The 144179-nt window shown below is 38.0% G+C and overlaps 2 protein-coding genes and 1 long non-coding RNA gene across 8 annotated transcripts in view; 1 reads left to right on the top strand and 2 right to left on the bottom strand.

Moving 5' to 3' along the window:
• Positions 1 to 35698: 35698 nt before the first annotated feature.
• Positions 35699 to 130899, bottom strand: STXBP6 (syntaxin binding protein 6). Of its 4 annotated transcripts, XM_048307783.1 has the most exons (8): positions 130760 to 130899; positions 129615 to 129754; positions 128125 to 128223; positions 95121 to 95306; positions 52350 to 52480; positions 50415 to 50580; positions 39976 to 40133; positions 35699 to 38800 (listed from the first exon to the last, which is right to left on the bottom strand). In XM_048307783.1, exons 4-8 carry the CDS (start codon positions 95272 to 95274, stop codon positions 38777 to 38779), a joined length of 633 nt encoding a protein of 210 aa, XP_048163740.1. In that variant the 5' UTR covers positions 95275 to 95306; positions 128125 to 128223; positions 129615 to 129754; positions 130760 to 130899; the 3' UTR covers positions 35699 to 38776. The 4 variants fall into 4 exon arrangements, with proteins under 4 accessions (XP_048163740.1, XP_048163739.1, XP_048163738.1 ...); XM_048307782.1 differs by lacking the exon at positions 128125 to 128223; XM_048307781.1 differs by lacking the exons at positions 128125 to 128223; positions 129615 to 129754.
• Positions 130900 to 137226: 6327 nt separating this feature from the next.
• LOC125328134 overlaps positions 137227 to 144179 on the bottom strand; it is a 12847-nt gene continuing 5894 nt past the window's right edge. The window contains exon 3 of the long non-coding RNA XR_007204552.1: positions 137227 to 137587. This is a non-coding gene — a long non-coding RNA (uncharacterized LOC125328134). The remainder of the gene's footprint in view (positions 137588 to 144179) is intronic.
• LOC125328133 (endogenous retrovirus group 3 member 1 Env polyprotein-like) overlaps positions 138710 to 144179 on the top strand; it is a 9435-nt gene continuing 3965 nt past the window's right edge. Inside the window, exons 1-2 of one of the 3 annotated variants that reach the window (XM_048308386.1) lie at positions 138710 to 139167; positions 142321 to 142368. The gene's annotated coding sequence lies outside the window, so the exon portion shown is untranslated. Of the gene's footprint in view, positions 139168 to 141942; positions 142369 to 144179 lie in introns of those variants that run through there. The other 2 variants (XM_048308387.1, XM_048308385.1) reach the window with 2 other exon arrangements.

The raw sequence follows: 144179 nt of genomic DNA, 5'->3' as shown, positions 1-144179 counted from the left end.
TATGGAATATCCCTTGGGTCATTTGGAGTCAGCTGTCCTGGCTGCGTCCCCTCCCAGCTTCATGTACTCCCCCAGCCCACTTGCTGGTGAGGAGGTGTGAGAAACAATCTTGGTGCTGTGCAAACACTGCTCAACAATGGCCAAAGCATTCCTGAGTTACCAATGCTGTTTCCATCACACACCAGAAACACGATTCCATAATATGAAGAAAAATAACTCTATCTTAGCCCAAACCTGTACAGTCATACAGAAATTATATAATAATATAATGATTTTGTCACAGGCAGACTCAAGGTTTCACAGCAGTGTTTCAAAATTAATGAGGTTAAAATTGCAAACACCTGCTTGGACTTTCTGACCCAGCATAACATGACTGCCTGAGAGAAGGGAGCTGAAAGGAAGAGCAGTTCTTCTCTGGCTCCATGCTGGGATCTTTCCAGACCTCCTTTGCCTACCAGCAGGAGGATGAAGGAAAACAAAGCCAGGGAGTGGGATAAATTTTCTCATTATTGAGGCTGAGAAGATTGTATAATCTCAACAGACCAGGTGGTGCCGGGGGGAGCTGCTGTGCTATCGCTGTGATTTTCGTGTCTCTCTTTTGCTGCCTTAGGCAACTGCCTACGTGATCTGGGCCTACAGCTGCCCCCTGCCTTGGCAGACATGCTCCATAAAATTAATATGCCAGGCTTAGAAAATTCAGTGGGGAGATGTCTCATTGTTAATTATGTTTTTGAGTTACCATGCAAGTATGAAAAACTGAATTATTTTGAATGATTATCAAACTGAAAGTTTGTTTGTTTATAGAATGTACCGGTGACATAGAGGATACTGGAAAAAGACAAGTGCTCATAGTTGCTGATTCTCTGTTAAGGAGCATTGAGGTTCCCACTGCCAGCCTGGAAGAGAGTTGTGAGAGGTGTGCTGACTTCCCAGAGCTGAGGTGTTGCTGAGAGAGTGCCACTGCTTATCAAGATCACAGACTACTCTCAGTGGCTCCTCTTTCATGTGGGCATGAATGACATTGCAAGCTGGAACCTGGGCAAAGTCAAGGAAAACTACAAAGCCCTGGGAGTGCAAGCATGAAGTACTGGTGCCCAAGTTATCTTTTCTTTCATTTTATTGGTTAGAGAAAAGGGTGCAGCCAGAAAGAGACGCATAATGCAAATCAACTACTGGCTTTGTGGCTGGTGTCTTCATGAGGGTTTTGAGTTTTATGAAAACGGGAGATTCTTCCTTGACTATAGCCTGTTAGAGAGGGATGGGATCCACTTGTCTAGAAGCGACAAGGGAATCTTTGGCAGCAGACTGGCCAAAATGGAGAGATGGGCTTTAAGCTGAAGGACCTGGGGGACAGGGTCCAAAGTGGCAGTGCTCATGCCATTGCAACAAACTGGGGATAAACTAGGCCAACTAGAGCAGTGAGAGATATTCCTTAGCTACCTCCCAAGATGAGAACCAGAAGACTAACTACCTGGAGTGTATGCATACATGCACATACAGCCTGGGGACAAAACCAGGAGGAACCGGAGCTCCACCCGCAGTCAGAAAGTTATAATCTCATAGGAATAACTGAAACAGGCAGCAATGACTCACACGACTGAAGGATCACGATGGATGGCTATACTGTTTCATAGAGATAGGCAGAAAAGCAGAGGAGGACTCATGCTCCGTGTTATGGAGAGCCTTGAATGTACATTTGTTGGTAGAACAATACAGCAGTTCACACATCATCTATCACGTTTCTGGAATGCATAGAGGACTGTTTCTTCTTACAAACATCAGCTGTGTAAAGCGGGAATGAAACTCTGCTTGGTTTGTTACTCACAAACCAAGGAAAGTTTTGCAATATCTCAGTTACTGATAGTCTTGGCTGGAGTGATCACAATACTGTGGAGTTTGGGATCCCAATGAGTACACTGAAGGTTTTTACTATGACAGAGGTTTTAGATTTTAGAAGAGGAAATGCCAACTCAGAGCTAAGATGAGAGGGGTTTGATGAGAAGCTTCCATGGAGGATAAAGGAGCTAAAAAGTGATGGGAATTTTTCAAGAACCCTCTCCTGGAATCACAAAACCTGTTTATCCCCTTTAAAAATAAGGGAAACAGGTGGAGAAAGCGACCTCCTTGGCTTAACTGTGAGCTTCTGAATCTGCTCTAAACCAACAGAGAAGCAATTCAGAGATGGACAAGCAGATGAATACCTTTTGAGAATCACAAAGGTATTTTGGAGTTTTCTGAATAGTTAGAAATAGTCTTGTTCTTAACTCTCTCCTCACTGAAGTAATTCTGAGATATTTCATCTACATGCTGAAGAAATAAGATCTGAAAGAAATACAAATAAATATTGGGTGTGGGTCCAGATAGCATGTGAAGGGGACTTCTCAAGTGCTTTAATAAATGTAAAACTGCATAGGGTTAATTCTGACTGGAAAACAACACATTCTTCTTGTTATAATTTCATTATCTTAAAACCACTGATAACAGATCTGCAGTGGAACATGCTGCTATGGATTAGTTCAGCAGTTGTTCGTGTTTCATTATGAGGATTGAAGCTTTCAACAAATGTCATGGCAATTAGCTTTTTATGCAGTGCCATGAAGAAACAGCTGTGGGAAAAATCAACAGCTTTTCTAAAAGTCAGCACCTTCTGCTTGTCTTTATGAAACCACTGGTCACTCTGGAATATTAAGTGACATCATTGCTACAAGAATTATGTCTCTGTGTGATGTTTGGCTTGGGCATCTGACCATTACAGAAATGAAACTGCCAACAGTTGTGATAGCAATCCTCACCACTGCACAAGGGTATGGTTCAATCATCCATTTCTGTTTGGCAAATAAGTCTCCTTCAGGGCGAGTAATCTTTTTATAGCAATATTTTCTCTTTGAATTTTCTCCAGAGATACTCGCTCTAAGATATTGTTTGTGCAGCAGCATGTACTGACTGGCGATTCCTTCTTGCTTTCCACCGTGAATCTCTCCAGTCCCTCTCTGACAAAGCTGCAAAGACAGCCTCTTCATGCATGAAACCCGTGCATCCATTATAAAAGTTCCCACTGGCAAACACTGAAATGTGATACTGTCTCAACAATATGGTCACGTGAAGCAGGAAAATAGAGCTGTGCCTCAATCAAAAGCTCTGCTCTATGTGTTTATAAGATTTATATTGGCCAACATTAGCAACAGCAGAAAACCCAAAACTGGGTTTTATTCCATGTTTTCTTCTTTTGGACTCAGTAAACAATTTTTCCTGAGAGATCCTGCCAGCAACAAACAGCCCCAAAACACATGACAGAGATACACATGCAAAGAACCTCAGCCCATTCTGAAGTGCATGCACCACTGATGTTACCTATTCTTATCACAGTAATGTAATGATGCCAGTAAAATGAAGATGATTTAGATATCAACTGACACTAAGCAGTGCTTGGGAGGGCAAAAAATCAAAGAAAATACAGTTTCTGACCAGTATGCTTGGAACATTTAATAGACAGCATATTCTTCAAGTGGACCACAAGACCGTGCAATGCTTTTCATCAAACTATAGAGCCCACCAACCATGAGCCTCTTCTTGGAGGAGTCACTTTCCTTATTGTAAAATATCCATTTCAAATTGAGGCACAGAAAAATTTGATACCTGTTTTACAACAAACCTCAAAAACTACATCTGTGCTCTTACGTAAGCCATGTATGAAAATAAAACCTTAACCTATTAATTTACACAGCTGGAATGAGAAGCATATGCTACACGATATGCAAATATGTGACTGACTTTTAATGGAAAGAACAGACACTGGTTTTTTAAGGAGTCCATGCTAATTCCTGTGTTCCACTAAAAGCAATGACAGAACTGAGATATTCACTATTTCAAAACAAAGGGCTAATTTAAGCATTTAAAGCATTTCATAAGCTTAGTTTTCCTGATTCTTGAAGGAAATATATTTTTTAGATGTCCCAGAGTCATCCCCTATCTGTCCTTGGCCCTGCCTGGTTCAGGCAGTCAGGAACTGTGGGGCACATTTGCAGCAGCCGAGGTGAGCTGTGAAGCAAAACATCTCCCCAGGGTGGCCAGTCCTTCAAAAAACTTACTGTCATCATCATTTTTTGTCATAAAAAGACAAACTGCACAAATTGCACTTAAAAGCTTTCAGGGACATTTAGGTTATATTCATATTGCAAAGTTCTGTCTGTACACATCACTTTAGCTTACAAATAAGCAATGTTCTGTTTCTTTAAAATATGTTTACATAATGTTTGCTCACACTGCATGGAAATAAATGCAAAGGTCTCTCTCATGTGTCACACATTTCATAGTATATACTGAGGTATTAGTAAACATAAATACCGTATAAGTGGGTTGTAGACCTCTAATGCCTGTAAGGAACCCAGAGTGCCAAGAATATTTCTCTGTCTGTTTTTAAGGGTTCTTACCCCCCTGAACAACGCTGTTTTAGCTTCAAACCTTGGAAAAAATTACCAAGAGTCAGACAACAACTAGAAAATACAGTGGTGTGAATTAGGTGATAGACTACTATGTAAGATTGTCACAGGGTAAAAAATTTAGAGGTTTTAGGCTTCTCTTTGTAGTACATAGATAAGAGTAAAAAATATCAAAATGGAGGATTGTTGTTGTTCTCTAAACCTTCTTCTGCTTCTTCTACTACTCCATATTCTGCAGTAAAAGTAGTTTGGAATGATTGGATAGAAAGTTCTGCAGTTCCTAGTCGTGTTACTGAATAATTGGTAGGAAAGTGAAAATAATGTACGTTTTTAGTAACTATTGGTTAAAGTATCTTTAAAAGCTGTGTAAATCTTGATAATTAGCTCTCACTCTTACTTTTCTTCTTTCTATGCTGTACCTGGGTCTCGCTAGTGGCTCTGTTCCTCTGATAAGACTTAATAAACAACTATCTAGAATCAGTGAAACACAAGGAAAAGTCTCACTTTATCTTTGAAACTCCTTGCAAGGACTTTCAGCAAATTCTCTCCCATCCGGAGGGACTTGATTTATTATACAGTTTAGTGTCAAATGCCCAGGGTTTCTTTATGCATATTATCACTCTGAGCTCAACTGCTGCTTCTTTTTGTACATCTGGACCCAGGTAACAGGTCATTAAGTTAGTTTCCTGATATGTAAATAACCACTGTAATTTGGCAGCTAGAGAAGATTTTAATAAACACCACTTTTTGGAAACCTAGCATAACTGAAATGTGTACCTACCACAATATTACTATTAGCCAAGTAGCTTAGAAAGCAGGCAGGAAATAGCTCTGTAATTGAAAATGCTATGTGTTCTGCTGGAAGAAAATACGATTTTACCTATTACTTCAGTGTTATTGGGCAGATTTCACTCCACAGGCCAGATAATATCTTTGCAGAACAAGTGCAGTAGTAGATAAGTGACAGTAGAAGATGATGCCAAGTTGTATTGAGACAAGTTTCGGGTCTGAGCCAAACTCTGTTGTGTGCAATGGCTCTGATTCTTAGGAATAGTCAGTACAACTACACACGCAGCGTTAAACACTGGCGCAGTTTTTTTCAGAGCTGGGCAAAAAGTGATGCGTAAAGTAAGGACATTATTTGCATAAAAAAATTACTAAAAATAGCTACAATAGGGGCAGCTTTGCTGTCATTATGTTATCATAGCATAACTGAGCTGCTGTTTTGATTCAAAGTAAATAGGCGAGTTTTAAGTTGCTTCTCTTTTTGTTTTAAGTTAGGATACCAGAGGCTCTTTTATTATCTGTTTTTCTCAAGAATTCATCCCCATTGTTTTCCAGTTGTATTGGTCATATTTCAACTTACACGTCAGAATTTAACACTAAACTAGAGATTTATTTTCTTACTCCTGGGCTTACAATCTTTATTTAATTTCTCATTGGCTCTCCCCTAATCACAGCTTGAAATGGAGTAAAATTGAATAGAACTTCTTGTGACAAATCTGCTAAGCATACAGAAGAACAATACACTGGAGATGTTGGAGTTTATTTCTGATACCAAAAATTATGTCTAAAGTGGCTTCTGAAAATAACACTAACTGAGATTTAAAAGTATTGTTCAGAATTATATTAGTGGACATAGCTTACCACCAAACCATCTTGATGAATGTTATTGATGATGCTAATGATATTACATTGAAAAGAACTAGGAGCTGGGGGATGTTGCATGAATTGTCAGAGTTCATTTTGCTAAGATGCTTGCAAAGTTTCCCTTGTAAAGTTTTAGACATCTAAAAAAAGAACTTTAAATTGGAAAGCAATTGTCTCTAGGATTCTTTTAGACAGTAGTAAGCAACACTTCTGTTCTGAATTATCTTTAAGAAGACTCAGAGCCTTTTTGCTATTCTGCACAGGCAGAGTCCAGTCCCTTTGCAGCTAAAACCAGGGAGATGGACTTCAAGAGTTCCAGTGTTTAGGTTCCAGACACCGTCTCACACTTCCTGAGCTAGACAACCCACCCGCTGGTTTCACAAAACTTCTGGTTCCTGTTCAGGGTCACTAATCTCACAGGCACCCTGACTAAATCCCCAGTTTTACACCTTTTATTATAGATTTTTTGGCAATTGGCAGATACATGAAATGTATGCAGGCCTTTTCAGCTAAAAAAGCTTGCAAAATATATACTATGCAGTATCTAATGTGTAGGATAGTTTTTCCCTGCATATTTTGAACAATTATTCTTTACATGAAAAATATTTTCTTTCCTCTCCAAATCATCTTCTTCTTCCTCCTCCTCCTACTACTATTACTACTACTATTATTATTATTTAAGAAATCCAAACTGTTGTGTTTCTGAAAGCTCCTAGCACTTTCATAGAGGTGTGGTACATGACTGATGGCAGAAGAGATGTACTACCATTTCCTCCTTTCTCATAAAGGTATATGGGCCAAACATTGCTACAAGTAAGGGAAATATATATTTTTAAATTACCAGATAGTTTTCTAATTTTAATCCAAAGACAGTAAAACATTTTTCAAAAGCACTAAAGCCTCAATATCTTTCCCAGATGTTATTGTTACAGTGGGGCTCTATCAGCTAAAAGATGTTGATATCTAATGTGGCTGCTTAAGTGCTTACTGCCAAACTTGACAGACTAAATTAAGATGCAGTAATTTTCATGTGCTCTTATTTCTGCCACAGGGTTTGCCCCAGTGCAACAAATCCTTGCCAAACATAACTGACTGCAGCTACAACTCTCATCTAACCTCTTATGAAGTGAAAATGCAGCTCATTTAATCTGCGGTACTTGGCATTCCTGAGAATCACCTGTTCAGTATGTGAAAGGGACATTCCTTCACCCAGAGCTTAATGGACAACGACTGTATTGGAAAGTTACAGCAGGTTGGTTTTTTGTTTTTTTTTTTTTTTCTTCTCTCTTGTCTGAGGAGGCTTGATTCAACATCAGCCTTCAAGCAGAAAAGTGACTTTCCTGCCAGGAAAAATCTAAAAGAACACAATCTCTCTTGATTGAAGACTTTCCATTCTGTACAAAATAAATATCACTGACACAAGAACAGAATCCCAGGTGTGAGATTGTGACCACGCTGCTGAAGGTCTAAGGTTACAAAACCCATAGATAAACAAAAATGATTTTAACTGAAAAAATTTTTATGCTGTCATAGAATATAAATTAGGGTTTTTAACATTTTTAACAGAGAAAAACTGAAGATGGGAAAGCAATTAAAAAAATATCCAGGCTTGATTCCAGACAACTCACTGGCTTCTCAGGTCACAGAGAACTCGGGGTAGTTCTTGCTGGTCCTGAGGGAGTTCCTCCTTCCCCAACTCTGCCCAGCCTGCTCCCCAATTCCCCTCATGGCAGCAGGATCTCCTCCTGGTCTTCACTTCACCAGGCTGGACAAGCCCAGTCCAGGTTGCCTCTCCATCGTGACCTAAGAAATTGCATTCATTCTGGATAAAAAATAAAAAATGTCAAAGGAGATCAAGAGAGAGTCTGAGAACTTTTGTTTATTAAATGGGTGTTTTGCTCTTAGATTATAAGAAAGCTACTGATGCACAAGAGGGCAGTATGTCACAGGGAAATCTAGCACTGGCGTTACAGGGTACACTGCTCTGTTTCTGGCATAAAAATTATTTGGGGCTGATATATCAGCTCGGTTATTTTAAATCCAGTCATTGAGCCAATTTAATGAGCCAAGGGAACTAAGAAAATTAACCATGTTTTCCTACAGTTTTTCCAGGCTTTACATCTTTATTGACTATATAGGCTTTTTATATACCATTTCATACTAATGCATATAGGGAACTCTGCCAGGAGCGACAACATTACAGTGCTGCTGCAAGCTGCAGCCAAAGTGTGATAATGGCAACGATTGCCTTGGTAGCAAGTGCTGGCTCTGATGCTTCAAGGTCACCTTTCAGTTCCAGCAGAAGAACTTCCAAAAACTGGTGTTTCACCACCCTAAGGAATCTGGAATTGAGTTTTTCCCCCTGTGTAATTTCAGGAGATCTAAAGTTGATTAGTGATGAATATTCAGATAGAGTATTTTAACTTACCTAGACATGAAATAAATTTTCATTGTGCCTGGGATTCAATATGACAAATTAATTTAGGTCTTACTGCATTTGTAAGCCTCTTAAGACGCCGAACTATGTAATTATCACCATCTAGTCTATGCAGTGTTCTGTTTTACATTTTGAGAACACCTCTGTAGTGTAGTAGTGACATTATTAATATCTATGGTATATATGATTAATATTTATGGCACATAAAAGCTGGGACTGTCCACAAAAGTGTTTATGCTGCCAGTCTGGAGAGCAATATTTGAGCGCTGTCATAATCCATTATCTTAAAGACCATCGTAAACTTTTTAGCCATAGAGTACATCAGCATTCCTCATCATGTCTGAAAGTCTCTTCTACTGAGGCCAATGACTGGGATATTAGAAGTCAACATACAGGTGCACTAAAATCACAGTGAAAGAAAGCCTATGAAGTAGCTTCTCAAAATGTCTGGCTCACACCAGAACTCTTATTCAAAAAGGATAAGTGTGCAAAAGGAACAAATCACCAGTGCTCTACATTAGAAAACCTTGAAAGGAACCAATATTAAGGAAGTGTAGAACATTGACATGCTGGGGGGGAAAAGACAAAAAATTAAATTATGCACTGTCACTGATTTGCTTTTAAAGTATCTTTCCCAGGATTCACTGAATGTGGAATCCTGACAAAACATAATCATGCTCTTACTGTTGTGCAAGCCATTCATTATTTTGTACCCTTCAGTTCAAATATTCCCTTAGCAAAAGAATATTGTGCCCAGACTTTTGGCAGAGAGAAGGGCAATGAGGAGGGGGAAGGAAAAGCAAAGTTTCAATTTCTTCTGCTGTGTCTTAGGTGTTTGGGTCTCTAATCTCTTTTTCAAAAACAGAGTGTAGGCAGTTCAGCCACAAGACATCTTCAGCAACTTTTGTACACTAGTGGAACATTAATTTGAAAATATGTTTGCAAACATATTTGGAGATATGTTCTTCAGCAAGAAAATCATTGAAATTGCAATCTTCCTTTCCATACAATCCTTTCCAGAGGATAAATTCTTCACACTGATAAATATGGCAGATGCACTCACTCAAGTGAATATTGTTCATTTGATATCATAGTATCCTGCAAAATAGAAAGAATAAACCATCCAGCAAATAGATATGCTTAAAATGAGAATCATCTTGCATTCTTAGGTATCATGAAGCTGAAAAACTATTCTCTTAAATTTCCTACTCTATTCCCTGAGGCTGGGAAATTTCTAAACTGGGCTGAAAAACCATTTAAGTTACCTGAAAGGAATCAGTCTCTGAATGCTTACAAATATAAATCAGCCAACAGTTGAAACATAAGCTAAGGTATTTTAAATGAAACTTTATATTTTCATTTCTATGTGCTTCTAATTAATTGCATGCTGTTCATTTGAAAACATTTTCAAACTTGATACAGTGAATTTTTTTTAATGGATATTCCTTTGCTCAATAGGTAATTAGAACCCTTACTCTAATCACATTATCTACTATACAGTACAAAACTGTCGTGTTCACATCACACTTCCAGTATACAAACCTCTTGGTAGTCTCCAAGTACTGTGAGTAATTTGAATTTTTCAGTGCTTCATTTCTTTGTCTTCAAAGAAACCACTTTGAATTCAGTCTTAGGTTTATTTCTGATGTCTGAGACTGTAAATGTTTCTGACAAATCTGAAAACATGAACACTGCTAAGTTTTCAAGATCTGTCCTCAAGCTGAGAGAAAACCCAATCAAGACCCACATCTAAGCTTTTCTTCCATTTCAGTAATTTGTGTTAAACCTGGATGCAAATTTAGCGCCCTTTATCTTAGCTTCACCTACCCCAATTTCTAATAGAGACAAAACCATAATATCCTATCCTTTGCTTACTGTGCAAAAATATTCCATACAAAATGTAACCTTTCAGGTATTTGTAGTAAAACCTTGACACAGCTGTAAATATAACTAAATGTCAGTCAGGTAGATGGCATGGAAATAAAAGCTTGAACATATATTTCTAAAGTATTGATTCTTATTCTTGCCAGTGGAATTTTCTTCTTTTTGTACACATACATTATAAATACCTATTATTACATAACTAAAACATCTCACTTTTAATCTTTTAAAAATACATTGAAATATCTATAATTTTGATTGGGTAAGTATTATTTGAAACTGGTTTAAATTCAACTTTTTTAATTGCAGGACTAAAAATCTTTTGACATTAAATATTTCAGAAATACTTTCATACTCCTACTGTCCATCTCCTAGGTTCCACTTACAGTCCTCCTCCTCACAGCTATCTGTATTGATAGCCCCAAGGCATGAGGCCAGTGGAACTCTGAAAATGTTGAAGAGTGTGTGAGTGGTGGGCCCTCAGAGAGGATGACCCTGGGAGTGGTTCAGGTGGTTGAAGCACAGTGCTAATAACACCAAGGTTCTGGGTTCAATGGCTGTATTGGGCCATTCACTAAAGAGCTGGACTTGATGATCCCTTCCAAATCAGAATATTCTGTGATCTGAGTCTTGGTGCCCAGGCATGTGCTGGGCTCATCCCAGCAGCCCAGCTGGGAGGTCAGCATAGCCCTGCAGACCTGTTCTATCTCATGAGGGTTCCTGATGCAGTTGCACTGAAACTCCCCATGGGGTGTCTGTGCTTTTTGGATAAGGAGATGGCTGCTGAGTCAGTTGTAGCTCAGCCAGTGCATTTGTACTGGCTGAAACAGATTGTCTCTCTGGGTAGCCAAAGCAGCTCTTCAGTCTTGGATCTGACTTCGCAGTCGTGATTCTTTGTTGCCTCACCTGGTTCCTAGAAGAAAACTGTCCACAGACTCAGCCTTCATTTCTTTGGGGTTTGTCAGTCATGTCTCAATGACTGCTCTCATCTGAGATTTCTGGTAAATCACCCTTTGATTTTATTTGGGCTTAGTGCAAAGACTTCATAGAGCATCTAATAATCATATATATATATATATATATATATATATATATATGTATTATTATATATTACATATTATGTATAATATATACTACAATGTACATATATATTTCATGGATATACACACAAAAATCTTATTTCCTGTTGCAAAATATCATCTTTTTACATGTAAATTGATTTTTTCCTGCTTAAGATTATTACTTTGAGACAATTTTCTTTAGTTTATGACTTTACTCAATTTATCCCATGTTCCAAACATTTTCAACTTAATCGGTTCTGCACATACATCCTCATTAGATTCTTTTTCTAAAGTAGACAATATTCTATTTACTGCAAGAAGCTATTCAGGAAAACAGCAAAAATATTCCAATTTTGTTTTTATAACCTGTCTTCTACAAAAAGCAAAATGACCCTGGTTAATACTGGTACATCCAAAATTGGTATTTCACTTCCTCTGCACGGATTGCCTTGCCCTGTGAAAAATGGGAAAACAACAGCTAAAGAGATGCAGAATATTCCCTATTTCTTTCCCCCAACTGAGAAGTTCCTGGCAAACATGACTAGAGTTAGGGATGGGGCAGTGCTGATAGGAAAGTTCTGGAAAGTTCACTTACAGTCAGCCTTCATCCAATTGCAAGGAAATACAATATTGCTGGCTGTTTGCATTGTAAGGCTGCCAGTGTCTGTATGTGCAGAACTGGCAAACAGAGGACGCCTCACTCACAGGCAGTTTGCAAACACAGGCTTTAACAAAAAACCTTCCTCAGTCTGTGCAACCACCTCAGCAATCATGTCCTGGATGACCAGCAGTCCATGAAAACGGCAAGACGCACGGATTTCTCCGTAAGGTTGCCACACAGCAATGGAAGTCTCTCTGCTCTGGACATCTTTCTATAAGAGACTCCGTGGGGGGTTTTTTTGCAACTTCTTCTCATACAATCTCATTGATGCAAAATCTGCACTTTTAGAAGAGCGACCTTCACTTTGCAACTGGTGGAGCTGGTAGGGATGGCTCTTTTGACGTTATTTTTTGGGGTTTTTTTAATTATTTCTATTTTTAAGGTGCTTAGTGTTATTTTCTCATGTTTCCCCATCAATGATATTTTGAAATCCTGCCCCATTGTTCATTTTCTTTTTATTTGGTATTTCGTGGCTGTATTTATTTAATGCTGGGTTACAGAGAACTGAGCAACTCCAATAGTTTCTCCCACAATCTCTTGTATTTATTCAGTTCACAGCTCTGTAGGTGAAACTGAAAAACAAGTTTCTATGAGACTAAAGACAGCCAATTGTGACAATGAAAAATAAAAATCAGATGTTTTATTGAAGCTCATCTTGTTATAACCAATATATAAAAGATTAGTGCAGTTTATAAGCATTATTACTCATTTCCACAAATATGTATTACTGTGTTTTACAAAGACAATTGAGTTACCAAGAAAGATTTTGCAGTGTGTCAATTTCCAAAGAATTCCATCCAGCTCATAGAATATATTCTGTTATCCACATTGCCCTGCACAGGGGAGAGGAATAATTGCTTTTCTGACTTTGTTTCTTAACCATGTGAATAGCATAGGATGCATTTAGGTTAAAAAGCATTTTGATGATGTCCATGAAATGTCCATGTAAAACTGAGTCCTACAGTTAAAAAGGTCCAGTAAATTACCTGGTGATTATTGCTGTCTGCACACCCTTCTCCTGAGACCAGGAAAACTTTTCAGTGTGGAAACCAGGTGGGATTTATCAGGTGAGATTCCCAGACACTGGAATGGGCCTGAACAAAAAGACACACATTTATTTGTCATCATATATTCATAATCAGGTACAATTCCTGTGCTAATGTATGAGCATAGACAAATACTTTGTCACTGGAACACGTATGACAGAGCACAATAATTTGTTCTTAAAAAAACCAAAAAAAACCAAAAAAAAATCAGGTGAATGAAAGATGATGAAATGGATGGAAATTGCATATATCCCATGATTTCATCTGGAAATGCATTGAATGAAGAAAAAATTGTGGCTAAGGAAGAAGACCATAATTCATATATGTTTGGTTTGCCTTTTTATTATATACATATTTTATTTTTATTGTTAGTTTTATATTTTAAAAGATGCAGTCATGTGCTTTCAGAAAAAAATTAAATCTTCTGAATGTTCTATTGTAGAAAACAAAAGGGAAAACTGGGCAGAGGATGGCTCATGAATTTCAAAAATAGCTCATGAATTTGCAAATGTGCCTGCTCAGTGCAGATAGCAGGAACACCTCCTCAGACATCATGCTCTATAATGCACTTCGACATGGTTACTTGAGAGGTAGTAAATGAACTGCAGTCCTTGTCCCCTATGTTTAATCAAAAGGGAACAGTCACAACCGTGCCAGGCTTAATTCACAAAAAAAAAAGCATGGAGGAAACTAATGCAGGGGTATCAAGTCTCTAAAAGGATGCCATGAACCTTTCTAGGACAGCAGCATAGCAAATCATCCAAAGGCTGGAAAGCAATTTAAGAAAATAGAAAGCATCTATCGTTTGCACCAGCTGGGCTGCGGTGTGGTGACACAAGAAAATTTTCAATCTGAACAGCTATTAGCAGGATGTCAAAACAGACTTTATTTCAGAATCTTCAGGGCTTATGACTGTATTTTATAATAAAAAGTACAGCTAGAAGTTGACTCATTCTCCATACAGAGATTAATAGCCTTATTCAGCCAGCCTTTTGCTTTACTTGTTCTATTTGGATTAAGTATTAAAATACAGAGCTTCTGAACTATAGCTCCAAAACAGAATAGAAAAATCTCAGATGTGTCTCCACCAGCTTCAGTGGGAGGCAATATCTGCCTTTCCTTTTAAAATACTGGAATGTTAAGGTCACCACCTTTTTTTTTTTTTTTCTTTCTTTCTTTTTTTTTTCCCCCTGAGCTCTAGTTTCTTTTAAAAACCATATTTCTTTCTTTTTAAAATAGGTTGACCAGACTGCAAACCAAGAAATTCAATGTTTTCAGAATAGCAAAACCAAAACATATGAAAGTAAATTTAAAAAGAATTAGATTTTTTTCTGAATATTCTTTCATGTAACTGGCCACTGTGAGAACATCTAAAAGCAAAATTAATTCTAAAACCAAAATGCAAATGATAAATAACATTTTTAATACTTATTGTCACAGACCTTATTGTCACAGACTGAGTCTTAGCTGGTCTCCTAACAGATAACACAATAACAGTATAGAATAATATAGATGTTAGTCTGTATACAAGAATGCTTTGTTAGGTGCTGCATACTGATCCATGTGAATGTCATGAGAGTTGTACATGTATGCAAGTGTTTTTCAGAGTTCAGCTGTGTTGTCCAGGTCCAACACCACCAACTTCCTTTACAGCATCTAATAAAAGTCTATTTTTTTGGAAAAAGAATTGTCACCAATTATTGAAATAATGTTACTGGTTTCAAAATATTTGATACATCTCTTGAAGTTCCAGTTGCTGGAGACCTGTGATTATGAAAGGCTTTTGTCCTTCCTTGAGAAACATGCCTTTCATAACATCCATGGTTGAAGAAAAGCTTGTATACGTGACTTGATTGTATAGTGGCAGCTCAACACTAGTCTGAAAAAAAAAATCACAGAATGGTTTGAGTTGGAAGGGCCCTTAAAGATCATCTGGTTCCAACCCCTGTGTCTTGAGTAGCAACACCTTGCATTAGACAGGTTACTCAGAGTGCCATCCAGCCAGCCTGGTCTTGAGCATTTCCAGGGATGGGGAATCAACAATCTCTCTGGGCAATGTTTGCCAGCACTTCACTACCCTTAGAAAAAATAATTTCTTCCTGATCCCTAAAACCTACCCTGCTTCAGCTTAAGGCCAACTCCCCTTGTCCTGTCACTAGATGCCCTTGTGAAAAGTCCCTCTCCAGCCTTCTTGTAGCCCCCTTTAGGTACTGGAAGGCTGCTATAAGGTCTCCCTAGATCCTTCTCTTCTGCAGGTTGTACAGCCCCAGCTCTCTCAGCTTGTCATCATAGGAAGAGGTGATCCAGCCTTGTGATCAACTTGGTGGCCCCTCTCTGGACTTGTTCCAAGAGGTCAATGTATTTCTTCTGTTAGAGGCTCCAGAGCTGGATGCAGCACTCCAGGTGGGATATCACAAGAGTGGAGTCGAGGGGCAGAATCCCCTCCCTCACTCTGCAGGCCGCGCTGCTTTGGATGCAGCTCAGGATGCAGTTGGCTCTGTGGGCTGGGAGCATACGTTGCCAAATCTTGAGATTTTCATCCAAAACCACCCCCAAAGGAAAAAGAATCAACTAAATTATTTTTTCGCTACTGAACTTTGCCAGAAACCACATATTACTGCAAGAAGCATTTCCTTGCAGATCTGTGGTATTTTATGCTTTTAATAATGCACATTTTCTATTTGGCATTTAGTTGCATGTAAGGAAGCAACAAAGCAGCAATTTTTGATTTTGTTTTTAGCGTGATGTTTAGGCTGTCAGTCCCTGCTTTGTATGTGATCGATCATCCAAACACTTCTGAACAGTGAATGATGAGTTTGGCTACAATATCTCTGTGGTGTTTAACCCTGAATATAGTCCAAGTCCTTCACATATAGTATTGATTTTCAGAGTACTTACTAGGGTACATTATTTCTCACTTTATTGGTAGACTAAAAAACCCCTACATTTTTACTTTTAGGTTCATGAATTGGAAAACTTATGGGAGCCCAGTTTTTGAGCAGCATAACATTTTCTACCACCCACTGTGGCTGAAGCACATCTGTACCAGTGTATACTTTGAAAAGTGCACCTTGAGGCATTAGAAAGAAACGCATTGGAAGAAATAGGGACACAATTGCACTCACATCAGATGAAATAATAGGGACAGAAAGCCAGTCCCCAAAGAAATCATTACCTGCCTGAGCCCTGCAGTCATCTTCTCTCATTCTTCAGCCACTATATCTAAAAGGGCAAAAAGATGGATGAAAATTCCACAGAGTTATGTCTGCAGTGCTATTGTGCCTGGAACTAAGCCAGAGATCTGTGGAGAAAAGTTGGTGACATGACTGCAAATAGTGAATCATAAACCTAAGAAAGTTAGTTACAAGTTGCTAGTACAAAAACAGACTGGTTTTTTTAACTATATCTTAAAGGGATGTATCTCTTTCATTTCTGTCAGAATTTGCTTCTTGGTCTATACTATATAAATTGCAATTTTATATAAGGAACTATAGACTTCTCTTCTGCTTCTGCAAAGTCAGCTAGGAGGACAAAGTTGTTAATTAAGATATCTTAAGCCAAATTCTCCCCTCATGTACATTAGTGCAAACACATCACTCACCAAAGATAACACAGAAGTGGTTTTAATAATGAAGAAAGTTAATTAAAATGTGTGGGCTTAGTCCTATAAATCCAAAGGTGATTTATGCCTTCAGATTTGAATTACCACCTTCACCCAAAAAAGCAGGATCTGCTTTATGAATGCAGCAGGTTACCACTGACAAGTAAAGATCCAGAATCCCTGAACTCAATATTATGTGATAAAATCACTCACCATCAGCCACAGAACTGTATCAGATAGAAATGCAACCCCTTAAGCATATTTCTGAAAATAGCTTTAAAGTGTTATCCTGTTAAATTCAAACACCACTGGTAGAAAGCACAATTTTTTTACTCGTGCTTCTTTGATACATTCTAACAGAAAGAGGAAAAGTAGATTTCAGCAGAAGTACTGACTGTTCCAATCACTTGCACAACAGTAGGAGTCATTTTAATGGACGTGATTTAAAGCAGACCTTTACCAAGCACAACCTTCTATTTAAAACTGAAAAATACAATGAAGTAATTCTTATGTTAAAATATAGCTAAGAAAAATGCATAAAAGAAGAGAACAGAGTTCTAATGTTTAAACTTAAGAATAATTCTTTAATGCACTATCTTATCAGGCAATTAATCTTGTTTCACTCAGAAAGTGAAAAGAAACCAATCACAGCCACTAATTTGCTCATTTCTGAACACTTGTTTTTGTAAAATAAACCTAGTAGCAATTGAATTTGATCTTTTAGCATTCACTAACTCCCCTTACTCTCATTCACAGGAGTTAAAGATATGGTGCATTGGATTACAGGTCAAAACCGTGTTTCATTGCAGGGTTAACCTGTTTTAAACAGATATATAGCTAGAGGTATATATTTCATCATCAACTAGTTCTAAAACTTGATATTAAACAATGTAGGAAATAAATGCACAAGATGTAGATTGATGGCTGTAGGACTTAGTTAAAATAATCAACAAACAATTACTCATTAAAAATTATATTTGTGATTTAAGCCATCTGAGGCATATTAAAAAAACCAAAGAAATAATGCTAGTATTGTTTGGAATTTTGTCTATTTTCTTTAATTTTGAATTAACAAAATTTAAATTTTTGTCTATTTACTTTAAAAAGGGACTAAGGCTCATCATACACTATCAGATGTTCAGAAAGAACTTAGTTTCTTTGGCTAAAGAGCAGATACATAAGAAGCAACAGCAGTGGAAGTTTTTCCTACCTGTCATGTACCTTAGCTCCTGAAGCCCTGTCGATGTTATCAGGATCTTCACCTTATCTGTTAGCTGAGATAATATCCCATATTTACAGGATAAAACATGGCTGGGAGTGGGATGTCCTGAGATGTTCCTTACCATCACTGGCTTCTGAAAAAATTAACATCAGAAAACCTTATAGATCATAATCTCTAGCTCACTCCTTTCGACCCACTAGGCAACATCAGACACAGACATGCACAAATTGCATGTGGAACATCTAATTCAAACATGAGTTCTAAAACCATGTCATGTATTCAACTGCATATAGGGTAAGGTAGAGTTATTTAAGATAAATGTATAAGCTTCACTCATATCTTTCTCAATCCGAAATACTAATTTATTAAAATGTTCTACATGTAGCGAACAAAAAAGCAGTTTAGCAATTCCTTTCTGAGAATTTTTACATTTTTTTACATTCAGAAATAGCTTTACGGAAGTTTTTACATTCATGGTCACTATTATGCGTGAACAAGATAAGGAAAGTAGAGAAAAAGAACATACTAATGCTGCTAGGCATGGAGTCACACCCAAGTTTTGTACTGTTAACAACTTAGCTGTTCAGTTACACTCACAAAGATCTTAACAAGTCAGTTTTGATTAAAGGCAACTGTGACTTCAGACCCTGCTTACAATGTTCAGTGACACAGTCCAAGACTATTCAGAAGTGTGACAAACCAATCAATTTTACTTTTTTTCCCTCATCCTTGGTCTTCATGCTTTTCATTCCTCCTAATTTCCAAGAAGCCTTAGAGAGAGAGATGTATTTCAGAGTAACTTCAATAGATTTTTCTACTGTGCCATGTACTGAGCTGACACTTTATAGCAGTCCTCAAGGAAAGGTCACTTACAATCTAATTTAATTCATGATGTAATGAGTACATTTGGGGAGCCAGTACAAGGATAATGATGATCTGAAATCCTGTTTGATTGAGTCTATTTAAGTGAACAGTTAATAGAAAAGAGATCAGAAGTCATGGAACCATTAATGATATAGGTGAAAAGGATTTTGAGGTTATCTGCCCCGAGAGAAAATAAATCATAGCTCCATCATTTCTGGTTTTCAGAACTCTTAGTAATGCCCATTCAACTGTATTTGCACCATTAAGAAATATTTTCTACCGTCTAACTTAATTCTGCTTTCCTGCAATTGCAATACCATTGCTTCTAAAGCTATTGTAAAACACTTTATTCCTTTGTTCTTCATATTATCTTTTTATATATTTGAAAGTCATCATGTATTCTCTGATTTTCTTTGCTACACTAAATGACTTGAATGCATTCAGACTTTCCTCATTGCTTACATTTTACAGATCATTTTTTTTTGCCCTGCAGTTCGAGGCTGCACTTTGCTCATGCCAGACCTCTCTTTGTGGAAGAGAGAACAAGTGCACAAGCAATATTGAAAATTTTTACTTTTACATAACATAAGTAGCAAAAGGTTTTGTGACTTTGCAAACAATAAGTTGTTTGGGGTATTTTTGCCTGGAAAACTAAAGAATTGAAAGAAAACCCAAACCATAAGAAATTTACAGTTTGTTTTGTAGTGAAAGAGAAATGATGAAGAGGTGAGTGCTGAGGATTGAAGGAGGCCAAAATTGTATTAAGCAAAAGAGATGGAAATAAGGATAATGGCAGCATACTCTAGCACTTATAGTTTGAATGTTGCATACACTTGGGTGAAAGGAACTGTTCCAGAAAAACGAAATTATTGCCAGAAAAAGGAAACTGCTCGGGTAAGATATCAGAAAAAATAACAAGCAAAACAGGTAAAAAAATTGCCAACTGAACTACTTTGAGAGAAAATTGCATCTATTTGAACAAATTTGTTACTTTGTGCAGAAAAAAACCAAAATTGTTAAAATATAAGTAATACCCCAGATGGTTTTTATTTCATATTTCTTGTCATGGTGAGGCTTTAGCTATGGCGCTTGCCAGCCATATAGTCTTCTGCTGGTCAAACACGTAGCAGCTTTTTAAAACACAAATCTCACCTTTGCTTTGTTAAAAAACGTTTATGGCAAGCTCCTTAAAAAATGTTTGATGAAGACAACATGGCTGTTTGCATGAGTGTTAGAAAGGCATTATTTTGGAGAATTTATGTGCTTACCAGATCTTGAGCAAAATTCCCTATTCAGCGTCCCAGGTCCTTCCATATGATTGCAATAAAACTGCAAAAGCTGGACAGCTTCACCAGCTTTTTGTTTTTTGGGCTAACCAGACAACCTGAGTGCACATGAAGGCTTCTTTGGATAAAGACAACAGTTATTGCAGCAATATTCCTGCCTCCTCTTGTACATTTACCAAACTGCTGTGCTTACAATTGGCTGATGGAGGAATAATCTTTCCCAGCTGTACAGCACCAGCCAGTAATTGGCATCTAATAATAGACCAAACCACAGAGGTTTCTTGCTGCTCAGCCTTGCTTTATCAGGCAACAGCAGAAAGGTAGCCACTTGATAAATCATAGAATAGTTTAGGCTGGAAAAGACCTGTAAGATCATCAAATCCAACCCAGCACCATCATGTTCATCACTAAACCATGTCCCCAAGTGCCACATCCACATACCTTTCAAACACTTCCTGGAAATGTGATTCCACTGCTTCTCTGGGCAGCCTTTTCCAATTTCTGATCGCTCTTGTCAGTGAAATATTTTTTCTAATATCCTGTTTGAACCGTCCCAAGTGTAATTTGAGTCCATTTCCTCTTGTCCTGTCACTTGTTACCTGGAAGAAGAGACCAACCCCCACCAGGCTACACCCTCCTAGGCAGTTGTAGAGAGCGATAAGGTCCCCCCAAGCCTCCTTTTCTCCAGGTTAAACAACCCCAGCTCTCTCAGCCACTCCTCATCAGACTTGTACTCCCAACCCTTCAGCAGCTCGGTTTTCTGCCCTTTGTTGTTCCCTTTTCTGGACACGCTCCAGCACCAAAATGTCCTTCTTGTAAATATGTGTTCAAAGTGCTGCAAAAGGAGTAAGAATTTTTAAAAAAATTATGCAGGCCATAAGGGTATGGTTGTCTAGACTTTAACATAGTGTTGGGGTTTTTTCAGTCACAGTATGATGGTGATGATGATGTCAGGGAATAAAATCTCTGCAACTTCTTTAAGCAGCATTTTTCAGTTTGCAACTTGGTTACTTTACTCAGATGTGGTTTCTACAGCATGTAAGAACTTAGGTTCATTTCTAAAAAAGTCAATTAAACAATGCAAAGGTTTATATGCAAAGATTTTCAATTCCAGTATAACACACATTTCTTGGTATTCAGAAGGCTGAAATTCAAAGATCTCGAAACATCAGGCATGTATCAGCTAATGCAGCATATACTTCAAGACATCAAAGAAGTAAGGAGAAAACTTCTAATTTCCCACGTCATTACCTTACGTTGTTCCAGTCATCTCTTCCCACCTGTAATAACATCCTCCAAGCCCATCATTTGAGTCTACTTGGTGTAGATACCTATCTGAGGATTTCTACATCGCACTTATAGAGACCAGTGCCAAAGCTACCCAGTATTTACTAATCGTATGCAGTAAAAGGACTGTTAGGGTCAAGTGCAGTTTTTTCCTGCACCACCAAGAGTTCTCTAATGACTTCTTCTAGCTTTGAAATAAAGCCATACATTATCAAAGAGGAGAAGAACCAGAGTAAAGAAAACTTTCTTATATGCCGTAGATCTTTCTTTCTCCTGTGACTAGTGTAGTGATCTAGTGCAGAAAATTTATCTGGATTTATCTATGTCTCTATATGGACAACACAGAACTGGAAAACACCCAGATAAACTCTTCCTTCCCTTAAAGCAAGCAGGGAAGCTATAGCTGAGGATGAGAGCTAAGCCAGTTTTGGCCCAGAAACAGAATGTTTTGCTGAATAACAGACACTGCTCTCTTGGAAAAGACAGGGGAAAAATTACAGTGAGTGTTACTCTTGTCATCATAACACCATTTATCTTGTAACACTGAAGGCAACAACAAGTAGTACTGATATGAAAACAACAGCATCTTATATTGCCACTTAAATGGATTCATGTGAACAGCATGCTAAGGTTTATGTATAACAAGAGGAGCCAGCATAACCTAGAATACACTAAACCAATATCCAGGGGTTTTTTTCCAATGTCCTATCTTTTGCTCTCAATGAGGACTCAACAATCAGAGAATCAGAGTCTGAACTTTTTTTTTCTATTGTTTGCTATGCTAGCACTTGCAGGAAGTTAAACACCATTACCATGCTTCTCTCTTTGTCAAAATGATAAAACAATCTCTGAACTTCCAAAGTCAAATTAGAAATTCTGATCACACCAGTCTTAACATTTTGAAGTCTTGAGATGTCCAGGGTACAATCACACCATATTATAAGCAGGAAAATAGCTCAAAGACTCTGGTAAATTCTTTTTTTCATCCTTCTCCATGAATCCTGAATTACTGCAATAGTAGCAAGTCTAGCAAAACATACAATAAATGGATAGAAATTGTACTAAATTTGTTCTGGTCTGGTTTTGACAGGAGCAGAGTTTTTTGCCTTTTTTTCCCCCTTTCTTCCTTCTCCTATCTTATATCTCTACTCTTTATGGAATGCCATATTCATGGGTTATATCCCAACTTACAGAGTCAGAAGAGAACATATCACCATGTCCAGGAAAGTCCTCCTTTTGGTTCTTCCATAGAGCGTCAGCTGTCCAACCACTATCAGTCTGCACTACCTTATGACGTCCATAGCACAACACTGATACCGTGATGCATTTGAAGGACAGCACAGACAGTCCTCTTCAAGGCTTTCCTGCGAAGTCCAACATACAGACTGAAGACACTTCCAAAATATTTTAAGGAGGCAGGTAACTAAACCACACTAACTAAATTACAATCACCCCCTATTGCTCTTTATCAATGACAACATTTTAATGGCACCTAAGGGTTGGAAGAAAATTGGCAAATTAAACCACTCTATGTACCTGTCCATTTTCTTTTGTGAAATATTCAGATGTCATTGAATACTCAAGAAATGCTACACTTGCCTAGTGTGCTTTTTAGTTGCATTTTTCATGTTCTGCCCGTTATATGTAAAATTTAATCTCTCTTTTTTGTTCCAATTTTTTAACCTTTTTCACTCCCACATACAATCTTATCATCAATAGTTTTCAGCACAAGGTTAAGATTTGTTATTTTGCACACTCTTCCAAGAGTCAATACCAACTCTATTCTCCCTTTTACCAATTTATTTAAGTCAACTGCCTTGTTTATCAGACAATTTGTAATACTGTCAAATCAAGTTCATTGTAACTTTCCTGGTCCTTTGCACTTGTCCTGGGACAGAGCTTATTTTCCTCTTAGCAGCTGGTACAATGCTGTGTTTTGGATTTAGTATGAGAATAATGTTGATAACGCACTGATGTTTTAGTTGTTGTTAAGGAATGCTTACCCTGCCCAAGTCAAGGAATTTTCAGTTTCCCATGCTCAGCCAGTGAGGAGCTGCACAAGAAGGTGTGAGGGAACACAGCCAGGACAGCTGACCCAAACTGGCCAACGGGATATTCCATACCATAAAACGCTATGCCCAGCATATAAACTGGGCAAGTTACCTGAAAGGGGGCTGATTGCAGCTTGGCAAAAGGTTTGGCATCAGCCAGTGGTGAGGAACTGTACTGAGCATCACTTGCCTTAGGTTTTGCCTCCTCCTCTCCCTCCCTATTGTTGTTGTTGCTATCATCATCCTATTATTATTATTATTAATATAATAATAATTCTTCTTAAACTGTTCTTATCTCAACCCAAGAGTTTTATTTTTTTTTGCCTCTTGATTCTCCTCCCCATCCCACCAACTGTGGCAGGAAAGGGGAAATGAGCAAGTAGCTGCGTGTATTTAGCTGCCAGCTGGGTTTAAACCATAATTGCATTGTATTTCTATATAATTTCTAGGAACAGAATTACTAAAAGAGAATGGAAAATTCAAAGTTTCACAATTAAGGTTAGTTTTTTGGGGGTTTTTTTTTGGGAGGGAAGTGAGGTTGTTTGGGTTGGGGTTTTTTTGTTTGTTTTTGTTGTTCAGGGTTTTTTTGGTTTTTCTTTTTGTCCAGGCATAACTAACACCCTTTTGTGTACCTTTGTTTAGTGTGTATCTATAGAAACATTCATAAATGCCATATATATATATATTTCTAAAGCTAGAGAAAATACCACTGCAAAGACTTGGGTAATTAAAGAACACAGTTCACACAGCAGCTTGGATTGGCTTCTTGGTTGAAGGTCAGAGCTATCATCTCCTTAAACTTCATTCTGCACATCCTGATCAATCTGTCCTAACTCCTGTATGTGCCCTTCAGCGCTGAACAGAAGCTGAATTTAACAGAGAGCAGGTAATCAATAGCAGTTATGTACTATAACAAGGTGAGAAGACACATTATTTGTGAAGGATGTTTAGGGAATAAGAGTGAATTATCTCCAACATAGCCTGACCAGCTATCTCAGTTTAAAGAGCAATTAATAAAACATCGTCTTTCAGAAACACATCCGAAAGAGGAAATTAAATTCTGATGGAGAAATTCCCCTATTTTTTTTTTTACTTTATTTTTTTATTGGTAATGCATTAACTGTATACTAACATTTCCTATATTGTATGTAAAGAGTAAGACAATTTATCCAAAAGCATTTAAGGATTTTAGAGCTTTTTTCAATTAAAATTAATATCACTATAAAAGGCAAAAAAAATTATTTAATAGATGAGTACATTAATTACATAGCCAACTGTTAAAGACTTAATATCACATAGACAAATGCCTACTGTTTCAGAAATAATTTTCTTAGACAATCTTCAAATTTTTGAGAGTTTCCTCATCAGGTGACCGTATCACTGATCTTACGGAGATACAAATGAAAACCTGGGATACAGGATACACAACTCTGCAGGAAAATAGAGGATTTTTATGTGAAAAATGAGTCACATTGTAGTCATATTACAAATTAGACAAATTACAGATATAATGTATTGGAGTATGGTTTTGATGTTGCATGTGCATATGTAATAGAAATTCTACACACTCATTCTGTGCATTTGTGAATTGTTTTCCTTTCCATACAAAGACATGAAGAAGCACTAGCTGGGTGCAAATGAGACTTGTACAAGTTTGCAGTCAATTCCAAACTCCAGGGACAGTCCTTGAGAGATAAATGTTTACATAAAAAACTGAAGTAATTTTCATTGAAAAAAGTGAATAGACAACCAGGGAGATAAGGATAAAAACCTATTCTAAAACAAAAAAAACTCTAAACCTCCAAAGAGAGGCTCTCCCTCATGCCAGTGTTGTTGTAGCATTGTTTTGTTTGCAGATCAATAAAGATGTAATTTATTGGACACTGAAATTGCTGTGCCTGCAGAGACTAATGATCATGACACGTTGATCCAGTACATGTATTGCCATGTCCAACTCTATTGAGACCCAAAGCTATGTTGACCAAGACATTTAATTTTTAATTTCTCTGATTTTACTTTGACATTTGAATTCTAACTTTACCAACAATTACTGTTAAGAAAGTAGATTTCTTCATGTCTCCTCCTCAGATGCTCCAGAAAGCCCGCCAAGCCCAGCAAGCCCCTTTTTATCTCTTACACCAATTACACTTTGGTAACCCCTCACTTTTCAAATCTTAATCCTAGACCAGAAAGACATACATTTTTTTATTATTATTGTTCTTTCTTGTGTTCCTTGCCTATGCTTCACAAGCCATTCTATGGGTATCTCAGAAGTAATCTATTTCTTGGGTCCTACTTCCTGTAATTCACACTCTGAGACATAAACAATATTAACTTTTCAACCTCTTCAAAGAAGTTCTAAATAACACAATTTATCCCATTGGGCAGGGGAACCTCAATTTCTCTGCCAACACTGAAGAAAAATGTGCTGTGCCACTTACCCCATTTGCTCTTTTCCTTGGGCATCTGAAAAGGGCTTCAAAATACTTGGCTCAGTGCCATCCTGTGTGTCCAGGTTCTGTTCTTTCAAAGGGGAAACAAAGGGAAAGAAAAAGAGGAGAAGGAATGCTTGTTACCTAACTCAAGGATTATATCCAAACTAATGTTCCACTCCAAAATCTGTAATCTCAAATCCAGAGGTGTCCAAGGGCATCCTTGATCACAAGTCAATTTTAACTATCAGGCTAAGAACACCTACAGCAATAATAAATTTTACTATGGAATCTCTACTGTATTTGAAGTTTACAATATTTAAGAGGCCAAATTAATAAATTGAAAGTTATTTTCTATATCACTGAATGAACTTGCAACATTACATAAAAGACCATCACAAAGTTCCATGTTAGCAAAATAGTCCTTCAAGGCAGACCTAGTGTTAAATGCACCACTTATTTATGTCTTAATTACTAAGACATGCTCAGAAGATTGACAAAATATGCTTATACACAGAGAAGAGCAGTAGCAAAACCAACCAAGTAAGCACACACTGCAGTAAGTGAAAACATTTCTGAGAATTTCTCTCAAGATGAGTGTGACTGCTGAACACGAGTGCCTACAGGCACAAGCAGCAAGGAGATTAAGATGCTATTTTTCAAAGGGAGTTTGAAAAAAATCTGAAAATGTGTAAGGTTTGTTGCAAAGAAACTTGCATTAATTCTGACACACATACGCCTCATGGTATATATTGTTACATAATGAAAAATACTGGGATGATAATACCATAAAAAGGAGAGGATTTTAACTTAATGCAAGTCAAAATGTAGTAAAGAACAGATACAACTTCTTGCAAAGTTTTTCCCTTTCCTTGACACTTCATCAGGAAACCATTTTCTTCAGCAACTCCTCTCACATGAAAGAATTGTATTCTATCATGCAGTTGGCTCAAATAACTCTCAACCTCTAATAAATTGTAAACTTCTAGAACATCTCTCCCACACCCTCAGAAGTTTGAGTATTGCTGCCCATCCTTTCAATACCAGCAATAAAAAATTATTTTTTTTTTCTACAGAACAGTTCATGTTCATTAAAAGTCACTATGGCAGTATGCACTACGTTTTCAGGTCAATGTCATTCCTCAAAACATTTCTGAGAGGGTCTTGAAAAACCCACAGAAATACTGGGATTACAAATAGAGTTAACTGCAGCAAAAGTGGCTAAATGCTTATTTGCATTAAATTTCTGGCACTAATGCCTTGAATATACATAACTCAGGAAATTTATCTGCACTTACAGAGAACAGATACACTGTATTAAGGGGAAATTCAGAAAATGGAGAAAAAGAATGATAATGCAAGCTACTTTAATTGCAACAACTAAAATGACAAGCGTTAAATTAGGACTACGTGACTCCTGCCATTCTGTGTCGAGCAAGCTCAGCTTACTAGTCACACTATAAAACACAATCATGTTGATTCTCTTAGACCTGTATTTGTGAAATAAACCATGCTTGCTTAAAGCATGCTTAAAGCACAAAGGCTTGATGTATGGAGTATGTACATTAAAGTATTTTAAGCAAGTTTGCATTAATGGTTAAGCCTGAACCCAGTTAATTGTCAAATTGCAACTGATGAACTCATTACATCCTGGTATCTGAATTGCTTCTGATAATGCGCCTATAAAATTTTTCTAGTGATTAGCTAGAGCTGATAGGATAAAAACTATTGGACTTGCATATTCTTACTAGAAGATATTCTTTTTCATTTGAATATAATAACATTTCTATAATGAGTAGTTATTCCTGGGTATGTCTGGCAAATAAGTATTTTCATATACCAATGTGATTTTGTTAACTTGATCCATTGAATGTGTTGTTAATACTGGACTCTATGCATGTTCTAGTCTTCATAAAAAGACATTGTGTATTTGTACGTTTTCTTTGTTTTAGATATATCATATGAAATCTTTGAAAATTTTCCTGGGCAGCATGCTGTTTTCTGTACACCCCATTCAGAAGTGCCTTAATTTATTTTGCTGCAACTCATAAAAATCTGAGAGCTGAAGCTGGGGCACAGAAATTGCCTAGAGAGTCTATGTTTATACAAACAATCCTTACCTATCATTGCCTCCTAGAGAGGCCCTGCCCTGTGCTCTCTAGGGATTCCAGCCAACCCTTCTCTTCAATTAAAAAAAATAAAAGACCTTATTACTACCATTCCTAAAGCATTTCCATCATTGTTTTACATTGATTTAGCAAGAAAAATCCTGAAGCTATTTTATTTGGAGAGATTTCTAGATTCCCCTGACACAAGTAGCTGTATTTGCAGTCTAACTTGGGGAATCACTGACTGGCAAAATTCTATTCTGTTGATTTATAATCCTTGGAATGTCAAGGATATGACAGATTTTAATACAACTTCCAGTAAGAGAGGAATTAATATTTACCAATATAAAGAATTTTATTAGAATTTGATAACATTATATCAGTTTGACAAGTCATTGCAGTTCATAGCACGAGCTGTCAGCCACTAAATCCACTATGATGTATTTCAGAGAGAAACCGTGCTGTGTAATAACAAAACTGGGAAACAGACTTTGTGTTATTTTAGTAGTAATATTTTAAAAAAAATCTCAGAACTGAAAAATTCCAGATGTGAAGACAGCAGATACTAGAAGATTTCATTTAACCCCACTACAGGACCAGGAATCTTTGTAGAGTTGGTGAAATATTAATCTGTCAACACTGCAAAGATCTTTCATGTGGAAAGCATGACCAAGTAACAACTTCTTGTATTTTCTGACCAGTTAGAAGGAAAATTAGGACATCTGTTTGCTTTTCATTTGGGTTAAACTAAGCTCTATTACATTAGCATTTGATTAGGAATGGAAAAGTTGCTTACAGCTTACAGCATTACACTTGAAAATGGTTGAGTTAAAGCCATTATGAGCATATCTAAAAATGAAGTTACTTATGATGGTAATTAGAGACAGCTAAACTGGTGTTAAAAAACAAAGTCTCTCTATTTCTCTGTTCACAACTTCTCTTAAATTCTATAAGATCATGCATTCTACATGAATGCCTTGATTATTCCTTTCATGACAGACACAAATCACACACTTTTCACATCCTGAAATGCTGAGTTCTGTTGTCCATTTAGGTTCAAGGTGGCCCAGTCTATCCGCATTTCTTTAGCATGACTGGTGTTTCCGTGCGTCCAGTGTTCACCACATGACTCTCCTATGGTCACATCCATGGGTAGTGGTAAGTCTTGTTTTTATGAGTACTCTCATCCTATTTATACCATGTTGTTCTTTTTTAATATACCCTTCAACTGAGAATCACAATGCTCCATTATTAATTTCCAAATGAAGGGACAGAAAATACTGTGAAGAGTATTTTAATTTCATTCTGCTGAGGTGAGAAAACTGCTCAAGTTTTTGCAGTATGAATTCCTATGGAAAATACCATTGTAGAATATGAGTATTTCTGATGCTTTATTAGGATTTATCTTCTTTTCCTTGAATTACTTTTTCCATGCTTTTAGGAGAGAGGGGGTTTGTGTGTTTCAAAAGGGGAGCTTTTTTTTTTTTTTTTAATGGAAGCTGTCACTGACTAAGCACTGTGTGTCTATGACACAGAGATCCTTTTGTCCTTAGACTAAATCAGAGAATGTCAGAGAACTGTTTGAGCACAAGGCAACAGATAAGTTTTCCTCACAGTTGCTGAAGCCTATGACAAAAGGCATACATACACAGCATTCCCCGAAATCCCTTAAACTGGGTTCTTTCATTGATACAAAGGCATTCAGCCTGAAAGCTGACTGTTTGCTCTTGCAGCGCAAAATCCAAATAGAGCAGCAATAAGATTTTATTGCTGCTTTTCCCAGCTTTCCTTTGGTGCCTCTCTTTCTCCAGATATGTTTTGCAACAACAGATTGATCTTTGCAGACAGCATATACTGCATGTCATGAAAGATACTATATTGCTAGAGCACAAAGGAAAAAGTGTCTGTGAGCATGCGGGTTTTGGCTGGGGGAGAGCTGATTTCCTTGACAATTGTTAGTATAGGGCTGTGTTTTGGATTTGTGCTTGTAGGTTACTGGGGTTCTGGGGTTCTGGTCAGGACGGTCGGACGTAGACGGATGGAGACGAGAGATCTCTATAGGCAGGTCTCGGGACACAGTCGGTTTATTGTAAAGGGTGTGGGTATTGGGGCACTGCTCAGAGCTGGTAGACTCAGCTCTGAGCAGGCCCAAGAGAGCAAGAGAGTAAACAGGTGAGAGAGAGAGTGTAAGAGCAAGAGTAAGAGCAAGGGTAGAAGTGGAAGAGAGAGGATGAATAGAAGTGGAAGTGAGGAATGGAATGGAAGAGAATGTCTGAAGTCCTGGTTACAATACAATAAATCATCTTCTGTACTGAATATTCTAATTGTCACTAACCAATCTAATACAAGATACAAATCCTATAGCATTTACATACAGCCTATAAGAGTTCTTATATTACCATAGAGTGTTACATCTTAACTTCTAAAAACTACTCTTTGGACCCCTTCTGCTGAGCTAGTAGGGTCTGCTCTGACCCTTGGACCTGTTTGCAAGCAGAGGGTATTTTTCCATCAAGAGGGGATTACTTCAGTGGCCATACCATTGTTTTCTAGTTGTTCAGTAACTAAGACTTGGTATTTCAAAAGTGGCTTTCATTTCGATGTTGCCTGTAGTTTTCATATTCCCAAAATCTTTTGTCAGGCAATCATATTTCCAAGGCTTTCCTGTTTCATCTTCCCCAACAGTGCTGAACTCAGGGTTGATAATATAGAGATGATTTTGTTATGGCTGAGCAGAGCTTACACAGAGCCAAGGCCTTTTCTGCTTCTCGTACTGCCAGGCTGGTGAGGAGGCTGAGGGTGCATGGGAGGTTGGGAGGAGACACAGCAGAGCCAGGTGACCCCAGCTGACCAAGCGTGTCACACTCAGCATATAAAGCCAGGAGAAGGAGCAGGAGGCAGGGACATTCGGACTGAGAGTGTATTAATTCCTTGCTTGCAGTCGTGGCTTTTGCTTCATCTATTTAACTGTCTCCATCTCAACCCACTGTTTTCTAACTTTTATCCTTCAGATTCTCTCCCAGTCTCGCTGGAGGAGGATTGAGTGGCTGCATGGTGCTTGGTTGTGAAGAGGGGTTAAACCAAGACCGAGAGAAGTGTACTTTTGTATCTGATTCTTTTAACAAATCAAGAAACTAGAAGTATTTTCATTATAATCCTGAAATTTTCCATTAGGAATGAAGAAATTGGGGTTTATATTCTCCAATCTCAATGGTATCCTGGTTCATTAATTTACTGTAAATTACTTCCTTCCACGGCTTATTTTATACCTATAAGAAAGAAATTTGGTATTTCTCTTTGAATTTTTGTAGAGTGAAACCCCCTATATGTTAGATGAATAACTTGTATTATTTATTACAGTTCATCACAGACTTTGGAGAAAAGCCTTTAGCAAAAATAAGGAAGAAACACCTCAGCTGGTGATCCAGCACTATGAATTTCTGACTGAAATCTTATCCTAAATCTTTTCAGACATGCTGAAACACCTTCACTACAAATTTGCCCTTGTGATGTGAAGTATCCTCATTTCATGTGCAGCACATGCTACATCTTCATCTACAAACAGCAACAATTTACAGTTAATAAATAATGCAAGGGGATCAAATCCCAAAGAGCAAACACTAAAGATCGTACTTCATGTTGGCCTTAAAAATCCTGGTAGTTCAGCTACCCCTTACAATGAGATACTTTCAAGCGAGCAATATGACAAAAACATGACACTGAATATTGAAGACTATATAAAAGTGGGAACTAGGAAGGACAGTTGGGGTATTAAAGGATGCCATAAATAACCTTGCACGTGTACTGTGCCAGACAGAGACAAGAGGAACAGATTCTATGAAGCCTACCCAGTCAATGAATATAAACACATAACCTCTTCCTTCCCACTTCTTTTTCCTCTTTCAGTGCCATTGCAGAGATTGTCATATAGAACAGATATTCTTTCTTAAAAAGGAAAAAAAAAAAAAAGGATTTTAATCTCACACCTTCTAAGCTGAGGTGATTAGCAAATAGCTAACCATTAATGATGCTTTTGACAAGAATGGATGCCAAAAGTTATGAAACCTTGCCTGGCAGATAAATGGTACCTTTCTCAGCCATCTGTCTTACAAATGATCCTATATATACAGCTATTATTTCAGTCAGACACTGGCAGCTCTGCAATTGTTCATGGCCTCAGTGAAGAATAATACCTGTCATGCAGTTTCATTGCTCTGACTTTTAACAGAACTGTTTTCAGCTTGTCTCAAATGCTGCACAACTGCACATGGGGAAGCACCAGAAAAGAACAGGCAAGATAAAGACCAAGGGCACTGTCATTATTCTCTATGTAGGTTTAAAACCCCTCAGAACTGTCCTGAAGAAATTTTGCTGGAATGTGCCCCTAAAATTGCAAATGGTTCTCTACCCATTTGTGAGAAAACACTGCTGGTTTTGGCTGGGATCATTTTCTTTGTAGTAGCAAGTAAGGGTCTGTGTTTTGAATCTGTGCTGGAAACAGTGCTGATAATTGAGGCATGTTTTAGTTATTGCTGGGCAGGCCTTGCACACTGTCAAGGCCTTTTCTGCTTCTTGTACCACCCTCAAAGGGGTTGAGGTTAAACAAAAACTGGGAGGGGACACAAGCAGGACACCTGATCCCAGCTGACCAGAGGGATAATCCTACACTGTACAGAACTGTGCTCAGCATATAAAGCTGGGGGAAGAAGGAAGTGGAGAAGACACACCCTGAGAGTAATGGCAGTGTCTTCCCAAGTAATGGGTGTGTGTCCCCTCTTCCCTGGGACTCTCTCAGAAGTTACCTCATCACCTCCTCTGACTTGCTTACCTGGTGATGCAGAAGTCTCCAATCTGTCCCTCATCTTGCACACCTCTGCTCAGGTTTAGGCACTGTTGATTGGCAGCATGAACAGTGCTTACACTTCCTTATTCCTAAAAAGCAATAGCGAGATGCCTTTGACTAGTTTCTTACAAACCTCAAATGAATGCAGCAATCTATTGTTAAATCTAACAGCTTGCTCTTTTATGTTTCCTTATTCTGTGTTTCCTCACAGAAACAAATAAATGTTTCCAAATGCTATTTTTCATAAAACCAGAAAAGTTTTGAAAGGATTCTCATTAAAATCTTAATACTTCTGACAAGTAAAGGCATTTTCTGCAGAAGTCCTAGTTCCAGGAGCATGCCAAAGCAAAGAAAGCTTTCCTGTGTCTATTGTCTATTCTTTCTGAAATAGGAAAAACTCCAACTGGTTTGGCTGCAAACCAGCATGATTACTGTCAGTTGCACATGTTGAAGATTTTCTTTTCAGTATAGTATGAAACACTATCAGTGTTTTCTCATTTATTTTTACATTTGCTGTTTTGTCCAGAAAATAACACTTAACACAGATAAAAACTGTTTCCCCCTCTTTAGCAGCAACAGAATTTCAACACAATAAAGGCTTCAAGTCCTCTGCATAAGTTATCACCCTTTTAGCTACCAGAAACCTCTGAAACTGCTTAAAATATCAATTAGTATTTTATTAGATATCTATTCTCTACACTTCTAAAGCCACCTGACTTGCCTCGTTAACAAGGTTACTTTTATACCCTGGATACTTGGCCAGAACACTGAAGATCTAACGTAACACTATGTCTCCACGAAACAGATCTTTACACTGTTTATTTTTCTTCAGTCACTGTAAAAGTAAATAGTGAAGTACTTTTTGAGCCTGTAATCCCATGTCAACCCCTGTCAAAGCTAGCCACCATCACTAAAAAATGTTGCCACAATTCAGACTGCATGAGGCGACAGCAGACAAAAAGACAGTAACAGCTCAAATAGAAAAAGTATTAATGAAACAGACATCAAATACCATGCAGTGCTTCCAGATGATGCATAAAACAGGCTGTAACGATGTGCTTATGAAGTGGAAGTTGGTGCTTGGGAGTTATTAGGGAAGTTACTGTTTATGTAAATTCATGTCATTACCCCAGTGGTAGCTGATCACTTCCATGGGGGACTAATTTTGAAATAAGTGAAAGCCATTTTTAATCTGAGACATTGCAATCCTGTGAGTACTGGATAGCACTCCTGCTCACTACCTGTGATGCCATGAAGATTTTTTGCCTTTTCTTTTATACCCATTACACCTTTTCTACAACTTCTGTATTCTTAGTGCTTTTTGCCTACATTCTTGGACTTGTTTGTTCAGCTAGGTGACTAAACATTTTAGAAGCTTCGTAGTTAGGGATCAGTGTGCCCCAGGCCCCAAGGTCCTCTCCAGAACACATTCTGTAAACTAAGATAGAACCATCCAGGGGCAGGCTCCTTGGGGAGGGGGTCTCACTCGAGCCTCTCATTGGGGAATCTTTGATAGATATGCTAATTAGCAAAACCTATAATGTTAGACCAGATCTTTTCGGGGTGTGCATTTTTGCGGGGTGCATTTTGATGCATATGACCTGGATGTGTGCACCTAAGGATCCTAAATAAATACCAAGGTAAAATCCCTTTTCCCCTTCTAACCGCGTATGACTCTTGTTAAGACCAGGAAAAGGCATCACCTGAAGTAGTGTGTATCTGTATCTTCATAGATGCCACAACTTGCAGCTGCAGTTTGATTTTCTCAGTCAAATATTATCCCTTCAGGAACATACTAACGTATCTTTTACTTCAAAAACCTAACATACGGAATCAGCAAACATTCATGCTTGAGCTTCTTCCATGACTGAGAGATGACAAACAAAACCCTATCATCTTTTCCTTAATTTATACACAGCAACAAATTGATGTTTTATGAAAATCATAGTATCAATTTAAAAAATGACATGGTGAAATTGATCTAAAAGAATGTTCAAAAATTAACTAAACATTCTGTCTTTCTACCTTATAGGACAAACGTACAACAACAATAGAAAAGAACTGACAAATAGTTATATTCAATCTACAACAAAACGCTGTCCAGATCAAAGTAGCTTCTGATCCACCAGAGATCTATTTCTCTTAAGAGGTTCATCAAGGTTGGGCATTGGGGACGTATGGTATTCAACATCTATGGATAACATGCATTCTAGCAAACTTACCTAGTAACTACAGTAATCAAACAGTTGGCAGTATTTGCCAACAAGACATTTTTGAGATTACAATCGTAGGGATCATATTTAAGCCTAAAAAGAGAGATGGCAGCAAAGTCAATTCGTATTGGATATGGTTCTTGTGCAAGTAGACCTCCTTTGAATCTAAGGGATTGCTTCTCTGTGTGTAGAAGAACTCTACCTTTATAGTGTTATTCTTACAGGGTAATTAAAATTGCTTGTGCTTTGATAAAAAAAAAAAAATCAATAAAATTAGATATCCAAAAGAAAACATTAACAACTTGAGAATAAGCATTTCGTAGCAACTGTAAGTGAATTATCAGAATTCTTTTTAACCTACACAGCCTTTAGGTACGGTGCTAACTTTAAGATACGATAATTATACTCTGTAATCTGCTTGGACAGGCAATGCTTTAACCTAGTTTCCACTATTTTTAATTACTAGAAAAAAAATTTATCACTATAGCAGAAAATAATTTTTATTCAATTTTGCTAGAATTCTATATAATTTTGCTTAGAGTGAAATATAAAAACCTAACTCAAAAATAATTGATGTTTTGAATAGAGAACTCAAATAATCCAAAGACAGTTTCCATCACAGTTAAAGTATTTAATGACAAAAATCAGGGTTTCCAGTAGTTAGTCAAGAGAGCAGGTCCCACCTTTTTTTTTTTTTCTCCCCAGAATGGCACAAAATAATTTCTACATCTTTGAGAACTTCCAAGGAATTGGTTACAATAGATATTAGCAAGTATTACACTTCCGGCAAATCATAGCAAAACCTACCTACCTTTAAGATCAATTTTAAGAGCACACATTTTTGTTAATATTTCACATAATGCACAACTTTTGCTAGACACAAAAGTAGCCTTTTAAGACAAGAGTTTGCAGTACAGCAGTCAAGTCTAACAATACATTATTTTTATTCTGTTCAGAACTTTAAAAAGATAAAGAAACTATTAATATTGTTACAATTTACAAATACATTCTTTCATATGGAACATTAACCTGAATCATAGTATATGTTATGTACATGACTATCTAATAATACTAGGTTTGTATACACACTACAAGCTAAGTTCCAGAAGGAAACTGCAATGCTCTAAGATTTACCTTTGGATAAACATTTATACACCTTGATTTTTTATCTAAAAACTACCAAACCTTGTAGTTTAATGAACAGCAAGAACAAAGTAAACAGACAAACCACTTTTCCTTCATTCAGAAGACTAGGTTAATTAAAGTTCCCATAGTAAACGGCTTTTGATGGCTGAATTAAGTCCAGAGTTATGATAAAAAACAATACACTTAACTGGAAGATATAAAACAACCCAAAATGCTGAAAAACTCAAGTGAGACTAAAGCAATGTTTTAGTACAGTTCAACTCACAAGAGGTCTGGAACTTAGCAGTGCAATTGTGATCTTGTCCTATCCAGCTGATATTTATGAAAACACTTGAAAATCTATGCCTTTTAATCTGAATTTAGACAACTAATTCTTTTCAGGTTTATCTGACCTGGGTTTTAGATATTTCTTCCAATTATTTGCAAGCTTAGAGGCCTGGCTAGATGGCAGCAGTTCAGAATCTACTTCTTTCTCTTGAGAGAAAGACTTGTGAGGTTAGCAGCAGAAAATATGACAAGAAGATAGCTATTTGGTCAAAAATGTACTCCCTGACTGATTTATAATCCATCTTTTTTAAAAAAAAAAAAAATATATATATATATATAGCCTAACATTTTGTATCTAGCAGAAGTTTAATTTCTAGTCAGGCACTGTTTTCCCGGTTAATTGCAGAAATACCCATAGTCACACTACAATAACATTCAGACAATTCCAGGGCAAGCATTACTTACACATAGCTCAACGGAGTGTTCAGAACTTGTGTTGTTAATGAACCTGTTCTGATTTATAACAGAAGTGGCCAAATTCCATTTCAGTAGGTGCTTGATTTGGTAACTGTTGGAGCTGGTGCTAAATAGATCTAAATGATCACATGGTACTACACAAATGACCCATTCTCTCAACTCCCAATGTGAAATTAAATAAAAAGCTTCATACAAAACTATTTAAATTACAGGAAAAAAAAACCCAAAACAAAACAGATGTAAAGTTTGAATGCAATCAGCTAATGAGACACTGTCCTTAGTTCAAATGAGAATACTTTCCTAAAGGCAAGCATCTTTTTACAAAATGGCTATTTCCATGAGGTTTTCCATTATTTCAGCTTGCAGTAAGTGAAATATTCTCAATTACTACAGTAGCTTTTATCGCTCTTACAACCACTGCTCTGAGAATTTTAGACTGTTGTGTCATTAATAATGCAAAAATCATATTCTACAATGAATACAGTACATTCACATAATGCCAGCTTTTCTCTGGTAAGATGAGGGCAAAAATGAAGAGCAGGCATTTTCAGAAGATGAAGGCTGTACCTTCTGCAAGGATTGCTTTTCAAGCTTCCTGGTTTGAAAAAAAGAAAAAAGCAACATCTTTTTCTCCTTTTTTTATTCCTTTTCATTCTCAAAGCATGTTAGACCATCTTAAAAATGTTAAGAAAACAGCTGTGAAGGAAAAAGGTAACCTACTCATTTTGTAAGAGAAATACAGTGTGTATATTGCATATAGTGAGTATAGATGAAGTAGTCACCCTTCCAGTGATAACATATTGAAAGCTGAGACTCAAACTAGAAGTTGATTCTAGTGTACCAAGGCATGCTTATTGAAAGCCTCTATATTAAAAATTAGACATAACTTGCTAACACAAAAGTCATTAAAATCAGAAAAATTTCTGAAGTGTTTCAAAAATCTCTTACTGTAGAATTTATGAAAAACAGATGTCTTGAAAATAGTGCACTCTCATCTTCCCAGACCTTAGCATTCTCATTTTCATGGGCCTTTAGCCACACAAAAAAATCACAGGTAAAAATAAACGTTATTTTATAAGTTGTAGATTGTGTTTGAGGCACAGCTACGTGTGTATAGATGTAAAAATTACTTTTTTCCTCAATTTTGAAACCTCAAGCATACATTCTTTGTGTTTCAGTATACTATTCAAATAATCAGTCTGAAAGTGAAAATAGGAACGTGTAAAATGCTGATATGAATGAAATTCAGATATGCACTTCTGAATGCTGGTGCACATGCAACCCTTCCTACATTAGTTAGAAGAAACAATTTTTTCTGTTTCCTAGGACAAAGCAGTTTGTCCTCCACTATAGCTACAACCTCAAATGCTTAATTCTAACATCCATTCACATTCTGCTGATGCTACATTAAATGACGAAAATTGTACCCCTTCTTTGGATTTTATTTCCACACACATGTCCACAATCAGTTCAACAATTTTTTTTTGTACAACCATGGAGGAATATTACTATTTTAATCCTGATCAGCTTGTCATTTGGTCCTTTTTCAGCGTTTGCTTTCACTCCTGTAACAACTGAAATACAGGTAGAAAGTACTGCAGGACTGTGCAGCAATATCAAAAAAGAGGAACAAAAGTAAGTCAGAAAGGTAGAAACGCAACACTTTTTCCTGCACAGAAACTGAAAGAACGCATCTCCACTGAACAGGAAGGAAAAAGCACACAGAAGACTGGATCTCCTGTAAAAGTTGCTGATTGTAGTCTTTTCAGCTTCTCTTGAGAAGATTGCAACTTTGGGCAGTATCTCAGCATTTGTGCTTCATGGCAAGCTGAAAAAGAGAGAAAAAAATTAATTAAAGAGATGTCACCTATAACAACAGCTGTATCAACCTGATGTGGCTAGTCCAGATAAGAAGAGTTTAAGATTAATTCTCTGAAAGATGCCTGAAATCCATTAACTTCTTTGCATACAGATACACAGCCATTCCCTTTCCTGGGACATACAGACAAAGCCTCCCTTTGCCATGCCGAGGAGGCAGGATTTATCTGCTTTCACAGCTCTGTTTCCCAATGTTCCATTATTTTGCTATCTGTGAGGAACACTAGAGCAAGACACCAGAAACAAAAACATGCTTAAAAGAATAGTAATTTTGACCCAATGATTTTGATTGTTAACTACAATCAGAAATTCTAGACAAGTAATTTAAAACACCTATTCAGGAGCTCTGCCACTAAATAATGATGAAAAATAAAGGACTGATTGCATTTCAACCTCTGTGATTACTGATTATTTCCAATTCAAATAATTCAAAAATGGACTTAACTGGGAATGAGAGGGAGAAGAAAGAGATGAAGTGAGTTAAAACCTGTATAAAATGTGTAGACAAACTGACATTGCAAACCACGCAGAGAGCTTAGGGTTAGGTTCCATATAATCAAAAATTGCTTTCTGAAGATAATAGCATGCTAACAAAGATGAGATGAGTGAACCCTCTGGGAAATTACCTTGAAAACAGAACTGGTAGGGGCAGTTAAAATTCACTCATTTGCTACTGGTGAAATGATAACCAATAAATGACTCAAAAACTAAACTGACATAAACCTTTGATACTCAAGGACTTGGTTACAAATATGCTTTTTTAAAAAATTAATATTTGTATGGATATAATAGAAATGCATTTCAGCATGAAAGAACTTAAACCAACACCTTTCTTTCCTCAAACAGCAATTTTTTTTTTTAAATCTATCTTTGGTAGGCAACTCTGAGAAGTTTTTACTATACAGAATTTATCATTTGAAGATCCTGTGCAGTCACCAACAAATGGAAGGGATTTTTTAGAGGCAAAGAAGGTGAAGAAGGTGTCACAAGCAGGATTTGATACATACCCTGAGCTAAGTTCAAGACTTTATACAGCTAAGTATAGACACATGCTTTCATTCAACAAACTCTGACAGCCAAATATGTGACCATAACCTACTGAGTCTTACCCTGCTGAAATCTTACCTTATGTGCAGTTTCTGCAAACTGCTGAGCACTGTTTTTCAGCTCCTCTGTCTTCTCTTCTGCACGACCTAGCCTTTCACCACGCTCATTCAAGGCCTGACTTGCCTTCTGTACTGCGCTTGTCACGCTGTCTGCTGCTGAATGGAGTATGCTGTTTCCTGCAACACCAAAAGAAGCCATTAGAGCACTCAAGTATATATATGTTTTGTATTAAATATAATTAATTTAATTTATAATGCTCTAGAGCTGATGTGCTATCTGGACTGGCTTCACTTCACTACAGCCTCGCTTCAGGTGGTTGTAGAGAAAGATGAGATCGTCCTGAGCTTCCTCGAGACTAAACAAACCCAGCTCCCTCAGCTGTTCCTCGTAAGACAAGTTCTCTAGACCTCTCATGAGCCTTGTTGTCCTTCACTGGACACTCTCCAGTACTTCAGTAGCCTTTTTAAAGTGAGGGGCCCAAAACTGAACACAGTACTCAAGGTGTGGCCTCACCAATGCTGAGTCCAGAGCGATGGTCACTTCCCTAGTCCTGCTGGCCACACTACTTCTGATACAGGCCAAGATGCCACTGGCCTTCTTGGCCACCTGGGCCCACTGCTGGCTCACAACTAAGCCCACTGTTGACCAGCACCCCCAAGCCCCTTTCTGCTGGACAGCCACTCTTGCCCCAGCTAGTAGCGCTGCCTGGGATTGCTGCGACCCAAGTGCAGCACCTGGCACTTTGCCTTACTGAACCTCGTGCTGTTGTCCTGATGGAGTCTGTCCAGATCCCTCTGCAGAGCCTTCCTTCCCTCGAGACATCAACACCCCCACCCATCTCAGTATCATCTGCAAATCTACTGAGGGTGGCCTCAGTCCCTACATCTAGAGAATCAATAAAGATGTTTAACAGTATCAACCCCAAAACTGAGCCCTGGGGAACACTGCTAGCGATGGGTCACCAACTGGATTTTAGTTCCATTCACCACAACTCTCTGGGCCTGGACATCCAGCCAGATTTTTATCCATCAAAGAGTCCATCCAAGCTGCAAGCAGGCAGCTGATCTAGGAGGATGGTGTGGAAGATGGTGTCAAGCACTTTACTGAAGTCTAGACAACATCCACAGCCTTCCCCTCATATACTGAGCAAGTAATTTTGTCATAGAAGGACATCAGGGGAGTCAAGCAGTACCTTCCTTTCGTAAATCCATGTTGGTTGGACTTGATCCCTGGGTTATCCTGGCTGTCCTTTTTTCCACAGCATTAAAACCAAATACATAATACTTTAAAATGAATTATTCTGGTAAAGGTATGAAACAAATTCAACACAGCTGAAGTAAGCACTACAGCAAATCTGCTGTTAAAGTCTGCTGTTCTTAGAGACATACAAAAACAAGTGAAAACAGACACAAAGACACTGCTTTCATCATTAATCTGAGAAGTGTACTTCAGAAATATTCTCAGGGTAAAAAATCAAACCCAAACAACTTGAAGGGCTATTTGCTACTAGTTTTTTGTAGTTTAGCCCCTGCCAGCAACCAAGCATCACACAGCTGCTTGCTCACTCTTCCACCAGTAGGACTTGGGAGAGAATTGGAAAGGTAAAAATTAGAAAATTGATGGGATAAGATACAGATAGTTTAGCAGGGAAAGCAAAAGCTATGCACTAAAGTAAAGTAAAACAAGGAATTAATTCACTGCTTCCCATGGGCAGGCAGGGGTTCAGCCATCCCCAGGAGAGCAGGCACCCATCACACAGTAACAGCTCAGCATGAAGATGCATGTTATTACTCCAAACTTCCTCCCCTTCCTCCTTCTTCCTCCTACTTTATGTATTGAGCATGATGCCATTCGGCCTGGAATACCCCTGTGGTCAGTTGTCCAAGCTGTGTCTCCTCCTCCCAGCCTCCCATGCACCCCCAGCTCCCTCGCCAGCGTGGTCATACGAAAAGTAGAAAAGGCTTGGTTCTGTGCAAGCCCAGCTCAGCAATAACGAAAACATCTCCATATTATCAACCCTGTGTTCAGCACAAGTCTAAAACATTGCCCCATACCAGCCACTGTGAAAAAAATTAACACAGCTGAAACTAGCACACAGTTTCATTAGAAAAAAGAACAAATGATCCTTTCAGACCCAGTTTTTAAATAATCCTTTCCTTAGAAAGGCCAAACAAACAATGAATAGTGAAACTAAAGGTTACTCTGAGTAGCCTGTGGAGCACAATACAAGCTGCATATGCAGGAATTCCTGAGATAAAGAAAACTGCCTTAAAATTTTATTAAACTAAAACACAACTAGTGTTAAACTATGGAGGTGAGGAGAGACTTAAGAACCTACACACAGTGACTCACAGATGATGAGTCAAGATGAGAAATAACAATAAAAGAGCACCCTGGCCTCCTATATATCAATATTGTTACATTTTTCACATCAGGAGTTAATAAAAAAAGGATGCATAGGATGTGGGACTGTTACAGGTTTGGGGATTTTTTCTATTGTTGCATTTAGAAAAGGAATATAGCAGCTGGCATTACTGTTGAAGAGATTAATACCTAACAATACCGTGAGCTGGAATTTTGCAGAGACAGAAATTATCTCTTCAAGTGGTCTCCCTTCAGACGCTGAGGTGTTTGATTGTAAAGCCAAACAACTTTATATACTGCACACATTCTTACTTTAAAATTTTTCAGTCAATTGCTATTTTGTTCATAATTTTTTTAAGGAGATTATTATTTTGGCTTCTGTTCAGGCAGCTTTTCCAATAAACACACGTACTGAGCAACACTACACTGGAAATAGTTTTCCTTTTTTGGTGGTGTGATCTAATGGCTTTAGCCTCTTGTACAGTGTTTGTTTTCTAGGATTGAGTTTTAAAAGCTCCCGAAACTGAATTAAATCTGTTGTTTACAAGATCACAAAGCCTCTGCTGAATTCAAGGGAAGCAGGCTACATGGACAACCTTATAAAACTAAGCACCTTCTGGAGTCTTAAAATGTGCTGGGGAGCAGAATTTAACATTGCTGACCTTCTGCCACGTCAACCAACATGCCCTGAAGATGAACCACAGGATTTTTCTAAATAAAGATATTTCTTGCAGATGACGTGTCAATACTATTGATTGAGCTTCTGCTTAAGTAGTGTTAATTATTATTGAGAAACATAATGCATTAACCTGCTACAATGGAGGCGTGGAACACAGTGTATCTGTCAACAGATTCCTATTTCTTCATCAGGTAAGTGACTTTTGAAAGTTCTGTGTTTGCTATTTAAGCAGCATATTAAAAATCATCAACTTCTGTTGCCACATAAACTAAAAATAAAGTTATGGCTCACAAGTAAGAATGAAGACTGAGTAAGAACTGGTCAAGGTCAGGATGAAATCAGTCAAGAGCAATGGTTGGAAAACATCAAATGGAAAATGCAGCAGCTGACCTGAGAGTGACTGGCTGTGCCAGCCCTGTCCTCAGGGTAATCCAGGAGCTATACATTTTAGCACCATCCAAAACACCTAAGACTGGTATGACTATGTTTATGCCTGAACAGTTTTCTCTATTAATTATGCACATTACTCTCAGCTGTTTCAATCAACTACTGTCAATAAAAATCAACTTAAATGTCGCTCTTATAGACAGAATTTTACAAAAACCCCATCTCTTCTTCCACCATCCAGACTGTACTGAATCACTGAGAACAACGCTTTAGAATGAAGAAAGCGACCACAGGAAGCCCAAGAGGAAATTACAAGTTTTGCTAATCTGAAAGTTTCTCCCAGTCTGTCAAGGTTCGGGTGACTCCCACATATTAACTATACTGACCAATCAAAATCATGTATTTTGCTGGAAGAAAGAATTATGCCACAAAAAAAATAAGAGCTGTTCATTACTGCAACACAGCACTGAAGACATGAATGCAAATCTCTTCCACTGCTAAAATTGTCATGAAGCTGCTCACAATAAGGAACAACTTAGTCTGGAATGATTCCCAAGAAACACCACAATAATTATGAAAGATTAAGTGAAATCTAGGCATTTAACTCAGGAAGCTAAGGTATTTCAAAATCAATGTATTTAGACTGATGAAGTTTCAACCCATGGTGGCACTTCCCACATCGATAAGTTGCCTCTCCCTGCTGAGCACATTTGTTTTGTTAAAATCATCATTACCAGAGAGTTACATTTCCTAGACTAACACTATAGCTGATTATAAAGGTCCACAGGACAAACACATTCCTCCCCTCCTTCTTCATCCCTGTCACCTCCCAGCCAACTGTTAAACATTCTTTCAGGTATACTGGTGCTGTGCTGACAACCTTGGTTAAGAGCTCTTTTGAATAAAAGAGTAAAGAGCTACTAAAAAGACCCAAACAGAAAAAAAAATTTCTGACCTCTCTTAAACAGCCATGTGAAAAGCCTTATTAAACAGCTCGAGATAATAAGTAGAAGAATACAGAAGCAGTACTTCTGTGATTGTAATCCTATAAGATAATACACTCTTACAGCTTAATGGATTCCTGTATCACATGAGTGGAATGTTCTCTAGATAATTTCAATATTTAAATTATCATCCAGAAAGGATGTCTAAGCAATCTGAAAGACAGAACATTCATAAAAAGTAGAATCTTCACTGGATTTACAGTTCTGAAAACTTGGATCTGAACTTAAATCTGAACATCAACTTCTCAATTTATCAACCTTCATCTTACTTACCAGCAACTTTCTATAGGAAAGCACAGCAAGTACCAGCTACCAGCAGCAAGCATTTGAAACACGTTGCAAACTTTTTATCAATATCATCATTAGTTTATGAGTCGAGGCAGTTGTATTTCATCTTAACTGTAGAGCTGGAGGATGTGATCTCTAGTGTTCATTCCCTGTAAAGCAACTGGGAGCCAGGCTAGCTTTCCTTGGCGTAGGTAGGATTTTCATAGATAAGGGCTTTTTTATTTTCTTGATCTGGTCTTAGTGCTAATAAATGTTCCAATTAAAAAAAAAAAAAAGGGGGTGTTATTTTTAGTTTTCCTAGCCAACCACATTCACACACTTTGGATTCTTCTAGGGTTCAGCATCACCACAGAGTTTGATGTCTCCACCTTCCTACATCAATACAGTATTAAAGTTTGAAGTTTAGTCAAAGTACTGAAATTAGAAATTAACTTTCCCTTTTACAGATTTCGTTTGTCCGTCACCCAGGACTGCTTTTTTTCCTTCTTTAAAAGAAACAGAAAAGCAATTCTGTTTTACATCTCCAGTAGTTCTGAAGAATATACAGAACAAGCATTAAGAGCTGAATGGACAGGTCACAAATGTTGTTCAGATAAACTTATATTCTCCCATTAATGTTCTTATATGCTGGCATTGATGCCAGGACAGGATGTTACTGTATAATGTGTATTGGTTATAAATTAAGGAAATACCTAACTAGGATCAATTTCATATTAACACAACCTTTACCTGCTTTCCAAACTGAACAATGTATTTAAACTTGAAAACTTTAAATTCTAATATGCGTATAAACTTAATGCTAAGTTAAGTATTAATATTTTAAATAATAATTCGTATTTATAATTAATGACAGCCAAACCAACCAGAAACTTTCAGTATCAGTAACTATAACAAAGCACAGAACTCCAATCTGGCTGGGTAAACATTAAAACCTAACAACTTGATACAGGAAAAAAAAAACCCAAATCCCATTTCTATGGCAAAGAGCAATATTCTGCATCTTGAAGATAACACCTCATTTAGACCTTCAATCTTCAGAAAGTAAGGCAAATATATTGGTTGATGCTTTCTACATTACCTTGCCTCAGAGTTATACAGAGCAAAAAAAGGAAACAACCTTTATAATGATAAATGTCCCGTCTCAATTTATGTATCCTTACAGATTTTGCAAGAACATAATGTACTTTTTTTTTTTTTTTTTTCCACAAGATTCCCCTTTTAGAAAGTTAATTTAGAGCTCTGATTATATGCCAAATTTCTACGGAAAAAGATCTCAACTATTCTTATCCATTCTAATCTCAACACATGGCTTTTATGCTTAAGATCACTAAAATACATCCAGTTAAATAAAATTGCAAAGCAGAATTAATCTTGACATGAATATGCAGGGCATAAAAGAAAGTACCTGAAAGGGTCTTTGGCAGCAGAAAATTAGTTTCTAATATTTTAACCTCTAGAATGACCATAACAGAGTATTTGGTATACGTTGGCAAGAAATACCTAAATAAACTAAATAAACTAAAAATTTGTTGTTTCTGTATGGGAAGATGGCTAAATCCGATTGGTCATTTCAAACCAGCAAAACACCACCAAAATAACATCTATTGCAGATTAAAGAAATAAAAAATTAAGTTTTTGTGGATTTTTTAAGGGTTTTTTTTGGGTCAAATTCATTTTCATCAGAATTAATTTACAAGCGAACGTCTGCAAGAATAGTATGTTCAAATACACACTTCTTTCAATGTCTATCAGGTAAAAATTGAAACAAACAACTGCCAGGTGTTTGACAGGAGGGAGGGCAACGATTGTCTTTTTTCCCATGCTAACTCACAGAATCATAAAATGGCCTGGGTTGAAAGGGACGTTAAAGATGATCTGGTTTCAAACCCCACCATGGACAGGGATGCTACCCACTAGATCAGGATGCTCAGGGCACTTCCTAACACAAGTTTTATTTCATCTCCTTTAGTCAGTAATTAATCTTGCTCAGTATGGTAAACACCACTATGTGCTTAGCAGGTCTCCAGTGTGCTAAGCCAAGATGAGTAATATTGTATGGAAAAATTACTCATTACCATTCTCGCACTGGCATTTTATTCTTGAAGGAAAAAAGAATGACTCATTAATAACTGCTGCGAGGTGTCCTACAGAAAAGGTTACAAGGGTAAAGAAGTCATCATTTTGGGTTTCCAAGAATATTTTGATTAATTCAGCAGAACAACTGTTAAATACCAATGCATATAGATAGGACAAAGCTTAAAACCAAATGCATTTCTAATATGCATCTAAAGGTGGCAGCAAATGTTTGTTCTTTATTGTAAGCCCAGAATTAATCTTTGAAGAGCTTCATATGCTGTATCTCAAGGTTCTATCCAGAAATGAGAGTCAACTGCATCCTCAATCTCAGTTTAATGTTATATCAAGAATCAAGCTGTTCTAATGAATACAACCTCTAAGGGACAAAATTTCTGCACACCAGCCATCTCCAACTTTGCTTTTCATATTACTGATGTAAAAGCAAAACATGGCCACCAAATAACAACGTAACACAAAGATACTCCAAATCAAGACACATCCCAATATCAGAACCTGTATGTTATAAAGGTACATAAGGGGAAAATATTTCCTACCTCAGTCAATAAAAGCCCTCTAGCCCTTTCTTCTCCACCATAACATCCAGAATGCACGTAAACTATGGAGAGGGCTCACCTAAATTCTAAACAAAAGACAATCTTGAAATACTTAATATAAGACACTAGTAGGAGGAATCTTGTTACAGCGTGCCTAAACTTGAATTTGTTCTTTTGTTCTCAGAATTAGCACCCACACCTTCAGTCAGTTCTCATTATTGCTCTAAGTACTGATGCCATTAATCAAGTCAGAGAAAACAGTCTAGCCTATTCAACTCTGCAGACTATACTAACATGACACTCAAATGAAAATAAGGCAAAAAATGATTCTGCAGAAGAAGAGTCAGTGGCAGGGCTCTGGTCTAAAGGGGCAAGTGTGTGTGTGTGTCTGCGTGTGTGTGTGAGAGAGAAAGGAGGTACAAGGAGGAAGGCCATGAAGAGGGTCTGGAGTTCCACAAGAACACCTTTATTTACTTAAAGCTAAGCTCCTAAGCACTTCCTGCAGAAACAGGAGCAGCATGACTTTCACTCTCTTCACTCTTATCCTTTAGGAAGGAATAAGGTTCAATAACGTAAGTAGGCTTGTAAACAAGCCCTTCAAGTTCCTTCATCTTCAGTTCCACTTGGGAAAAAGTGTTCTTTGGTGGCAATTTATTTTTGAAAATATGTATTAGCTACAAGATATACATTACACATATATTGTAATTATCTGTATAATGACTTTAAAAAGCATGTGTGTGTATGCATATACATATTCTAATAATTTCTTTTTTAAAAATTTTTGTAGAGTATTAGAAGTTAAACTGGCTAACCATCCAAAAGAAAAAGTATTACTTTTCACAGAAAGTTCACAAGAATATCACTCAAAATGTTATCCCCTTGGTTGAGGGGATGAAATGACAAGCCTCATCTGAAATCTGACCACACCAAGATTTAAGTATTATTTGAATATACTGCTTTGACTAGTGAGCAAAATACACCAACAAAACAGTAACAACAAAAAAATCCAAGTTGTAAATGCTCAACTGGATACAATAAATTTCAAGCTATATTTTCAGGTGTATGTCCTTTGGTTTGCTTAGCTACATTTGGACCTTAGTTTCTCTAGTCAGGATGAATTTGAGATTAACAACACATTTCACTCTGTCTTCCAGAAAATACCTCTTGGTACTTCAGGTTTTGGACATAATGGGTTTTGATACACACAGCTGGCTCAGTGAGGCTGACACACAGCAAGTCACTGAAATTCAAGCTATTACTTGGTTTACAGTTCTTACAGTTTCTGTCAAATTCAAACCTACCAAGAGGGAGTGTATCACCCAGTGTGAGGAAGAAGTTGATAGTTGAAGAACAGCAGAAGCACTGTATCCATGAGGAGGTTTATTAGTCCCTATATGGTGTCTATATGTGGCACCGTGTGTGTACACACACAGACCAGATTTGTGCCCAGTCAGAATGACATGCAAGGAATATGGAAATGGTCACCATCTGCTATCAGAGATTACTGAATACTCCCACTTTATCCAGGAAGTTGTCAAAGGGAGAATGTGGGTATGCTTCATGGGACATGGTAGGGTCTAGTGTGTGTTGAAAAAGTACAAGTTAAGCATATGTTTATGAACCTCAGCGTCAATTTTTTTTCCACTGTGATGACACTTGTTTAGGATAAAGTTAGTAACTGGGTCAGTTGAATCAGGAACTCAATTTTGGACAGGTCAAGCATAGGAGAATAATTCAAGTTCAAAGGCGGTATGTGTGGCAGTTTATTAATAACAACTTATTTGCAGGAAGGATGGAAACGAGAAACATTAGCAGGCTGATAACCAACATGAGACTTTGCATATGAAATAGAAAAATTGTAGAGTATATCTTCACCCATTAGTGCAGCTCCCTCCCCACCACCACACCAAAAAGAAAACAAAGGAAATCCTATTAATGTGGAAAAGGAGAAATGAGAGAAGACACTTACAAGAAATTTTGCACATTTTTTCTTAGTTTGAGAAGACACTAAAAGAAAACTAGTAATTGACAAAGTTATCTGTGTCTGTTAGTTTCAGTAGCTAAAATGAAAGCACCAAACTGGAGATGGCTTCTCCCTTCACGTTTATTTTTGGTGTTTTAGAGGAAAGGAACAAAATAACAGTGAGAAAAAAAGAACACATAAAGGTCTCTGCACAAAATAATATGTCTGATAATAACATACAGGAATATACTCTAGATGTACGAGAGATGAATTTCCACAAGAAAAAAAGAGTAAGGCTCCCTATACTTATAAGCTATTCCTACTGGGAAAAAAAGAAAACCCAACTAAATGGAATCTCAAGTCAGCTTGCACTTCTCTTTTATTGTTTGTGAGCTCATTGAGAAAAACAAATTTTTATTCCCACTGAACACGAGAGATGTAAAAGTTTTAAGTGTTCTGGTTTAGAGCACACAAAGAAAGAGCCTATTTTGAGAAACTTCAAACTAAAGGAGTAACTAGGAATAACTAAACAATTTTATTTCCCTAAAGAATACTTTGTGAAATATGTGAAAATCCTCCCAAAATAGGTTTTGTTACTCAGGAAGTAGATGGTCAACACTGATTATTTCACATACTGACCACACTTTTTTTACCTAACCATATATTTTTAAATCTAATCCTGGAAATTCACCTTAAGATACATGACTTATGAAAGTGTCATGGTTTAAGTTCAGCTGAAAATTAGGCACCATGCAGCCACTTGCTTCCACTTGTGAGGAAACAGGGATGCAGAAGAGGCTTTTAGCTGATGTTTCAGGCCACCCAGAAACACTTTAGGATGAACAAAAGCAGAGGGGCAAATCAAAATCAGGGTTGCTTAAAAAGAGGGAGGAGAACAACTTCTCACAAGGTGGAAAGGGCATGTAGCCTTTGGAACTGAAAACCAGCAATGAAAAGGTAACAGAAGAGTGTGAAGTGGTGCTTGATGGAGAAATGCTGAAGCATAGTTTACAGCTAAGTTAGCAAGTTCAGACCCATGATTTCAAGATGCCATTAGGCTGCAAGCTTATCTGAACACAGAATAAATCACATGCAAATCATTTCATGCCCAACTACAAAGTATTAAGCTTTGATTTGCTTACCTCCCATAATTTTAGCTTGGCAGTTGATAAATTCTGGCTTCTTGTCTGTAAGGTATCGCTGACAAGTGTGATGTAGAACCTGAAAGAATGTGCATTTTTCTGAAGCTGTGTTTGCTACCCATTGGTCAAACGCGTTTTCAAATAGTAAATCAAATTCTGGGGAATCCTAGAAGAAAAAAAACCACACTTCTATTATTCCAGTTTTAGAAATTATTTGGAGAGATATTTTTTAAAATGCACTGTGCTGCAAAATACAGAAAGGTCATGCAACTCATAACCATCCTGGAATTACTGCATATTTTTGGATGAAAAAGTCCAAACAGGCAGGAAGTTTTTTTCTTACTGTTATTTTTAATGAGGAATAGTCAGCTATGACAAAAACATCTGAAAACAAAATTTAGATCAAAACATTAAAGGTCTAATTCTCAAACCCTTGCTATCTACAGATATATAGTTACTTGTGTATTCTATATTATGCAAGCATTTACACCTCTCAACACAAAATCTATGGTCACACTATATTATAGAAGATGTGGCTCTGCTATCCACGCTCAACCAAATAAATAAGCTAAGCAAATAACAAGTCCTAGTTATTGTAATTAATGCATTTTCATAAAGTGTTGCAAAGGACTCAGGAGAGCGTGAACAAATGACCACTCCCACAATGAACTGAAGTGCAGGTATACCAGCATCAGCTGCCAAAATAAAAGGATTTTATGCAAGAAGTAGTGCTATATATTTAGTAATATTTGCTAAACATTGTTTTGCAATCTAATCTAGTAAATGTTCTTTTCCAACTGATGACACTTGGAATTCACAGAGAGATGAGTTTGAAAGAAACATTTCTAAGCTTAAGAGCTTGGTAAGACTTTCAATCTGTTACGTACATAGCTGCATGGCAGATGCTATAAAAGGGCCTAAAACTCATATCCCTTATCTGTTTGTCATTTCCCTTGTTTTTATAGTTCCTTCCAGAGAAAATATAATTCCACTCCTTGAACTTCATAGGGCAGTGGTCAAGGGCTTCTTTTTTGTACCATGACTTTAGGTAGTAACTGGCCTTGATGCTAGGTACTTAGGTACTAACCAAGACTTGAGTAGTAACACAATTTGATGCACCATAGTTAAGATGCTTAGGTGGCTGATCAGAGCACAACTTTGAAGAAACCAAGGGAGTTAGTCACAAAAATATTTTGCTATAAAAAGAACACTAAATCACTTTGTAAGCACATAATATGAGCCACATTTTTAACTTCTAATTATGTTGTTTTACTACCGGAGAATTGTATTCATAAGCCTATTACATATTAGTACAACTTTGTCTTGAAATAGCTCAAGGTGGGCTGTATAGTCCAAATTAAAGGAATAATTCCACAACTATTTAATATAGGGTTGATTTGTTTTATTTTATTTTTGGTAGTTTTTAGTTTAAATCACTGTTCTCTTGCCATTTGCAGCTAAAGGACACTACCACACTTTGTAGCATAAGGTAAGAAATGCCGAAATATCTGAGGAGAGGACTGTCCTAGAAAAAATGCAGGATTCCCAAGATTTCAAAAACTCGAACCTCAGTAACCCCTTCTATTCTTACTTCTACCTATTGCTCTATCTCACACCACAGCTGCATGCCAAAGTAGACCACAAGAGGCCTACAGCTGAAGCAAACAAGGCTCTTACTTTGCTCTTCACAAAGAAAAGAGAAAGAAAAGTATGGAAAGACAAGAAGAAAAAACCCCATATGACTGAGTTTTAGCCTGCTCCCCTGTTTCCCATCAAAATTTACTTCGCATATTCCACTGAGTTATTTATTTTTTGAGAATCTGCACTTAAACTTGTATCTTATATTTCCAGATGGCTTTTGAATAAAGAATGCCTGGTTCACCAATCAGTTAAGTAAGAGCTCAGTTTTCACTTTCTAGAACTGTTCAAACTCACCCGATTAGGGTCTATACCATTGACCTGGCGAAGCTGCTCGAGCATCCACTGCGTTCTCCTGACAAATGACGTAGAGCCTTCAAACTGCTTCACCTTCGTTATAGATGCTTGAGCTGGTTTCTTGTTCGTCACTGAACATATAAAAAAATATAACTGAAATGGGCTTTGTGATTCAGAAACATGCTGTTTACTTCACTTATCAGTTGCTGTTTTGCTGGTGTATTTTCTACAATGTCCCACGAAGCAAATACATGTCACTAATTCTGACAGTAGAATGCATTCTCTTCCCAGTATAACATACTGAAAAGCATATTCCTTATTGTCAGAATGGTGGTATGATGCCAAACAAGCTGTCTACTATTTAAAATTGGATATATTTTAGCCATCATCAACTTAAGTTACCAACATCCTGTAAAAAAAAAACCCCAAAGTAACAACAAAGGTCTTTCCATTTCATTCTTACAACCACAGAATCACAGAATGGTCTGCATTGGAAGGGACCTTAAAGAACATGCAGTTCCAATCTCCCTGCCATGGTCAGGGACACCTGTCACTAGACCAGGCTGCTCAGAGCTCCATCCAGTCTGTCCTAAACACCTCCAGTGACAGGGCATCCACCACCTCTCTGGGCAACTTGTTCCAGTGCCTACCACCCTCCCAATAAAGACTTTTTTTTACAAATATCTAACTTAAACTCAGTCTCTTTCAGTGTGAAGCCATTTCCCCTTGTCCTGTCACTACATACTCTTGTAAAAAGTCCCTCTCCAGATTTCTTGTAGGCTCTCAGATATTGGAAGGCTGCAATTAGGTCATCCCAAAGTGTTCTCTTCTTCAGGCTGAACAAACCCAATTCTCTCAGACTTTCCTCATAGGAGAGGTGCACCATCAATTACCTTACTGTTCTCTTTCCCCCATGCTAATTTGCTTAAGTTCCTCATATTCAGCACTGAGTATTAGTAATTTCTTTCTCATCCTCTCAATTTAGGAAACAGAGAAGGAAAACAACCCCAACAACACAAACATGTAAGTATATGTACCTTATTAAAAAATCCTGTTACTTTCGACTGAATTTCATGTTACTGACTGAAAAAAACAAAACATTTTTTCCGGTCTCTTCATAACATGGCACATGTAGATCATGCTTGTATAACACTACCAACATTTGTGACATTTGATTCCCAGTCAAGAGACACAGGTATATGCACTTACTACACTGTAAATCCATCAAGTCAGACAGACAGACTGTGAAAAACAGAGGTATAAGAATTAAGGAACTAAAGTTTGCTTAACACGTCCCTTTCCAAATATTAGGTACCACAAATAACAACCATTAATAAGAATGATATTACTTATTACAAACAAAATGTATGTTTAAAAACACAAATAAAGAAGACTGCTCTTATTTTGGAAAATAATAAAAAAGGCAATATAAATGCTCAAATTAGTGTATCATTAAGTCAGAGTCAGGTTTTCAAAGAGTACTTAATCAGGCTAACTTTTCAACAGCAGGAAAATTGACTTGCTGCATTAGATGTTTTCCCTAAAAAAAATTTCTTCTAATCAGTATAACTCCATGAAAGTTCTACAAGCAGCTTTAGGAACTTTCTGTAGTCAAACATGCATTTTGTTTACATGTTACTTATCTGTTGCTGTATGTTAATTCACTCCCAAACACATTTCCACTTTCTGTGAAGAAATAATTTGTATAATCATTGTATTGCATAATCTACTAAAGCTGGTGTGTCATCTATTTTTTTTCTACTTAAACGCTTTCCAAAAATAATGTCATCCATATGGTCTGCCAAATAAGAGTATTATTGGAAAAGTCGCTTTTCTCTGCTTTTAGATGCTGGCAGTTAAAGAAAGCTTCTAAAATAATCAAGACTTAAACAGCAAGACTGCTTATTTTTGTGCATCCCATTCGCCCAAACAACCAGGAAAAGTAAGAGACTTCCCACTCTGAAAATGTGCATGCTGCATGCACTTCTATAACAAGGTCTATAACAAGGGACACAGTTAAACAGTAAGTAAATACTGATGTAATACCTTATCATTCCATGAAGTTAAAAAGTTAATATTGATTCTTAGGATCAAAATTTTAAAATGCACAGATCAGCATCTTGATGTTAAATGTACTTAGGAACAGATTAGCAAAGGCAGATTAACATGAAAAGCTCTTTTCAACATCTCAGATTTAAACATTTTCAGTTCTGTGTGTGTTTGTGAAAGTCCAAACACCTTTATCAGAACTGAACTTGATGAACAGAAAATTCATTTCCAAGGAAATTTTAGTAGGTTAAAAAAAAAAACAAAAACAAACCAACCAAACCAAACAAAAAACCCCCTAGCATTCCACAAGGCAGATAATTGATTTTAAGAAGTTACCTTGAAATAGGAAAGCACAGCTGGACTCAGTATATTGATCAGACTATTGACAAGAATGTAGTAAACAGATTGCCAGAAATCTCCTCACTGACAGTGGAAGCACTGAGAGCCAAACTGATGCATGGTGCAGTACATGACTTAGAATCTTACATCAAATAGTACACAGCACAGAAGACCAATGCTGTATCAGAAAGGTAGCAGCAAAATTAGACCAGAATGACTACTGAAATGCAAAGACTGATATTACTAAGAAGGGAGATTAGTATTAAAGATTCATTGCTTGCTCAATGGCTTATGCATCCAAACGTAACAAGCCTAAAAAAGCAAGGGTGTCAGGAAACTTATCCATACCTGCAGCGTATATGCAGGTTCTGTTTCTACTGCAAGTCTACACAGCACTGACTGGGAAACAAACTCAAAAGCTGTACAGACATATGTGCCTATCTTCTCTAAATTTACTTTGCATGTATTCATGTCTTTTTTGTCAACTCCAATGATCACTTTGAAATACTTTACAGCATTCTACTAGACCAACTTTCATATATATTCTACAAAGCAGTACTAATTGAAGGCTATTTAACAGTGGCACAACTTTTATGGCCTGCAGATTATTCTCTTTCCACGCAAAATGGGCAATGATCTACTGCTAAATCAGCCATGTATTAAAAAAAAAAACTGTGCATACTATATGTAGGTCACATATATAATTAACACTAGCAGCACTACAAAACAAAGGGTTTGACACTAGGAAGCACCAGACAGAATGATTGCGTGATCAAACACTTGTTTTCCCCCTCAGAATCTCATGGATAACCAGTTACGAAATTTATAGCCTTAAACTTTAATACAGCAAACTTCTCATTGTTCTGAAGGCATCTACATGGCATGCATTCCAGTGCTCTTGAAAACAGGGGTCATTGCATCTTTCAAGGTGAGAATACCAAATTTTACAGATGATAGTTAACACTAAATATCTAATCTCAGCATCTCCAGAAATTGGTTCATTTGACATATCCAAAATCTGCTTCTCCAAACTTCTCTACACAGCACTTTTAACAATCTGTGAACAGCAGCTTTATCTTCAGTTGAAGCCATTAGTGCTCTGTACTGCAGTGAAAGCGTCACATTACATTTCCAAACTTCATCACCTCCCAAAAATGCCTGTTAGTGATGAACTACAAAAGCACCTTGATTAGATGATTGTTTCTGTATCATCCACCACACAGTAACTCTGGGAGAGGCCAAGAGGGCTACTCTTCTATGGAGGAACTTAAAAGGATCTTGGGTATGTCAGTCACCTTAGGCAGAAATTCAGCCTTAAGCTAAATGATGCAATCCTCTTGGGAAAATGGCAGTTCCTCCTTTACATCTCACACTCATGATTATTGTGCAAATAGATCTAGTTGCATTTCACCTTTTGTGTCTTAGTATTTTAGGAAACAGCTTGCATTTCTATAGCATTCAAAAACCCAGCTACCCTTGAACCCACCAAACATGCTTTAAAACCATCACTTAGTCCATGACAGCTTGACAGTAATATGGCAGTCACTGTAACTCTGAGAAACCCTTTGGCAGTCAGGAAAACCATCCTCACTAGCTGCTCATTATGCTGCTTGAAAAACTAGAGCACTTCACCAGCCACTGAGTGGGGGTTACCTTGCCAACATGTAAAAAGTATTTTCTAAAAAATGAAAAAATGTGGAAGCAACCTAGACACATTCCCTCTCTGACAAATCATTTAGGTATTTTTGCTAAGATCTTACACAATCATTATCTACCTTAATAGAAGGCAATTATTTAAGTTATGCTTCAACTTTAAGTGGTTTTTTTGTTTGCTTTGCCTTTTTTTTAAATTGTAACACTATGCCTTCCAAACAAGAAGCTGTAGCAGCGTGGACAAAATACATTTATTTGGAACCCATCAATAAATGGTTGGTTCATATGGCATTTCTGTGTGTCACAGATGGAAATAAGATTTCTTCTTTTTAAGCAACATACAGTTATCAGTGAAGTAAGAAAATGTGTGAGAAATCAGCTACAGCAATTTATGATGGAAGACATTGAGAGGCTTGGTTTTGTCACTTTTTTGGACTTGTCCGTTTCTTTCTATGTGGTTTTAGTTTGTTTTTAACACTAGATTAACATACAACCAAAAGTTGATGAGTCAGAAACAGCACTAGTTCTTCTGGCATTGAAGACATTTTAACCATTTTGCATAATAAATAAAAATAGGTTGCAGTATTAAGTTTCACAGATGTATTTAACATCGGAGAAGCATGCATTTAAGTGAAATACTCACTTCAAAATCAGATCAAAGAATACAAGGCAGAAATAGATCAGAACTAGCTTTAGAGAATATGTGACGGAGTCAGAAAAGTCATTGTTCTCATCATTTGGAACACATGGAAACAGAAGTATTTGAATTCCGAACCTCATTTAGAATCCAGCCCCACATGCATGTCCAGCAGCTTAAGCAGCAAATCAATACAGCTCCTCGTACACAGAAAGCTGTATTTAAAGTTATAAACTGTCATGGAGTTACAGTTCATCTCATCTGCTGCCTAGAATGTATTTTCTTTATTTTTTTTTCTCCTCTAAAGTAACTTTACTTGAATGAAAAACCTAAGCTGAAAACCAATCCCTTAAATACCTACCACACAATACTTTGCCTTGAGAAACAGTCTGAAAGCTCTAAACCAATCCACTATGAACTTTTATTTATTTTTAAGTTTGGATCTATAAATTTAATAACTCAAACTCTAGGTAAATAGGCATCTCATGACAAATGGCTTAAATACATTACAAAATTTCTAGTCATTTTGTGATGTATTTCTAGTGCACTGAAGAGAGAAATTTAAAAGCATAAAATTTTGAAGCAGGCAGTGGCTGCTGCAACTCTTCACAATGTAACAAGAATTTGCTTTATCTGGGCACTGTACAGATTGATAAATTAAACAGCCTTAACTTATATTGCTGTTTTGTCACCAGCTCTTGAAAAACCAAACGAACAAAAAAAATTGAGATAATCAAAAACTCACTTTCGTGAAACTGTTTTATTTGTGAAAGTGAGGCTGAGACTTGCTCCTGAGTAGGCCTGTGAAGTCCTCTGAAGGCATTGGCTATCTGTGAAGTTCAATCCAAAAATATTTATCAATTAAATGTTATACCATGATCTAGCTGTATATCGAATGCTGTACAGTGGATACTCATCCACCAGTTCACAAGGAAACAATTATGCACAGTTCTTCAAACTGGCTCTTAATAACTAGGGGTGGAAAAATCCTTAGAATGCACTCAAGACAGCCTTTCAAAAAAACATCTCTGATGAAGAAAACGTTGAACTCAATACCATGCAGTGTGATGTGATTTCATGGTCACTGAATCTAGAATTTAATCATTCCTATCTTTTAGAATCATTCCTATCTTTATGGTAGCAGAACTCCTAAAGTTCTCATAAAGCAGAACTCTTCAGACTGAGACTAAGTCTTAAAAGTTGCCAGGAGTTCCCTAAACAGCTTTTGATTCAGACAGAATAAAGAGAGCAAAATGAAAAGCAGGAGTACATTTTAACTAAAAATATTATTTAATAGCTAATACAGATTTTACTAGGAAATAGATAAAATTATGTATTAGAATTTGTGTCAGAAATGTTTCTTCTTCCCAAGCCAGTTCTTAAGGAAAAGGAGTAGGTTATGAACAGATTGTGGCAGAGATACTCCTCTATACATTCCAGTTCTTGAGAGCTACATATTGAAATGCTGTCTTTTCCCTCTAAAATTCTGTTTGTTCAATTACACCTAATTCTTATTCTGCAAGTCCCTTCATTCCTAGCTGCCAAGGAAACAACTATTTCTTAAACTTGCAAATAGCTCATTGACTAAATTTCTGACAGTCACATACACAATCCTGGTATGATATGGCTACCAGTTAGGCTGATCTTAGAGTACAATTACAGAATGGTTTGGGTTGGAAGGGACCTCAAAAATCATCTAGGTCCATGATGATTGGCATGGGCACGGACACCTAAGGATCTGCAGTTTCTGATCATGGAAAAAATAGTGACTTTTTTTATCTTTGTCCAGTTGCTACTAAATTCTGCAATTGGACTTTTTGATTCAGAGGACAAAGCACAAGTAATTTGTGGAAATGCCCCAGAAGTTTGGGAAATAAATATTTCTTGGATTTTCTTTCAAATGTCAAAGTACAGAGGCCCAAAGAAAAGACAACATTAAGATATCTATGAGGACTGACCCCCATTTGCTATTCTCACCTATGTAACTCCAAAACAAAAGGCAAGAAAAGATGATCTCTATTCCTCCAACATGAGCAGCTCTTCTTTCTGTCACTATAACAACCTTACAATTGTTTTCCCCCCATTTCAAAATCTTACCCACCCTGTTTTCTTCCCAAAGCAAGGAAACGAGGACTAGGCAGGGGAAAGGACACTAAATCATATCCCCTTAATGCTTATGATAGTAGAAGTTTGTATTACTCTGTTCTGCAAGGCTCCAAGGTAGTTCAAACTACTACTGTTCAGGGGACATGCTTCCACAAGCTAACTTCCAGAACTTTCCGACAATCAGACAAATGAAGCTGAGAATTAATATGGAGCAAACAGGTGCATTCTGACTTACTTAGGTATTGAGCAATAAGGACAAGATACATGAAACTGTCTTAGTATACCATGTGAATTTTAGGAAAACTATTTGCAGTCGGCTTCAGGTGACGGTTGTGAGCTTTGCTACCTGTCAATTCCAGCTTTGAGTTTGAGCACCAAAACTTGTAGTGTTTAATGTTTTCTCAGAACAGTTTCAATGAATACTGATTTAATGTGCAGTCTGAATTAATTCTAGAACTTTGAGCCTTCCCACTGTGATTGCCCAACTATTACCTTCTGCACATCTGCCACAGTTCTTAGACCCCAACTATCTATAATACAAAGAGGTGCTCTGAGAAGACTGTGGTAAAAAGAACTCAGACTTACGTTGCCACTTCCAGGATTAATTTTTTTTTAGGTACAGAGCAAAGAAAGGATATGTTTGCAGCAAAAGACAGGTAGCCTCACCGAAAATAAACAAAAGCAGCTAAAACTGGGGCAAGTTTAAATTCCCGCTTGCTGGTCAAGGCTTGCCAGGTGTCAAAATGTTCAGAAGTTGAGGCTTGACTTCACAGAATGGCATCTCCTATTTTTGCCCATATTTCCTCTTCCTTCATTTGACAGTGCTGCTTTCTCACCATCTGGGATCTAAGGAACTGAAAGCAGGGACAAGCAGCACAGTCCCACCTTCTCCACTTGCCAAATAGGACATGAGGATGTAAGTGGCCCTAAATACATAGCAGTATAACCAAACATTGATTCCTTCCTTCTGTTTCTTTATGCACAGCATAATGTTTTGACATAAAATTGGAAAAAAGAGAAGCTTTCAGATACAAGAGACAAACTACTCCTAAGTTTAAACACATACCAGTTTTCCCACAGCCCTTCCCAATAGTTCAGAAAACAATATGCATCATCTGTCCGCTTAAATCAGCTCTACTGCATCACTGCCTGTAGCAAGTTGCCAGACTCATGCTTCAGGATAAAAATGTATGAAATACATCTACCCAATTAACACATATTCATACATTCTTCGAAATGTAGCTTTATGTAAGTAACAAATTTTCTTTCTACATGCAAGTTACCTTTATCTGTTGAATAGTAAAAGAAAAATCAAGCATTAAAAAAATCAGTTAACCTGGTATTTCAGGTTAAGATATGTGCTGTATCTTCCCAAGAAAAGGGACTAGACAAAAGAGTTTTCAGGTGCCTTTACATTTAAAAAACAAAAAAAATTGCTTTGAGTTGCAACGAAAAAAACTTTTTTTTGTTCATGTGTATGACACCATAAATTGTTGTGAGAATTGAAGACAGCCTGTATGAATTGTTGAGAATTGTTGAGAGCTTGTATGCTTTCTAAACGTACCACTGACTGCATTAATAACAAACTGCTGCTTACAGGCAGAGTGCCTTGCCTTTTGTTTTTTCACCTAGTGATACTTACTTTTCATAGAACCAAGTAAATACTTGGCCTTAAAAGCAGATTTTATGACTATTCAAACACCTGGACCCCCCCATCATCCATACACATTACAGAAGACTCATCTTTCATTTCCATCAACATTTTAAAGCTAGAAATATAGAAAATTTTCAGTTTTAAATTAATAGCTTGCTTAAACTATTCTTCAAATACTACAGCAATATAGTTTAAGTTACTGATGTCAAGGCAATTGCTTTTCATAGTAGCAGTTATAAAGACAGATGTAGGTAACAGTGGCAAGAATGGCAGACTTCATTTTGTTGCCAGAGAGAAAGCTTCTGCTTAACTGCAAATATCTGGAATCTTATTAAACACATTTTCACTTCCAGAATGATGACTGAACTTCCAGGTTTTGTTTGAATTGCCTTTAACTACTTTATATTGCAAAGCAGCCAACTTTCAAACTTTTCCCACCTCCTTTTTCCTGCACACAGCCAGCTGCATTTGAGGACTCCAGATATTTCTAGTCAAAACCAGCAGATTTATTGTGTGTATGTTTTTAGTTAAAACCTAGCTGAGAGGACAGGATGCTGCTCAGGCAGATCTACCAAAGCAGGGTTACTGTAGGGAAAGATAATAGGTATTCCAGCCAGGTCCCAGGGAAGAAGGATGAATTTCCCACAACCCAGACACCAGAATCTTCATCAGGGCCCTCTTAATTAGTGTAGAGCTCCTGCTGATCCTGACCTAGAGCGTTTTACATTAGCCTTTCACCCTGTCCTGGCATGATAGAGCCTCGTCTCTTAACTGGAGAGTATTTGGTGATTGAGAACTTCAGTTCACTCTATTTGTCTGGATCATCTATACCTTCAATCTTCTTTGCTCTATTTTCCTTCAAAGGAAGGCAGCATCCTACACAGACTTTGCTGAACGGGATACTTTAAAATCACCTTGTAAGCATTTATGCACACTGCAGAAAATCTCACTTCAATTTAGCTGAGAAATCAAGGCTCAAGATACAGACCACAGTGAATATCTGTGTGGGTTGTATTTTTATCACATTCTGGTCATTTCAGCACCTGCAACTGTGGGGAACCAATTAAAATCAATACTAGAAAAGTACTTGTGAACTTAAGTAGAATTTGGCATAATTCCCGTACAAGTTAACAGATGTGCATCCGCAGCAGAGAGTACACTAGGAATTACCTCACCAGCCTGAAAACAATGTTTGAACTTCACAGCAAGTGTCCTGAGAGGCAGGAAGAGGCTCTGGAAAATTAAAGGCTGAATTTGTTACTCAGTAACTCATACAAAGAGCATGGTATATAACGAATAGTGCTCCATTTCTAAGCTTGCTTAGATAACTTGACAGGCTTCAGGTTCTGAAACAAATTGGCCAATGACTTTTAAGATCCTACATTCTAGGAGAATCCTGTTGTAACAGGGTAGAGGGTTTACTGGAGCTTTTAAAGTTACTTAGAAAACTGTGTTTTCTTGATTTTGCACTGGATCAATGACCTAAAACACAGCAGATGAGACTGCTACTTAAGAAAATACTTTCCATGCAGCAGATGCAAGAAAGGACTATTAACAGCAATTCAAGACAAAATCCCCAGTTTTTGCTATACAGTGGCCTAAGTCAGAACAGCAGTGGACAAATTATTCCATACACTTACAACTCAAACTCTCAGAATTCTAGAGAACCCTGCACATACACATGTGGTATGATAACATCTATATCTCAATATAAGCAACTAAAAAAGTCTGGTAGACTTTTACCACCTAAGGCTATGAAGAAATTAAAACACACACATCCCCAAACCAATAAACTCCCCAGAAACGTATCAGCGGGGAGGTACAAGGGCTGACTACAGGACAGGTCAAGAAGGAAGGAAAATTTTAGCGAAAGCCAGTTATGTAAATCCCATACATTCAACAACAAAAACCAGTACCTCAGCCTATGAAATACTCTACCCACAGTTTACAACCCACAATACATTTACTCAGGCTAAGCCACATGCCCATCTTTTCTTGCATCTTATTGCTGCAAGTGTAATAATTACCATGAAGGGACATTTTTACATGATGATGGTTTTTGCTGTCTGAATTATTTTTTATAAATAAACAACCACAATAAAATACAGCTACAACACCTGCATTTCAGGTTGCACTTAGCCTAAGATATAAAAGTAGAAAAAAAAATCTCTAAAGTATGTATATTCTCTTTTTTTTTTTTAAACTTGAATTAAGTACATTAAAATAAGACCAGCAGTACTATTGCTATTAGATCTGGGAGAAAGCTCATGTTATATGTCTCACACAAAAGCAGTGTTTTACAGATCAGCAGGTCTCATCTCTATCACAGGTATCCAGTAGTAGTCCAGAGAGTAATTTTTTTTTCTATTTCATACAAAGCAGTTAAGGAATGAAAAACCTCCTTGAACAGTAATTTTAAAAGCTATTCCACTAAAGAAAGGTCCGTCAAGCAACATTTTGTGGTGAAAGAGAATTGTGCACTGCTAAGTCTCACTTTGATATGCAATTAGAGGACAGCTGAAGGACTTTCCTAACAGCTTACATATCCCAGAACACAGACTGTATAACTAGCACAAGTTTAAGGTGAAGGTCACCTCTCTAAATTGGAACTTCATGCCCACACACACTTTTTCAAAACTTTACACAAAAGGCTGACTTTCCAAAGTCACATAGAAAAGTGATCTATGATGAGGTACTTAAATAATAAAGTATTTTGACAATGTACATTCTCAGACTGTTCAACTGAACAAAAGATTAATATCTAAAATCATAGATACAAGACGTCACAATAAACTTAATTAAGTGGAAATATCCAGTAGGTTGTCAAAAAAGCCAAAAACTACTGTGGCAAATGCATTGCTGTCTGCAGCTTTCTTCCATGAAATCTCAGCAAGTCAATTACAACACATATTTTTTTAATTGTCTGTATTAGTGCTTCCCCTGAACTAATTGTAAGAAACAATATCAGAAAAACTGTTTGCAGTTCTTTCTCAACAATTTTACTGACTTCAAAGATTTTCAGCAGGTTCATTAAATTTACTAGATTTAAGACTAAACATTTCAAGTGCATGCCACCAGCTTTTTTTCAGTTTAAATTATTTTTCATTGGAAGGAGGCCTATTGATTTGTGAATAGAAATGTATAGTTCCTTATTTTACAGGATTACTTATTGCTGTTTTATAGGCGTATTTCTTACAGGAATATACTCCACATAGTCCTTTTAGACACCAGATTTTTTGCCCAGTCATGTGGAAGGGCATGCCATCCTCTGTATTCTCAAATGAAATTTGGCTTCGGATTTAATCTATCAGCTGTGAAGCTACGAATCACAGAATTGTCAGGGTTGGAAGGAACCTCTGGAGATCACTCAGTCCAACTTCCCTGCCAAGGCAGGATTACCTAGAGCAGGTGACACAAGAACTTGTGCAGGTGGTTTTTGAATGTTTCCAGAGAAGAAGACTCCACAACCTCCCTGGGTAGCCTGTTCCAATCTCTGCCACTCTCAGTGAAAAGAAGTTCTTCCTCATGCTGAGGCGGAACTTCCTGTTTTTGTTTCTGACCATTGCTCCTTGTCCTGTCACTGGGCACCACTGAAAGGAGTCTGGCATTATCCTCTTGGGATTTGAAATATTTATATATGTTAATGAGATCCCCTCTCAGTTGTCTCTTCTCTAGACTAAATAGGCCAAGCTCTTGCAAGTCTCTCCTCACAGGAGATGCTCCAGACCCCAAATCATCCTTGTAGCCACCATTGGACCTTCTTCAGCAGCTCCTTGTCTTTCTTGTACTGAGAAGGCCAGAACTGGACACAGCACTCCAGCTGTGGCTTCACTAGGGCTGAGTACAGGAGCAGGATCACCTTCCTCAATCTGCGGGCCGCACTTGTCCTGATGCACCCCAGGATATCACTGGCTCTCCTGGCAGCAAGGACACACTCCTGGCTCATGGTCAACTTGGAGACAACTGTTTCCAAAGAAAAGCAGAACATGGAAAATAGCCCACTGGCTGAAGTACAAAGACCACCTAAAAAGATTTTTAAGAAGCCTCTTGTATTTTTGTTATTTTACATACTACTGTCCCCATGCTGCTTCCCTTTTTACAAAATTTAAAAAAAAAAGAAATCCCCAAAACCTAAAAAAAACCCCAAAATAACCAACCAAAAAAAAACCTAAGCAAACAACAGCCCACAATCCTTTTCTCCTTTTTAGCTTGGCTTGTAATGAAAGTAGTTTTCAGATTAACAGACACTTGCTAAAGCCTTCCAAACACTGTCATCCTACCAAAATAGATACAGTGAAGGGAAGGAAAACTAACAGACCCAATGGCATGGGTTCTTTCACTACAAGAAAGACTTTTTGACACATTAAGTCAAACATTAAGAAGCCAGATCTAAAGGTACAGCTGAAATGTGATATGAAGCCGCAGGAGAAAATAAAATTCAGTTTGGAAACATACTAATGTTTTATTTTGGGTTCCAGGTCAAAACTGAAGGGTTATTTAACAAGTATGTGTAGACTGAATTAATTTTGTCCATCCTCTATAAATGCCAACAATAGAAGCTACTACTACAAATGTACACTCAATTTCACTCTACCAAGTACCAATTATCAAGTCACAAAGCTCCCAATGAACATAAGATTAAAAAAAAAAACCAAACTGTTTAAAATATTTGTACCTCCAAACCGAAATATCTCATTGATACATAAGGTAAGTAGAAATCCAAAGAACCAATTAAAAAAAATGAAGTCAGAACTTAAGAAAGTTATTTTTATACTACACATTAGTGGTGACCATTCAATGCACAATAAATAGGAAGCACTCAGTAGTATAACATCCAAGTGCTATAGCATGCACCAAAGAATTTTGGTATTGGCTACTAGATTGTACTTATATGTCACTTTTTCTGAAAGATTAAAACCAGTGACCCTCCTCCAGTAAGATGCAATTCCATAAGTCTTTCTCCTCCTTCACAGGGCAAGAAATAAGCCACTATTTTCAACATTTCCAATATATAGACTAAAATGCAAGACCTCGGCTTATTTAGAGATTGACAGATGGAACTAGGAGATAATTAGTGAAGTGTACATCTCAAAAGCTGTGTAAGAAGACATCTACGTTCTGTGAACTGAGTTGGCCTTTTGAAGGGTTATTAATCCTCCCTACAGGGCCAACTGATCTGACAAGTCAGGTCCTCTTAGTTAAGGTCTATGAACAGGAAATGCATACTAACACCTGGTTTGAAACAGATCAGCAGATTAGAGTTTGGGTACTATCTCATCTAAGCTTGGTCTGCTGTGGCACACTTCGTGAAAAACTGAAAAATAAAAAAATTCTTTCTGTGAAAAGTATAAAATGCACCAAAATTGTTACACATCTACCCCATATATCTGCTTTTCAAAACCAAGCAAAAAACCCCAATCTGAAACAAAAAGACTGCCATGAAGCCAGAAATAAACTCATGTCTGTTAAAAGCACTACTGCTTGTTTCTTTTTTTCTTGTTTTGAAGTACCTGAACAATAGAATTTTATCTGTCCAAGTAGATAGGTATGAATTATTTGGCTAAAAGTGTGTGTTTTGCCTGACTGTATTGGACCAATTTCCTACCAGAAAACAGCCAGTGAAAGTATAAATGAGTTGACAGTACACAAAGGATAAGGTAAAAGCAACTCACACTGAGGGAAGAATACATTTTTTTTAAGCAATATCCACAGTGTTCCTGGACACAGTACACTAATAACAGCCTTTGAGAGGGGAAAAACCAATTATTATCTTTTGCAGATTTTGTGTATTAGTAATACATTTATATTTATAGCCATATTAAAAACAGGTGGAAGGAAAAAAGAGTTGTTCCCCAGATCCAGATTTCTCCTACATTCAAAAGGTTAAGACTAAAGATATTCTGAAGCAGATAAATGCAACAGTTTGAAGGCTGCAAATGGAGAAAAAAACGCCCAAAGAACAGGCATGAAACATACAGAGAGTTTGGATCAGAGAGATCTAAAATCTCAAATATTTAAAGCAGTTTCACTATCTAGGACACTCAACAGCTTGAACTTGAGGCACCAGATGTGCCCCCTTAGCTTCCAGCCATGCTGTGAATGTTGGTACAAGAGCTATAATGGATGGAGCTGCTGGCTGTCTTGGTGGGTGATTCTACAGAGAACATTAGTACCACTGCAATCAAATTTTTAAAAAACTCTTGCTTTTTAAAAATCAGGAGAGGAAAAATACAATGTTACAGTAGTGCAAAAAAGCCCTAAACCATGTTGGTATCTGGAGGACAGAGAATTCTCCAAACTAGGATAAATACGGTAGGATCACTTTACAGAGGGGAGGGGTAAAAAAAAAGAAAAAGGCACTAAGAACAGACTGGGTATGAAGAAATGCTGAAAAATCCCCAACAATCTGAATATAGAGAGAACTGATACTACAAGCAGAACTATAACACCTTGAAGGTTTGCTCCTACTATTGTCACTATGTATTCATTGCAAAATGCAATGAGAGGGGTGTATTTTAAAGTGGATGAACTGGTTATTACATCTCCCTGTACTTTACTCTCCTAACCGATTTTCAGCTTTCCTGTAGTAGGAACTGAGGTGCAGACCAGCATACGATAAGGCAAATTTGGTACCTGGCAAGACTCTTACAATGTGAAAAAACCCACAAAAAATATCGGCAGGTTTCCTAAAACTATGTACTTGAATTTATGAACTTTAAACACAAGCAGATCTAAAGATGTGCACAACCTGAGAAATGAAATCTGACAGTGCAGCTTTTCTGTCTCATGGCATCTTATCTCATGACTGACTTTTTTCAGTCCTTTGCGGTGCATTGAAGGTAACAGGGTGGATAACATATACCACACTATATGTTTTACAAGAAACTCTGGAAACACACTTGATATGGAAAATGCATTTGATTTCTTCCCACCAGACCTAGAAGGTTCAAACAAGACCAGATGAAAATAATTATTCTGATTTGTTTAAAACGTAAGACCCTAAACGAGGCTACTTCTTGTATTTACTGTAATCTGTTGAGAAGGCTCAGGACACTTGCCGCCTAAATCATGAGAAAACAGGTAATTTGTGTTCACTTTCATATATCTGTTGCCACACCTGAACTAAAGCAGAACACATCAAGTCCACCCACTCTACAGCAGAATACAGAAACGTGCCAAATAAAGCCACATCCATCCAATAGTTCAAGAATGAACATGTAACAGCCACCACTGAAAAGCAAAATAAGATTCAAATACCAACTTTAATAAGTAAGACTTGACTGCGGGATTTCCTCATGAGGGAGATTCCTCTGGAAAGTTAAAATCAAATTCAATTTCTCTCACAGCATAATATTGTTCCAATCTTCCCATACTACACTGCTAAATTTTGGAAAAGATAACCAACTAATTTATGACTGAACAGAGATACTTTTGTCAACACTCAGCAGGAGCAAGTATAAAACCAAGCTAGTTTTTTCTTGATAGAACTTTTCATCTCTCACTAAACGTCTTGCATTTGCCAGCATCCTAGTTCTTATGTATTGTACTTGTCATTCAAAGCAAACTCAATTCAGGACTAACAGATAGATCCAAACTCAATCTTCAGGGGAAAAAATGTCCGCTGGTATACATGACAGCCTCAGAAAGCACCCAGCATGTTGACAGAGATTCAATCTGAATCTAATATTCTGCTTTTTCTGCAGAAAAGTTGTTGCTGCTTGTACCAATTCCATCACAAAACTTTAAAGAAGCTCTTGTACACAGCACTCAGATTACCAAGATTTCCTGATTTCATGACAGACTGAGATTACTTTGCCAAAACACGCTAGAGTTCCTTCACTGTTGCCTGCTCATTTATACAAGTCAGAATCACAGAAATGAATCTGACCTCTCAAGGTCACTGAGTCAAACCCCTGCTCAAAGTGGAGCAAACATCATCATTCAGTGAGGTTGCTTAATTGCAAAAGATAGTAAAACCAAATGCAGAACTTCACTTTCCCATGGTGATTTTTTCCTTTCCTCTCTCCTCCCCTTCTCTTTCTCTTCTCTCTAACTAATTGGGGTTTCCCCAACTGTAACACCTGTCACTTTTGCCTTCTAGTTTTCTACTGTACACATCTAAGAAGAATGTAGTTCTACCTTCTACAGCCATGAAAAATTTAGGAAATAGAAGGCTGCAAATAGATCCCTCTCCTCGGCCTTGTCTTCTCTTTTGATCTTTTCTAAACAAAACCCGCTTCCTCAGAGTCTCTTCCTGTCATTAAGCTACACCTTCCTAAATAACCTAATTGACTGATGCTGGACTCTCAAGTTTAACACTATGCACCTTAAACTAGGAGACTGAAAGTGGGTTTCCAGATGCAGTCGCGCATGCCCAGCTGAGGGGAATAATCACTCCTGCTGATCTGCAGGTTATGCCTCAGCTAATGAAGCTCAACATGCAGATCATCTTTGCTGCTGCAATAGTGGGCCACTGACCCCTGTCCAGCCTGTTTTACCCATGAGGCTGCTCCAGACTTGACCAGGCAGCCCTCCACCCCAAGCAGTGGATTATCAGGCCAGGTGCAGATTTTCACACTTGTTTTGGCCCAACATCAGGAAGTCCCTTCCTGTTGCCCCATTACCCCATTTCCACATCTAGAGTCAGCTTATTAAAAGTCCTACCTCCAATTCTGTACCATCTGCAAACCTCAGGGAAGCATAGCACATTCTGTTAGCCTAGTAATGGAAAAGGACATGAACTAGGACTGGCTCCAGCATGAGCTTCCACACCCACCATGCCACCAGCAGCTATCCAGTTAGACACTGAACCACTGAGGAGACGCAGAATCACTTCTTTGAACCCCGTGGTCCTCTCAGCTCTTCCCCTCACCTCGTAGTCCACCTCTCCTATCCAAATTACCCTATCTGCCTACAAGGACAGTGAAAGCCGTGCTGCTACACTGCTCCATGACTCTATTCCCATGTGAGTGAGTGATATTGGATTTACTTGGGTATTCATAAATTCCTTTACAAGCATTAATTTACTGCTGTAATGTAGAACAGTAAGCTATAGATATTCTGTCTTTTGGTGTCAGTTTTACATAATACATAATTTTTACCCTCACCAATATTTTACTTATGGCATAATTATTGACAGCTCAGGGTCTTAAACACTTAGACCAATTCTGTAATGCCAAACATAGTGTCTATGGGCCTAGCACTGAGCAGATTTGCAAATTAAATTTGATTTGTAATTTTCAATTTAAGTCACTTTTACATAAGCTTATAGTGAGATCTTGAATGGACTCTAAAAATACACAGAAATTACATATTTACTACTCAGAAATAATTCTGTTATTCCACTTAACTGCCCTCTTGGTGTCAGCATTTACTTCCAATCAAATTCTATATTCTTAACATTTATGTCAGTCATTTTTACTGTGCAGACCACTCTGTAAAAACTGCAAGCACTTTAAAGAAGGGGAATAAAGTAAAAGAAAAAACCCATGGTATTTCTATCAGATTATACATTTTTCCTCTTGCCTCTATTCAAAATTAAACTCATACCAAGAAAAAGAAGAATCTCCAAACACCAGGACTAACAACTGGATTTTCAACATATACAAAACAATTGTATGAAATTTATTTTTCTTGTGTGGAATTTATTACTATGCAACTTACATGCATTTTTGTATTTCCAGTTACCTTTGTGAACAGGGGATTTTTTGTCAGTTGGTTATGACGTCTTGGGAGTTTTTTTCTTATTCTTTGCTTTACATACCCCTAATACAGAAAATTCCCATCCTGAAAGAAAAGCTCCTCTGTCCCATCTGATGTTTTAGTAGAGCATTTGCTTGATTTTTCTGTCCTCTAATACACAGTACTAATATAATCTATTATTCTAAGCCTCATTGCTTGTAAATTTGCTGTTAATAGCTTCTTCCCATTCCACAGTTACAGCCAAGAATCACCATGAGTGTTGGCTTATCTGCTGCCTAGTCCATGAAGGCTGTCCTGAAATTAACCTGTTAGAGTCATCCATACGTACTCCATGGTAAAACCAGACAAATGGTACAGCAAAGAATAAAATTGGTTATCTTTACTGTAAATTGTTTAAATGTATCAGTGTGTTTTTCAAGGGCTTGGAACTACATTAAAATTTGACATTTAAGACATGAACTGAATGGCTTGAACTTGAGCTACAGTAGTGGCAATAATACCTCCATAGGTTTTTCAGCTTCCTTAAGCCTTTACCCTTTGTGAAATAAAATTCTTTCAAAGCTTGCCAAAAGTCTTGAACATATTAAACCTTTACAGTAGTAGCTACTTAGACCAGCAGCTAGTCATGTTCTCCTCAAAAGACAATAATTGGCCTTTTCAAAATAAAAAAGTCCAATGTAAAATTATTTTATAAAATTTTTAATGAAAATACAGTTGCATTACTTAAATGATTAATAGCTGCAGACAAAAAAAGGGGACTGTGTCCTGAGTGATACCTTTGCAAAGCAAATCAGTATCACTGCAATACATGCACTCATATTCAGCTTTGGCAAATCAGAAAGTAAATTCTGAACACTGATCAGAAGTTACATCTAAGCACTTCCCCTAAGATATTCCATGAACTATTTCTGCTTATCCTACATGAATTAAGAATATATTTTAGAAGATGCTTAGAGATTTTACCACAGCCTAAGTTTCTTTGTTGTCAATCTCTATACTAGAGAAAATTTGCACGTGTACAAATGTATAAAGTTAATTATTGTCCAAGATTTTTCTATTCTTCCAATAGTCTAAAAATAGCATTTCCAATGAAACCATCATAAAGTAAACTGACACTACTTTCTTCACCTCCTATTACTAATACTATGTATTTTCTTGCAGATTAGGAACAATTTCCTGGTATATCAATTAATTATACAGTTTTTAAGTCGATGTAAGAAAAAAGTTTACTGCCCAACATCCTTTGAAATTATATTTGCTATGTGATCAATGAACTAAGAACTAAAGTCATAAAATTCAGAATGTAACTTACATGCACTGACTTTTGAGCTTAAAAGCATTAAGAAAGAAAGTGGTACACTTACAGATCAATGGCAGACTTAGCTACTTTTTTAACTTAACATTCAAAACTCATGTGATGAGAGCTGACCAACAAAAAAAGGGTCAACCTTCCTGAAGAAAATAACCTTCCTTTAAAGTTGCAGGCTTTGTCAATTAGGTTAAGCTTCAACAGCTTTGTCCACTGATTTACATTACAAAACTGACCCCTCAAAGTATTCATTTTAGTGAATAATGCTTTTATAGTTCCACAGAAAAAATACTATAGTGTTGACTCAGATTTAAAAAATACTGTGAAATTGTAAGTTTCTGGGCTATCACTATCAATATATTAAAAGCCAAACTAACTTAACAAAAGATACCCTATTTTACTGAGAACTTTATCTACCAAAGAGAGAAGACATGAAGTCCCTCTCCACATATTATGCAGTCTGTCCTGCTGGTCAACAGGCCATCAAGAGGTGTAAGTCCCAGTCCAATTCTAATTTACACACGTGGCCTTTATATCCACTCATCAACTGATGCAATCAATACCAATCCTTTTATGACTGTCTATACCGAGGACTTAAGATTGGATGTTTTACAGATTTAAGAAACAAAAGAACAACAAAGCTCAGCCAAAGCAAGAAGAGAAGTAACTTCAGTGTCATTAGCAGTTCCAGTTGGTGTTAAGATTTATTTAGAATCCTCAAATTCAAAAAAAAAAGAAATGTCCTGGAGAACAGTAAGGATATAAATGTAAGCATTACAAGCAATCTATTTCCAGTTTTTAATGCCTAAAATGCCACTTGAAGAGTTGAACCAGGACTTACTTCAGAGAACAGTGACTTCACGTGAAAGCCAAAGAATGGCTATTTCTAGTAAGCAGGTTTTAGACTGTTCTCCTCTGCCCCTTACCTCAACCATCTCTATTTAGATGGGTTTGATTTTTTTTTTCATTTTTAGCCAGGATGCACATTTTTGAAGTTATGCCAAAAATTAGGCAAAATGCGTATCTTATTTTCTTGAAAAACATAATTTTCTATATTCTAAGTATAACATCCTTTTATGTTCTTTCTGAATATAGAGAATTTAACACTTAATTATCTGTGCTTCCTTTGCCCCCTGCTCCTCTCGGCTTGGTTAAAGAACTTACTAAAGACTTCATAGACACAATAAGAGCCTTCTTTTCTCAGTGCAACTGTATTAAGACCACTCTGATCTACATAAGGAAAAAAAAACCCCTTTAATATTCTTGTATAATACCTTTTTCTCATGCAGAGACAATTTTACAGACTCAAGAGTGACTATTTTAGCTTGGAAGCTAGCTATACTGCTGAATCTTTTATGAACAAGGCATTATTGGAACCACAGCAACAAATCCATATAACTCCCCTTAAAAAAGTCCAAGCTTAGAGGCAAAACCAGAAATACTAAATCAAATAAATGAATCAGAAGGTTTGTAAAGACTGTGCTATCATCAATTTTAAAAGGAATCACTGACCATTTCAACAAAATATATTATCCAATACTAAAAAGGGAAGAAATATAAAATGGGGAGAAGATTAAATAATTGTTATCTGACAAAGATGGACTCAATGTGGCTAAAGGAAAATGCTGAGCAGTGAAAAGAACACTGTAAAAGTCTAAAGCATACTGGTATAAGCAAGTGAAAGTCTCATTTCAAATCAAAGGTTATTTACTTTACTGGGCTCAGATCTATTCAGTTTCAGGAAGCGGGGATGGGAGATCCAGGATTGCAGCCCATGTATCACTGTTTCTCAGTGCTTAGAGCTGCACATTTTTATTACACACCAGTACTGTCTGCACAGTTCAGACCTGTAACACTTCCCTTTCCTATCAGACCACTGCAACCACGGTATGACAATCTTCTTAAGTGTCAAGATAAAATGAGAGCAGACAAGGACCTTTGTCACAATCTGTTTTCTCCTAGTGGTTCTCTTCTGTGCCATTTCCCAGCCAGCCAGGCCCAGACATCAAGAGATAACTGGATCAGAGCTTCATGTCTCTGCCCAATGTTTCAGGAGAAAACAGCTCCAGGCCACTGTCTTACACACATGGCCTAAGGATTATACTTTTGTTTGTATAAATTGAGGACAATTTCATCCACGCAGTGTCAAACTGTGTCCTGCTTCAGTAATAAATAACTGTTTTGATTTGTTCAGCCTGGAAAAACTCACTACATTGCATCAAGACCTGTTTTATTATTAAGATTTACATTTTGTGGTTGGCTCTTTCAATGCTAGGAATCCATTTTTTGTACATATAAGCTCTAAACAAGGAATCACTTTAATGTTTTGTTTCTTCCAGATAAGCACACATCATAAGGAGACAGAGGTAATTCAAAGCAAGCCAAATGTGGTGCCTTTATAGCTGGCTTCCCTGTCCTCTACCCACCAAGAAAATACAGTGCACTTCCAGACCTTTTCCTCCTAGAAAACTCAGACATAGTATTTACTGAATTCCTTTGAAACTAAAAAAATAAAACAGAATTGTTGCTGAAGAATTTCTATTAGAGAGGGGAAAAAGCGCTCACTATCTTTCCAGAGGAACAAAAAATTAAGAATTAAAAAAAAATTTTAAAATACCACTAATTAGTCCCTGCAAAGACAAACGTATTCAACAAACCTTTATTTTGCTTTCTTTTTCATACTAGAACCTTACTGAATAAATAAATTTCAGATGGAGTTATAAGCTGGAAACAGAATAGAAATGTAAAAAGTGCTTAAAAAAAAATACAAAAATCCGTGTAGTTAAAAAAAAACCACACAGGATTTGCCTCATGCTATAAAGACTTGCTTTCACAGCTTTGAAAAATTTACAATAAGAGCATATTTTCAACAGCTATCCTAATTTGTGCAGGTCTGACCGTGTCTCCCAGTGAAGGTTGGAAAATCAGTTGGGTATTTCCAAATCCCAAGACTGTAGCAATAAAGCTATCACATCATATAATTTGCACTGGAGTGAAATTTAAGAGAAATTTCCTAGAAACACAAGTTTTAAAAAATTACCAGCTTACTTACCTAAGTAGAGATTAATAGTAGCAGTTAGACAAAACACCTTAAAAAGGAGGGGATGGGAGAAGGGGAAAAAACCCCCCCCACAGGCCACCCTACAGGCTACTTTTCCTAATGAGAAACCTTACATTGTTTCGCAAATATTAATTTCCACTACCTTTTCCATCTGGTAGTTATTCCCAGTTAGTGATCCGTTGCAAATACAGCTGTTTCAGCTTATGCTCACTCAGAACAGCATTCTGCTGCGAGGTAGATGCTCTTCTAAAACCAAAGTTATTGTTCTTCACCCCAAAATACATAAATAAAAGATCAAGAATAGGATCCCTCACTTTAAGGGGTTTAATTCCCCATTCCATCTTTTCACATGATTGTTTGAGAACTCAAAAGAGTTAATTAAAATTATGTATTAAAACCATTATGGCATTCCTATTTGCGTTCTCCCTTCCCTGGCACTTTTTCTGTCACTGGCTTTTCCAGAAGCAACAACTTGTCTTTCAAAACTTAAGTCTCTGTTCATGAAACAGTAAATGGGACATCAGAATACCTGAAAACCACTGGGACACAGTAATTAGTACCTATCATTTGATTTGCCTAACTACTGCAAGAGCTGCTCATAACACTTGCTGCAAAATCTCCCGTGGCATCAGCAAGAGATGCTCACTGAACCCTGTCTTCCCTTGAGAAAACTGAAATGGTTTGCTCTTGCATGAACTAAAATCTTAAATCCACAAGATTACCTATGAACCCAAAAAAGGTTTTGTCTGTTAGAGACAGCTATGTACAAGCAGCACATTGCTGCATCAGCTGGTCTAACAGTTCTTAAGCGAACACATCTGCAACCCAGTTCTTGGTTTCCACAGACTGACTCTATCACAGCTATAAAGAATATGCTATTTGATACTAAAAGGAATGAGCACTACCCTAGAAAATTTAGATGCTATAGGGACAGGTATTCAAGTACTTAATAATTTGGCACCGCTAGAAGTGCAGGGGTGTGTCCCTATTAGCATGTCAGGACAGAAAATGATGGTAATGAGGCCTTCAAAAAACTCTTTAGAAGTCAATTTAGCCTTGTCAGAGATTTACTGAATATGGTATAATTGCAAAGACTGCCAACACAAGAAGTTGAATGTGATCCAGAATATAGCTATAGAAACTACAACATCAGGGAAAGAAAGCAAAGGCATTTGGACTAAAAGGATACAAGGACTAAAATTACAGGGGAAGGGAGCAGAGCAGCCTTATCCCATTTGAAGGTTTTTGTCTTAATGTCTTGCTCTCCCTAGTCAAACTCAGCAGCATGGTGCACAAGAAATACAGTAATGATGAAGACTTTTTTAAAAGAAGCATCTCAATAACTTACAATGCTCAAGGATTACTGGACAATACCATAGGAATAGTAATATCTCTAGGTTTTAATTACAGTTTAAAGGGACGTCTGCTTCAGTTGTATTTTATATGCCAAGTTAGGCTGAAACATTCCCTGATTAAAAGGTATTGAATATGACTAGAAAAAGTATAAGAGCATAATTAGAATCAGATTACTTTAGAGCAAATAGTTAAACCACATCAATTTATCTTAAGGAGAGCTGAAATGCATCATCATCCAAGCGATGTTTCACAGCTACAACACCCCCACATGCCAGGCATTTAAGAAAGGATCTAAAAAAGGGGCAGAAATATTTCCACCCTTCTGTGCTGGTCAAATTATCCAGACATAAGAGTTATTCATTTCATTTTAAAAAGACCTTGCAGAAAGGTCACTCCCACCCATGGGAACACATACACATTAGCATCATACTTCCATGAAAAATGGTGCTATCTGATGCAATACTTCTGCTTTAGAAAGAAGCAGTTCTTTACTTACATCCCACCGTAAGATACTCACAAGGATTAGAATGTAAGAAAGAAAAGAATTCCGTATGTTCTCCCCTACTCACCTGATTCTGCCAATCAGAATCAACATTTCCCCTTAGAAAGATAAGGATATATTATATATCTATTTTTGCAATACCTAAAATATTATGCTATTTAATTAATAGCAATGAATATAAAAATGAAGATTTGAGACCATCAACAATGTTGATATTTAGCAAGTCTTCGATCACTGGCAAATAAAGCACAATAGTTTGAGGAAATAAATCACATATTTCACATAAATCAAGTAAAAATAAATGCCTTATGCCAAATATCCTCTTTACAATGGGCTAGCCATCTCTGAGGCTTAGGTGACTGAGCCAGAACTTATTTGGGTTGTGAGCTGTTAATTCTGTGCTGAGAACGCTGTGCTGCTTGTGAACATATCCTTCATGTAATGGGCTGTCATGTCACTCAGCTTCCTCTGAATGTATATTATAGTATATGTAACTGATTCATCAAAGGGAGCCTATGGAAATTACTATTCCAGTATTGGGGGGAAGCACATTTGAAGTAAGCAGTAAGGTAACACCACTAGTTGCTGCTTAGGAAAGCCCTTGCATAGTACATTAGCCCTGTGAATTTCACTTTGTTCCTGTTTTTATAATTAACACACAATATTTTTATTTTACTTCTAATAAATGCATAATTTGTTTATGAAGACCATTCGGTTTCAATAAATTCAAATACAGCTTTGGACAAATGCATGGAATCATTTTGTTCAGGATTTGTACCAGCACCAAACAAGAAGTGACAGTGCAGAGGCAGCAGAGGTCATGGTCAGAAGTTTGGTACCTCTATGGCATAAATCAGGTACTGCTGTCAGGTGCCTCCTCCCATTGCCTTGGCTTTCACTCTGTCCCATGCCATGGCTTTCAGTCACAGGCAGAACCAGACTGCAGAGTGAGCAGGATGAAAAAGAACACAGGAAAAGAAAAATATTTTTCAGTTGAATCAGTTCCTGACCTGGGTCAGTGATATGACTGCACAAACTGCAGTGCCATTGGAGAGGGAGAGAATGGCAACTCCCTAAAGAGCCACCAAAATAATAGAAGTAAAGACTTATGCTGAAGGACTTGCTTTGCAGACTCCGTTCAGACCTGTATTTCTTGTTTTTACTTTGTGTGGTTTTTGTTTCTGTTTTGTTCTGTTTATTTTTTCATTCTGACACATCTCCCAGTACATTATTGAGCGAATTTCTTGTCTTTCATGACTTGGACTGTGTCAGTCCCCCACTAGGCTGGATAAGAGTTGAATCAGTTAAACATCAATTTGGTGGATAGGCTTTCTTTTAATCTAATGTTTAGTATGTTCTGGTTCAAGCTGTGGTCTACCTGTGGATTTAACACTCGTTTAAACTATTTCAAGACAGAAAAAGTAAAAACAATGAATACTAAGCAGCTTGAGTGGGAAGCAATGAAGTTGTGAAAAGTTAGACCACAGTAGTTCACTTTCATGAAGAAAACAGACCATACTGACTAATTTCAAAGTTTCTTGACCTGTGTTTCCGATTATACTTTTCAATACTATATATGACTTGAACTCTATATTCTGACATTTAATTAATTTAAATATTTTACCATATGAGTTTATCTGAAATTATGGCATCTTCATATATAAGATTAAAAGAAGGAGGTCTACATCTTTCAGCAAATAGTTAAATATGAAGCTATCACCAAGCAACTAAATTAGCTCATTTTTATAAATGCAGTTGCAGAATATCCGTTCTTGCCTTAGGACCCTACCCACTTTCCAATTCACCAAACAGTGTAGCACAATGTGATGTCATTAAAATAAATAGCATGTGAATTTTGTTCATGTTTTACATCTAACCTATCTTTTCCTGCTAGATTAGCCAAAAACTTCTCTCCTTAACAAAACCACGGACAATAGAGCACTAAGTACACTTTCCCATGGCAACACTGCCAATTAGAATTTGGTTGTAACTGTTACAAAAAATGACAGAATGAAATAGGTAATTAAAACCTTACAACCACCAGTACAATAAGCGCCATTGGATATATTACTAAACTCACCCAATGTACCTATACTAATGCTGTGGGAAGTTCCCTGGATTATTGCTAGATATTGCTGTTCAGAAAGGAATGGGAACACATGGCTTTATGAAGCTGCTTAAGATACTGTATTGCACTATGCCTGAAGGGGATCCACCAGATGCATTTAATTACAAATCAGGGTAAGAAGATAAAGCACTCTAATCTGGAAAATCAAATTCAAACATAAATACATTCACACTTAGTTCACAGAATTTTAGAATGGTTTGGATTGTAAGAGACCATAAAGATCATCTAGTTCCATCTCCTTCTGCTACGGGGAGGCTAGACCAGCTACCCCAGAAGTCCCATCCAACCTGGTCTTGAACACTTCCACGGATGGGGCATCCACAACTTCTCTGGATACCCAAATCCTAACACACAATATATGAGTATACTTTTAACAAATTCTACTTAAGTATCAGTGATCTACTGCAGATCAATTATTTTAACATTATCAAACAAAGCTATTATTTCAGGATTTTCTTCATAAACCAAGTCAGTTTCCAGAAAGCCAAAAATAAAACAAATCTAAGAAACAGACCTGCCCTATGTTCAGGTTTCCTCAGGTATATCCTTCTCTTTTTCCACCTGGAAGTCTTTCCTAAACATAAGATTAAGACTTTTAACACTTGCAGGTTTCTCCACACAATTTGCTGCAGTGGTGAGACAAGAGTTTGAGCAACATACCAGGATCCTGAGAAACACCTATGTGTGCTCTTTCATACGTATTTGTCTAGAAATTCCATGTATAAACACAGGAATTCTGTTTAAGAATGCCTGGAGTCCTCCTCAGTACTACAAAAATCTCACCCAAGTACTACTTCACTGAGAAAGATAAAGAGGTATCAGAGTTGCATGTACTTCTCTCAATGAAGCAAGTAAACATGGATTCAAAAGCCTATGGCCTGGAATAACACTAGTTGTTCAAGTACCTGCAGTAGAAACATACTGATACTTGGCTGAGTTATTCACCATCCCTGCTTGTAGCTGTTGAAGAAAAATCAACCATCTCAACATCTACTTAAAGTTCCTGCAATTCCTTAGCCTTCCACATCCAAAGTTCAGACCAATTTCTGTGTTGAACAAGTCTCAGAAGGGATTGTATCTTGAGAAATGATAAAATGTACAGTATTATAGGCAGTATTTTACAAGAGGGTAGCTCTTCTATTTATAAGATTTTCCATGAACTAGCAAGAAATCCTAATACCCTAAGTATAATTATATTTTTGTATTTTTTAACAGATTATTTTCAAATCGGAATCTTATAGTGTATGGACTATCATTACTCTCAGACTAATATCTGTTTCAGGGCTTTCCTTTGCCAATATAGTATATTAATCAGTTAGCTTTAACAGGAATCACAGACTTCACTAATTCATTCTTTCATCCTATGAAAGTCAGCCTTAAATTTAATTTTAGAAACTACACAGCAAATTGATAGTGGATTCTTGGTGTATTAATGATTATGAACTTTAGAACTGAGCGCAGAATAAAGCACAAGACTATACAAATTGCATTTGTATGTCCCAGACTGCAATAGATTTCTCTTGCCATTGTTATTAAACCTATTTTTATTTATCCTTCTGTAATGAAGACATAATGAAAAGGATTCAATAACATAAGCAGCAGCTGCATCTTGAAAGGTTACACAAATGCTACCCACAGAGATCCTATAGAATATGAAATACAAACAAGACACAGCCAAGAGCGATTATCATATGAATGACCCCATAGAATAAAAAAAAAAAAAAACAACACAGCAATGCATAACCAGAACTATTAAATTTTATTACTGCAGTATGACAGTGCTAATCCATAGACTGAGGTTTTACAGACTACACAAGTGTAATCAACTGTACATCAAGCATTTACTGGTACAACCCAAAAGATGGGGAAGACAACAAAGTCATTTTGGAACATTCTCTGCACTTCAGAGCACCAAAAGAATCCCAAAGGTGTACATATGAAAAAGGCACATGACATCACTCCACATTTCCTTTCAAAGTATGCCCAATTTTTTAGAGATGCTCATAAGAAACATCTTTTCCCACTCAAATATTATGACCCCTTCCAGATTCTAAGCCTTACCAACACAGGGTTTGCACCTACTAATAAACATCAGCTTAGTCTATCAACCTCCGTTTACATGCCTCAGTCTGCTCGTTCAATTCATTACTGTCAACACCACAGGGAATGCAAGCTCATTTATCACTGCTACTACTTCTACTGTTCAGTCTTTTCATATTATATTATACTGCTAAAGAAAATCCCACAGATCCTCATGGCATATGAAATATTCAGAAATAGTATCTTGATGCCTCGCCTAATCACATTTTGGATGTCCTGCAGCCATCATAATTTCCAGTGAATGATTTTCTTTGTGGCACAAATTAATTTATGCTGGTTAGTCCATTAATCCAGATTCCATTTCAGTACAGTAACTATGACTACCAATAGCTAAAATACCAAATCTATGAACATGTGCCCCAGAGGTTCTGAGCCTCACTCACTTGAGGCTGATGATACTACACTTCAAAAGATGTGGCCAGGGAGCAGGTGAGAGCAGAGGAGTTACACAGCTGCACCCTTATGATGGACGCTGCACATTGTACTGAGCACACCTTGCATAGTATGGCATCAGTTGTCCCTGAAACTTCCAGTCATCCGTACCTCATAGAGATCCTGCTTCTGTTTGCTTTAAAAAATGAAACTAAGCACTAGTCAACATTTAGGTGATAAGGTAGCACCATACCTTGTGGAAAGGCAATCCTTCAATCAGCTACATTATGATTTGAGGGTTCTTGTAACGTATCTTTTGGCACTCACTATTCCAGTAAAACTAAATTCTCTACAAATTGCAGCCACATCAGTGTCAAAGAATGAACCTGAAAAGTTAGACAAGAATTCTTAGTTTTATACTAGAAACATCAGAAGTGGGCAGTCTACTCCTCTTCTTTACAGTACTAATTACCCCTTATGCAAGCTTATAGTCATTTAGCAACTTGGTGATAACTGCCTTTGTTTCAAGAATATTGATAACTACATTACAAAACTACTCATTCAGTAAAAATAACATCTTACAAAAAAAGGACGTCAGTCAAGTTATTCCTATTCTAGGAAATTCTATGTGTACTCTGACTCAGACTGCTTTGACAGATAAAGCATATAGTCACGAAATAGCTTGACAAAGTTGCATGTGCATCTATTAAGTTTTCAGAATTTTTTGAATATCAATTTTATCCAATTCTTGAGATGTTTGTAATATGCTCAAAATGAAACAAACCCCATGCTTTAAAAAAACATTTCTATAGTTAGGAAAACAATTTTAGTATCAGCCCTCAAATTGATGCATTCTGTTATAATTTAAACTAAATTGCCTGAAGTCACCATATTACTAAATTTTTATCTGTACTCCTTTGCAAGAAGTGTGGTGAGAAAACTTATAACAAATAGAGGAACTGGGTCTAAAGCTATTTTTAAAACATATGAAGGTGTATGTGTTGAGATCAATTTCTATTCCTCTCTCCCGTGTTTACTTAAGGCTCAACACATGGACAATGTAATAGACTATTTGTTATATGTATATGTGACAGTATTTGTGGAGGACAAAAAAAAAGCTGAAGAGGCTGTAAATTCTCTTTTCATTGAGATTTATAGGCAAAAGAGAATGAAGCATGAACAACAGAAAAGCCAAAAAGCTTTCCTAGAGGGAAGGAGTAATACACTTTAACAGGTGGAAAGGAAGCCAGAGCACGACGAGCTATCACAGGAATTTACAGCTGAATCCCAAGCACTTAAAAGAATGCAACACAGTTGTTTCCAGTGCTCCATCCCTACAAATGTGTCCTAATGAACACTCATTAACAGACAAAAATACAGCTCTACAAGGCTGCTCTAGTAATCATTATTTCTTTGCTATTCTGTGAGCTTCTTACTCTTTGAAAAGAGTTTTAAAACCAAGCTCCAGGGCCAAAAAAAATCCACACCATTTTTTCAGAACAGTTTCTCTGCCCTTCTGTTATGTGCAGAAGCTTCCTGCACAGAGCTGACAAGCAACTGCTAGAACTGCTTTAATCAAATATTATACAAATCAACTGAATACCTTTTGATCTCCTAATAGACAACCACTAATAAAGCATAGAGTTCACAAAACCCAACAGAAGAAACATGAAACATCCAACTGAAGTATAGACAAAGTGTTCAGGGAAAGTAAGAAATAGTAATTATGCACTCCAAGTGACTCCTCCTGAACCTGGAATACAGCCAAGTGATAGGATATCAAATTTTCACAGAAATGGCATAGCCAAAGCCTGGGTTTACAGCTGCAGCAGGATTCTACAAACAAAAGGAAAAACAAAGAAAAACAAAAATATGGTCCAAAAGAGCAGATGAGGTATTGAAAATTAAGAGTTCGACTGCAAGTTGGAAAAGCCAGAAAGCGGATTCCTTAAACAGAGCAAGAAGATAAAAGGAGTTGGAATAATTACATGAGGTTAACAGACAATCAGCAACATTACTAGTGTGTGTTAGGAATGGAAGAAGTTGGCATAAGCAAAGGAGGATTAGTGTTATGTTTTGTTTCAAAAAAGGATCGATTCCTGCACAGAGGTGGGCAGCTGGAAACTGAGTTAAGCATAAACAGCGCCAAGTGGACAGTGCCTTGTTACTAGTGAATATTCACATTCAGGAAGGAAGTGCGCAAAATTAAAACAAGAATTAACTTGAAGTGAGGCAACTATGTTTAGTGACTGAAACTTCTCCAAGAGGCAGTAGCCATGGCTAAATAATACAATTCATTAACAATAAAGGAAAAGGGATATTTTAAAAGCAGAAGTAACAAACAGAAACCTTGCCAAAGTGAAACTTCCACAGATCAGAAGACTAAAAGAAGTTGTCCACAACTGATTTATTTTAGAATAGGAGCTACTCACAGAAAGAGGGAATTTCAAACACTTTTCCCATCTTCTAAAGGCAGTACAGATATGCAAAAAGGGGAAAGACATCCTGAAACCAAGTTGATTGCCCTAAATTATGCTGGTGCTCTTAAAGAGATAAAAAAGTAAATGGAAAAAAATAAATAATGTTTGAACAGGTCCACATTAAGCAGACATGAGAACCATATTAAATCCTTTAAAGAAGTGACAAAGATTGAGCTGAAACAGTAAGAAACCATGGATTATGGATAAACAGTTACAACAGAAAAAGCAGAGGTGTAGAAAGTCACAGATACATGTAATTCTTACAAGATTTTCTACACATCACTAAATTTTGAGTCCAAAGCAGTAGGTCACCTCTGGTCGTTAATGTCTTTGAGACTGCGCTACCTACCTAAATGAATGATTAAAACTATTCTTGAAAACATTTCTACGTGTTTAGTCTGCTGCTCTGGATAATTCCAGCAAATTGTCTGAACAACACCAGCGCCTCACTACACACAATTTTATTTTTAACAAGTAAAGGGTGGACCAGAATATTAAGGCTCCTTTCAACCTGGGCTGTTTTGCCATTCTCTGATTAGTGTAATGTAAGTACTGGACAATGATTAAACAAGGAAACATTTTTATCATATTTAAAAGGCAATTAGAGCCTTTAATGAAAAGGTGTTTCTCATCACCTGGATCACAAACCCCCACAACCATTACGGGCTTTAGTCCTCACAGTATCTCAGTACAGACTGAAAGCCCTAACTTGCAAAATGGCAACATCATGCTCCAATATATCATTAGGGGCAAGAGAAGTATGTGGTTCAACCAGCCGGTGTAGCTGCACATGTTGACTCTTTCCGTTCTGCTCTTCCCCTCCTGACCCTTTCTCCCTGGCCAGAACAAAAGCTATTTGACCTAAGCACAAAAATATTTTATTAGGCTACATCCAATTCTAGCTAGAACACAAACAAACTTCACCTTTGGTTAAAAATGATATGAACACAGATCACAGAACACATCCCTGGAGGTGTTAAAAAATGACTGGACATGGTACTTAGTGCTACAATTCACCTGACAAGGTGATGATTGGTTCAGGTTGGACTCAATGATCTCAGAGATCTTTTCCAACCTAAATGATTATGTGATTCAATACTTCCAAAGTACAACACATCCAAAGGGAAACTTGCTTACTGGATTTTTTATCTCTGGGCGGTCAGGGGAAAACAGGAGACAACAGGATTTAAAAAAAAAAAAAAATTAGGAGTCCAAATGAATAAAATATGAATGGCTTTATCAGTCAATACATACAGTGGTTCCTAATGCCACTGTAAAAACCCTCCCTCTTTCCAGTTCCTAACAAATTTCAAAGCATCTCCTCAACCAATTTTATGTTCCCCATTGTTAAAGACAATTTTTGTTCTTTTGTTTTCCAACTACATTTCATTTCAGATTGAACACTGGGCAAAAAAGCAGCATTCCCTCAAATGGTACAGCTGAAGGATTGTTTGTATATTTGTATGGCAAGCTTATGTGTGCTAAACCTAAGAAAACTATTCTTAAAAGAAACCATGATAGGTGAGTACAAAAATAAAGTAGAACAGAAATTATTCCAGAACTTTTAAAAGAGTTCTCTGCCTAAATATTGTTTTAATTTGAAGCAAATTCACCAAATTTCAGCTGCCTAAAATCTTGCCAGATAGTATTTTAGAAAACTTTAGATATTCTCAGACATTTAAACAGCCGAGTTTTCTTTAGCAATCTGTCATTAGTGCAAGTGAATAAATATACTGACTGGAGGTTGAAAGCTTTTGTTTATTTCAGCTCATAATTCTTTGCTCACTCAGAAAAAGCATTCTTTGTGTAAATGCTTTAAATATGTGTTGTAAACAGTTCTCTTGCTAGAAGTAAGAGAATATTCTTTTAACAGTTCTGTTTTCTTCCAAGTCACTGATCCAGTCACAGAAAACTGCTCTTGCCATTACTACTGTGTTGCACAGAGTGACACAAGGCACAGATTTAAGAAAACTAACACACCAGGGCCTGGTATCATATTATCCACGAAAAGCATTTACTAGTTATTTCATCCAGCAAGACGTTTATGTTGCAGCTTCCCTTCCAGCTGAGCCTGTCCTCTGAAGATAGGTCTAAGTAGACAATTTGAAAGGAGAACTAAATGTCTAAAGTAATTTTTCAATAACTGTTTAGAATTAGGGACTAAAAATGCCTGACAAGTATGTTCCACAATGTTATAAAGTTGTCTCAGAGCCAGCCCCTAAAAACTTCACCCAAATGAAGTTTTCTTTAAAACAGTAATGTTAGAGAATCTGTATGGTTTTAACTTTGTCATTCCGTGAGGCTACTGAGAGTTACTGTGTGCTGCTGAGCTCTAATGAACAGAAAAGCAGCTGACAGGGTGTGCCAGACTTTCTCTATGAAGTTGTTCCAGCTAAACAGTTACTAGAGATTGTTTTAACTTGGACAAACGGGTAGGCTCCTCCCTGATACAGGGACAACAAAACTTTGCATAGTTTATATTCTCTCAGCCTCCCCACCCTTCATATGTTGTTTTTTCCTTCTTGTTAGGATATGCATAATCAGAGTACAAAACCAAGTTACTAAAAGTCTAAATGTAAGTAGGCTGGAGGAAAAACAATGCCTGCTGTAAATGCAGAGCACTTGTTCACAATAGCACATACACATGCATACATGAGAACATGAACTTGTTTTTATTGCAACAGTCTGAAATATTCAGATATTATACCAGTGAGGGAAGATTGGACAGACTTAGTTCATTAATTAATTCCCACCCTACTGTGTTTTACAGGTGAGTCTTGCTACTTGACTGGTATCTTGAGCACCTGTGGCAGCAGTTTACATAAACTGGGGGATAGAGGCAAAACACACCAGTAAATCAACCATCAGTTCTGATCTGTTCTTTTTCTATTTAACTTGCTTTAAAAGGATTATTTACAGATTAAAGTCCCAAACAGAAAATATTTAGACATCAGAATTGCATTATTCATCTTTTTCTTTGTCAAGGAAACAATAAAACCTACCTAATGATAGAGAAGCTTGATGTAGTATTCTAATCAGCTTAGCAGTTCCTTTGTTAAGTCCTTCTTATGGGCTGCTCTGCACTGAAAATTATTTGATAGTACAGTATTTAAAGGCCAGATGTATAGTGAAAACTTACAGGATTTGACTCATACAGCTTGGAATACTATAAAAGGATAAGATTTTAATCTGATGTTTATCTACTAAAAGAGTCTGTAATACAGTAAGCACTGGTCAGGGAAAAATAGAACTTCTGGTTTTGTTCCCAAGATGATATTACTTGTAAGAGCAAAACTATACAGCAATCAACAGAAATGCTTTCTGAAATGCAATGTCAAGGGAACATTCCAGATGTTTTCTGCCCAGTATGATGCAAGTTCAACGATACATAATGCAGTGAGGCAGGGTATTATGCATACTACACTCCGGCACCATGAAAACTAAGAAAACTGTTCAGAATGAGTCCTATTGCAAGCAAAACACAGCGGTTTTAACTGTTATGGTACCATAAGAATAGTTTCTGCCAAAGCTAGCAATTAGGGGATACTCACACAGGTCTCATGTGCATGGTTGCTTGTTGCAGTGGGGATCCTGCAACATGCATATACCAAACCAGGAGTCCCGTGGAAAGGAAATATATATGGACAGACAGATTCTTGCTAGATGTTTCAGAGAGATGTTTATTTCTCCAGCTGCATGGCCGGAGCTCTGCCCAGGAACTGTTCCAGTCACGGGACCAAGGGTCCTTCTGCCCGCGCAGGGAACACAAACCAACCAATGGGAACGAGGCTGAGCAGGGGCAGGGAAGCCCCGTGTCTGTGCCCTCAGGGCCCCTCTCCCAGGGCTACATGGCGGGGGAGGGACCCCAACAGTTGCTGCACTCCAACTTGAAGGGAAAGCTACCACGGAAATTTGTTAAGTAGAGCCTTACTTATAGCTCTGCATTTTTATCACATACAAGATAGCAACAAACCCTGCCAAAAGCCTCACTTGGAAAAAGAATGAACTAACTGTTTCCAAAGACATCGCAATATTCAAACATTTTAACCTGGCATTAAACTTGATGCAAGCATCTGCCATGTTCTGGGCAAAACATGGCACTGAAATACATCATCACCACTGAAGTAAGGTGTTGCCAGCTCCTGAGGAATACAAACCTACCCAGCACAAGTAATTACAATAAATGGATGAAGCTCTACAGAGCCCCCATTCTCTTCTGAACACAGAGGGGAGTGAGGGGGTCTGCAACATAACTTGATATTGTCACTGGAAATAACTTTGCTAGCAACAAATGCAAGCACCACACTAAAACATACTCAGTGGTAAAGAAAATAGAATAACCTGCCACATACACAGTCCCAAGAAGGCATTATCTCATTCAGAAGTAGAACAGATAAGCACTGCAATGATAATTTTTTTTTTTTTTTTTTAAATTAGTGGAGCAAAGAAAGAAAGTGGAATGAAACACATTCTACCATCTACACATTGAAAAGTTTCAAGGCAAAAAGCATTCCAGAGGAAGAAAGCTGTTTTTTCAAAATTGCACCATGGCCAGAAGAAACAAGGATTCAAATGCCTTCTATGAACTCCAATTATCAACTAAGTTTTATACAAACAGTGCACTGTACACATCCAGAAAATTGTTTCCCAGCTTTTTGAATTGAAAAATTCAAAAAAATACAGTTGGAAAAAATGTTAAAGCAGACAGGAAATAGCATATGAAGGCTGACAACACCTCTGTATATTTACTTACTGGTAGTAAAAACAATTACTGTATAAAGACTAAATAAAAATTAAAGAATTTAGTATGGTTACACTTTACACAGGTATATACCAACACACTTACACCTAAGCATATCAAAAGATACCTAGCAGTAAAATGAAGAAAAAAAAGAGTTGTAGTTTATTCATCAGAAAATATATAATTGATTATTTTCCCTCTGTGCTGAAGACACTCTGAAAAAAATTAACCTATGTAATATTGCATTAAAAAGAAACAAACTGTCTATATCTCTACAAGTAAAGTGAAGTGATTTCTCAGGGCATCTTGCTATCCTAAAGGCAAAACCAGTCACCTTAAAAGCCATTCCTGGCACGCTTCCACAGATTCTTCCCAAACAGCAAACTATATCACTTTTCAGAGCTAGCTGTAGCAATGACTCACTATTTTACAGTAAAAAAAAAAAAAAAAAGGGCTCTCCTCATAGCATCTTCATCACTGTACTTTATTTTTTACAACTATAATACTAGTTGTAATGGTTTCATATGAATAAAGGTCAGCTGAAGTTGTTACTGTTTCTCATGGCCAGAGATTCTAGTGCACACATTTGCACCAGCCCAGCTGCATGAGCAATGATAAAACATTTCACTGAGCACTTACAAGGCAGTCAGAGGCATCACTCCATGGGACTCCAGGAATAAACACAGAGAAGTTGCCATGAGACTGGAATCTAATGACATGTATGTGGAAACCACAGAATGTTACATCAGTTTAACTCCACCCACACTAGCAAACTGTACAACTTTGACTTAGTCAACATGAAAGCAAACTTTGCACAGTATCTGTGTAGGTTTTATCCCTGGGTAACTTGAAGCAAAAGCAGCCAATGACTCTGCACAAGAAAGTTTTAGAGGATCAGTAGCCAACTGAAGAAAGTATCCAACATGTCTGTACTTTGACACTAAAAGAGCTAACAAGGAATAGTACATTTATCTTCTGTGTTTTCTGCATTGTAAAGTCCTCTCCACTGAATTCTGGAGTTTCTCCACTGGCAATCAGGAAGTTTTATCAGGTATTTTCAGATAAAACGCTAAAGTGTTAGGCAGAGAATTAGTGATGGCAGCAGCCACACTTTTTATACCAATGGTTAACATTCAAGGAACTCATCCAGAACAGGAATGCTTGACATCTAACTCCTCTGAGGGACAGAACATGAATCTTTAAGCCAACATCTGCAACAAGCAGCCATTGCTAAACATCCTAGTCTATGCCCAGATGTTCAGCCATGGTCCAGTCCGTGTCCATGGGGCTGGGCAAAGCACCACAACTGGCCTGCAGCTGTCTGCAAACAGCAGTCCAGCTCAGAGCTTGAAGAAGACTGGACCACCATTTTGCTGGTGTGTTCTTCTGGGCTGACCAAATCTCTTATGTCAGCCATGACCTATGTTGTATAAATAATCAAATATTCAATAGAGTCTGACATCTAAGTGGGTCAGATTGAAAGTGAGTATGATGAACACTGAAGTAACATTCTCACTCCTTAATACAACATTTAAACAGAGGGAAATTACCACCACCACCCTCTATCCCCAGACCACAAAACACTCAGTAATACATCAGTACAGCCTTTGGGCAGACAAATAAGAGCATTCTCCTGGAAAGTCAGTGGAAAATGACATTTACTTGGTTTCTCATGTCCTGAAAAGGAAACATGAGAATTCTCTGCACTATAAGCTCCTGAAAATGGGATGTTTTCTTCAGTAAGAAAACTCTGAAAAAATCCTGGGAGATTGTCACTTCAGTAAAACTCAAACGGAAAATAAGAACACATTAGGAGAAAACGGAACTCTTTTGATAACAAGTTCCTTCTCACTACTTCCCAATTTTCAGTTCAGCCACCATGCTGAAAACTCAATTGCACTTATCCTGCCCTTGAACTCCCCATGAAATTATGGCAGCCACATCAAGTGATCTCAAAAGGAGCAAGAGATTTAGGTCAATCCTGGGTTACATTCTATTCCACGAGCAGCCAGTATGGGAGGAACAACAGATTTGTAATTGGAAAAACAATTTCATGACACCATGGCCTTACAGCCGAAATATCAAAGTACAAAAGCTCCCATTGCAAGTGTAACTGAGCATGGCGGTTAGGTATCAGCTGTAAGCGTACAAATGAGGATATCCACAGAACTATTTAAGCTCATAAACCAAGTCTCAGTCTCTCTGTATACTTAGAAGAAAAAAAACCTAAAAGCCAGCAGCCTATTGTGGTAAATGCAAAAATCTTTTTAAATTATTGACTGCCTATCTTTTGAACAAGTCTGTCATATGGTCAATAAAGTCAACTTTTAAAGAAGGGAAAAAGCCCAATAGGCTCTCCCCCTGCACATGCATCTTATTTTTGTGTATTATTTCTTATGATTTCTTTGCATTTCCTTTTGGCTTTTCTAGCACCATTCTTGATGGATTGTACTTCTGCATGAAAGCCGTTCAAATAAAGCCCTGAACTGACAGTGTTAATTTAATTTGGAGATGGCAAAGAAAGAACACTATTAAAAGTCATAACCACAGGGGTAAAATGTTTCCCTCTTGATTTTAAAGAAATTAGGCTTTATACTCTAATCCCAAGGTTTTCAGCAGAAGGACTAGAAACATTGGTGCAACTAAGCTGAGTGCTACTACACAAAAGAATTCAGGTTCAAAAGGAACCATATGGTTCATTCAGTTCACCACCACTGCAATAGATATTTAATCCTGAAAGGTCAGCGCAACATCCATACACACAAACTGGAACATTTCCAATGCATAATGACATTAAAAGTCTTTTTAAATAATAGAAGTTATTTAAAAAATGTAATGATAGTGTCAAAGAAATAACACACATAGAACTCTGCACAACCAAGAAGCCAATGACCTATATTTCTGAAGTGACCTTTTAAGTATTTTATACTTAATTCAGAATTCTAAATAAGGCTAAGAACTATTTTAAACAATTATGTTTCAATTATATAAGACAATGGTGACAAAATTAAAACTTAGATCTGATCCAATAACTATCACTAGGTCTGCTAGTGTGGAGGAGGTGATAAATATCCACTTTCAGCTTTGAATTTCTTGTCTTTTCTCTGTGTTAAATCCTCTTATACATTACAAAATAATCCCAGTTTTCATTTTCTCTGTTCTGCCTACAGCCACCCCACCTCTGTGTTTCCCATCTGTCTACTCATTTCTTGTTATTCTTCAACTGAGTAACTCCTTAAAGATCTGTCTTGGCTCTGTTTGCCAGTTTAACTTGGCTAGCTCCAACACTACGCTAGAAAGCTGCAGGTAACCCAGCTGCTTGATTTCCACCAGGCTGTCAAGCAGTCTCACTACAGCTTTCTTAACTTAATCTGTCTCCAGTTTCAGATTACAGGCTTTAGATATACCTCTTTGGAGCATTAATGTTCATTTCTAACCAACTCAGTATTCAATATTGTAAAGTTAAAAAACCCAGTACATACTTGAAATACCAATATTAAGGAAGAATCTCCCTTACTCTCCTATCTTGCGCTGCTCAGTATTTTTTTCTTTTAATGGTTCACTATCCCATCTCTGAGACCTGAGGGCATTCTCCCTGCTCAGCATCGCTATCCATGCTTTCAGAAATTCAAATAAACAACAACTATGATAGGATGTATTTTCAACACCAAACTTCAATTCAACACTGAAAGGAAAACATTTAACTCTGGTTATAACAATTTGTGTATTTTCTCAGATACAAACTGAGCAGTAAATAGAAGCAGCTGTCACAGTGGCTGATGCTTCATTTTCTGTACCATATCTTGGTTGAAACTGCAACTAGACAAGATATTTTATATTCCCAAATACTTATATCCCTTAAGGATATAAAGAGTCAGTTTCTGTTCTTTCAACTGACAAATTCTGTTCTAAAGAGTAAATGATCAAATTCCTTTCAGCAAAGGCCAAACTGAATTAGTCCAAGAAATCTATGAAGAGAGAGATATTCCAGTCACTTTGTTTACCTAATACATAGCAAACCTGGCAAAAATGGGACAAGAGTCAAAGGCTGGTAAAGGCATTTCCATGGGAGAGGTTGCAACACTCAGCATTAAAGCATGTGTTGGTCAAAATGTAAACACAAATCCAGAGCTAGCCACCACTCTGTCTGCTTCACTGTACATAATTACATCAAAAAAGGAAGGTAATCAAGTGTATTCTGTTATCCCAAGATACAGTCTGTCTTGGACAGTTTGGAGCACAGCTAAATTGCCATGCCCACATTAACTTAGCCTTACTAAACAAAAACTTCTTCTGTAACAACTTCTTGCTGCAACTAAAACCATTACTGCTTCACAGCCATCAGGAATAGGCAAAAATTACAGTTTATCCTCGTCACAATTTCTTTTAAACACAGTGGCAGAAACAGTTGCTCCCCAATGCTCGGTTTTGTGCCTTTGATGATTCCTGAATAAATAACTAATTGCACTTGACCCTGCTGAATTGCATAATCTTCCTGATCAGACTATTTGGAATGTGACATCAGAGCCAGGCAGTCCTCTCCCTGCTCACTTTGTTGCCTACTGAAATTACCAAATATACTTTGCTTTTGTAACATAAAATAAATGTATATGAAAAAACCTGGTCTCAGATCTGTTCAAAACCCCACAAACAGCAAGCCACCTGTGAGGGTTCTCGCAATACCAATATGTAGTGTCTGCCACAAAGTAATTTTATTTAGATCCTGAATGCCTTTCCTTATCATAACTGACAAACTCTGCTCAAGTCAGGACACCTGATATTTCTTCCTTACTCATAATATGCTATCCTGTGGCAGAAAAACAATAAATGCATTCAAGACCACTCACTGTCTTAAAATCCATGTTGACTGATACATATAAATATGGGATGGGAGAGCTGAAGAAAGGCTAAGTTTTCCAGAATAGCAATTAAAAAAAAAAAAAAAAACAAAAAACAAAAAACAAAACAAAAAAAAACACCTACAGAAAATTGTAAGCATAGATCACATCTCTAACCTTTAATCATGAACATGGGTATCAAATACCTGTGTATTCCAAAACTTACTGCACAGATTTAGAACATGATTGCTCTTTACAAGGAGACTTAGAAAAACAATTGGACTGACATTTGAAAAACATGACTGCCAAAGGAAGAAGAGCTTAACTTTGTTTAAAAACATTAGTGATGTGAACATTTCTTTAAGAGATGGGAGGCCTAGGTTAGTTTCATCTATACCTTGAGAAGACTGAAACCTACAATTCTTACATCCAAACAGAGTATCCCAATCACAAGTCTAGGGAACAGCCTAGGTGAATCAATTTTTAAATCCTTCCTTGAAGCTCTGTATGTGGGCAGAATGGCTGAGGTCACTTGGTTTACTCAGCCTGAGAGGAGACTGAGGGGAGACCTCATTGTGGTCTACAGCTTCCTCAAGAGGGGAAGCAGAGGGTCACGCACTGATCTCTTCGCTCTCATGACCACTGATAGGACCTGAAGGAGCAGCTTGAAACTGTTAGGAAAGGCTTAGGCTGAGTATCAGGAAAAGGTTCTTTATTCAGATGGTGTTCAAACCCCTGAACAGGCACCCAAGGGAACTGGTCACAGCACCAAGCCTGGCGGAGTTCACAAAGTGTTTGGAAATGCTTTCAGACACATGGTGCCATTTTTGGGGTTACCAAAATACAGGGTCAGGAGTTGGCCTCGATGATCCTTGTGGGTCACTTCCAACTCAGGATATTCTATGATCCTATAATGACAAGCAGCTGTAAATGAAAAGTCTTCTGTTTTGTCTCACTGACCTCAGTATCCGTGTGCATATCCTCTGCAGTTTGTACTTTAACATAAGCATTTGTACATATGTATGCAAATAACATCTAGTAACATTCAGTAAATGTCCATTTTCAGGGTGGATGTGTGATGCCTTAGAACAGTAATAGAGTCACTGAGTTTTACCTCCTATGCTTTGAAAGTTTTAACATTATTTTTAAAAAAAACCCACAATTCGAAAGAGTCCATATAACACTCTCATTTAGTCCAAAAATAATTGCACTTTTCTGAGATTCACAGAACACTTCTTCTGGCCACTCTTTGTACTTCCAGCATGATGTACACACTCAAAGGGAGCAACTGATACGCCTAAAAACCTAAGTGACTAAATCTCCCTAAAATACCAAAAGTATTCACACACACTCAGTTGGCAGACATTGAAACATGGCATAAAAACATGGCATTGTATATCATTTTAATGTCCTGAAAAGTTCATCCTTCTAAGAAATATCTTAATCTGACTAAGGAAAGACTGTTACCAACTATTCTATTTGTTCATACTCTGCAGCTGTGATGTGAGAGAACACCTAGGGGTTTTTTAAACAATGAAACCACCTGTTCAATTTATTATACTATATAAATATAAATAGCCTAGAGCACGTGGTTCCTCAAGACAAAAGGTATAAGTGCTATAATTCTCTGATTACATTATGAAGATTGGAATCACCCAGCTCCTTATGCTACAGACACCAGCTAATCAGTTAATCAAAGATAAGCCTAAACAAATAACTGGATGTCAAAAGTCATTAATCTTACCTGACAGGCAGATGTATGTTAAATATTCACCCTGACCCCCAGTAGCTAGAAAAGGAATCTTTTTTTTTGTTCTTCTTTTCACTTGAACAGCTCCCAGCATCCTTTCATCATGTGGGGCAAAAATCTCTTTGCTGATTGCAGATTTGGCATTCATTGTAGATCAAAGGTATAGCAGACTGCTGCTCCCTAAAAATAAAATCATAAATACAAAACAATATTAGAAACTCTTAAGTTATATCAAAGTCATTAAAAACTCTGACCTTCAAAGAAAGTTTTTAATGCCTCAAAAAATTTAGAAAATAATTTCATATTCTTAGAGGCAGAATTTTCCAAGTATTTAAGTGTCTTCACTGAAGTTGTTCTCCACACTTCTTAAATTTGCTTATACTAGCTTAACTTATTTTGGGCAGAAGCCATTCATGCTAGCACTTCAGTATGTCACAAAATCTTCTCAGAGAAACAACCTGTTTAACTTCATGCAGCATAAAAGCTTCATTAATTCCCCCTCTGATAAGTGAGGGAAGCTCAGATCTGTGCCCCACATTCACAGGGAAAGCAGTGCAAGGGCATTGGGAAGGAGCACTGTGGTTATGCTGGCACACAGAAGATAGAGAAAGCTTCAGACTTGGTGAAATTGTTCCTTCAGGAGCACTGCTCTTGGTGACAGTACTTGATTGCACAGCTCTTGCACCTCTTGCAGCTTTAGCACCTCATCCCCTCAACTCCTCTGGAATTACTAACTGGGCAACTGCAAAGGAAACAGTGTCAGAGACACCATCGGGGTCAACGCAGACAAAACCACACCTCTACTTTTGTGCTAAGTAATTTTGACCCAGGTCAGTTCCTCAGTGTGTTTCGTAATGAAACAGCACAGTTGACTTAGGAGAGACATTTGTCTCAGGAGAGACATACGCATTTGTAGAGGAAAAAATCCTTGTAGAGAACAGGGAGGGAGGAGGGAAGCTGCTTAATCATGGGTGTCCCACAAAACAAAACTCAACACAGCTTACAGAAGAGGCTAACTAAAGGAGGGAGAACTCCGAGGGGACATTAACAAGTTCTTTGTGTAACCTATAACTCTGGTTAGTTCTGAAGTCTTATAATACATACACAGGCCCCCATTCATGGAAACTGCTGAATGACACCTTTAATTGTTCATACATAATGACACTCCAATACACATAGATTAATTTACTCATTTCTGCATTACTAAGACTTGAAAGCTGACAGAAGTTTAACATCCTTAGCTTTCTTGGTATGAAGAAGATTATACTCAGGCCTGAACTATCTGATAATTCTGCCTGCGGGATCATTTGATATTTACCACAATTTAAAAGAAATGTAAATAAATTACAGATAAATTATATTATCATGGATCCAAGAGAGTCATGGATCCATTATTTTTTGTGTGCATACTACCAGCAAAGTAAGTGTCTTAACACTTTCAGAATCAATGTTTTGTTGTCACTATTTATGATATTGGCTTTGTCATTTTATATACATCTACCAGAAGCTGTAGGCAGACAGGCAAAGTAGATACCAAATGCTGTGACTGGAACCTCCAACTGAAGCGTGCACTCCTGGCTGCAGAGATTGTGATCCTTCTGTTCCCAGTACTTGGTTGAAAACAGCTTCAGATGCCATATTCACGCAATAATCTAACACAGTGTGTACTTAACACAGCTGCCAAATGTGATGTGAAAACTGACACTAACACAAACCACAGAAGCCTATTTATTTAAAGAAAATAACTAATAGTGCCTGTGTACAAACAGACTTCTGAGATTGAGATGTCAATATAGTTTAGATGAAGTTGTTTTTCGTAAGTCAAAAAATCAGCAGCTGAATTCAAATAAGCAACCTTCTCCCTATGTACTAGTAGATGCATGCAAAAGACCTTTGCTTAAGATAAAGCCTTCCAATGCTCCTCGTTTTCACAACTGGAGATAATACAATCTTTGCCAGTTTTACTTAAAAAAAAAAAAAAAAAAAAAAAAAAGACTTCCTCAAGGAACATGAATAAGTCTCATTTTTTCCCATTCTCCAACAAAACCCCTCTCCTCGTACAAGAAAACAAAACCCAAAGCACTGCCTGTACATGGACAACTTCATGTTGTATATGCATATTTCTTTGCAAAATAATGTTTTTCTCTTGGTGCACATTCCAGGACAAATTTAAATCATCAGCAGTTTCCACTCATGGCCCATATGAACTCATGCATTGGAACATGAACTTTTTCCTCCCATTTGTACTCAAATACAAAATAAAATGCCTTAAAGAAACTTTACTGGAGGATCTCTGAGCACTCTGAGACAGTGCATTACTGCTTGTAACGTTAACGCTTCAGAGGTAAGGGGGATTTAAAGGTTTTAGTAAACCTAGGAGTCCAGAAAGAGAGACCACATTTCCTACCTCACATGCTTTGTTCCATATATTTACTTCCACTCAAATTATTATAATGATGCTTTTGGCTGAACAAAGACCCCATTTTCCTTCTGCAATTTTTCACTCCTATCATAGCACTATGGAACAGGATGTCAGCATTTACACTGTGTCTCCAGCATGCAACAGAAACACAGAGAGGGCAGATTCCTGTGTGGATTTGAAAAAGTGTCTGCAATGCGCTGCTCATTTGCATCTTCTCACATCTTTCTCTACTACAGTTCTTCTCCATTATATTTCTATCTCTAAAAACTTCCTCTATGAACAGCTGACTATTCCTGTAGGAGCATGTGAAGGGACAGCAATTAAAGGCAATTCCTTAAAAAGAAGATTAAATAAAACCAAGATAATTAAGCTGAATCCTTAATGGATCCCACGTGTTCAGTACAAAAAAAACTGGACTGTTTTCTGGTCAGCCAGAATCTCAGACTCTTTTCAGGCACACAGCCAGCAAATGGCTACTTTATCTTTACACCCACATGTTTCATAGGACTCTATGCAAATAAGTGGAAAAGAGGAGATTTACAGTATCTTTGTTGAGGGTATAGGTATGCAGAAAGAACTGGGAAAACTAATCCTCAGCATATAGCAGAATTCAAATAGGAGTAAATTAGAAAGGAGAAATGAAATACAAAGCAAGAGATGGAAGAGGACGTAATGGTTTCCAAAAAAAGGAAAAAATGTTCAGTATGCCAAACCGTGCTATTTTCAAGGATCTTTAGTTTAATCACAAACAGGGATGGGCTCACAGGACAGGCTAACCACTGAAATGCTGCCTGCAGTGTGAAATCATCTGAGCAACCCACTATTCTTGGAATAGTAACACTAGCAAGCACTCAAATCTGCTTTTAATAAAGCCACTATCCTGAAAGAGGACATCTACTTTAGGAAATAATTTCAAGATGCTGTTGCCAAAAGAACAGCTTTTGCTATTGTGCTAGTTGCCTGGTATTTACTTGCCGGAAGTGTTTAAACTACTTGGAATATTACAGGTCATCAAAATCCTGTATTTGCTGTCATCTCAAACAAATAGCTAGTACAACTCTGGAAAAAGCAAAAAATTATTTTAAACCCGAGGCAACTAACTTATAAATCTTTAAGGAACAAATATTAGAACATACAAGTTCCAAAAGTTGGTTTACAATACATTTAAGTGTTACTTTATCCTAAAGGAATAACACCAAGTTTAATTAGCTCTGCAAACAAGGATCAAATCAGTAGACCAACCTTATTCTAAAACAGTCGAGGTAAAATCTTTAAAATGCTTGAACATAAAAAAAAATAAATCAGATCTTCTGTCATCCTTCTATTTTCAAATCTAACTTTGCTTGACAGGTATTTATTTAGATTAGGACAACAGCAGCAGCCAGAAAGATTCTATTACTTCCTACTAACAGGGGTTTACGACTTCTAGAAGTGTTTACTGGAAAGAAACTCAATCATTCTCCAGAGTTATTTGCAGGCTGTCACATTTCCAATTTATTTTTCCAAATAACCTCTCAGCTATGACTGGGTCATTTGAACAATGTATTAATTCCAAAATACGAGAATTATGAAACTGTAACTGTATTTGTAGCAGTTCAAACTAGAAACAAGAAATGTGTTTTCACTTACGTATGTAATTACAAAATAAACTGCCCAATCAAGCTCAACTGGACATAAGTAGGCTTCAGAGAGCAGCAGCTCCTAAATGCAAAACTTGAATATTTCATGCTATGAAGTGACTTTTTTCCTGTCTTTTAAGCGAAGCTTTATATTGTAGCCCACCTAATCCAAAAATAACACATGGCAAAATTTACTGTAAATTAGAAATACAAGCCTTATTAACTTTCTTTTTAATCAAGCCATTGTTTGGTTATGGGAATTTAGCAGCATTGTTTACTGAAACCTTGAAGTAGCCTTGTTTGAATCACTGAATCTCTCAAAAACTCCTAGAATAAGCAAAAGAAACAGGAAAGACTATACTGGCTACCATACTGTGCAGCCTGAGAACAAGTGATGTTTCTTGTCAAGGAAAAAAAAATAGGAGAGGAGAAATGCACAGTACTAGGATCTTACAGTCAGACAGAACCAGTAAATACCTCAATGCTTGACACATTTCTTCACCTGAGGCAGGCAGCCTGAGGCCCTAAGCAATTCCTATAACCTTTCATTACAAGGGAAGGTGATCTGAATTCTGTGCAAGTTGTATGGACCTACAGCTCTAAAAAGACAAAGAGCTCTGAATGGAATATGTATTTATAAAGAGGCAATAAAAAAAAAGGGATGCAAAAAAAGGAAGGTACCTTTGAGTGTATTTTGTCTCTAACACAATCCTTAAAAAAAAAAAAAAATAAAGTTCACCTACAAGTTTTGTACACCTTCCTCCAACATCCTGCAAAAAACCCCAACATCTACTTACAAAGACAGATTATCAGGGACATCACAGAAATCCCACCAATGGGTAAATGAGAACCAGTCCTACTCTCATGTGGAAAACAGAGCAGCTGCTTTCATTTTCACACTGCTCTGCTAAGTGAAATACATACATAGAGCATCATGGTAAGTAATACCTGTACTTCCTCAAGCCAGGTGTAGCAAAAGGAGAAGATGCAGTATTATTTGGTTGAATCTGTGCCCCTAAACTGTCTCCAAACAGTACAGAAAATTAAGTAGGAGGTGGCACAAGAAGGCACCAGAGACATATTGAGGGATGAGTTACTGTGTATTCCAGGTCATAAAGCTTTTTCTTGTTCTGAAAAGAAAACAGCAGTTCCAGATCTAGAAGCTAATGTCCTAGTAAACAGTACCATGGATCCCAGCCCACAAAAAGGATGTAACACTGAAGTGAACCTAGAATACTGCAATCTGGGAAAATCCAACTCAAATATGAGACATAACGTTTCTGTTCTGCGATTCTGTGTGTGAATGGCTGCAGACTGTTAGTAGATTACTTTAAACAGGTGTGCGAGAAAACAATTATGTATTCAAGAACTGCAGCAAATTAAAACTAATTTCTGCTTATGTTTTCATATCATTCTGGATGAAGACTATATTCATAAGAAATTAATAAAGTAATAATGCAAGAACCAGTGGACACTAATTCTTTCAGCATTTTCTTAACTGCCAAAAGCAGCAGTGTTCCCTAAATATGCCTTCCCCTGGAACCAGTGTGAAAAGTTGGAGGTGTTTTTGGGAGTTGCCCCAGGGAGGAAAAGGCATCTCTGTAGGGGTGGTACAGCCCTCTCCAGGTCTTTCTGAGTGAAGAGCAACAGCTGGAGACCCACTCAGGTTCTCCTTGTGAGAGTCCCACAATCTGAAAGTCATTATTATTTTGAGAATGTAAGAATTTGAAAATAAAGATAGACAACACCACATTAAGCAGCATCACCCAGTCAGCAAAACTGTTTACCAAAAGCCAGTCAAGAACTTCTCAGGAAGACTCCTTTTGAAACAGAAACATTTTGAATCTCACAGAAATTCACCAAGAAATTTAGGAACTGTCAGATGTTAACTAAGCCACAGAGAGACCAGATATGCATTTGTAGAAATTTGCCCTCAGGACACTGGGACATTCATAGCAATAAGAACTACTACTTTTGCATAACATGGCAAATCAGCCTAAAGAGGATAGCTTAATTCTTATGACCTTTCAGAAGTGTTTAGATCTTAAGACCAGTTATTATACCCAACCTTAGACTTTCATTTGCAGGAGGGACTGTTAACAGTTTCTTCTGCCATTCCTCAGAGATTTCTTCCTCCAAACAACACCTCAACTCTCTATACTTTTTCTCATTAGCCTACATCTTTTCTGAAATGCAATCCTCAAGTCCGGACTCACAGCTTTATTTATGGCACCAGATTCAACTGAAAGAACTACTTGGCTGGTCTCGGAACAGGCTCCCCAAGTAAGGGGTCACCGCACCAAGCCTGTCAGAGTTCAAGGAGCATCTGCACAATGCTCTTAATCACATGGTTTAGTTATAGGTAGTCCTGTGAGGAGCAAGGAGTTGAACTTAGTGACCCCTATGGGCCCCTTCCAACTCAAGATATTCTATAGACTCCTATAAGGAGTGACTACTCCTTATACAGCTACTGCCACACATAGTCAGCAAAAGGTAAGAGCTTCAATTCAACATCCACCATGTTCTTCAATCTTTTTGTGGGGAAGAAAAAAAAACCAACCACATTTGACATTTGAATAACTAGTTATTCCAACTCCACAGGGGATTTTTGTACTAACTGCTTTAAGGGTATTTCTCCTACTGTACAATAGTTTTACATTCCAATTCTGTCTTTTAACACTAGCAATTCTCTAGATTGACACCCACCAAAAGTCAGGAGGTACATTCGGTGTGTCATCACTTTGGACAGTTAAAATTGTTTGAGACCTAACACAGCCTCCTTTCACTCCTGCAGTTAGAACTAGAAAGATACCAACTCCTTAGAATACACTTCTGAATCATTTCTGTGTTCCTACATCTTATGCTACTTTCTTATGTGAACTTAATTTCCTTAGTAAACCCATGACAAATATCACATGAGACAGCATCAGAGGCACCATTAAAGCAGTTCCAACTTATTCATATGGCCTAATACTTTATCACAAACCCAAATCAACTGGTTTGAAGTTGCATTTGAGCTATTGCTGCTTGTTCCATCGTTTGTCCATATTTTGGCATAGAAAAATCATGAAAAAAATGTGATTAAAGGATACTGGTGAGAAGGAGCAGCCATGTTCCTCAAGGAAAGGGCAACTAGTTTGAAGGGCTGTAGTTTAGAACACACACAGTTTCTTTCAGCAGTTTGTGATGTTTAACTCATGACCACCTTGAGCAATAGTACTGGCAGAAATTAGTGATTTCTTTTTGTGCTTCTCTTCCTTATGACACCATAAATGCTTCTGCAGTAGTGCAGTGAACTAGACAAGAATTAATCCAGTTTTAAGCTATCTCAAAAAAAAATAGTGATTAGTTTTGGTTTTACTCAGATCAGGCTCCCTGATATAGTGCACTCTACTGTGTGTCAGCTGTATGAAGTGCAGATGGTAAGATTAGGGCTCCCATGGGCCCCCAGCAGCGATAGTTTACAAGGATGAAATTGCACTTCAAAGACAGAACCCAAAATGTCATATGTACTTTCATCAGATATTGAAATCACTGACTGAGGACATGGCATGGAGCCAATCTAGACAAAACTTTTCAAAATCAAAACTTGCTACAAAGAACCAAACTTACTAAAAAGTGCTAAAACAGGAGCTCATATGGGACTTCTCCTTGATAAGAACAAATGGGACTCAAGATAGTATAAAATTTCTTGGTATACTGACTCCATTAGTTGTTGGGTTAAACAGAGGGATAGCAATAAGGCAGGTTAAAAGTCGGGGTCTGTTACATTGCTATCAGAACTTGTCTATAGGAATATACAAAACATGATGCAATGCTATTACTGCAGTATAGCTCATATAACTACAACACACTAACATCACCAACTCTGTCAAGACATCTCACAGGAACAAGATTCTGACTTATTAAGTACTGATAGTTGAAAAAACACATTTAATGGGTTCATAATTTAGTGTACAGGTTGCCAGAGAGACAGGTTATTCATAGAGTACCAGCTGAAGGTGTTTTAAAGAAAGAAAAAAATAAAACCCCACAAAACTGTTTGAGCTAACAGCTGGCACATAGTGCCCTTGCCACTTGCTTTCTTCAACTAGTGTACTTCAGTATGCTCTGAAATAAGGTTTTACAAATCCTCCCAGTTCCATTTCCATTTTTCCTCACATAATTGATATTTGTACAAATTGCAAATTTCTGCACATTACAGTCATCCATTAAATTAAAAATCCCAAAAGAGAAGGAGGGAACAAAGTCAGGTCTCTCAGGCTAAATATTTTCAGTTTCCTGAACTGCAACCTTTAACACCCACATCAGGAAAAAAAAAAGTTCCCTTATATTACTTTAATGCTGGGGAAAAGTACAAATGCACAGTAATAACTTGGGAGAAGACAATAAAACATAACATCAAGGTATTAAAGCATTTTATTTCATCCATTTAAGGTGAATCAACATTCCCTGGTAAGTATAAATAGCTTTTTTTTTTTCAATCACTCCAAATGCCTAAGAAGAGTAACTTACTAGCAAAATGCATCATGCCTTTAAGAATGAAATATATGCAGTTCTGGGGATATTAAAATCTCTGTAAGAGCAGACACACCTCTATGAACTACTATATGAATGTTTTTCTTGAGGGAAAACAAGCACTATGTAAAAGTAGTAAACCATCTGTTGGCGGTGTTCTGATGCTTTGCAGCAGTTAAACAAGTACAGTTTTGGGGTTTTTTTGGCAAATAACACAAGCTGAACACACTTCTGACATGCTGCATACTTCTTTCCAGGAATCCTCCAGCAATTACAAGCACCACTCACTTCAAAATGGGTGAGTTCAACAAAGCTTGCAAAACAACAGAGTGTTCTGGAAGCTTAAGAAATTACAAAAATAAAATGGTCTGATCCAGTGTTTTGTTCAAGGGATGTTATCATCTCAGAAATTATCAAAAATGTCATCCACAGCTTCTAGACCCCACTATGTTTGATTACTTAGCTCTGCCCTCCCAACAGAATCCAGTTTAAAAAAACCCAACTGCAAACAGACCTGGAATGTTTGAAATTTATGGGATTTTGTGGGGGGGTTTTGGGTGTGTTTTGTTTTTTGGGGGTTTTTGGTTTTGGGTGGTTGGGATTTTTTAATGACTGACTTGTTCAGTCTCACAGAAAGCCGAGAAAACCTAGAAAGGAAACTATTGGCTTTTCTCCTCTCCTCTCAAGTCCTCCTTACTTACTTCCATAGCAATCTGCAATCACTGATCAGTGGCAGAATTATCCTACTTTAATAGCTAGAAAGTTTCCATCAAATACAGAGATGGTAAGGAGAAATTTTTTCAAGTGATAGCCTGTTGGGAACAAGACAGTCTTCTTCCAAAATAAAAATAAAAAAATAAATAAAATACCACTTTCCCTTCTGCACTCCTTTCAGGGAGCAAGTAGTAACTTCCTGAGGATGGGAAAGATTTCATCATGTTTATGGATCCAGACAAACCATTAAGTTTTAGATTAATATCTCTTACAGATCAGTGTGATAATAATTGGTGTATGGGATACCTGTAAAACACATAGTGACATTTTGCAGTTCTACATTAAATTCTGAGAACAACAGTTTAACAGCACAATGAAAGATGAAAGAGTTACGGTAACCTAAATAGCCCAAGCAAACAAAAAACATCCTTCTCTAGTTCTATTGTGTTTTTACATTTTGCCAGAAAAGAGAGAGTGGAATACCTTTATTTGACGTGAAAACATTAGCAGAATTGTGTATATTTTGCATGCCTGAAACTAAGACAATCCAATATGAGGGCATGAGAAGGTGGACCAAGGAGTAACACCTACATTTGTGTAAGAAATATCCTGTCCAGGGAGATGGGACACGACAGGACAATACAACACAAAACCCCTGTACCATTCACTTCATATGTTTAGGAGTGATTCCATGCTTACTGCACACAGAAATTAGACTTATAGTCATTAGGCATCTACCCATTTCACATGTCAAACTAAGAGGGCTGTTTAAAAAAACCCAAACCAAACAACAAACAAAAAACACAACAAAACATACAATGTACATCTTCCTTTAAACAAATCCCAGAAGAAACCAGCTCAATCAATGTGTCAGATACCCTTCCAACTTTAACGTCAACTGCAACTTTACAATGAATAATTTACACTGTCTCTAAACAGTAGGCATAGCTATGGACCCTGAAATAACATCATCTCTCAATATATCTTCACAGGCTTATGAAAAGATAATTTTAGCACCAAATGCACACTTGATTGATAAATACACATTTTTAAATTGAGTGGCATTTTCAATTTTCCCCTATCAAATTCGTAAGTATAGTAACTGACAATGTCCACAGCAACAAATACTCTGCAACAATTCTGTGCCAAAATGAACTTCATACATCCCACATCATATTTTACATGGCCACACCCCTAGATAAAATGGCATCCAACCAAAAGAACAAGAACATATCCCATACAGAATTATGATTTTTATTCCACAAATACTTTCTGTACCAACAACAGGAAGAAATATTGCATCTTTACTAAGACTTGTGAATACAAGGTAAGGGAAAACAACCAACAGCCACACAGCCCTGGTTGTGGTGTGCAGCCTAGAAAACAAATTCATGTAGATACAGATGTGTTTATCTCAAACGTATCATTCTTTTTCTAGTATAAACAGCCTTATGAAAATCCTCCACTTGTGCAAAACCTAACCACTACTATGTAATAGTAGCAACTTGTACAATTGCTCAAGGACAATTCCTACCTCCACTTACAGGCAGGAATACTGTTTCACAGAGAAATAAATTTAGTCCTGTCCTCAACCAAAAAGAAGCTTTTCAGTAGCAGCTTATGTCAGTTAAACTGTGGGATGTTACCAAATGAAGGGGTCAACATCCTTCATCTCCCAGTATATCCTGATTCATTAGAACACTCATCCTATACTAAAATTTGCAGCTGCACACTAGTATCAACACAGTGAGACTGTGGGAGGAATACATACTACTTTTGGCAGTAATCTACAATTCACTGTGTTAGTTCATTCTTGAAACGTTACCCTCATCCCTGCACATTCCTTTAGAAACAAGCCCTAAAGAAATTGTTCATGCTTCAAAAGTCTTAGGATAAGCTTTCTTCCTCAATTTCTATGCATCTGTCTCTAAGACATATTAATGAATATAAAAGAAACTTTGAAAATTAAAACTCCCATAGAAAATCACACCCTAAAGAGGCAATAAGGCTGTGCGAGGCCCTGTTACTAATAAATGGAGTACAGGACCCCACCACCTAATGAGATTGTCAGATAGAGAATATCGAAGTGGGAATATATGCAAGAGATGTGGAGACAGGGCCACTGACTGCCATTGTAACAAAGTATTTCAGAAACATGGGACCCAGCAGCTGAGGTACAAATATTAGATTCTTTTAAGGGACTGAGACTGGATCAGTTTCCATACAAATCAAATTTATAGAATTTCATGAAGTGTCAGGAAGGAAAGCTCAAGTGCAAAGTGATTGTGCTAACATGACTGCGTACATTTCTGCCAACAAAATCACTGATTGTTCTCACCTGAAGAACTACAGCACCAAATCTAGAGAATACAGATAAAATACCCTTGCTGGACAGTATTTAAAAACCTACTACAGCTCCTACAAAAGTTAGAAGGAATTAACTGAAGCACTGAGTCACTTCAACTTCTTCTTGTAAATAATTTATAACTCAGCTAGATAAATAAACTAATATTTCATAAATAAAATCTCAGAAAAGGCAAGTGCACAAGAGAACACCTTCACTTTCAATGACTATTTTCCATCTCCTAGTGCTATAACACTGCTTTTCAAGTAATTTACATTTAAAATCTGATTTTCTTTGAAACATTTTTGGACTACTTTTAGTGAGTCAACTCAGAGTTTTTCCCTCAATGATGGTATTTATCCATACACAAATTTAGGCCAAAACTTAATTGGCAACAACATACCATTCCTCACCACTCCTGACATTCTTCATTCCCTCTCATCACATTCAGATTGTTAACTTTTACTAATATAGAAAGTTTTGTCCAAGTCCCTTCAATCCTTTTCGTGGGGAATAAAAGGAAACTGCTCTCCTTGAAGAGAGGTCCTAGTATCAAAAAGGCATACAAGTAGGTGGCCATGTGCAAGTGTAAGAGGGTAAGTTTTACTAACTTTGCAATATTTTTTTTGCTTTCTGGAAAGCACAGCGAAAACCCTTAAGTCTTCTGGTGATCTCACTGCGCTGAGACCAGCACAGTTCCCAAACCCATGACTCATTCCAATCCCAGCAAAAAAACTGCTGGAGAGACATATGTTTTGTTTATGAATTAATTCCTTCAGTACGTCCTGCTCATAATAAAAAATAATCAGGCTTTACTTTGTATGCAAAAGATAAAGCATGACAGTCATATTCCTGCATTACTCTTTTCTAAATACTGTTTTGTAAAAACTGAAATGGTAGTAGGTGTTGGTGACACTTGAATAACTTATTTAGGAAAAAGATCTCTGCCTTGCCAGTAAAGATTGAATTTCCTGGTTATGAACAGTAAAAATGTGTAACTTCTAAATATTCAGGTTTCTGGCTTTAAAGTTTGCACACGGCTCACTGTTTTCTAACATTCATCCTATCCAGTTGCTTCTGTAACACTACTCTAAGGTGTATCTAATTTGCATCCAGTGAAGAAAATCTGGCACTTCAAACATTAATGGAAGCTAAGTACCCATACCTTAGTGAAATCCATGGAACTGGAAGTCAACTCCAAATTCACTGTCAAACTCCTCACTTCAAATTATTTTATTTATGCTCGAATATGTTACATTTCTTGAATTTAAGGGGATCTCTGGTCTTTATTCAATAACCTATATTCTATTCAATACTGCAGAAGAGTGACCTTTCTCACAGCTTTCATACTAAATGCAAGAAGAGACATGCATCCATGCAGCTGAAATTTTAATAGTCTGGAAAAATCATACTGACCAACAACTGTATGCCTTTACTCATCTGAGTAAAGATGTAGCCCAAACTGGGGCTAACAACTCTGAGAAACAGATGTAACTTGAGCTTGAGTTCCCTAGTTAACTGTGTGCTTATTTTGATACAAAAAATACCTTTTTTTATATGAAAAATAATAAATAAAAAGCTATAATCACCACCTCCCAACAATCCTTGATTTTCTAGGTTTGCATCAAAGCAATCAACATACAGCTGTTTAATTCAGGCCTATTAAGGGCATTGTCAGCTATCTGACAAAGATACAAAAGTACAGAATGTAACAGCTAGAGTGCACTTACATCAAACCAAGTTCAATACATCACACAGCCATCAGCTGGTAACTGCTGGGTTCAGAGAAGTGATTCTGTCCCAGTCCCACTGCATTCTGCCCAATCAGTTTGAGATCAATCTCGTTTCAGAGCTATGAGAAATAATATTAGAATGACCTGACCTTCTACCTTAAATAACAAATCAGCAAGCAAACCTCTCCCAAATGGAACAAGTGGTTGATTATGGCATATCACAGCAAATACTTTCACAAAACCATTTGCTTTTACATAGTGCTCATAGTAGGATTAATATATGGCACTACTAATTTTCTTCCTTTATGTACAGCCAACCCCAAAAACCAGGTCTCATTATGCCACAAAGCAAAAACAATAGGGAAAAAGTCTCAGACTTTTTGTCGTTGCTGTAAGCCATATGATCTCTGGCACATGAATTAGATGAATGAAGTTCTTCATATACTAATTCCTGTTTAGCACAAAGGAGAAAGGAAAGACAAAGATGGAGAATGCAATAGTGGAAGTAATCTGCTTTTCTCAGACAAGTTTCAAATGTAGGCTACAATTCAGCAAGAAGACATCTGCAAACAAGTGATGACAAGCTGTTATTTCCATAACGCTCGATCTGACCAAAAAGGAAAATTGTATGTTACAAGTATCAGCAGCAATATACAACTAGAAATATTAAAATTGTACACCATATCATTGTTATGGAAGAGAAGTTTACAATAAGCATGTTCAAGAAATAGCTAGTCAAATTTTTTGAAAGTTACATTTTATGGTGTTATAAAAGGTTGCCAACACGTACATGATCTTTCTGTGCTAGAAAATATCCTCAGCCCTGTCTTCTGCATACCTGACAACCACCTCATATAGACATTTTAAACTCTTCTATTAGGCATTTTAATTTTACAGCTAAAATCTTGTGTAGGTTTTGTCAGGACCCTGACAGCCTCACTGGCCCTGTGCAGTCCCCCTGGAGCTCCCCCACCCTGCCCAGAATCCCATGTCACCCCTGGAGCTGTCAGCCCGCAATGCCCCAGCAGGGCCCATCTCCAGCTCCCCCCAGGCGGCCACGGGCCCCATCAAGCCAGTCCCGCCTGTGGGCCCACATCCCAGCCTGGCCTCAGGCCACCCCTACAGCCCTGCCTGACCACAGTTCCCCTCAGCAGGCCTGATCCAGCCCCCCCACCTGCTGGTGGGCTGATACTCCAGCCTGGGCTTGACCTCATCCCCACGGAGGTGTCCATGCCCCTGGTGGGCCAGGGCCCAATGGCCCAGACCCCAGGGAGCCCTCACCACTCCTGGTGCCACAAACACAGGGAGCCTCCAGCTCACAGGGCACCTGGGCAGGTTTAACCAATGTGAGAAACAAAAGATCAACTTAAAACCACCAGCAGCTGTTTGCACAAGGAACACCAGCAACAGCTTGAGTAAACGCACTAAGCAGCAAACAGGATCCAAAGCCTGTGCTTACTAAAGCTTTCTGCTATCTCACAGGTATTCCAAGTCTCATTAGGACAGGGTAAGGGAAAACAAAGGAATCAAGCAAACAAAACTGATTTTTACTCGTTTTCAGGAGGTTTTAAGTAATGGACAGCAGATCACAAAAGAGACTACTGCAGAAGGTACTGGCAAAGGACAGGCAAAGTGCTGAGAGCAGAGAACCACAAGGAAGAAAACTCAGAACACCACCTAATCATTGCTTGCACACAGTAATTCGGCAGCAGTAGCCAGCTGGAGCTATTTATTCTTCAAATAAAAGGTAATTATGCAAGAGACTGCCCAGCTCAGCAGTGGGAAAGAAGACAACATACATCTGAAAAGCTATACCACTGAATCAAAACCTTTGTGCTTATTTGTGGTTAGCAAGGGCAGCAAGGACTTCAGAACCGCAGATGGAGATCTTCAGAGGGAGGGCTGCAAAACTTCTGCAGAATGACAGCAGCAGCCTGACTTGACGATGACCTAGAAAGGCTGTAGCACCTCGCTTAATCACCACACCTCCTGTAGGCAAGCATCGATGCACAGAGCCACAGTGACTAATGACGTTCTTCGAAGCACTCACCAGCATCGTGAGAACATACTTAGTCCTGCTGACAAACTCTGAGCTGAGATTTGGCAGAAAAGAAAAATGATACAAGCAATTCTAGTCTAATAAGAGCACATAAAAAATTGCTCCCACATTTGGTAGGAGGCAAAGGAGCTGCCAAGCTTTGCCAGTTCGTCCACTCTAAGTCAAGATAACAAGGTAACCACTTCAGCAATAGTACGATAATTAGAGAGCCAAACGCATCATATAGGTGTCAATAAAAATTCCTGCTTATTTGAATACAACAGATCATGCATAGAAGTAAGTGCTCAGACTATAACTCATCAATGTTTATCAACATCCTGGGGGTATAATCCCAATTCTAGTAAGATGATAAATAGAGCAGGCCAAAAAGGAGAATTATCCACAAAATAGGCTTGCTCACGGTTAAGAATAGTTCTGTTTCATATGGGCCACCAATACACAGTCATCTGAATTTCAGGGAGACACCAGTCTGTAAACTTGAAATTAAAACAGAAAATAAATCCTTGAACCTCTAAGCATGTCTGAACAGAAAGAAAAAAAAATTCAAATAGTTAGCATTGCTATTGAGTATGCGTAACAGTGGAATTAACATTTAAAATCAGATTTTTGAGCAATTTGTGCAGTGGTTCAGAAAAAGTTAAAGCAGTTTCACAGATACTAGAATATGTAATCATCAATAAGACACTAGCTACAAGCCTCAAGACTTTAACTCTACCTTTCAAAATGCTGGCTATATAAAAAATAAGACTGCAACTTCTCCCCAAACAGTTTCGAGAAATTTTGAGGTAGTATTTCAAAATAAACCTTGCTGAATTTCAAAGGTTTCATTATTTCCCACAGGTTTTCTCCCCTTTTGGTGAATATATAAAACGACAAGCATAACTGCCCATTGTAAACAAGGACTCTTATACCCACTTATAGATAAAACAGATTCTTTTCAGCCTTCTCTGTTGTACAAGGAGGCAACATTTTGAGATTTAAAGCAGAAAATATCAATAAAACCTAAATAAACTGGTACCAATGACAGACAACATTTCAGTTAAGACTTACTCATAGTAGAACACCAAAGACAATGGATCAATTTCTTTTTGGTGACAGGAGAATGAGGAAGTTTCTGTTCAGAAATAAGTTCAATTCATACTGAAACTCTGAAAATAGATTTTGAAAGCATTTTAAAAGATCCAGTCCCTACTGGGGGTAGCTCAAACATACATTATTTACAACTGATATTTCTCTGAGCAGTTAACACCAACTCAAGGTAACCTTCTTCTAAAGGTATTTTTTTACCCCAGGACATGAAATCAGGAAATGTCATTGCAACATCTGTCTAAACCAAAAGAAACCCACTTTATGCCTACAAGATATAAATAAACAAATAAATAAATAAATAGAGGGAACAAGCAATTGCTTGGCTTGTTTTAATATCCTTTAGTCTAACTTACTACTAATGTCATTTATATGATTTATACCTCACTGGCATCTGCATAATACTTCAAACTCACAAACACTGTCGAAGTGCATAAATGCATTAAAAAGTAATAATGAAACTAGTAATCTGACATTTCAAAATCAGAAACTATTGTCCCTGTCTTTATGTATAAAATTAGTTTGAACAGCATTAGAAAAAAATGCAGATCTAAATCTTCTAAATTCAAATTTAAAACTGAAAAAAGTAAGAGCTTTCTATTTAGCACTTGATAATCCTGTCAGTTAGCATTTGACAGATCAAAACGCTAAATATCTGTCCATCCAAAGGACGAGCACTTATTTGTACATTTTGGTTGCAGAATATACAGCTCATATTTGACTGATGGACATGTCCTGTTTGCGCCATGCTTAATTACATTGCTCCACCAAGCATTCCTCTCTTACTTGAGCATTCCATTTTACACACCAGGCTCATGCCTGTGCTTGTGACACATCAGCATGAGGCAACTACAGGGCTAATGCACAGGATAAAGGTATGCAACAGACTCATAAGTCACACGGATCCATGCTGGGATAGCTCAGCACTTTTGCAGCAAACCACAGAGAGTACAATGGGCATAGGATAAATGGTGATCCTGACAAGTGTTTTCAGATGGACTCCTTGCCAGCTGCTGAAGAGACCCCACAGACCCATTAAAAGCACTGCAAGAGGATTGATACCATCTATAAGGAATTGGGAAAATTCACATCTCTTTAAAAGTGGATTTGAAAACTGCCACTTACACAGTTGTCATTTTCACTCAACTAAAAATCCACAATGACAGCCATTGAGCATTCCCAAAGGAGAAAGAAACCAGAAACATAGAGCATATTCATAAAAAGAGGTTACATGAGGCAATAAATGAAACCAGTCAAGTCTTCAGTGACAGCTGAAATCAAATGAAAAACCTAAGATTCCAACTCCTATTGAATTTCCCTTATGGTTATTAATTTTTTCAAACACAAATTACAAGTCTTTAGGCAAAAAGTTAAATTGCTTGCTTTGTATTCAGCAAGTTCCAGACAGAAACAGACAGTTTTCCTTCTTTTCCAAAATTAGGCTTAGACTGAACAGATTTTCTGGGATGATGAAACATGCTCACTAAGCACTGCCGAAAGAGAGATACCATGTAACTTCCTTTCAGTTTCTTGTGAATTATTGCAGGTGTGAATTCGTTACCTTGAAGAACAGCAAATGATATTAATTACAAGGCATCCTTAAATAGTACAAAAAAGCAAGGTGCCAGTTACATCCTTCTAGCACAATCACACAAAACAAAGAGGTCATCAATGAGCTGAGAGCACAGCTCTTCCTTCAAGCCAAAACAGCAAAAGATACTTTCAACTTCACTGACTAACAGTTACATTTTCGGTGATCTAATAATACAAAATACTCCAAAATACAAAATAAAAAAAAGAATTGAATGGTCAATCCCAATGTAAGGAGTGATAATTCTGTGCCAAGTACATAAACAGATGCAAACTGAAAGTATACTGAATAAAACACTGGATTTGAAAACTCACATTCATAAATTGCATCCTGCTGTCCCACGTAAGCTTCCCTCTTCCATTCTAGTTCTGAGACAGCACTCCACATATTATTACAGAGCGGTTAATGTGGGTTTATCTCCAGTATACCCACTCTATTAAACCAACAAGGAAAAAAAAGGAAAAAAGAAAGAAGCAAACCGACATGCAAAAGTCAGATTTCCAAACCATTCTCACCTGAGCACAGTGATAGTATCCACAGAGGAAGTCTCCCTTTCTCGTCCTGCTCTATCTCAAAATGGCCTTTCTTTGATTGCCTTCATAAACTTGTTTTGCTAAATTGGAAACATCTACAAACACTGCTGTGCCCACTGGCAGGCAAAAGGAACTTCCTCAGTCACTCAATCTTGAACATGGAAAATAATGCAGAAATGGGGATCCAGAAGAGCATCAATTTCTGTTCCGGAAAATGATGTGCAGTATCTGCACTACCAGTGAAGTCTAGGATTTAGAACAGCTCATAGAAATAACAAGCATTAAGCAGCCATCACTGGCATTATGCAAGCTTCAGTTCACATCAATGTTCTTTTAAAACTCAAACCACTAAACAGGATTGATGCCTACTGACTTGCAGATTAAAAGAAACTGCTTGCAATGAAGCATTTGGTTACCTTAAGGGATTGCATTTTTAGGGAACCATTTTCTGGCAGTCTCACTGTTGCACACATTAACAGAAGATCTCAGAAATCATCTTCTAAGACAGGAACTGCCACCTCCATCTCAGAAAGGAAAACAAAATCATCCCAACTAAATTTATCAATAAAGTCATAATTCTAGTGTCTGGCAGGAACTGTCTGTCTCTTACTGCAATGTTTCCTTTCATTATGCAGTTTGCCTCTATGCTAAATCAGTCCCAATATCCTTTAAAATTATTATGATAATCCAGGCACACAATTAAAATACTTTTTCATCAGAGTACTACATTCTGTTCAACATCTCTACTTCAGCTCCATCAAGCTGTAACTTCTGTGCTTACTGTTTTGATATACTTTTGAGGAGTGCCTTGAGCAATTCAAATCTGCAAATTTCATACCACAACCTGAATACACAGAAGTGATAATGAACTTAGCTGGTTACAGGAGATGAAATCATTAACCAAATTCCCGATTTATGGATCTTCAGTATGTATTTTGGGGGTGGGGGCAGGAATGGGCAGCACTGTGCAAGTGATACAGAAGAAAAGGAGTTAGGAGCAAAGTGTTGGATCTGAATGCCATATACATAAACTTAGTTTCAGTAAGTGCTTACACTACTTTGTGCCTGATCTCTGAGCCTGTGTCCTCTAGTTCACATATACTGGTAGACTACATTTTGGAGTATTTCAGTTTTGTTTGAAGAACAATGTTTTGATGAGAGAGAGATCTAGAACAGTTTTACAGCTTTAACAAAATGCCCTCATTGTTATTACTCAACAACACACTTTCAGCAAGAATAGTAATTACCCCATTTTTCTTACCTTTATTTAAGGAGAGGGGGAAACCTACAATACTGCAATCACATGACTGAAGCTGGTGGTACAATCCCAATGTAATTTCAAAATGTGAATGGAGAGGTGTAGGGGAAAGGAATAAAAACATTTACAACTTGCTTCAAGTTACCCAAGTTTCGTGAACAAATATGTAGTTCTACATATTTCAGGGCTTTTAAATCAACACTGAACAGTTTACTTGAAATTAACAATTCTGGCTACTTCTGCTGTAATTGACAATTAAAGAAGATGAATTTCATCTTCCCTTCAAGCCCATGTAATCTTTTTTCATTTGCCATTTATCAACACCCCAAAATATTAAGGGTAGTCTTCAGGCCTATACCCAGGCTATACTATTGCTGGGACAAAAAACTACAGGACTTTTTCATACAATGTTTTTCAAACCCAGTCAGCATGCCCTCTGAAGCTCTCACAAGAAAGTTGCCTCATTCTCTCCTCCCTTGTGCTGCAAAGACGATGGTTCACACACAGAGAGAAAGAACTAGGTCCTTCAAACATCACCAAGTTTTGTCTGCCTTCTGTTAGGAGAACTCACCCTTCTCAGGACCTTATCTCACAGTAGTCAGGAGGCTAGTACAGCTGTATTCACACTGAGGAGATGTGTTTTCAGTGTACCAGCACATTTGGTGACTTTTAAGTTTACTCTAAGACCTGTGAGGTTTCCTAAAATAATGTACAAATGTTTGCTGAGCATTCAGATGTACACAGTATTCCTTCTAGCTTTTGCAAATACGTTAACTGCTTCGAGGTATCTAACACCCAGTAAGCCCAAGGTGCAAACACCTGAGGAGGGCATAAATGGAAAACCCAAATTGCTACTCACCTTATTGCCTGCTCTTCTACAATCAAAGCAGATAGCCTTATTAAATATACTATGTAAATTAGATTCAAGATCAAATGCAAATGTTTGCTGTCCTTTATTTGTCTTTCCTGCTGTACAACAGAACTGTTTACCACTCTGATGCCTTTTCACAACTGTAATAAGAACAATTCAGATCTAGTATTTCCTTGTACTCTGTCTTCACCAGAAACACAATTCCCTTCTCTATTCATTTCTGAAAGGAAACAAAAATGGCTTTACTCAGGGGGTGTAAGCCCTGTTACAATACAGAGGGAAGGCTAGAGAAGTGTGAGAATGTACACTGAAGTCAGAAGGAAAATATTTTTAAGCAAATTTGCATCAACTAGGATCTTGTTCTAGAATTGTTAAAATCTTATCCAGATTATTGTTATTAATACACTTCTGTGATCAGTACTCTCTACTGCAATGTGCATGGCATTCTACACCTTGTTAAATATCAAGGTTTTTTACATTTCTGATAGTAGCTTAACACTTTTCTTTGAAATCTCCTTTCAATACTAAGCTTTCACACTAATCATGCTGTAACCTGAGTAGGCAACCTGCTGCAACTACAGTCTTTTCAACCATTCATACCTGTGTGAAATTTGGTGAAGGGACGTAACAGAAGATAAAAGAAAGGCAATCCAAGTATATAACACCAGCTCAATGAGCAAGAAACTTAAGAAAGAAGAAAGAAGATAACACAAAAAGGAAGGGAAGCCCTATTAATTTTTATATGAAGACAAGTGTGCAACAGTGACAGGACAGACCTAAAAGGAAGAAGAAATGCCTTCCTCCAAGAGGAAGAAAATCAGTAAGTGTCACACACTCAGTAGAGACCCAGAATCCTGTGAGGTACACAAGTCTCTTTAAAGTTAGAGATGGTCTGTGCTCATTATGTTCAATGACTGAAGAAATCCCGGAGAGAGATCTTCAGGACAGGTAGGTAAAGCCTCACAGATAATTACTTATATTTAACAGCTCTTTCAGTAGCTCTCCCATTATGCAAGGATTCAGCCATGCATTTTATCATAGATGTTATCACTAATGAAATACATTAAACACAGTATAAACAAAAGACAAAAGCAAAGAAATCCAAACAAAAAATTTCCCATACCCCACAGAGATAAGGCAGACCCGTTCAATTTTGCACACATTCACTTTGCAAACAACATTTTTCATCCTTACCCAGTAAGTATCAGCTATCATGTTACCATCACAACCCCTTCTGACAGTTTAATATGGTAAGTTTTAGTCTCTGTCAAAACAAAACAACCCACCCAGAAACTCAAAGGTCTGAATTCAAGCCCCGGTAGACACAAGAAATACTAAAAAGTTGTTTGGGGTTTTTTAATAGCAAGTTTACATACAATGCAGACATACAGTGTGCATTTGAGGGGTGATGCTGAGTCAAAACAAACTAACAGCCTATATTCAGCCTGACAAGTCCAGTGAGGCCATCAATGAAACACAGTACATACAGATCGGCAGGAAGGTTTCAAAAAAAGAGACCCACTAAACAGTATCCTAATTAGGGTCTTAGTGCACTCTAAATGGAATCTACATATGCTTTCTTCTGGTCATTTATTGCGAAGGTGGCTGAACCTAGTCTTCCACAAGTTCATATGCTTTCAAGATTTTAATAGAACACTTTTTAAGAAGTGGGATATTATCAGGGTTGCAGTAATCAAAATTTTTTATTATTCCTGTCTACATATTAGAGAGTTTTCAAAGATGAAAAGAGGAGTCAACTACATTTCTAAAGTTAATATCCCAAAATACTTGTGGGCAGGGAATTATGTGGGAAAAGGAGGGAAGGGGAAGTTTAGGGTTTTGGTTTTTTTCTACAAAAAAGGATTTGCATTACTCCATTTGCTGAAAAAAGAAAGAAGCATTTCATTTACAAAGTATACATATGTTATGGACTACAGGATCTATTAGTATTTGAGAACCTTCTGTCTCTCCCAAGAAAAATTCATACAGAAAGGTTTGCAAGCACAGGCAACTCTGTAAAAATCAGCATCTATAATAAAGGAGTCATGAATGTAGGCACACAGCACATGGTACAAATACTGTTCTTACAACTTCTTAAAAGGCTTTCATCTAGTTTTTACAAGGATACTAATTTGTCAAAAGCTATATCATTATAAGAGCTGCTTCTAAATCCTCATGACAGATAAAGATTCTGAAATTAAGAAAGAGAGAGTTAAGTGCATTCTGTTCTTTTAGCTACTGTGCCTACTGATGTTCCATTCTTTCTTCAAAGAGCAATCTTTTGTATGGCCATCTGCACAGCAAGTAAAGAAAGCAAGAGATCTTTTCCCAAATAAAGATATCACAAAACTGTGGGTATAGCCCTAATAGCCAGATGCATACTTGGGATTCTTTGCAACTCATTAGTTTTAGTTGCTTGCTCAGCTTGACAATTCCAGCATCATTTATACTTGAGAGACTATTTTATTACTGTAGGAAAGAACAATTTCATAGGAACCCCAAGAGAACTGCAAGATTTCCATCTGGAATCAAGCAAGGATCTACTGCTAATAAACCTTCCAAAAATCTTCCAATAAAAGCTTTTTGCCTCAGATGTCCATTCAGTCCAAAGACCAAAACAAAAAAAACCAAAATACTGTGGTTATGCAGAGATGCAAACTCACCTCTTAAAAAGCAAAGATCTCAGGTATACATAAACACGTGATTAACTTACAAATTATGTATACTTAAGATAATCTTTAACCAACAATTTTAAAGAAACACAATAGAAAATTCAAAGTATAATAGAGATATTACCAGTACTTAAAGTGCTCAGACATTTTAGAACAATGAAAAATGCCAACCAGAAGCAGAAGCAGCCCTTCACTGTTCTGTACCTTGTTACACAGATAATGCTACAGTGAAATCAATTGCTCCATTCAATGAAAGATTAAAAGATAACAGACGCATTTCTCTTGACTTTGAATGTACATTGCTCAAATTTTAAGCTTAATTGAATACAGAATACACTGCACATAATAAAGATATCTATTAGACTTGCCAGCACCATGCTGAGGCAAACAACCATTCAAACTCACCACTTCAAATTTGACTTTTTCTTTTCAGTGACCCTTTAGCACTGGCAGAGCATTGGCTTATTTTGTTCCAGTACAGAATAAGAAGCAATCATTTAGTTACCTATCTAACAAAACTACAGGTCCTTCCTTATTCTATCTACACTTCTTCCAGTTTTTCATTTTAAGATGTTCAGAAACAAGTTATCCAGCTCTGCTAATTTAAAAGCATTTATAGCTAACAGCTATTATTTACTCAATGTGTGTGGAATATTTCACATCCTGTCACAGAGTGTAATAACATATCTGGAAAGATCCAGAACACACCGCAGTGGCATTTATAGAACCCTTGCCTTTCATCCCTTATCATCAATAAATTTGTTGTTTCATTTAAAGTATGCAACTCTCACAAGAAAAATAAAGGAACATTGTGAAAGGGGAGTAGAATTGAAAGTAGAGGGAAATGGAAGCTACAAAGTAAGTCACAGAAGCACAGAACTATTGAATGGCTTGGGTTGGAAGGGACATCAAAGACTATGCGGTTCCAGCACACATTGGTGGGTCATGTCCAGCCTCTCACCCAGCAGCACCCCCAAGTCCTTCTGGGCAGGGCTGCTCTCCATCTGTTCATCCCCAGCCTGTGCTGATACCTGGGGTTTTCCCAACCCAGGTGCAGCACCAGCACTTGGTTTTACTGAAACTCCTGAGATTCCCATGGGCCTGCTCCTCAAGCTTGTCCAGGTCCCTCTGGATGGCATCCTGTCCTTCAGGTGTGTCAACCACACCACTTAGCTGGTGTCATCTGCAAACTTGCTGAGGGTGCACTCAATCCCTCAGTCTGTGTCATTGATGAAGATAGTAAATAACACAGGTCCCAAAACAGATCCCTGAGGGACACCACTTGTCACTGATGTCCCTCAGGACTCTGAGCCATTGACTACTACCCTCTGGATGCGACCATCCAATCAATTTTTTATCCATTTAACAGTTCACTCATCAAGTCCTTCTCTCTCCAATTTAAGGAGAAGGATGTTGGGGAGGACCACGCCAAAGGTCCAGATAAAGGACATCTGTAGCCTCCCTTGTCCACTGATAGAGTCACTCCAACATAGAACGCCACTTGATCAGGTGGGACTTCCCCTGGGTGAAGCTGTGCTGGCTGTCTCTAGTCACCTTCCAGTCCTCCATGTGCCTTAGCACGGCTACTAGGAGAAGGTCTGTTCCATGACCTTCCCAGGCACAGAGCTGAGGCTACAAGTTGGTAGCTTTCAGGATCCTCCTTCCTATCCTTTGTTTCCCCTTTTCCAGTCATCTGGGTCACATCTTTCTCTCCCCAAAAGTTACCTTGTTTCTAAGATAAGCTAGAAAAGTACAATTATTTAAATGAGTAAATAAGAACATGAAGAAAGAAAGGTGAGAACTCACCTATCGGTAGAGGAAATCAATCTCTAGTCAAAATTTTTTGATCAAGGATGCCAAAGTTAGTATTTAAGCTGATGCATGACAGCGAAACATACACCTATTTAGTCCCTTAAGAAGTCCCAGGGGACTGCTAAATGAGGTTTGAAAGAGAATGGCCTCATGATTAAAATCCCATACAAGGGATGCTAAAATAAGAAATAGTGAGAAATGAGGAAGAAACAGACAAAATTATAAAGGCAGAAAACAAAGACTGAGATTAGACACAGCTGAGACCGTGTAATGGGAATCCTTGTCCAAGGAAGACAGCTGAACCAGTGCTACTGGTTCATTAATCAGATGAATACCTCCCACAGCTCCCACACCTCAGAAGGCAACTCATTGCACCTCTCCATGTTTCAATGGTACTGAACTCTCACTTCCTTGTCAGACATGTTTCTAGGGGCACTGCTGCACTTTCTGGGAGTCCTATAATATCTCTTTTCTAATTTTCAGAAAATTTTATTCAGAATAACTTACTACAATACAGTAGTATTTTAATAGTAATTGTATTACAGTAGTAATACAAATCATATCAGTTTGGATTCCATTTTTCTGATCCCTACTATCCCCTCCTCAGGATAGCTCACTCAGTGAAATAAAAAGGATTTTCCTCTTACTGCAAGCTAAATTAGGTATTTACCCCTCTATCAGAAAAGCAAGGTTCCCTTTTAAAGTCATAACAGACATCAACTGTCAATCCCACCTCATACCACCCTTTTGAAAAGGGAGGAACGGGAAATGTTTAAATGAAAAGGCAAAAATAAATATGAGCATTCATGTCAAAGCTGGGAACATCCTGAAGTTCAGATAAGCCTGTGCTGAAAGAATGTGAAATAAATCCACATAGTGGGGGGAACATACAGAAAAATAACCTGGGATTTAGTGCTTTGTCATCAGCAGGAAGTGAGAAAATGCTTGTGTAACTCTGGCCACCAAACCAGCTCCCTGCAAAACACCCAGACACTACACCTTCACAAAGGGTGGCTTTTATTGCTCCACCTGTGAAAATTTATTTCCTTCTGTGCAGAGACATGCACAGACCATGTGCAGGGTACATGCACAAACTATGTCAGACACAGAGGAAGGCACAACAGATGCACAATGAAAGAGACAGAAGAACAGTCCATATATATCATTTCCTGTTTCTAGAGTAAAACCTAAATAACAGGTTTGTTATAAACTGGAAAGGGAAGATGCTTGTGTTACACATTGGGCAACATTCTCCATGGGATAAATTCACGAACTTTAATACTGAGGAGACTTCCAATGCACACTGAGTCGATTACAAGTTTCTTACTGAATTGCTTAAAAGATAAAGCATGATACACTGGTAATCTATAAAAACAGAACTAGAAAGATGTATTGTTATCACCACAATTTTACCACAGATACCACCTTTAACAGCTCATTTAAGATCATTTCCTTCTGCAGCAAATGAGGGCCCACCACACGCAGCTCATGAATGTATGGCAGAGTTCAGCATCTGCTAAGCACTTGTGGGACCACCAGGCCAGTGTTACAGGGTTGCACAACTGCATTCTTCAGCTTGATCACAGCTCAGGGAGAGCTGTAAGGAAGCCTCACTTAGCACCCAAAGCAGTACCTGGGTTACTGGCAAAGACAATCCATTCCTGCACTTTTCACTGTAACCAAGCGGAATACAAAAAAAAAAAAACAAAAATAAAACTGCACATTTAGCTTTTGAATGAGTAACAAGACTACTTTCACACAAAAAAGTGAGCCAGTATTTTAAGGTTAAGATTTGAAGATACCAACTATTATTGTTTGAAACAAGTAACTAATCACGAGCTATGTCAGCATCTTGACTATACCCTGCTTCACAAGCTTCCATAGGGGACAAATATGAAATGAACAAGTGTCTGATACTACTGGAGAATTCCCAGTTTTCTTTACCCAAACATCCAGAAAACCAAGTCAGCTCCCTAATAAGCTAGTGGAGAGGAACAGAAAGCAGAATTGCAAAGATGTTCTTCTCGCCCCCCTAGCAGGAATGCAGAAGCACTGTTACTGCACTCCAAGGACAGCAGGATCAAGACTTGCCTCAGCCCAGACCTGCCCACTTTCACAAGTAAGCAGTCATTTCTACAAGAAAAAATGAGAAGATTTATACAGAAGTAACTAGGAGTAGAACTGGACCCACAGACATCTGGAACCATCATAAGCCCTTACACTCCCACTCCAAAACATTACTGTCTCTTTCACAGGAATAACCACCACCAAAAAAAAAAAAAAGGAAAAAAAAAGGCAGTTTAATGCAGTGTTGTTTTACATGACATGACTAAATCCAGTATATTTCTTAGCTGACAGAGATTATCTTTGAAGTTTTCTTTTTAGGAGGTTAAAATGCATAATGATATAATGATTACCCAAAAAAAAAAAAAAATTAGAAGTTAGTGAAGTCTAATATATTTTAATTGCATACTTCTTGTCCCCTAAAATGAAATATTGTCTAGCAACAAAACAGAATCTGAAACTAGTCTTTTATGCAATTTTTATGAGGATGTGAAGGTGCCCTATACATGGCTCCTATCTACTAAATTCCTTAATCAAGGTATAAGCACACTGGTTTCTTAATCCTTTAAAGGCTGTCACATTAGCCTTTGGTCAGATAAGGGCTCTGAGTTAAAATATCATATTGGGCACAAAGAATGTACTTTTAAGACATTAAATGTCATATTTTAGATTCCATCAAATCATTTAAGTAAGTTAGAGGTCCTAACTTCCTCCTGAAAGATTTCACAGATAATCAACTATCTTACCTTCACAAACCTTTCTCAAGAGACACCCCCATGCAACTGATTTCCTGGGCTGGGGACAAGAACCATCCACAATTCAGTATGACCTTGGCAAACTGGGGCATGCAGGGACAGTGGTGTGTCAAGATGTGTAAATGGGGCGTAACCCAACAGACACAGCTACCTTCAGCTAACACAGTAGTCACAAAATTGTATTGCCTTACTCCTAACTCACATAAAAGCTATTTCTGTTCGTGCTTTTTAATACTGCTTACTGAAGTAATGTCATTACTATTTTGTGAAACACTACAATGCTGTGATTCATGCCCCCAGGGCTTTCAACTCCCTCCACTGACTAGATGGGAAGTGTGGCCACCTCAGGTCAGGAGATAATCAGGTGCCTAAGTAGACAGCATTAACTCACAAGTCAGTGCAGAACTGACATGAAGGACTCTAGCTTTAAGCCCAGACTGAATCACAAAAACAATCTCTGTCTAAGTGCAGGTTAATTAACAAATTTGCAAGGTACAACTGATCACTATGACAAATCCTTAATCTTATATTTGGGTATATAAAAGATAGACTATATACTATAGCCATGTCTTGGCATCTAAGAAACACATTACCTAGTCCTATAGTTACATATTAAAGGAGCATCTGAAGCCTTACTAAATACACAGGAGACAAAAAAGTAAGGCAACTCCACAGGACAAAGCATGCCTACATGCTCTATTCAAGTCCCAGTGAAGTCAGCTACAGCCTTCAGTTTCCACAGGAGTTAGTTAAATTAAATCAGAATCTTCAAAACACACACTTCCATCATGAATTCCTGTATGTGTATTTCAGGCCCTGGTAAATTGAAAGTGATCCAAGTATCCTAACTTAAAGCAACTTCAGTCTGATATTATAGTCAAACTGGTCTGCCACACAGAAAAAAAATTTAAAACATGTAAATATTCAGTCTTGGTTACATTTTTCAAATACAGATCATACATTACCAGTGATGTGGGAGGCAGTCAGCACTTCAAATGCTGTTGAATCATTCTTTGCTCCTCTGACAGTCACTTCTGAACAGCTGCAAATGCACACTGGCTACAGTAAAACTGATGTTTTAAAAAAACAATTGACACATTAATTTTCTTAAGATGGGAGTTTTATTAAAATCAGCCAAGAATAGCATTTCCTCAAAGAATATATTGAAAGTGTGTTTATACTGAAATTGTAATTTTGTATTGATGAAGACAAAAATTAATAGCTTGGGCACAATATAAGATGATGCTGAAAAGGTCCCCATTTAAGACTCAAAAAAACATAAGTTAGGAAAATTTCAGTTCCAGTAACCAAGAACTCCATTCCATCTGTGAATGTGCCTCTGGCTTCACTCAGCTGTCTGCTTACAAAACAAAGTCTTCTTTGTTTGATATCCCCTCATACTAGCAAACCTCTTTATTTACAAGCTGCTATTTCCTTTCTACATCTCCCAAAACAAATCATAGAACATCCTGAGTTGTAACGGACCCTCAAAGATCATAAAGTCAAACTCCTGGCCTTGCACAGACAACCCCAAGAATCACACCATGTGCCTGAGAGCACTGTCCACAAAAAAGCTAAGCTTAACACAGCTTTCCTCCTAAAGAGAACGATATAATAAAACTGTAAAAAGGAACTTCCAGAGGTCCCATCTAAACTCAGCTGTTCTACAATTCTGTCATCTTCTGGGGGTTTTTGTATTTTAAAGTCAGACTGGTTCCTTCAGGCAATCCCTTCAGCATAGATCTAGATTTCAAAATGACAAAAACTAAGTTGTGAATTTGGAGTTTCAACACCTACCTTTAAATCTGTCCTTAAGAGACTAAAGGAAGCTGAATACAAGTTTTTTTGTTGGCCCTTTCCTATGGAAAGACACCAGAGACTTTTTTGTCTCCCTGAATCTTGTAACTTTCATCCAATGAAAAAAGTGGCACAGGCCCAGGTACAGAGCCCACCTGCAGTGGATGCCTACCAGCAAGGAACTGATGGTCACCAGAAAGCCAGAAAGAAGCCCCTTTGCATTGTCAGACATGAGCAGAGGACATCTTTGAGCATCCATCCTTTCTCCACTTCATGCTACCTGACAGCCTAAGGCCCCAAGACAAGAGTCCTACAGAATAACAAGTGTTTGCTGCTAGAGGGTAGAGTTGATTGTTAACCCACACTGAACAAATTGCCACTTTGAAACACTATTTGCCAAGTTTAAGTCACAAAAGTGCTAACAGACTAGCCACTAACCTCTGGGCATATCAGAACACTTGGACACTTTATTACATTGTCAGGAACCTGCCATAAAAGCTCAAGGAAATAAATGAACTAACAGGAACTCATTCTAACTGCGTAATTCCAATCTGTCAATAACTGATCATATTCTTTCCTTCTTTCTTTCCATATATGATTAGCAATGTTGAACTGAGCATTGTGTCCCTTTAAATGACTACAGAAAGTTGATATGCTCAGATAATGGCCCATAAAGGCAAACAATTCAAAAGGAAGCTCGTGAACATCCTAGAATTTCTGTTCATTACCAAGAGGGAGTTTCCAAGTGTATACTGCATATGGCCAGTTGTTTGTTCTTCCCCTCCTTCTAAATACACTAGCAAGTGAAAAGGTAGAAAAAAAATTAGATTAGTTTTCAATTTTGTACCACAACAATCCTGAAAAAAACCTTTAAGTAAAGTTAAGGAATTACTGGTTTGGTTCTCTAAGCAAGTATTTCCAAGATGCGGAAGAGTGTTTTCTAAAACAGCCTGTATGTGTAGCACAGAATGGCTTGTGAAAAGGAGACCCAAAACCAAAATGTATAAATAACCAACTTGTTGGCCAGCACAATTAGCAAGAAGAAACTGCAAGTATTTTTTGCAGATGATTTGCAGGCAAGCACCAAATTTTACAAAAGTTACATTTCCAGTTTTATCTTATGGTGATGCTTAAAGAAAAAGGAATTGTTTCCACAGCAGCAGAATCTTAATAATTTAACCATGGCTCAGTTTAACTCAAGTAGGAGTATGTTAACTTCCTATATTGAAATCTAATCCAAACCAAGTTTATTATTTATTACTGTTATAGGTTTAATTGTACTGTTTTATGCACAGACAAGAAAAACTCAACCTCTCCCTAAACCTGTTTTGCAAACTGTCTCCATCCTAAGTGTTTCATACAGATGTAAGTAATCTTGGGGCTTCCCCTATTATTAACAGATCTGGCTGTAATTACACAATGTGTTTTACACTACTTGAAAACTTCATGTATTTAAAAAACATATGGAATCTCTAGAAAGAGATAATGAAGTGAAAGTGTCTGAAGTTTAAAACCACACAAGATAGTAAAGGCAGAAGAAAAAACAAAAATAAGATTCCTGGAGCTGGCACTGTTCTCATGTCTACAGCAAGATTAGAACCAAGTTTAAAGGGCAAGAAAAAACAAGTTCAGCTTTTAGTGCTGGACTTTAATCCGCATCAGTTTATGACAGTAAAACTTTTAATAACTTGTGTTCATAGCCACTGTTAAGAATTCTGCACTACTGAGCAACCCTAAACTCTCACAACGCTCCTGTTTTATTAAGGAAATCAAAATGCTATAGAACAGAAATGTCTGGATTATTTTCCCTTGGGGCTGCTGACAGTAGATTACCACTGTTATTTACGCATGAAAGCCTGAAGCTGACAACATTAAACACACACATATATAAACCTAGGTCTTCCAAGCATCAGAAATCCAAAACAAGTGCTATCTTGTAAAGAACACAGCCCACCCTCCCAGGAACATTACAGTCCAAACTGCACCAAGACCTGCAGCACTTCAGCACAGCAGGAATCCTTTCCCAAAACTATCTGCCAAGAAAAATTATGAAAGGGAAAGTAGGAATATGTAATATATCAAGCAGACTCACAGTCATGCAATCCCATTTACAAAGGGATTAATGACAAAGAAGCCCCACAGCACTGTCTGTGTCAAAAACCTCAGGTGCAGAGGATGTCTGCCTAAGCTTAAGATGGAGAAAAAGGCAGCTTAACTTTCAACTATGAGCTCTAGAGCACCACAATGAACAACACATGCCAAAAGTCAACCGGGCCTCCAACAAACGTACACTTGAAAAAGAAAAGGGACTATTGGAAAAAGGTTTTTCAGGATGGAAGACAATACTGGCAGTTTTGAAAGAGTTTGAATACAATGATTTTCTTAAACGGTCTGATCTCTTTTTGGCCCTCAGTAACCCAGTGAATACATTTCACGACTTTATTTCTGCTATATATAGCCTCAGAAATGCATTTGCTTTTGAGAAATCATCATTCATTTCTCTGATAGCAGATTACTCAGAGAAGAAAAAAAAAAAGGTACTAAGAGGCAATGTCCTTCCTCCCACTCCCCTAAAACCAGAGTTCCTCCCTGCACACCGCAGCCTAAGTGTTCTGTGACAACATAATTTATGCAGGAAAACCAACAGTCCCTTCTCTTGTTAACATATTTCTTGTTTTGAATTATTATTACTATTTTCTTCTCCTTTTCTCCAAGCTTAAGAAATGTGTTGGGGATAAATTAAAGATCTGTATAACCAAGGAATGCTACAGAACAAGAACAATGCTACAATGCTTATTAGCACTGATAAAATACTACATACATCCCAGTTTGCATATCCCAACTCAAAACAACAAGAAACAGGCAAACCAAAAGCCTAAATTTAAACATGCTTCTATACAGTTAAACCAGCACAAACTGCTGCAGTCATATGCAAAACTGTATTAATGAATTCACTGGCATGTCTGGCTACAATATAGATTAATGCCAAGGCTTTTTAGTTTATGCATTTTTCAAATCTCCAACATCACTAGAGAGCACCAATCAAGGACTAGGCAAATTAAGGGTTCACTTGAAGGACTTGATTTGTCTCTGCACATGGTAGCTACAGAATTCCTGCTTGGTTAAAAACAGAAGACAAGTTTGTCTTACCATCATGTTTTCCAAACAGACACTTCCAAACCCGTGATTAAAACACTTCTCTACAACCTTGGCAATGTTAGCTTACTAGCTGGACACTGGAAATAGACACTAAGTTACAAGGAAAGAAGAAAGAAAGAACAAATGCACTGTTATTTAGACAGCATGCCTCTCCCCAAAGGAAACTAACAGCTACTATTTTACAGAGTTGGCATTTTATAGAATTTTACTCATAATAAAACAGAAGACATCTTACCACATATAGTCTTATAAGCTGCATTTTTTTTAAAGGTATTTTTAAGTTTCCTAAAATGTATGCTTTAATCTAGTAACAACACTACAAACACAAGGAGTATCTATTGATGAATTCATCTTACTTAAGAAGTGAACTTCTAGTATAAGCAACTGTAAGTAGTGTAAAGAAAGAATATTCAACTAGGAGGAAAAAAACCCCTTCATACTGAGGACTTTATAAATAGCTTATTTTTATATTATCTTCACTGTCTAAAAATTCCACATGCACACGAGTGAGGTGATCTGAACATAAATCTGGAAGAAAAAAACCCCGGTAAAATACTTCTCTTTTACCCTTCTATAGGTCACAATACCATCATCACACATCCCTGACTCTGTATGTTCCTATCTAGACCAAGTCTAGAGAGACAGTCAGAAACTTGAAGATAAATGAAACAAAGATGAGAAAACAACATGTGAAAGTTAACAGAAATCTGTCACTACAGCAAACACTCTTACTCAGGGGTAGGATACCCCTTACTTTCCACTGCACAATTCTTCACAGCCTTTTTTTTCCACCTGGAAATTCCTTCACCTGAGGAAGCTATCACAAAATGGTGATTGGGCTAACTTCCAAAATGGTTCTTTACACTCAAAATGTTACAGTACTTTTTATTTTCATTGCTTTATTTTAGTGCATTTTTAAAGGCACCATCCCACTTTTAAGGCATATTCCTAAAGAAAATCAAGAGTATTAGAAGGGAAATTAGTGTGGCGCAGCTACACTGTAACTGCATTCCCTCAAGCAGAAAGGCCTTAAACATTTCACTGAAAGTGACTTTTTCCAAGTATTTATCAAGCAGACTAACATCAACCCCATGGGGGAACATCCTTCCTAGGGGCAAGAAGCTGTAAATTCATATTCAAAGAGCGTGGGGGAAAAAAAAATAATGCCCAACTCCCCATTATGATTACGTGCCCACAAACTAGCACAAGTATTTCTCCTGTGTTCATTACATTTGGAGTTCTTAGGGTCTCATTAAAATAATTTACTACAATTACAGAAAAAATCCGGAGTGAAGTGTGCTTGGAAACTATAGATGTGAAAAAGAAACCTCTCAGTTGCCAACTCAATGCATCACCAGCAAGATACAATTTCCCTGCCCTCTGCTTACTCCTCACTTATAAGGGACGGCAGGTCACAGACCTCCTACAGTTAATCACTGCAGCACTGACAAGATGTCATAATCGAAAAAGAATCAAGATACCTTATTGTCATCTTCCAGTATTTCAGGATGGAAAAGGTCCTGTCTGCCTCAGTAACGTTAAGCAGAGTTGCCAGATGATCCCCATCACATGAGCAACAACTCTTAAAACTCTTAAGAGAGGTGTCATGGGTCTGTGGAGCCTGTTCAAGCAATGAAAAGCAGTAACACTAGCTCTGACTCACAAAAGGAAAACAGCCAAGTTAAAGACATCCTAAAAGACAGTTTATTTTTAGAGAAAGATAGAGGGATTTGCAAAGTGATGTAATTCCTTAAACATAAGCTCCTCTGTTTGACAGAGGGCAAAATATGATGAAAAAAGAATAACACATTTCTCTAAATAATGTTAAATATTTTCTTGAACTTCAGATTTCATCAGCATCAGCACAAGACAAGTGGATAATGACGACAGCTATTGTAGATTTTACTTTTCCATTAGCAAAGCTGGCTCAAACAGAAGGCGAGGAGGGTGGTGGTGGCCGTTTCACTGGACTGTCAAGGTTACTCCTGAAACATCCTGTTGGAAGGGGACCAGTAGATCTGCTTAACGTTTACTGGCCGGTTCTGTGCTGCTCTTCACCACCCGCAGAACCTCCCAAGGATGATCTACAGGGACCGACCACCGCTGGGCTGCACCAGCGACTCCTGGCAGCGCAGACTTCGGGGCCGGTGTCAGAGCAAAGCCTCCTGTGCCGGGGGGTGGCCGCACGGCCAGGGCCGGGACCCCCCGCTCGCACAGCCTCCGACGGCGAGGGCTGAAGGGCTGCGCTGCCGGACGCACCGCCCGCCTCGCCCCAGCCGCGCCGCAGACGGCGCTCGGCGGAGCTCCGCGGCTCCGGCAGCGGCCGCCCCCGCCCGCGGGAACAGCCGCCTCCCCCCGGGGCGCAGACCCGGCTGCCTCGGCCCGGCACCCCCGGAGCGCCCAGGCGCTCCCGGCGCCGTGCCGGGGCGGAGGACGCCACGGCAGAGTTAATCGCTAACTCGCTGCCCCGCTCCCTCGGAGAGCTCCGCCCGCGGACTGCCGGGGCAGCCGGCAGCCCCAACGGGGCGGACGCGGCGCACCACCAGGGAGCCGATGGGCACATCGCCCCCGCCCGTCCCACGGCCACCGCGACCCGCAGCGCGGCGTCTGCCGCCCCCACACCCACCTTTCCGCAGGCTCGGTTTGAGTCCTCTCGCTCCCCTCCTCGCCGCAGCGCCGCGTGCGGTGCGCGGAGACCCGCGCGGAGCGGAGCACGGTGCGCTCTCCCGCCCTGCCGTGCCGTGCCCCGCGGCGGCGGCCGCGCTGCCAGCGCCGAGGCGGGAGGGCGGCCCCACGTGCGCCGGCTGCGCCAATCGGGGCCTCCCGCGGGCCGCCCACCGCCCCCGCCGCCACCGTCCCGGGCCGCCCGTGAACCGGCGGCGCGGAGCGGCGGGGCGGGCGGGATGCTGGGGAGAAGCGGTGGCAGCGCGGGCAGGAAGCTGGCTTGGGACGCAGGAGGAAATAAACGCGTTGGAACGGAGTTTGGGATCGCTGAAGGGAGGGAAGAAGGGAACCCCAAACGCTGCTGCTCGGGGGGCTGCGTGCCGCTTCCGCGCCCGCGGGGCCGCCGTGGAGCCGGGCTGGCGGCAGCGCCGCTCCGCGAGAGCGCTCCGCAGGAGAGGCGTGCGCCCGCCGCGGCCGGGAGCCTCCCGCGGGCCGGGTTCCGCCGCGGCCGGAGTCCCGCCGGAGCCGCTGGGGAGGGCGGAGGCGCCCGGCGCCTGGATTAAGAGTTTAGACGGGCAAAGATCCAAAATTAACGTATAAAGCGCCCTTTTAGCTCTCTGACGAGTTTTGCGGCGCTAAACGTGCTGGGAACAGAAACACGTTCACACCTTGTCACAGAAAGCCCGCGGGGCGGGAGTCGGGTTTGGCTCTTCCCAGCGGCCCGCGGGTAACGCAGAGCCAAAGCACGGAGCGCCCGGGATCGGTCAGGTGTGCGATGGCTGCTCAGGCCCCCAGCGAGGTTCCTGAAAGGCATTGTCTCCTGCTAAAGCTTCAGGCTTCACACAAATAACAGAGGGCTGTTACTCGACACTCGGAGGATAAGGCTGGAAACAAATTATGCTATTGTACTTTCTACACTGGGTGTCAGTAAGATGTCCAGATCCTGCGCCACAGTGCTGTGTGTTCACTGTAGCAATGCTGGGAATGTAATGCTTGGAAACAATAAGCTGGTTAGTTAGAAAATAAACATAACATAGCAAAATATTTTTGTACTTTCTTTTACAATGTTTAATTTATAACACTGAGTTTTTGTATGATTGTCAACGTGAATTGTAGTTGGTACAATTTCCATTAGTTAATAGAAATGTAAGTTGATTGTTTGCTCAGGGGGTGTGTGTTTTGATCCTGTCATTTAATTTAATGGTAGTTGATGTTACATTGTGGCATTGTTCACTACAGCCTCAGTTTTCAGAGCATTATACTCAGTTGTATTGCTGTTCCTTTAGATCTCTTCTAGAAATGGTGTGAAATCCATTCAATGACTCACATTAATTTCAATAAATTTTGCATGGATATCATGGAAATAAGCCAATCTCCTTTTGTTGTAGGCAACAGCCTCCTACAAATACCTTCCCATCTTATATATAAAAAGTTCAACCCCCAGTGGTCCCTATATATTAAAACCAATTTTTCAAAATATAGATTGCTTTTTTTCTGTGAGTATGATTGCCATTAGAGTTCAGTGTCTCCAGCATCTGTGGACTTGAGGCCAGATACACAGCCATGAACAGAAAATAGGGAGAACAGGCCACAGTTAGGAAAGGCAAAGTTGGAAACAAGGTTATTTTCTTCTTTTTCTGATGAATCTGAGCATTGAGATCTTCAAAGTGTTCATCATGACCTTTTTTAGAAAGATAAACTTCGGAACATCCAGATATGTGATCCATTTTTATCTACTATCTAAATACTAAGTCATTTAAAATGTTATTTTCTAATTTTTCTGCAGCTATACAGACTAGTAACACTGAAGTTACGATGGTTATTTAATTGCCTGGTTACAGAAACCAAGAAGAGAAAAGCTGAATATGCATTCACGAACACTAATAATGACACTTTTCAGCCCTTCTGTCACCCCTTTTTCCTTCTCTTTTTAGTGTATTTTGGTGAGCTTTGGGTTTTGGGATTTTTTTTGTTTGGTTGGGTTTTTTTGGTTTTGGTTTTGGTTTTTTCCTGCTTTGTTTTTTGGGGTTTCTTTTCCTCTCGTAGGTTCTTGCAGGCAATATGTTTTTGATAACAGTAGAAATTGAAGTCTAGCTTTATTTTTGCAGCTACTCAAACTTTTCAAATTTGTTTCCTTTTTGCTTCCATTGTCTTTTGAACTGATAGTATTTAATTTGGGTTACTGGATTGTTGCTGCTAGAAATGCTAAATTGTATGGATGGTCTTGAGTTTATATTTAAGCGTATAGCCTGTCATTTCCAGTGACATGTACTGTTCTTGTAAAACGTCTTCTTCAATGTCCTTGGGCTTGTCAGGCTGAGTGGCATGCTTGTGCTCAGCCATTGTTCTCCTCCTACGGCTGGATAAATTTATTAGTTAGACAGATACAGCACACAAAAACTGTCCAGCAGATTTCAGCCTTCATGCCAAACAGGTCTAGGAAAGCAAGTGGGTTTACACATGGAAGTAGCTGTAAACAACACCAAAAAAAGTGTCAGCCAACCACGTAAAATTATTTGAGTGCCTAAGGGGTCCAGTTAGATGAATAAATTTGAAAGGTTAATGCCCACTGCAGTATGCCAGACTTCTTCACAGAGCTTACCATCTTCATAGTAGAACAGGACGTGCTTCTATCTCTCCTACCCCAATTCATAGTCTATTATCTCAGTACAAACAAACCTTACCTCTAACCTAAACATTCCTTGCAGCAATCTCTGGCCAGGAGGCAGATCTTATACTGAGGAAGTGATAGTGTTTTGAATAATTTTAAGTAATTGTACCAAAGCACATCTTTGAGAGCCATAGTGTTTGTAGGAGTGAGATCTGAGAAACAAACTCTGAGCTTTCCAGTATGTCCTGTAGTCCTGTGGGATCAGGAGAGAGGTCCAGATTCAGAAAGGTTCACTTTTCATCAATTCCACCAGAATAGAGATAAAATACATATATCGGTGGTTATCTGGGTGTAAGATTCATCTGAGTATTCAAAAGCAAAACTTAGCCTTTGCTCCAAGAACACGAGGCTATTGAAATGGTTTGTGTGCAAGATACTTAAAATTACATTTAGATAATAAACTGCTTCTGAGAAATATGACCTCAGAATTAAGACTAAAGAAATGTTTTGTAGGCCTGGAGAGCAGAAGACTGACTCTTACAGTTATGCAGTTGAAGCACCAGAATGTCACTGATAAGCAGCTTGATAAGGGACTAAAAAGCAGGATATCTACACTTTCTCACAGCACTAACAATGCAGGACACCTGAAGTCTTATATAGAAAATAATTTTTAAACATATTATTTAAAGATATGTAGCATAAACTGAATGTGCAAGGCTGCTAATGACAAGTGCTGGCATTCATGCTTAGTGCATAGCTGAAGTCATTAAGCAATTTAAGTGCTTTACAGTTGCAAGACAGAGAAAATGAATTGTAAGAAAGTGTGTGATACAATTTACTGATGAACTCTATAGAGAGCAGAGCTGTGTCCTGGACTTTGGGATTTCTCAAGCTCCAGTGCTATGAGAGCTAGAACTGTATTCTGAGTTGCCTGCATATGCTGCCCCCCTAGCTAATTGTTCTAGCCCTCAGATCATAAAACCCCTCATGGCAAATCCACCAAGTCTGTGGCTAAAAGTAAAGAGAGTCAGGGACTGGGTGAGTGGCAGGAGCAGTCTCTAGAGCAGCCAGTGTTCCTGGTGCCTAGCAGGAAAGCAGCCAGTCTTGAAGAATCAAGAGGTGGGCTCTGTGGAGAGCTGATGGCAGGGGGAGTAAAACCTTATGCAGCATAGGTAAAAGCAGAAACTACTCATCTGGGACAAATGTATGTATACTGCAGAATTACAGCACATCCCTAATGTGTCATCTGAAGGACCACAACTGGTTTTGCTTCAGAATGAAATAAGTTGTATTGTTTTTTCTAATGATGAAAGAATGCATTCATATGAACAAAAGTAAGTGGACAGATTTGCTTCTGTATTTTTGTAAAAGGTACAAATAAAATTTTAACATAAAAGGATACTTCCCATGATCCTTGCTGAGTCATATTTTCTTGTAGAAGTCCTCATTATTAGCAAGTGTTGCTTAACAAAAAGAAATTTAGGACAACCTGATCCATAGAATTAATACAATTTACTACTGTTTGCAGAAAAAGCATTATGTACCGATGCACTGCAAAATTGATGTTTATACTAGTAGATACAGACCTTTTGGTGATAGTAAGGCATTTGACAAATTGCTTTTAGCTCTTTCTTACCCATGGAGGGAGCATTCAGGAATTCTGCATTTCTTTCAGCAGCAGAATGTATTGGCAGGTAGCAAAGGAGGCATTCCCTCTCTCTTATCTTCGAGACTGTTCCTTTCCACATAATAAAAACATCTCCACCTTCAAATACCTTCCTGAAAGTATTCCTTCTATGCAGTTGAAAGAACAGCCAAAAGGATTGAGCATAGGAAGCAAGACAGGCTGAGCAAAAAACCACGTCAGGATATGGGATGTTCCACAGCAGGATCTATGGGACATGTAAAGGAAAGGAGTTTCATTGTGGACCTCTCATGGCACCATAAAACAAGAGCAGGAAGTTTCAGTACTCCAATATGTCAATAAAAGAGCAGTATGTGGAGGATGCTGTTCTACATTCAAAAGATGGTTTTATCCTTCTTTAAGACAGAAAAAATGAGACAAAAAAAAAAAAAAAATCACCATTTTTGTGTTCACTCTTTCTTCACTGATATCTTCTGATGTTTATTCAGTTCCTGTTTACACTAAAAGCAATATCTCTAACTGCAAACTCAGATCTCCTCTAAGCCTACCAATTGAAAATTAAAATGTTTAGTTAAGTATGAGTGCTGTCCAAAATAAATAGCCCTTAATTCAAATCTAATTAAGATAACATCAAGATATACAGAGACATAGATAGATATGTGTGTATCTAAATGTGGAAAATCCAAATCCCTAATTACTGGGATACATTAAAACTGTCCTAGTTCCTGCAATGAAGGTACTGGGTCGTGTTTGTCAGAACATGCACAGACCAGTTTAAAAATACCTATGTGAAAATGAGATGAATAATTATCTTCATTGACCAGTGATATGTCAGAAAACTTCCAGGCACAGCAAGGCAGAAGAGGGTGAAGCGGCACAAGTGAACCTCAGATATCCTGGAAATGTTTGTGATATTTTCCTAAATTTCTTTTAGAAGATGCACTTTTCTGAAAAGACACACAGTGTGTTAGGCAGCAGTGGGAGCTTTTAAGGGGTTTGATTAGTCCATGCTTATAGGACTGGAAAGACCCTGTCATTTTATCAGATCTGGTTGGCTTAGTCACTAATTACAGGTTTCTTTTGACCAGTAGATAAAATCTGTGCATAATGTTTATGATTATCAGGGGAGTGAAATCACATGTTGCCTGGCCTAGCACAGTATATGACCTGACCACAGAAATTCTAGTGTGATTTGTAATATGGTATGGGGAATGCAACATAAAATTATATATCATTTGCACAGCATGCCTTACTATTTATCATCACTTAATGGTTAGTATCATAGCCATGTGAACAGTGCTGTTAAATATGGGTCTGAGTATGACATCCAAGGAGTTTAGGAAGGTTAGAAATACACTTTCATGACAGTTAATTTAAATTTTTTTTCATTTTATTATTTGCTTTGGAGTCAAGAGTACTTAGAAAGTTTACAGCAATTATTTGAAAAAACACCCTTCATGATAAAGGGGAGAAAAAGCAAACAGCACTGCATAATTTACAGTGATGCCTGTACAAAGCACTCATGTAATGTTTTTTTGGCTCCCTAGTATTCTTTCCTAAATCATGTCCCAGACTTGATAATACAAATGAAAGAAACAAGTTTATTTTTCTATTCAACTTGCAGCTGTGAATAGTAAAAAAGAGAAAAATCTGTTTTCTTTGGGAAAGTTTTGTTCTTCCTGAAAACCATTAAGCTTAATTTCTATTATTTCAGTGATTATGGACTCTAATTTTGTTTAATGTGTAAACCATTATGTATTAACCAAGGGAGAGGTTGCTCGGGGGAGCAGTGGAGTAGCCATCACTAGAATGGGCAAATCTCTCTTTTAAGTGAGCCCTGCTTTGAGTTTGGGCAAAATTACCTCCAAAAGTCTCAAGCTAATAAAATTTTCCTGTCATCACATGACTGAGTTAGATTCAAGTGTCCACCTGAAGAACTGGGAGTAGGATCTGTCTGAGGCCAGCACAGACATTCAAAAAATTGAGAAGGTTTTGTCCTGAGGGAGCACTGGGGGAGACATGAGGAGATGAACCTGGACTGTGGTAAATTCTGCAAAGCTATCCTCTATCATCATGGTGGTCAGCTGTCTGGTGAGACTGAGAAAGTTTCTTATATTTCTTGTAACCTCCCACATAAAATTCTTCAAGGAACTTTTCAAACTGTATTGCTGAATCTTCAAAGTAGGAGTAAGGAGTAAGAAAAATTGCAAGGACTTGCTTAATTGTGAAAAATAAAATGAAACCTCTGCTTATAAAAACTCATCATAAGCAGAACACAATGATAAGGCATGCTTTTGAATTACACATTGAACTATAAAAATTTTCATGCACCAACATTGCTGCTTATTTTTTTTTTTAATAAGAATCATCAAATTAAAGCATAAAAAAATCAGCAAATCCATATCTGCAGAGAAGCTGATTCAGCATCGGTCACTGGAAGAACATAAATCTTTGAGAAGCTTTGAGATCTTGCCAGGCCTTCTTCTCTGGAACTCAGATTTGTTGTTCTAATGAGTTTGTTTACTGCAACCAGTCTGAAAAAGACACAAGAAGGCAGATACATAAACTTGTTCCAGAAATAACTGTGCACCACTGCTCCTTGAATTGTGTTGACAATTTTTTTCATACAGATTTATAACATTAAAATAGATTTCCTGTGGGGCTTTAGCTTTGTTTTTCTACAACTGACCATCTGCCTGCCTTTGGTGAGGACATATCAATTTGAAAATAGTTTCAAAGTTCTCTGTATCATAGACTTAATATGTGAAGTAGTGTTAAATTCAGGGCTAGATTCTGCTCGTGGTAAAATCAGCCACAGGCTCTGTTAAGGCATTTAACAATAAAAGATGATCAGTGTTTGCTAATGCCAGAGGTTATACTGAAATTACATTAGACATAATTTGTATGGACAGTGTTATATATTAAATCCACCAAATTGGCCTTTGCGTGTTAAGTGCCCTGATTTTGCATGATAAGATGTTAAATGTCCTAGTTTTGTATTTTGCATATTAAGTGCTTTAATTGCCAAATTAGCCTTTACATACTTAAAATGCCCATCAAACTAGTTAAAGATACAAAGTCAATTCTCAGAACCATGTAATCACACAGTTCTTAGTTAAAAATCCCTGTTGATAAAATATTCCCAAGTTGGATCCCTTCCTTGAGCCTCAAACTTCCAAATGTCTTGTTTCCTGCACATACCCAAGTTATCCAGGTTAATTAGCATGTTTTAAAAAGATTCTTAAAGTGTTCATGGTTCAGTTTTAAAAGTTCCTTAAAATGACTGTTGATTGTTCTGTTTTAAAAGTTCCTTGAGGTGTTTGTGGTGCAGTTCAATGCTTTTGTTAGTTGTCCTTAAGCTGTACAAGCTCCTAAGCCCAGCTCCAGGAGCAGACTGTCCGACTGTCGAGGGCTATTTTTAGTCTCTGTCCGTTAACCTGCAGCTCAGCTCCATGGCAACATGACTGTCAATGAGCACATTTTCCCGCCTTCCAGGCTCCCTGGACAAGAAGCTATCCCATTGGCTGGATCCAATGACTTCACTTCAAGGCTCCACCAATCGCACCAGACCATGGGGGCTGGATTGTGGGCGGGCTGGGGCGGAGCATGGACATGGGAAAAGGCTGGAGCAGAGGTGTGGGGGGCATTTGCCTCGGGTTAGCTGTGGGTGAGGCCCAGTGCTGGTGAGTGAGGCCCCTGTCTCCCAGAGAGACCATTTTAATTCTCTAACTTTGCACTAGCCAAAGTTAACCCAGCATTGCAGGCTTCCTGTACTGGGGCCTTGTGCCAGTTAGGCCTAAAGGTTTCTAATCGCTCCGGACGCAGGTTTTAGGATTTTATTTGTGGATTTTCCTGGACTGGATTATTTTAACTTTTTTTTTTTTTTAATTATTCTTCTAATAAAACATGTTAATTTTTAATTAACATCAAGAGTGGTCTCATTCTTGACAACTCTTCTGGGGTCTTGTCCGGGAGGCCATATTTTTGCCCTAAAATTCAGGAATTTTGGTGAATTTTTGAATTTTTAATTTTTTTTTCTATTTTCCTTCCTTGGATTTACTGGACAACCTTGGACCACTGCAGCTGAGAGGAAACGCCCCACTACAGGAACCTGGTGAGGCCTAAACCCTTCCTAAGGGGTATTTAGTTAGGAAATTGCTCTTTTTAAAGGGTTTAAAGTTTTAGAGGGACTCCCAGTGTTAGGCCCTTTTGTGTGTGAGTGAATGTGGGGTTGGCCATCCCCTGTGTGAGTGAGGAAGCGAGTGACAGGGTCATCTCTTTGGTGCACACCGCAAGGAATCACTCCTTAAGGGATACAGGAGGACGATTGAGGGTTGTGGGGTGGCACTTTTAGGGGAAGTTACCTCTTTAGGAGTGCACATGACTCCAATATGTTTTACAGTTCCATATCCCTAGTCCTTCTCGGGTCTAGAACTGAGAAGGACACCCCACTCTAATCTCTTTTTCTCTCATGTCCTTTCGGTGGGCAGGGCCACCATTTTAAATTTCTTTTCTTGGTGGGCAGGGCCACCATTTCAAATTTCCTTCTTTTTGGTTGGCAGGGCCACCATTTCAAATTTCCTTCTTTTCGGTGAGCAGGTCCACCATTTTAAGTTCGCTTGAGCAGAGAGGCTGCCACTACTGACATTACTGCCAGATTCAAATTATTTAAATAGTTATTTTATAAACCTTTAGTACTTAAACAGATTTAAAGATTTAATTAGTCACATCTGTGATTGTATTTTAGTTGGACTGTTGTATAGCATATTAGCCAGTTCTTTTATTTGTGGCTTTTGACCAAATTATTTTGTGGTTTTTCACAGTAATTCTTGTTATCTGTCTTAATCCAAAGGTACTGCTGTGGTATTCATTGTCTTTATCCTAATCGTAATAATTTTTTTATTGTAAATTATAGATATTTATAATTTTGAATTTTCCCACGGGTCTGCCATATTATCTTATCTTTGTATTAGAATTAGTTATTCTATTGACAAGTTCATTTTCTTTACCATTAGAGTCTATATTATAAAATATTATTTAATTTTTACTTTTCCCACGGATCTACCACTTTCTTAATTGTGCTGTGGGTTGTTATTTCTAATTACTAAAAAGTTTGGATTTGTTGTTTTTTACATTACACAGATTGTTTTTTATCATACTAGTTTTGGTTGATTTAATTGGGGGGGGGGGGGGGGGGGGGGGGGAAGGCGTTTTTTTGCACCAGCTATTTGTTTGTCCTAAACTAACAGAATGGGGCAGTCAAATAGCAAGAGGAACAACCCTTCTAAGAAATACAACATTTTTCCTGACAGCCCACTAGGGCAGATGTTAATTGAATGGGAGACAAATAATTTAACTAAAGAAAAAGATCAATATCAAATGATTCAGTACTGTGTATTTAAATGGCCAAAACGTAAGATCAGGCATGATGGCCTTAAATGGCCAAAACATGGGTCCTCAGAAGCATGGCTCTGCAGGGCGCTTTATTCCTGTGTGCACTACAGAGCCTCAAAAGATTCTAATGAATTGGAGTATGCAAAAATTTGGTTAAGATATTGGGAAAAACCAGAAACAGAACAAACTAAACCAAACCAAATTCAAGAAGAATCAAACAAGGTGCTACCAATTTTAGAAAAACCAAACGAGAAACCTAAAAAGAAATTAAATCAAGCAAAATTGGATCCCTTATACCACCTTCCTCCAGCAACTCCTCCAAGGGAGAGAGTCCAAATTGAATGTAAAAGAGTTTTTCCTCCACTGAACCAATCAGCTGAAGGGGATTCTGAAAGTGAAAGTGAAAATGAAATGGAGATAAACCGGGAAGTGTCTGTTACCTCTAACTCTCAAAAGAAAATAATTGAACGTGAAGTTCTTTCTAGCCAGAAAGGCCCAGCCTTCTGCACTAGAAAGAAGTCCATTAAAGCACCGGAATGTCCCACCTGCCCTAGCGTACCCCAAGATTCCCAAATTTTATTCCTCAGAGAGGTACCTATGGGAGGTGCTCAGGGAGGAATTGGTTATGTCATTGTACCTCTGGCATCGTCAGAAGTACGAGAGTTTAAAAAGGAAATGAAAAATTTGTTAACTGACCCGGTGGGTCTTGCAGAACAGTTTGACCAATTCCTCGGCCCTAACATTTATACTTGGAGGGAAATGCAATCTATCCTCCAAGCTCTGTTCACTGTTGAGGAACGGAAAATGATTAGAGCCGCAGGAGTAAACATATGGGACAGAGAAAACAATACAAACCAAGGTCCAATTGGTGAACACAAATTACCCATAACTGATCCTAATTGGAACCGAAATTCAGAAGAGGGAAGGAGGCACATGACCGATTACCGGAATTTAATTGTTAAAGGAATCAAAGAGGCGGTTCCCCGTGTTAACAACGTGAAAAAGGCTTTTTGTGGGGAACAGGAAAAAGATGAGTCCCCTACCGCTTGGATGACTCGGTTGAGGAATAACATTCAATTATATTCTGAAATTGATTTAGAAAGTGAAGGTGGAAAAACTATGTTAAAAGTCCACTTCGTTTTGCACTCCTGGCCTGACATTAGAAGAAAATTAGAAAAATTGGAGAAGTGGCCAGAGAGAGGACTGGATGAGTTGTTGGAGGAAGCACAAAAAGTATATGTGAGGAGAGATGAGAAAAGAATGAAAACCAAAGCCAAAGTTATGTTATCTATGGGAAACAACCCTTTCTTTAATGCTTCTCTCCAAAAGAAAACCTCTAAGGGATCCCCACACCAATCTACTTCTGAGACCTCAGGATCCAGAAAAATCATATGCACATACTGCAATAAAGAGGGCCATGGCCATTGGCGTTGTTTTAAAAGACTGAGATCAAGAGGCTTTCCAAATGGAGGGCCAGGTATTGAATAACTGAAGATGTCAGGGGCTCTACCGGGAAACAGAAATATCTGCAAGAGCCCTTGATAAAATTAAAAGTTGGTCCCCAGGAACAGACAATGAGTTTTTAGTAGACACAGGCGCCGAAAGGACCTGTGTCAGTGGATAACCCAAAGGATGTGCAGTATCCACAAGCGCTTTAAACTCCTATGGAACCAAAGGAGAAACCTTGGAGGTTCCCCTAATAAAGGATGTGACAATTACTAGTTATGGATGCACCCATACAGGTGATATTCTGTATTTACCTCAAGCAGGTACCAACCTATTAGGCTGGGACTTCCAAGTACCACTTAAAATTGGAGTGGTGTACCTCAAGGAGGTCAAATGAAAACTAAACTGTTTGTTTTATCTTTGACAGACGAAAAAGAAATCAATCCAATAGTTTGGGCAAGGCCTAAAAGCAGAGGTAAAATGAATATCACACTGCTTACCATGCAACTGCTTCGTGACACCAAGCCAATCCGAGTACCACAGTACTCACTGTCTAAATACAAAAGACAGGGACTAAAACCTGTCATTGTGTACCTCATAGAGGATGGGATCCTCGAGACCTGCAAGTCGCCCTACAACACCCCAGTTTTGGCTGTCCAGAAACCAGATAAGACCTGCGTGAGATCAATAAGAGTTCAAACCAGGTATCCTTTGGTACAAAACCCTTGCACCCTTCCAGGCTGAGTACTGCCAGAGCATACCTGGTTCTCTGTTACTGATCTCAAGGATGCATTCTGGTTATGTTCTCTAGATTGTCATTACAGAGATATCTTCGCTTTTACATGGGAGGATCCGGACACTGGAAGGAGGCAGCAGCTGCGCTGGACTCGATTTCCTCAAGGTTACACTGAGGCACCAACACTCTTCGGTCAAGCGCTAGAGGACCTGTTAAGCTCCTTCTCTTCACCTACAGGGACATAGGTAACACAATATGTGGACGACCTGCTACTCTCCGGAGAACAGGAGTCCACAGTCAGATTGGGCACTACTCAATTATTAAATTTTCTGGGAAAGAATGGCTTGAGAGTTTCAAAACAGAAATTACAGTTTGTTCAACAGGAGGTGAGATATTTAGGACATGTACTTGGCTGAGGCACTAGAAAGCTGAGTGCTGAAAGAATTGAAGGGATCCTAAATGTATCACTTCCAACTACAAAAAAGGAAGTCAGACAATTATTAGGCTTATTTGGGTATAGCAGACTGTGGATCAACCAGTATACCCAGTCTGCTAAATTCTAATATGAAAAATTAACCAAGGGCAAACCTATCAATTGGACAGAATCAGACAATGAAAAACTCCAAAATCTTAAAGATAAATTGATAAAAGCACCAGTCTTAAGCCTACCTTCCCTCGGAAAGCCATTTGACCTGTTTGTCAATGTGGAGAAAGGAATCGCCTATGGCGTCTTGACCCAAGACTGGGGTGGAGTCAGAAAGCCAGTTGCTTTCCTCTTGAAGTTGTTAGACCCAGTGTCAAGAGGATGGCCAGTCTGCATCCAGTCTATTGCTGCAGCAGCCACCCTGGTTTCGGAGAGCCAAAAACTCACCTTCGGGGGTAAGTTGACTGTTGATATGCCACACTCGATAAGGACTATCTTGAATCAGAGAGCTTCCGAGTGGCTAACAGATCCAAGGATGGCGAAATATGTAACTATATTAATGCACACTGATTACCTGAGCTTGGTTACTTGCTCAATCCAGAATCCAGCTCATTTTCTTTACGGAACCCCCTCTGAAAATGTTCTTGAACACAGTTGCATTGATATAGTTGACCTACAAACAAAAATTTGGGAAGATCTAGTGGACTGCCCCTTTGATCAAGGAGAAGCCCTTTTTATTGATGGGTCATCCCGAGTTGTAGATGGGAAATGATGCTCCGGCTATTCTGTTGTAGATGGCTTCAAAGAAAGTTTTAGAAAAAGGGAAGTTACCATCTACTTGGTCAGCTCAGGTGTGCGAATTATACGCCCTCGAAAAAGCCCTCCGCAGACTAGCCAGAAGCATCAGAACCATCTACATGACTTGAGGTATAACTATGGGGTAGTCCACACATTTGGCAAAATTTGGACAGAGGAAGGGTTCCTCAACACCAAAGGAAAAGACATCCTCCATAAAGAGCTAATTTTAAGGATTTTGGAAGCACTTAAACAACCTCAGGTGGTTTCAGTAGTATGCATCCCAGGACATCAAACAGGGAACACTAGAGAAGCAAGGGGAAATACTTTT

This window comes from Corvus hawaiiensis, chromosome 6 (genome assembly GCF_020740725.1).
Source record: "Corvus hawaiiensis isolate bCorHaw1 chromosome 6, bCorHaw1.pri.cur, whole genome shotgun sequence".
Taxonomy (NCBI): Eukaryota; Metazoa; Chordata; class Aves; order Passeriformes; family Corvidae; genus Corvus; species Corvus hawaiiensis.
This window is presented reverse-complemented; position numbering and strand designations above follow the sequence as displayed.

Coding starts and splice junctions, on each gene's coding strand:
- STXBP6 (XM_048307783.1), bottom strand. CDS start 95,274: ATGAATGCCAAATCTGCAATCAGCAAAGAGATTTTTGCCCCACATGAT. Junction 52,481..95,120: donor AACATACATCTGCCTGTCAG/GTAAGATTAATG, acceptor TTATATGTTCAG/TGACGAACAAGAAACCAGCT. Junction 38,801..39,975: donor TTGCAGAAACTGCACATAAG/GTAAGATTTCAG, acceptor TCTCTTTTTCAG/CTTGCCATGAAGCACAAATG.